This window comes from Mustelus asterias, chromosome 7 (genome assembly GCF_964213995.1).
Source record: "Mustelus asterias chromosome 7, sMusAst1.hap1.1, whole genome shotgun sequence".
Classification (NCBI taxonomy): Eukaryota; Metazoa; Chordata; class Chondrichthyes; order Carcharhiniformes; family Triakidae; genus Mustelus; species Mustelus asterias.
In genome coordinates, this window is record NC_135807.1 from 8,090,653 (window position 1) to 8,234,831 (window position 144,179).

General features: G+C 47.6%; 3 protein-coding genes and 1 non-coding gene across 5 annotated transcripts; 2 read left to right on the forward strand and 2 right to left on the reverse strand.

The window, feature by feature from the left end:
* The first annotated feature begins 3,066 nt into the window (after nt 1-3,066).
* On the forward strand, nt 3,067-69,787 carry laptm4b (lysosomal protein transmembrane 4 beta). 2 transcript variants are annotated; one of them, XR_013498370.1, is made up of 8 exons: nt 3,067-3,713; nt 16,302-16,413; nt 25,746-25,819; nt 27,980-28,102; nt 29,679-29,777; nt 42,510-42,602; nt 65,499-68,818; nt 69,426-69,787. XR_013498370.1 is itself a non-coding variant. In XM_078217007.1 (7 exons), the coding sequence occupies exons 1-7, from the start codon at nt 3,615-3,617 to the stop codon at nt 65,571-65,573; spliced, it is 675 nt and encodes a 224-aa protein (XP_078073133.1). In that variant the 5' UTR covers nt 3,522-3,614; the 3' UTR covers nt 65,574-65,742. The 2 variants fall into 2 exon arrangements, 1 of the variants encoding a protein (XP_078073133.1); XM_078217007.1 differs by lacking the exon at nt 69,426-69,787 and having other exon boundaries at nt 3,522-3,713; nt 65,499-65,742.
* A 26,794-nt stretch (nt 69,788-96,581) lies between these two features.
* On the forward strand, nt 96,582-120,426 carry LOC144496034 (matrilin-1-like). The gene is made up of 8 exons (XM_078216987.1): nt 96,582-96,705; nt 101,017-101,163; nt 102,399-102,968; nt 110,773-110,895; nt 113,969-114,091; nt 115,958-116,371; nt 118,310-118,462; nt 120,296-120,426. The coding sequence occupies exons 1-8, from the start codon at nt 96,582-96,584 to the stop codon at nt 120,424-120,426; spliced, it is 1,785 nt and encodes a 594-aa protein (XP_078073113.1).
* An 8,066-nt stretch (nt 120,427-128,492) lies between these two features.
* Nucleotides 128,493-136,872, reverse strand: rpl30 (ribosomal protein L30). The gene is made up of 4 exons (XM_078215630.1): nt 136,697-136,872; nt 133,500-133,645; nt 130,354-130,484; nt 128,493-128,594 (listed from the first exon to the last, which is right to left on the reverse strand). The coding sequence occupies exons 1-4, from the start codon at nt 136,715-136,717 to the stop codon at nt 128,545-128,547; spliced, it is 348 nt and encodes a 115-aa protein (XP_078071756.1). The 5' UTR covers nt 136,718-136,872; the 3' UTR covers nt 128,493-128,544.
* Nucleotides 129,779-129,908, reverse strand: LOC144496209 (small nucleolar RNA SNORA72). Its single transcript, XR_013498393.1, has one exon. It is a non-coding gene; the product is annotated as a small nucleolar RNA SNORA72 (small nucleolar RNA).
* Nucleotides 136,873-144,179: the final 7,307 nt, after the last annotated feature.

Sequence of the window (144,179 nt, forward strand, 5' to 3'; positions counted from 1 at the left end):
ACAGAGCATCTGACTCACCAGTGTGTGAGTGTGAGTGTGTGTGTGTGTGTGTGAGTGTGTGTGTGAGTGTGTCTGTGTGTTGCGTGTGTGTTGTGTGAGTGTGTGTATGTGTGTTGTGTGTGTGAGTGTGAGTGCGTGAGTGTTTGTGTGTGAATGTGTGTATCTGGTGTGAGAGTGTGTGAGAGTGTGTGTGAGTGTTGTGTGTGAGCGTGTGTGTGTGTGAGTGAGTGTGTGGGAGTGTGTGTGAGTGTTGTGTGTGAGTGAGTGTGTGTGACTGTGTGAGTGTGTGTGAGTGTTGTGTGTGTGTGTGAGTGTTGTGTGTGTGTGTGAGTGAGTGGGAGTGTGTGAGTGTGTGTTGTGTGTGTGTGTGTTTGTGTGTGTATTGCGTGGGTGTGAGTGTGTGTATGTGTGTGTGTGAGTGCGTGAGTGTTGTGTGTGTGTGAATGTGTGTATCTGTTGTGAGTGTGTGTGTGTGAGTGTTGTGAGTGAGTGAGTGTGTGAGAGTGTTGTGTGTGTGAGTAAGTGAGTGAGTGTGTGTGTGTGTGTTGTGTCTGTGTGTGTGTGTGTCTGTGTGTTGCGTGTGAGTGTGTGAATGTGTGTGTGTGTGTGTGTGGAGCGAGGGTTAAATTCTCTCCCTCCTCCCCCTGTTGCAGGCAGTGTGTGTGGGGAAGTTGGTGTATGTGGGGGCTGTGCTGGGAGGAGCTCAGTGTGGGGAGGTTGGTGTGTGTGTGGGTGTGTGTGCTGGGAGGAGCTCAGTGTGGGGAGGTTGGTGTGTGTGGGGGCTGTGCTGGGAGGAGCTCAGTGTGGGGAGGTTGGTGTGTGTGGGGGCGTGGGGGCTGTGCTGGGAGGAGCTCAGTGTGGGGAGGTTGGTGTGTGTGGGGGCTGTGCTGGGAGGAGCTCAGTGTGGGGAGGTTGGTGTGTGTGGGGGCTGTGCTGGGAGGAGCTCAGTGTGGGGAGGTTGGTGTGTGTGGGGGCGTGGGGGCTGTGCTGGGAGGAGCTCAGTGTGGGGAGGTTGGTGTGTGTGGGGGCTGTGCTGGGAGGAGCTCAGTGTGGGGAGGTTGGTGTGTGTGGGGGCTGTGCTGGGAGGAGCTCAGTGTGGGGAGGTTGGTGTGTGTGGGGGCTGTGCTGGGAGGAGCTCAGTGTGGGGAGGTTGGTGTGTGGGTGTGTGTGGGGGCTGTGCTGGGAGGAGCTCAGTGTGGGGAGGTTGGTGTGTGTGGGGGCGTGGGGGCTGTGCTGGGAGGAGCTCAGTGTGGGGAGGTTGGTGTGTGTGGGGGCTGTGCTGGGAGGAGCTCAGTGTGGGGAGGTTGGTGTGTGTGGGGGCTGTGCTGGGAGGAGCTCAGTGTGGGGAGGTTGGTGTGTGTGGGGGCTGTGCTGGGAGGAGCTCAGTGTGGGGAGGTTGGTGTGTGTGGGGGCTGTGCTGGGAGGAGCTCAGTGTGGGGAGGTTGGTGTGTGTGGGGGCTGTGCTGGGAGGAACTCAGTGTGGGGAGGTTGGTGTGTGCGTGGGGGCTGTGCTGGGAGGAGCTCAGTGTGGGGAGGTTGGTGTGTGCGTGGGGGCTGTGCTGGGAGGAGCTCAGTGTGGGGAGGTTGGTGTGTGTGGGGGCGTGGGGGCTGTGCTGGGAGGAGCTCAGTGTGGGGAGGTTGGTGTGTGTGGGGGCTGTGCTGGGAGGAGCTCAGTGTGGGGAGGTTGGTGTGTGTGTGGGTGCTGTGCTGGGAGGAGCTCAGTGTGGGGAGGTTGGTGTGTGTGGGGGCTGTGCTGGGAGGAGCTCAGTGTGGGGAGGTTGGTGTGTGTGGGGGCTGTGCTGGGAGGAGCTCAGTGTGGGGAGGTTGGTGTGTGTGGGGGCTGTGCTGGGAGGAGCTCAGTGTGGGGAGGTTGGTGTGTGTGGGGGCTGTGCTGGGAGGAGCTCAGTGTGGGGAGGTTGGTGTGTGTGTGGGGGCTGTGCTGGGAGGAGCTCAGTGTGGGGAGGTTGGTGTGTGTGTGGGGGCTGTGCTGGGAGGAGCTCAGTGTGGGGAGGTTGGTGTGTGGTGGGGGCTGTGCTGGGAGGAGCTCAGTGTGGGGAGGTTGGTGTGTGCGTGGGGGCTGTGCTGGGAGGAGCTCAGTGTGGGGAGGTTGGTGTGTGTGGGGGCGTGGGGGCTGTGCTGGGAGGAGCTCAGTGTGGGGAGGTTGGTGTGTGTGGGGGCTGTGCTGGGAGGAGCTCAGTGTGGGGAGGTTGGTGTGTGTGGGGGCTGTGCTGGGAGGAGCTCAGTGTGGGGAGGTTGGTGTGTGTGTGTGGGGGCTGTGCTGGGAGGAGCTCAGTGTGGGGAGGTTGGTGTGTGTGGGGGCTGTGCTGGGAGGAGCTCAGTGTGGGGAGGTTGGTGTGTGTGGGGGCTGTGCTGGGAGGAGCTCAGTGTGGGGAGGTTGGTGTGTGTGTGGGGGCTGTGCTGGGAGGAGCTCAGTGTGGGGAGGTTGGTGTGTGTGTGGGGGCTGTGCTGGGAGGAGCTCAGTGTGGGGAGGTTGGTGTGTGTGTGGGGGCTGTGCTGGGAGGAGCTCAGTGTGGGGAGGTTGGTGTGTGTGTGGGGGCTGTGCTGGGAGGAGCTCAGTGTGGGGAGGTTGGTGTGTGTGGGGGCTGTGCTGGGAGGAGCTCAGTGTGGGGAGGTTGGTGTGTGTGTGGGGGGGCTGTGCTGGGAGGAGCTCAGTGTGGGGAGGTTGGTGTGTGTGTGTGGGGGCTGTGCTGGGAGGAGCTCAGTGTGGGGAGGTTGGTGTGTGTGGGGGCTGTGCTGGGAGGAGCTCAGTGTGGGGAGGTTGGTGTGTGTGTGGGGGCTGTGCTGGGAGGAGCTCAGTGTGGGGAGGTTGGTGTGTGTGTGGGTGTGTGTGCTGGGAGGAGCTCAGTGTGGGGTGGTTGGTGTGTGTGTGGGTGCTGTGCTGGGAGGAGCTCAGTGTGGGGAGGTTGGTGTGTGTGTGGGGGCTGTGCTGGGAGGAGCTCAGTGTGGGGAGGTTGGTGTGTGTGTGTGGGGGCTGTGCTGGGAGGAGCTCAGTGTGGGGAGGTTGGTGTGTGTGTGTGGGGGCTGTGCTGGGAGGAGCTCAGTGTGGGGAGGTTGGTGTGTGTGGGGGCTGTGCTGGGAGGAGCTCAGTGTGGGGAGGTTGGTGTGTGTGTGGGGGCTGTGCTGGGAGGAGCTCAGTGTGGGGAGGTTGGTGTGTGTGTGGGGCTGTGCTGGGAGGAGCTCAGTGTGGGGAGGTTGGTGTGTGTGGGGGCTGTGCTGGGAGGAGCTCAGTGTGGGGAGGTTGGTGTGTGTGGGGGCTGTGCTGGGAGGAGCTCAGTGTGGGGAGGTTGGTGTGTGTGTGGGGGCTGTGCTGGGAGGAGCTCAGTGTGGGGAGGTTGGTGTGTGTGTGGGGGCTGTGCTGGGAGGAGCTCAGTGTGGGGAGGTTGGTGTGTGTGTGGGGGCTGTGCTGGGAGGAGCTCAGTGTGGGGAGGTTGGTGTGTGTGTGGGGGCTGTGCTGGGAGGAGCTCAGTGTGAGGCGGGCAGTGTTGATCAGAGGAGCAGCTCTGAGCTCCGATTGCCTGCGCTGCTTCCTTCCTCGTCTGATTTTCTCACTCTGTTTCCTCTCTGTTTCTCCCCGCGGTGTTTTCCCGGGAGCCATGAGGACTGTGTCGCCTTTGGGAAGCTGGTATTCCAACAGCTGCTGCCTCTGCTGCCACGTCCGTACCGGCACCATCATCCTGGGAGTCTGGTCCATGGTGAGTGCGGCTGGGAGTGAGGGAATGTCTGAGTGCTGGGGGAGGGCAGCCAGGGAAAGGAGGCAGTGTGTGGGGGTAGGAGCAGGGAGGGGGAGGGGGTGTGGGGGGAAGGGGGTGGTATGAATAAGGAGGGGGAGGGGGAGGAGGGGTTGGTGAGGGAGAGAGAGAGAGGAGAGGACAGTGAGGTGAAGAGGAGGGTGAGGGAGAGGAGTGAGTGAGAGAGGAAGAGAGGAGAGTGAGGGGGAGGATTGGAGGAGAAGGGGGTGACGGAGCATGAGTTGAGGGGTGCGAGGGAGTGGGGTGCGAGGGAGAGGGGTGCGAGGGAGTGGGGTGGGTGGGAGAGGGGTGCGAGGGAGTGGGGTGCGGGGGGGAGGGAGTGGAGTGGGGTGGGGGTGGGAGGGAGTGGGGTGGGAGTGGGAGGGGGTGGGAGGGAGTGGGGTGGGAGTGGGAGGGAGTGGGGTGGGAGTGGGTGGGAGTGGGGTGGGAGTGGGTGGGAGTGGGGTGGGAGTGGGGTGGGAGTGGGTGGGAGTGGGTGGGAGTGGGGTGGGAGTGGGTGGGAGTGGGGTGGGAGTGGGTGAGAGTGGGGTGGGAGTGGGGTGGGAGTGGGTGGGAGTGGGTGGGAGTGGGTGGGAGTGGGGTGGGAGTGGGGTGGGAGTGGGAGGGAGTGGGGTGCGAGGGAGTGTAATGGAGGTGAGGGTGGTGGTGGAGGGTGAGGTGAGAATAATGTGGATAGAGGGGGAGGAGCTGAGGGGGTAAGAGAGTGAGGTGAGGGAGAGTGACTGCAGGGAGGGAGAGGAGAATGAGGACGGGAGGCATGTGAGGGGAGAGGAGACTGAGGGAGGGGCTGAGTGAGGCGGAGGGGAGTGAGGGGAGAAGGGAGAGAGGGGAGTGAGGAAGGGACTGAGTGAAGCGGAGGGGAGTGGGGTGTGAGGGGAGTGGGGTGTGAGGGGAGTGGGGGGCGAGGGGAGTGGGGGGCGAGGGGAGTGGGGGGCGAGGGGAGTGGGGGGCGAGGGGAGTGGGGGGCGAGGGGAGTGGGGGGCGAGGGGAGTGGGGGGCGAGGGGAGTGGGGGGCGAGGGGAGTGGGGGGGCGAGGGGAGTGGGGTGTGAGGGGCGAGGGGTGTGAGGGGCGAGGGGTGTGAGGGGCGAGGGGAGTGGGGTGCGAGGGGAGTGGGGTGCGAGGGGAGTGGGGTGCGAGGGGAGTGGGGAGCGAGGTATGAGGGGAGCGAGGGGAGTGGGGTGTGAGAGGTGAGGGGAGTGGGTTGGGAGGAGCGAGGGGAGAGGGGAGTGAGGTAGGGGCTGAGTGAGGCGGAGGGGAGTGAGGGGAGTGGGGTGTGAGGGGAGAGGGGGGTGTGAGGGGAGGGGGGAGGGGGGTGTGAGGGGTGAGGGGAGTGGGTTGGGAGGGGAGCGAGGGGAGTGAGGTAGGGGCTGAGTGAGGCGGAGGGGAGTGAGGGAGTGATTTGAGTGTAGGCGGCTGCCCTTGTTATGCAGCATTCTGAGTGAACTTTCACCCCAGCCTGATTGTGATAAACACTGAGTTTTGGCGAATGTTTCACATGTTGCGATGGTTTTCATTACTGTCTGTTGACCAAGAAGGCAGAAGGTTACTGCTGCTTCTGTGACCCAGTGCTACTCCTGATCAGGTCAAATCTCCCTGGTGAAAACCGCTTTGTGATGGGGATAAATTCGGGATTGTAGATTCTGTACCGTTTATCCCCCATTCACTGAATTGGCCAGGGTGTCTCATGTCAGAAGCTGGACTATTCATGGCCTTGGGAGGGTATTTCTGGAACTCTGTAACCTTCACATGGCTTTACATCCCGAGCCTTATTGAGATAATACTCCAGGCTAGACACTTCCTCTAAGCTGCTGGTTGAGTCATGGAACATCCTGCAATGTATTGCTGAAAGCTTGGATAAACATAGCTGTGTCAGAGCTGCAATATCTGAAGTCCTCGGGATGAAAGTGGATATTGAAAATGCGAATTTATTGAGTAGGCAGGTCTTTCACAATTTGCTTCATCGAACCCAGAGGAAACCAACTTCATTTTAAATTCATTCTAAAAGATGTAGATTAAAGTACAGCACTGGAGTAGAATATCCTGTGATTTCCCAGCAAGTGGAATAATTACTTTGTGGATTTGCCCCGGCAATATTCTCATTACCTTTGTAGATATTTGATTTGATTTATTAATGTCACATGTATTAGTATACAGTGAAAAGCATTGTCTCTTGCGCGCTCTGCGGACAAAGCATACCGTTCATAGAGTACACAGGACAGAAGGAGAGGAGAGGGTGCAGAATGTAGTGTTACAGTCATAGCTAGAATCATAGAATCCCTACAGTGCAGATGGAGGCCATTCGGCCCATCGAGTCTGCACTGACCACAATCCCACCCAGGCCCTATCCCCATAACTCCATGCATTTACCCTAGCTAGTCCCCCTAATACTAAGGGGCAATTTAGCATAGCCAATCCACCTAACCCACATATTTTGGACTGTGGGAGGAAACGGGAGCACTTGGAGTAAACCCACGGAGAGAATATGCAAACTCCACACAGACAGTGACCCGAGGCCGGAATTGAACCCGGGTCCCTGGCACAGTGAGGCAGCAGTGCTAACCACTGTGCCACCATGCTGCCCCAAAGGGTGTAGAGAAAGATCAGCTTAATATAAGTTGGTCCATTCAAAAGTCTGCTGGCAGCAGGAAAGAAGCTGTTCTTGAGTCGGTTGGTACGTGACCTCAGACTTTTGTATCTTTTTCCAGACGGAAGAAGGTGGAAGAGAGAATGTCCAGGATGCGTGGGGTCATTAATTATGCTGGCTGCTTTACCGAGGCAGCGGGAAGTGTAGACAGAGTCAATGGATGGGAGGCTGGTTTGCGTGATGGATTGGGCTACATTCACGACCTTTAGTAGTTTCTTGCAGTCTTGGGCAGAGCAGGAGCCATACCAAGCTGTGATACAACCAGAAAGAATGCTTTCTATGGTGCATCTGTAAAAATTGCTGAGAGTCGTAGTGGACATACCAAATGTCCTTAGCCTCCTGAGAAAGTAGAGGCACTGGTGAGTTTTCTTAACTATAGCGTTGGCATGGAGATACAAGCACAGTGCAACGCTTGATTTGATGTAGATTGGATGAGCTACATTTTCAGTAACTAATGTGCTTTGAATTCTGCAAGGTAACCTCCCCACAATTTATCTAACACTGAAGGACAACGGATGGGCAATAAATGTTGGGAAATAAATGCCAGCAACACCATCCCATAAATGAATAAAATTAAGGAATTCTGTTCAATGGATTGATACAGTAAGAAGTTTAACTTCACCAGGTTAAAGTCCAACAGGTTTATTTGGTAGCTTTATTTTGCTACCAAATAAACCTGTTGGACTTTAACCTGGTGATGTTAAACTTCTTACTGTGTTTACCTCAGTCCAACGCCGGCATCTCCACATCAATGGATTGATACCAGAGGGTGAAGTATGAAACTGAACACTGATTCTTTTCTTGATAGGATGTTTATTCACACAATGCAGCATTACAGATCTCTACATCTCATCTATCAACACCCCAGTGTCCCAGCAGTCCCCATTTATATTCCTTTTGTTTTCAGAGAACGAGTCCGTGCAAATGAATTTGTGTCACTTCTGGGCAAGTGTAAATGACCGTGTTATGAGCTCAACTGCTTGTCTTAAACTGGTTGTTAGTATAGCTATTAGCACACTCGGGATTATTCAGCTAGTGCTTACAAAGGGTAAGGGTCGATGGATGCACTTGCAGATAGAAAGTTGATTCAAGTGGTGTTCCACAAGGCTCAGTGTTGATACCCTTGTTGTTTGTGTTATATATTCTTCATCCCATCTCACCGACATAGAACAAAGAAAATTACAGCACAGGAACAGGCCCTTCGGCCCTACAAGCCTGCACTGACCATGCTGCCCATCTGAACTAAAACCCCCTACCCTTCCGGGGACCATATCCCTCTATACCCATCCTATTCATGTATTTGTCAACACGCTCCTTAAAAATCACAATCGTTTCTGTTTCCACTACCTCCCCCGGCAACAAGTTCCAGGCATCCCCCATCCTGTGTGTAAAAAAACTTGCCTCGTACATCTCCTTTAAACCTTGCCCCTCGCACCTTAAACCTGTGCTCCCTAGTAATTGACTCTTCCACCCTGGGAAAAAGCTTCTGACTATCCACTCTGTCCATGCCCCTCATAATCTTGTAGACTTCTATCAGGTCGCCCCTCAACCTCCGTTGTTCCAGTGAAAACAAACAAAGTTTCTCCAATGCCTCCTCATGGCTAATACCCTCCATGCCAGGCAGCATCCTGGTAAATCTTTTCTGTACCCTCTCCAAAGCCTTCTCCATCCTTCTGGAGGAGGAGATAGCAGGGCATCTGGATAGAAATGGTTTGATCAATCAGACGCAGCATGGATTCATGAGGGGAAAGTCGTGCTTGACGAACATGTTGGATTTTTATGAAGATGTGACTAGGGCGGTTGATGGAGGAGAACCGGTGGATGCGGTGTTTTTGGATTTCCAAAAGGCGTTTGATAAGGTGCCCCATAAAAGGCTGCTGAAGAAGATTAGGGCACACGGAGTTGGGGGTAGTGTGTTAAAGTGGATTGGGGACTGGCTATCCGACAGGAAGCAAAGAGTCGGAATAAATGGGTGTTTTTCCGGTTGGAGGAAGGTAACTAGTGGCGTGCCGCAGGGATCGGTACTCGGGCCGCAACTGTTTACCATTTATATAGATGATCTGGAGGAGGGGACGGAGTGTAGGGTAACGAAGTTTGCAGACGACACAAAGATAAGTGGAAAAGTGAATCGTGTGGAGGACGGAGAAGATCTGCAGAGAGATTTGGACAGGCTGAGTGAGTGGGCGAGGATATGGCAAATGGAGTATAACGTTGATAAATGCGAGGTTATACACTTTGGAGGAAATAATAACAAATGGGATTACTATCTCAATGGAAACAAATTAAAACATGCTACCGTGCAAAGGGACCTGGGGGTCCTTGTGCATGAGACGCAAAAGCCCAGTCTGCAGGTACAACAGGTGATCAAGAAGGCAAATGGGATGTTGGCCTATATTGCGAGGGGGATAGAATATAAAAGCAGGGATGTCTTGATGCACCTGTACAGGGCATTGGTGAGGCCGCAGCTGGAATACTGTGTGCAGTATTGGTCCCCTTATATGAGGAAGGATGTATTGGCATTGGAGGGAGTGCAGAGAAGGTTCACCAGGTTGATACCGGAGATGAGGGGTTTGGATTATGAGGAGAGGCTGAGGAGATTGGGTTTGTACTCGTTGGAGTTTAGAAGGATGAGGGGGGATCTTATGGAGACTTATAAGATAATGCGGGGGCTGGATAGGGTGGAGGCGGAGAGATTCTTTCCACTTAGTAAGGAAGTTAAAACTAGAGGACACAGCCTCAAAATAAAGGGGGGTCGGTTTAAGACAGAGTTGAGGAGGAACTTCTTCTCCCAGAGGGTGGTGAATCTCTGGAATTCTCTGCCCACTGAGGTGGTGGAGGCTACCTCGCTGAATATGTTTAAAGCGCGGATGGATGGATTCCTGACCGGTAAGGGAATTAAGGGTTATGGGGATCAGGCGGGTAAGTGGTACTGATCCACGTCAGATCAGCCATGATCTTATTGAATGGCGGGGCAGGCTCGAGGGGCTAGATGGCCTACTCCTGCTCCTATTTCTTATGTTCTTATGGTAGTGTGGTGACCAGAATTGAACACTATATTCCAAGTGTGGCCTAACTAAAGTTCTATAAAGCTGTAACATGGACTTGCCAATTTTTAAACTCAATGGCCCGGCCGATGAAGGCAAGCATGCCGTATGCCTTCTTGACTACCTTCTCCACCTGCGTTGCCACTTTCAGTGACCTGTGTACCTGTACACCCAGATCCCACAGCGTATCAATATTCTTAAGGGTTCTGCCATTGACTGTATATTTCCTATCTGTATTAGACCTTCCACATCCTCCTATTCCTTTCTCCCTCCTGCGTTTATCGAGTTACCCTTTGACTGAACCCTTCACCAACGCTGACTGACCTATTTTGTGTCTCTGACGGTTCTGATTTCGAGCATCTTTGTGCATTTTGCTGTTTTCTGTCAGGCGATCGGGCAATGGCACAGTGTTCAATTAAACGTCTAATTTAGGGCAGGTCATCAAATGATTGACAGGGTCTTTAAACTGTCAGAAACATTGCAACATGAGCTCCAATTGTTTTGGAAATGCGAGTAACTAGAATTTGATCGGCGAGGAAGATTAGATTCATTACCCGGTATCTATTACCGCTTTGTGTCCTGAGAAGCTTCTCTGACAACAATAGTAGCTACCCAGTGATTCGGAAAGAGAGAAGAGTTAATTTTGCCCGGAGCACATGAATAGAAATGTAGATCCGCCAATGATATGTCTCAACGGACATGAATCACTGGGAAAGCTAATCTGGGGAACTGAAACAGCAAATCTCATTAAAGTTTCAGAATCTCCTTAAGCTTCGGTTAGATAACTGACACACATGAACGAGGCAATGAAGTCGTCATATCTGTGTTGAACCCACACTCTGTCGGGTGTTCGAATGTAACCGGTGACAACTTTGTATTGGATGTAATGTGACCAATGATAACAAGCTGTAAGGGTCAGTTGATCCAGTAAGCGATGGAACCAATTATAGAATGATGTCATCGTCAGTTGACCAGCTGACTCAATATAAATAAGAACCTATTTGGAATTGTGGGGAGCTTGGAGTGGCACAGGCCGAGGCCCCAAGTTTGGAGTAATGAAGTATGAAGTAATTAAACCCTTTCTTTGATTTATAATTTGGAGTAAGTTTTGTTATATTTTTATTGGCTGCATTTGAAGAGTTCCTTCCAAAGAAACATTGAGTACTGAATTCACAAGGGCCGATCCGATACTGCCCTTTGAACACGCTTACACACACAACCGTTTATGATTTGTATTTTTGTTGTAAGTTGGTGTCCGATGCAAAGACTGCCACGAGCTATGTTTAAGCTGATCTGCTTGTGATTGGGCAAGAGGTTTCTTTCTCTCCAACAAACCAGCTTCAGCTGATTAAATTGAAATCATATGAAGTTAGGGCTGGCGCGGTGGTTAGCACCGCTGCTTCACAGCGCCAGGGACCCGGGTTCGATTCCCAGCTTGGGTCACTCTCTGTGTGGAGTCTGCACATTCTCCCCGTGTCTGCGTGGGTTTCCTCCGTGTTCTCCAGTTTCCTCTCACAGTCTGAATGACATACTGGTTAGGTGGATTGGCCATGCTAAATTGACCCTAGTGTCAGGGGGATTAGCAGGGTAAATGCATGGGATAGGGCCGATTGTTGTTGGTGCAGGGTCGATGGGCCAAATGGCCTCCTTCTGCACTGTAGGGATTCTATGACTCTATAAATTAGGAGCAGGAGAAGGCCACTCGGCCACCCGAGGCTGCCCCCTCATTCAATAAGATCGTTGCTGATCCAAATGAAACCTCAATCCCGCATCCCTGCCCGCGACCTTTCACCCCCTTGTTGCAGTAGCCATTTTCTTTCAATGACTCTAGCATTCTATTACAATTCCTCTTCAGATCACATCTTTCCCCCTCTTTGTTTTTGTGCTTGGTGCTTTCTCGTGTGGGTAATCTTCCTCCTTCTCCAATACCTTTATCGTTGCCCAAGGTTTTCTCATTTCTTCACCATTTCTCTAAGTGGATGTTGCTGTGAACAAGGGGGAGGCCATTCGGCCCCTCGAGCCTGTTCCGCCCACCATTCAATTCAATCAGCGCTGCTCTGTATCTCCACTGCAGTTATCCTCCTTTCTTCCCTATCGTTTAATGTCCCTGTCTATCACAAATCTTTGACTTTTTCAATTGACCCCCGACCTTTTTGGTGGAGAGGGTTAAAGATTTCCACCATCTTTATGTGAAATAATGCCCCCTGACCTCACTCTGAGCAGCCTGGATCTAATCTTCAGAGTTACCGCACCAGAGGAATCTTTCTAATCAAACCCTCTGATCATCTTAAAAACAAACCCCAATTCAATCACTCCATAATCTCCTCTACTCGATATAAATCCAAGGGGGGCCTGTGATTGAGGTGTATAAGATTATGAGGGTATAATTTTAATTTATTATTTAGTGTCACAAGCAGGCTTACATTAACACTGCAATGAAGTTACTGTGAAAATCCCCTAGTCACCACACTCCGGCGCCTGTTCGGGTACACTGAGGGAGAATTTAGCACGGCCAATGCACCCTAACCAGCACGTCATTTGGACTGTGGGAGGAAACCTGAGCACCCGGAGGAAACTCACACAGACACGGGGAGAATGTGCAAACTCTGCACAGACAGTGACCCAAGCCGGGAATCGAACCCGGGTCCCTGGCGCTGTGGAGTAGCTGTGCCAACCACTTTGCCACCCCAAAGAGTGCCATGAGATCTTTACATCCACATGATTTCCTCGGGTGGATGGAGCTATTACAAGGGGGCATAACTATAGGGTTCGTGGTGGGAGATATAGGAAGGATATCAGAGGTAGATTCTTTACGCAGAGAGTGGTTGGGGTGTGGAATGGACTGCCTGCAGTGATAGTGGAGTCAGACACTTTAGAAACATTTAAGCGGTTATTGGATAGGCACATGGAGCACACCAGGATGATAGGGAGTGGGATAGCTTGATCTTGGTTTCAGATAAAGCTCGGCACAACATCGTGGGCCGAAGGGCCTGTTCTGTGCTGTACTGTTCTATGTTCTATGATAGGCAGAGTGGTTTAATAGCACGCCTGAAGATTGCACTCCTTCAGTATTTCATTGGGGGCGTCAGTCTCCAGGCGCTGGAGTGCTTCTTGAACCATTTGACCCACTGAAGTCAACACTTTCTGCAGATTAACTCTGATCACACCTAATTATAGTTTTAATAGCATGGATGCTATTTGAATTCGAGCCACATAGAGAGATATTAGGAGAGTTGACCAGAAGCTGGATCAAAGCAGCGGGGTTTTAAGGAGTACGTTCATGAAAGAAAGTAGAGCTAAAAAGAGGTAGAGAGGCTCAGCGAAGGAATTCAGAAACACAGGGCTCAGGCAGCTGTAGACCCGGCTGTGAATGGTGGACGGTGAAGAGGCTTTTTTAAATTCATTCGTGGGACTTGGGCATCACTGGCTGGCCAGCATTTATTGCCCTTCTCTAGTTGCCCTTGGAGGGCATTTGAGAGTCAACGACATTGGCACTGCTGCCTCACAGCGCCAGGGACATGGGTTCGATTCCCGGCTTGGGTCACTGTGCGGAGTCTGCACATTCTCCCCGTGTCTGCGTGGGTTCTCTTCGGGTGCTCCAGTTTCCTCCCAGTCTGAAAGACGTGCTGGTTGGGGTGCATTGGCCATGCTAAATTCTCCCTCAGTGTACCCGAACAGGCGCCGGAGTGTGGCGACTAGGGGAATTTCACAGTAACTTCATTGCAGTGTTAATGTAAGCCGACTTGTGACATTAATAAATAAAATTTGAAAACTTAAACTTAAAACTTTAAAAACTTAAAAGAGGCAACGGTGACAAGAGGGGAAACCTCTTCACGCAGCGAGTGGTTAGGGTCTGGAATGCACTGCCCGAGAGTTTGATGGAGGCAGATTCAATCGAGGTGTTTGAGAGGGAATTAGATCTGAAGAGGAAGAGTGTGCAGGGTTACGGGAAGACAGCCAATGAGTGGCACTGGGTAACTAGCACATTCGGACAGCCGGTGCAGACATGATGGGCCGAATGGCCTCTTTCTGTGCTGTAACCATTCTGCGATTCTGTGAAATTTGATCACCTGTGGGAACGATTTAACCATGTCTACTGTATCAAAACCGCAATTAAATCTCCCCTCCGCGTCGAAAGCTTCACGTTTTTACGTGTCCAGATCACCAACAACCTGTCCTGGTCCACCCATGCCGACACTATAGTTAAGAAAGCCCACCAATGCCTCCACTTTCTCAAAAGACTAAGGAAATTTGGCATGTCAGCTACGACTCTCACCAACTTTTACAGATGCACCATACAAAGCATTCTTTCTGGTTGTATCACAGCTTGGTATGGCTCCTGCTCTGCCCAAGACCACAAGGAACTACAAAAGGTCATGAATGTAGCCCAATCCATCACGCAAACCAGCCTCCCATCCATTGTCTCTTCCAACACTTCCCGCTGCCTCGGCAAAGCAGCCAGCATAATCAAGGACCCACGCAGCCCGGACATTCTCTCTTCCACCCTCTTCCATCGGGAAAAAGATACAAAAGTCTGAGGTCACGTACCAACCGACTCAAGAACAGCTTCTTCCCTGCTGCTGTCAGACTTTTGAATGGACCTATCTCGCATTAAGTTGACCTTTCTCCACATCCTAGCTATTACCGTAACACTACATCCTGCACTCTCTCATTTCCTTCTCTATGAATGGTATGCTTTGTCTGAATAGCGCGCAAGAAACAATATTTTTCACTGTATGCTAATACATGTGACAATAATAAATCAAATCAAATCAATCTCCTCCACTCGAAAGGGATAAGGGCTGGGATTTTCCCCCAAAAATTCTAAGTCCCCAATTTGCGGAAAAATGGGAGTAACCCCCGCTTGTTTTTTCAGCATGATTTCCAGAGCAAATCTCCCATACTCCATGCCTCACAGGATGATCAGTGGACGGGGCCTATTCCTGCTGGAGAGGCCGGCAGCACAGCGCTGAGTGGGCCGCTGCACATGCGTTGATCTGTCAGTGCTGAGATTGGCGCATACACAGTGGCCCCGCACTGCCGGCCTCCCGATCGATAGCCAGCCCCGTGATCCCGCATCGCTGTCCCTCCAAACACCCCAGCCCCCGATTGCAGGCCACTGGACCTCCCCGGCAAGCCCCGGTGACCCCCAGTCCCCGGCCAGCCCCAATTTCCTGATCACCCCCGCGGCAGCCACCAACCCTCCCTCCCCCGCCGACCAGATGGCCAGCCCTGATCGCTGTCCTCCCTCGCTCTGCCTGCAATCCCTGTGCAGAGTGGCACAGAGTGATCGCCCACCGAATAGGCCCCACTCCCTCCTGATGCCCGGTGAGCAGTGCCAAGGTGCTCTGGGGCAGTGCCATAGCCCCTTGGGCTGTGCCAGGCTGGCACTGCCCAAGGGGAACCTCCCCTTACCCCCAACCTCCTGGGGGGGGGGGGGGGCACAACGGTCTCCATTCCCTCAAGTTCCCTCTGTTCCTTGTTACTAGGGACTAGTTGTAAACCCCACTGGAGTGAACCACTCCCGGCATGGGAGAGATGTTAGCGGGCCTGGAGACTTCAGTCCTGGGCCCACTAATCATATTGAAATTGTGATCTCCACATGGTAATTAGCTCCATGCTGATTTCTGGCGCAGAGTTGATTGGCCTGGAAATCCTAGCCACGCAGATGTGCAGCGGCCCAGGGGCCTAGTGGGAAGCCCGCAAAACGGCCTCCGTTGATGTCTCCCCTCTCACTGCACTGGAGAATCGCTCCAGGTTCTCCAGTCTCTCCTGACTGGAATCCTTCACCTTTCCTATAATTCTGGTAAACCACCCCCTTTCCAAGGCCTGGACCTTCCTAAAGTATGCAACACAATACACCAGCCCAGATCTTACCGGGGAATTATAAACACTCCTGATATCCGTATCCAAACAAATCTCTGAACCGTAACAATTTCTTTGATTTGATTTATTATTGTCACATAGAAATCATAGAATCCCTACGGTGCAGAAGGAGGCCATTCGGCCCATCGAGTCTGCACCGACCACAATCCCACCCAGGCCCTATTCCTGTAACACCACCTATTTACCCTGCTAATCCCCAGACACTAGGAACAATTTAGCAAGGCCAATCAACCTGACCTGCACATCTTTGGACATGTATTAGTATACAGTGAAAAGTATTGTTTCCTGCGCGCTATACAGATAAAGCATACCATTCATAGAGAAGGAAACGAGAGAGTGCAGAATGTAGTGCTACGGTAATAGCTAGGATGTGAGAGAAAGATCAACTTAATGCGAGGTAGGTCCATTCAAAAGTCTGACGGCAGCAGGGAAGAAGCTGTTCTTGAGTCGGTTGGCACGTGACCTCAGACTTTTGTATCTTTTTCCCGAAGGAAGAAGGTGGAAGAGAGAATGTCCGGGGTGCGTGGGGGTCCTTAATTATGCTGGCTGCTTTGCCGAGGCAACGGGAAGTGTAGACAGAGTCAATGGATGGGAGGCTGGTTTGCGTGATGGACTGGACTACATTCACAATCCTTGTTAGTTCCTTGCGGCCTTGGGCAGAGCAGGAGCCATACCAAGCTGTGATAAAACCAGAAAGAATGCTTTCTATGGTGCATCTGTAAAAGTTGGTGAGAGTCGTAGCTGACATGCCAAATTTCCTTAGTCTCCTGAGAAAGTAGAAGTGTTTTCTTTTCACCTTTGATGATAGTCGTAACATTCCCAGACTTTTAGGTGATTAAATTGATTTATCGATTGGTTAAGACTATTCTAAACTATTTGTATTCTCTTTGAAGGTGCTTTCGCAATGAATGAGCTTTGCTTTGAGTTGCTGACTGCTTTATTTTTCTCTCCATTAGCTGATCAATGGCGTGGTGCTGCTGATTTTGTTGTCTGCTCTTGGTGACCCTGAACGGTACCATCTGCCCCACACTGAACACGGCAGTGACTTTGACTTCACCGATGATGCCAGTAAGTCCATACGTTTGCTCATTGTCGCTCCCTCTGCACTCTCCCTGTAACCCCCTGAAACCCCCCCCCAATCACACCAAGCCTCCACTTCCCTCCCAACCCACTAGTTCATGGGGAGGGGTGACGCAGTGGTATTGTCACTGGATCAGTAATCCAGAGACCCCAGGTAACACTCTCGGGACCCGGGTTCAAATCCCATCACAGCAGATGGTGATAGATGAGTTCAATAAATATTTGGAATTAAAGTCTGCTGATGACCATGAAACCATTGTCATAAAAACCCATCTGGTTCACCAATGTCCTTTAGGGAAGGAAATCTGCTGCCCTTACCTGGTCTGGCCTACATGTGACTCCAGAGTCACAGCAATGTGGTTGACTCTTAGATGCAGGGCAACTAGGGATGGGCAATAAATATCGACAACATCCTGTAAATGAATGATACTAAACTTCCAAATTAACTTGAATTTAGTCAGACTCTACAGTATCAAAAAGAAATGCTGATAAACATTCAAGTGTAATTATTCTTTCCTGATGGAATCCCCTTTATACTTGCTTCAGAATTTGTTGCATGTGGGACCACAGTGAGACCTACTCAACAAACCAGATGCAATTAAAGAAATGGGGCAGCACGGTGGCACAATGTTAGCACCGCTGCATCACAGTGCCAGAGACCCAGGTTCGATTCCCGGCTTGGGTCACTGTCTGTGTGGAATTTGCACGTTCTCCCCGTGTCTGCGTGGGTTTCCTCCCACAGTTTGAAAGACATGCTGGTTTGCACAGTCCAAAGATGTGCGGGTTAGGTGGATTGGTCATGCTAAATTGACCCTGAGTGTCAGGGGGACTAGCAGGGTAAATATGTGGGGTTATGGGGATAGGGCCTGGTTGGGATTATGGTCGGTGCAGACTCAATGGGCCGAATGGCCTACTGCTGCACCGTTGGGATTCTGTGATTCTTGCAGCTGCATTTGCTAAGTGTCACTTTTAGATTTTTAAGTACAGATATATTTCCTGTCACATCTGCCACGGGCACGGCATGGTGAGGAATCGGGGAAAGGAGGGGATCTCACACAGAAACTGCAGAGACCGAGCTCAGACTCGAATCAATCAAATCATTGAACTTTTTTAAAAATTTAAAATTGCAAACGTGCACATCGAGGGCAAGTTCAGGTGTTGGGATCAAGCCGGGATAGAAGGTGGGGTAAAAGCTCGATCAGGGAGGGGGAGGAAGGAGATGGGATGGATGTGCCGAATGAAAGAGGGATAGAGAGATTGGAGTGGAGAGGAGAAAGGGACTGGAGGTTGGGAAGTCAACAGGCGGGGTGGGTGATGCTGAGGAGTACGGTGGAAAGGAAGGAAATTCCTGTGGAGTGACACAACGGCCAAGAGATGTGAGGAAGGTAAAGGAAGGTTTTTTACGAGATGGCTGGGGCAGCATTTATTGCCCATCCCTTGTTTCCCTTGAGAAGGTGATGGTGAGCTCCCTTCTAGAACCACTGCAGTCCCTGAGTTGTAGGTACACCCACAGTGCTGTTAGGCAGGGAGTCCCCAGCGACAGTGAAGAAACAGCGATATATTTTTCCTTTTATTCATTCGTGGGTCATGGGTGTCGCTGGCTGGGTAACATTTATTGCCCATCCCTAGTTGCCCAAGGGCAGTTGAGAGTCAACCACATTGTTGTGGCTCTGGAGTCACATGTAGGCCAGACCGGGTAAGGACGGCAGATTTCCTTCTCTAAAGGACATTAGTGAACCAGATGGGTTTTTCCGACAAACGACAATTTATGTCAACAATCGACAACGTTTTGTGACATGTTCGCTGCCGGGCCACCTGCATGGTGGGAAGGCCTCTGTCCACCGTGTATAAAATACTGGCAGCTGGGGGTTGGATCAGGTTCTTTATTGGCCATTAACCAAGGCCATACTTACCTGGCAAGGATGTAACCATGACCAGGCCAGGGACGGAACTCTCCAACGCAAACCTCTCTCAAGGCTGGGTAGGCCGAAAGTTTCAATCAAACATTTTGAAGCTTAGATCCATAGGGAGGAATTTTACGAGAAATATTCTGTGTGAAAGTGGGAGAGTTTCAGATCCATTTTCTGGACAAATCCAAATTCACAATCGATGGGTGGGGTGAACCGGTAAAATCACCCCCATAAACTATGAATATTAAGGTTACGGAACCAAAACGGGTTGATGGAGTTAAGGTTCAGATCATTCATGACTGAATGTCTAACTCAGGTTGTTTTCTCTGGAGCAGCGGAGGTTGAGGGGAGACCTGATCGAAGTCTATAAAATGATGAGGCAGAATCCTTTTCCCAGAGTTGAAATGCCTAATAATAGGGGGCATGCACTTAAGGTGCACTGGGGGCATGCAAGCCAGGAAGGCGACGGCCGAGTGGGATTATTGCTAGGTATTAATCCAGAAACTCAGCTATTGTTCTGGGGACATGGGTTCAAATCCCGCCACAGCAAATGGTTGAATTTAAATTCAATAAAAAATATCTGGACTTAAGAATCTACTGCTGTCGATTGTCGGAAAAACGCATCTGGTTCACTAATGTCCTTTGGGGAAGGAAATCTGCTGTCCTTACCTGGTCTGGCCTACATGTGACTCCAGAGCCACAGCAATGTGGTTGACTCACAACTACCCTCGGGCAACTAGGGATGGGCAATAAATGCTGGCCAGCCAGTGACTCCCATGTCCCATGAATGAGTGAAAAAAAAGGGTGAGGGGGGAAAGTTTGAAGGAGATGTGAGGGGCAAGATTTTTACACAGAGAGTGGTAGGTGGCTGGAACTTGCTGCCAGGGGTGGCGGTGGAGGCAGAGACGATAGGGGTGTTTAAGGGGCTTTTGGATAAGCGCATGAATATGCAAGGAACAGAGGAAAATGAGCAAGGTCTGGCAGGAGGGATCAGTTTAATTTGGTGTCATGTTCGGCACAACATCATGGGCCAAAGGACCTGTTCCTGTGCTGTACTGTTCTGTGTTCTATGTTCTACATTCTATGAACAGGCTGGGGTATCGTATGGACGCCAGGATACAAACCAAACCAGCTGCCCAAATTAAGGGGAAGAGTAGATTCAGTGGACCCATTGGATAAAATATCAAAAAACTGAAATACAAGAAATAATTCAGGCAGAACATTTCTTGGTAAATGAGTTCAGTTTGTTAGCGTTCAGCTATAAAAGAGACTGCGAGGTGTCCTATTGTGTAAACACAAAGGCTGTTAGATCAAGTTTATTAATCATATCTGATTATTCGATCCTCCCCATTGTAATACAGAAACTGACAATGACACATTGATTTCTTGTCCTCCACCAGTAACAATAATTTCCCACTGTAATCACTGACGACTGAGGCATCAACTGTGCAGCAAGATCTCAAATGACAGCCAGAAGTCGATCAGAATAGCTCCCTCTGTGTTCAAAGCCCCCACCTATCTCTAACTTCCTGTCTCTAACCTTCGCTAACCCAATAATTTCCTAATCTCTATTCCACCACCTCCCGGCCTCCCCCAATTTTCAATGTTTTTTTGTTCATTTATTCATGGGACATGGGCGTCACTGGCTGGCCAGCATTTATTACCCATCCCTAGTTGCCCGAGGGCAATTAAGAGTCAACCACATTGCTGTGACTCTGGAGTCACATGTAGGCCAGACTGGGTAAGGACGGCAGATTTCCTTCCCTAAAGGACATTAGTGAACCAGGTGGGTTTTTCCGACAATCGACAATGGTTTCATGGAATTAGTAGATTTCTAATTCCAGATATTTTTTATTGAATTCAAATTCCATCATCTGCCGAGGCGGGATTCGAACCCGTGTCCCCAGGACATTAGCTGAGTTTCTGGATTAATGAGCTAGTGATAATACCGCTAGGCCATCACCTTCCCCGATGCTCAATCGAAGGACATGCTTACAGCTGCCTGGGCATCAAGCTCTATAATTCCCTCCCCAAATCTCTCAACCTCTCTCTCCTCCTTTAAGATGCTCCTTAAAACTAACCTCTTTCCGGTCCCAATGTGCCACATCTGGCTTTGTGTCACATTCTCATAGGGTCCCCACAGTGCAGAAGGAGGCCATGCGGCCCATCGAGTCTGCACCGACCACAATCGCATCCAGGCTCTATTCCCATAACCCCCAACATATTTACCCTGCTAATCCCCCTTGCACTAATTTTAGTGTAGTGCAATTTAGCATGGCCAATCCACCTAACCCACACATCTTTGGACTGTGGGAGGAAACCGGAGCACACAGAGGAAACCCACGCAGACACGAGGAGAACGTGCAGACTCCATGCAGAGGATGGAATTGAACCTGGGTCCCCGGCGCTGTGAGGCAGCAGTGCTAACCACTGTGCCACCGTGCCGCCCGTGTTTGAAATTCTGATGGAAAATCACTCCTGTGGGGATTTGGGGTTGTTTAATTAGGCTGAAGGCCGAATATAATGTAGGTTACATTGGTTGTGACCTTCCAAATTCCCGTGTATGCTGGAAACGTCCCAGCGGAATGAAAAATCTCTAATGTAACAGCTCTGTTCAAGAAAGGAAAGTGGCAGAAAGGAGGAAACTACAGGCCAGTTAGTCTAGTGTCTGGGTTTGGAAAAATGCTCGAATCCAATATCAAGGAGGTAATAGCGGGACATTTAGAAAATCGTAATACAGTTAGGCAGAGGCAACATGGTAGCTCTGACGAAGGGTCACCCAGACTCGAAACGCTGGCTCTATTCTCTCTCCACTAATGAGATTTCCCAGCACTTTCAGTTTTTGTTTCAGATTCCTGCATCCACAGTATTTTGCGTTTATCATGGTTTTGTGAAAGGGAAATCGTCTTTGACCATTTTATTTGAGTTCATTGGGGAAGTAACAAACAATATGGATGGAGGGGAACCTGTAGATGTGGTATACTTGGATTTCCAAAAGGCATTTGATAAGGCACCACCTCAAAATTTACTTCACAAAATAAGAGCTGTGTGTGTAGGGGGTAATGTATTAGCACAGATAAAGGATTTGTTAGCTGACAAGAGGCAGAGAGTGGGGATCAATGGGTCATTTTCGGGTTGGCAAACTGTAACAGATGGAGAACCACAGTGCTGTGCTCTCAGCTACTTTGAAGTTCATTTATTAGTGTCACAAGTAGGCTTACATTAACACTGCAGTGAAGTTACTGTAAAAATCCCTTAGTCGCCACACTCCGGCGCCTGTTCGGGTACAGTGAGGGAGAACTTAGCATGGCCAATGCACCTGACCAGCATGTCTTTTGGACTGTGGGAGGAAACCAGAGCACCCGGAGGAAACCCACGCTGACACGGGGAGAACGTGCAGACTCCGCACAGACAGTGACCCAAACCGGGAATCGAACCCGGCTCCATGGCGCTGTGAGGCAGCAGTCTAACCACTGTGCCGCCGTGCCACGACCTACATCAATGACTTGAATTAAGGGATTGATTGTATGGTATCTAAATTTGCTGATGGCACAAAATTAGGTAGGAAATTAAGTTGTCAAGAGGACATTAAGAGTGGGAATTTTTGGCCCCAAGGCTGGAAAATCCCACCCGAGGTCTGCCCCTACTTGCTACGATTCCCGTGGCGGGCGGGAGGGGAACATTTCACCCAAGGAGTTTACTTGGAATTGAAATGGGTGAAGTGAGTGGGTAAAAATTTGACAGAAGCAGTAGAATGTACGTAGATGTGACCGTAGCCAGTTTGGAAAGCAGTGGAATATTAAATGGAGAGAGGTTACAGAATTCGGTGACACAGAGGGATCTGGGTGTCCTGGTGCATAATTACAAAATGCTGGTGTGTGGATACAGCAAGTGATTAGGGGGGGGGGCAAGGGCAATGTTAGCGTTTGTTGTAAGGGGAATTAAATCTAAAAGTAGGAAGCTATGCTGCTGCTGTACAGAGCGACAGTGAGACCACATGTGAAGTACTGTGTACAATTTTGGTCGTCTTACTTAAGAAAGGATATAATTGCATGAGAAACAGTTCACTCAACCGATTCTTGGGACGAAGGATTATCGGTGGCACAGTGGTTAGCACTTCTGCCTCGTGGTGCCAGGGACCTGGGTTCGATTCCCGGCTTGGGTCACTGTCTGTGTGGAGTCTGCACATTCTCCCCGTGTCTGCGTGGGTTTCCTTCGGGTGCTCCGGTTTCCTCCCACAGTCTGAAAGACGTGCTGGTTAGGTGCATTGGCCGTGCTAAATTCTCCCTCAGTGTACCCGAACAGGCACCGGAGTGTGGCGACTAGGGGATTTTCACAATAACTTCATTGCAGTGTTAATGTAAGCCTACTTGACTAATAAATACACTTTAAACATATAAATTACTTGTGAGTAAAGTTTGAGCTGTTGGGTCTCACAGCGCCAGGGACTAGGGTTCAATACCGACCTCGGGTCACTGTCTGTGCGAAGTCTGCACATTCTCCCCATGTCTGTGTGGGTTTCCTCCGGGTGCACCGGTTTCCTCCCACAGTCCGAAAGACGTGCTGGCTAGGTGCATTGGCCATGCTAAATTGCCCCTTAGTGTCCCAAGATGTATAGGTTAGGGGGATTAGTGGGCTAAATGCAGGGATAGGGCCTGGGTGGAGTGCTCTGTTGAAGGGTTGGTGTAGACTCGATGGGCTGAATGGCCTCCTGTAGGGATTTTATGATACCCATTGAGGTTTAGGAGAATGAGAAGTGATCTCGCTGACACCTAGAAGATCCTGAGGGTGGACGTTGAGGGAATGTTTCTCCCTGAGTCTAGAACCAGGGGAGCCACAGTTTAGAAATGAGGAGGTCTCCCATTCAAGATGGCTGAGGAAAATATCTTTTCGGAGGGTGGTCAGTCCATGGGGTTCCCTCCCACAGAGAGCCCTGGGGAATGGCTCATTGAATATATTCAATACTGAGGTAGACAGATTTTTGATCGACAAGGGAATTGAGGGTTACCTGTTGTGTTCAATAATCACCAAGCTGGACCAGTGCTTGGACCTTTGCTGTTGTAATATATATAAATGATTTGGAGGAAAATGTAACTGGATTGATTAGTAAGTTTGCGGACGACACAAAGGTTGGTGGATTTGCAGATAGCGATGAGGACTATCAGAGGATACAGCAGGAAATAGATCAGTTGGAGACTTGGGCGGAGAGATGGCAGATAGAATTTAATCCGGACAAATGTGAGGTAATGCATTTTGGAAGGTCTAATCCAAATAGGAAATATACAGTAAATGGCAGAACCCTTAAGAGTATTGATAGGCAAAGGGATCTGGGTGTACAGATACACAGGTCACTGAAAGTGGCAATGCAGGTGGAGAAGGTAGTCAAGAAGGCATACGGCATGCTTGCCTTCATCGACCGGGGCATTGAGTTTTAAAATTGGCAAGTCATGTTGCAGCTCTATAGAAGCTTAGTTCGGCTGAACTTGGAATATAGTGTTCAATTCTGGTCGCCACACTACCAGAAGGATGTGGAGGCTTTGGAGAGGCTACAGGATGTTGCCTGGTATGGAGGGCATCAGCTGTGAGGAGAGGTTGGAGAAACTTGGCTTGTTCTCACTGGAACGACAGAGGTTGAGGGGTGACCTGATAGAAGTCTACAAGATTATGAGAGGCATGGACAGAGTGGATAGTCAGAAGCTTTTCCCCAGGGTGGAAGAGTCAATTACTCAGGGGCACAGGTTTAAGGTGCGAGGGGCAAAGTTTAAAGGAGATGTACGAGGCAGATTTTTTACACAGAGGGTGGTGGATGCCTGGAACCCGTTGCTGGGGGAGGTAGTGGAAGCGGATACGATAGTGACTTTTGAGGGGCGTCTTGACAAATACATGAATAGGATGGGAATAGAGGGATATGATCCCCGGAAGGGTAGGGGGTTTTAGTTAAGTCGGGCAGCACGGTCGGTGCAGGCTTGGAGGGCCGAAGGGCCTGTTCCTGTGCTGTAATTTTCTTTGTTCTTCGCTCTGTGATCGTCCGCAAGGCAAGCTACCACCTATTCCCACCCCTCCCCCTCAGCGCTCCCTTGATACTCTTAGCTGAGTGTCTGGATGTCCGAAGAAAAATATTATTGGTGTGTGTTTAAACGAAGTATTGACAGATTTCTGATCAACAATAACGTAATGGGCTATGGGAAAGTTTGTTTTTATTCATCCATGGGGCATGGGCGTCGCTGGCCGGCCAGCATTTATTGCCCATCCCTAGTTGCCCTTGAGAAGGTGGTGGTGAGCTGCCTTCTCGAACCGCTGTGGGTTGACCCACAATGCCATTAGGGAGGGAATTCCAGGATTTTGACCTAGCGACTGCGAAGGATCGGCGATATATTTCCAATGTAAGGAGTCTGACAACACCAGGTTAAAGTCCAACAGGTTTATTTGGTAGCCAACGCCACGTGGCGTTTGCTACCAAATAAACCTGTTGGACTTTAACCTGGTGTTGTTAGACTCCTTACTGTGTTCACCCAAGTCCAACGCCGGCATTTCCATATCATGATATATTTCCAAGTCAGGATGGTGAGTGGCTTGGAGGGGAACTTGCAGGTGGTGGTGTTCCCATGTATCTGCTGCCCTTGTCCTTCTAGATGGAAGTGGTCATGGGTTTGGAAGGTGCTGTCTCAGGATCTTTGGTGAATTGCTGCAATGCATTTTGTAGATAGTACACACTGCTGCTACTGAGCGTCGGTGGTGGAGGGACTGGATGTTTGTAGATGTGGTGCCAATCATAGAATCCTACAGTGCAGAAGGAGGCCATTCGGCCCATCGAGCCTACACTGAAAACAATCCCCACCCCCCCCCAGATCCTATCCACTTAACTGCCTGTATTTACCCTGTCAATTCTCCTGACACGAACTAAGAGGCAATTTAGCACGGCCAATCCATCTAACCCGCACATCTTTGGACTGTGGGAGGAAACCGGAGCACCCGGAGGAAACCCACGCAGACATGGGGAGAACGTGCAAACTCCACACAGACAGTGACCCAAGGCCGGAATTGAACCCGGGTCCCTGGCGCTGTGAGGCAGCAGTGCTCATCACCGCGCCACCGTGCTGGGGTAATTTGTCCTGGGTGGTGTCAAACTTCTTGAGAGTCGTTGGCGCCATCCAGTGGGTGTAAAAGGCATTGAAATGTCCGACTAGGTATTTCCATATTGAAAGGCGGAGCAGGCTTGATGGGCTGAATGGCCTACTCCTGTTCCTATCTTTCTATAAAAGGTAAGAAAAATGTCAATTAATACAAAATATGTTACTTTAAACAATCTCACCATCCTAAGGTTTGTCTGTTCTCATTCTTTGCTTTGATATAGCACCTACGAATAATGTGCTGTTCATAGTGTGTATACTTCCCATTTTTCTGTTCCAGATATATGTGTTGCTACTGCGATTTCCCTGCTTATGATAATGATCTGTGGAATGGCCACATATGGAGCATACAAGGTATTGTAACTTGATTACAGAAATAGTGATCTAATTCACAGCAGTTAAAATTTGCTGGGTTTTATTTTGATTACGCTATTGTAACTAATTTTCGCGATGCATTTAGAAGTTTACAGCATGGAAACCGGCCCTTCAGCACAACTTGTCCATGCCACCCAGTTTTTAACCACTAAGGTAGTCCCAATTGCCCGCGTTTGGCCCATATCCCTCTATACCCATCTTACCCATGTAACTGTCTAAATGCTTTTTAAAAGACAAAATTGTACCCGCCTCTACTACTACCTCTGGCAGCATGTTGCAGACACTCACCACCCTCTGTGTGAAAAAATTGCCCCTCTGGCCCCTTTTGTATCTCTCCCCTCTCACCTTAAACATACGCCCCTTTTTCGACTCCCCTGCCTTTGGGAAAAGATGTTGACTGCCTACCTTATCTAAGCCCCTCATTATTTCATAGACCTCTATAAGATCGCTCCTACGCCTCCTAGGGTCCAGACAAAAAAGTCCCAGTCTATCCAGCCTCTCCTTATAACTCAAACCATCAAGTCCTGATAGCATCCTAGTAAATCTTTACCCCAATTCAAGAAATCAATTAGGAAGGTATTGATCAGGGATGCAATATTGACAGTGCTTACAATCTGATGCCAGGTCTCCCGTTCTGCAGCGCGTATTTAAAAGTGTCATTGTTTCTGATTCCAGGTTCAATAAAAATGAGCGAGGTGGGATCTCGTCAAACTGTGTCGGAACTGAGATAAAGGCAAAATACTGCGGACGCTGGAATTTGAAATAAAAGAACAGAAAATGCTGGAAAATCTCAGCAGGTCTGACAGCATCTGTGGAGAGAGAATAGAGTCAACATTCCAAGTCTGGGTGACCCTTCATCAGAGCTCCCATGTTGACTCTGCCTAATTGTATTATGATTTTCTAGATATCCCGCTATTACCTCCTTGACATTGGATTCGAGCATTTTCCCAATGACAGACACTAGGCTAACTGGCCTGTGGTTTCCTCCTTTCTGCCACTTTCCTTCCTTGAACAGAAGTGTTACATTAGGGATTTTTCTGACCCCTGGAACTTTCCCAGACACCACCGGAGTGGGTCGGATCTCAAACAATGATGAGACAGAGTACAGGAATGAGATAGAGAATCTGGTGAACTGGTGCAGCAACAATAATCTTTCCCTCAATGTCAACAAAACGAAGGAAATAGTCATCAGGAAGCGTAAAGGAGAACATGCCCCTGTCTACATCAACAGGGATGAAGTAGAAAGGGTCGAGAGCTTCAAGTTTTTAGGTATCCAGATCACCAACAACCTGTCCTGGTCCCCCCATGCCGACACTATAGTTAAGAAAGTTCACCACCACCTCTACTTTCTCAGGAGACTAAGGAAATTTGGCATGTCAGCTACGACCCTCACCAACTTTTGTAGATGCACCATAGAAGGCATTCCTTCTGGTTGTATCACAGCTTGGTATGGCTCCTGCTCTGCCCAAGACCACAAGAAACTACAAAAGGTCGTGAATGTAGCCCAATCCATCACGCAAACCAGCCTCCCATCCATTGACTCTGTCTACACTTCCCGCTACCTCGGCAAGGCAGCCAGCATAATTAAGGACTCCACGCACCCTGGACATTCTCTCTTCCACCTTCTTCTGTCAGGAAAAAGATACAAAAGTCTGAGGTCACGTACCCAACCGACTCAAGAACAGCTTCTTCCCTGCTACCGTCAGACTTTTGAATGGACATACCTCGTTGATCTTTCTCTACACCCTAGCTATGACTGTAACACTACATTCTGCACTCTCTCCCTTCCTTCTCTATGAACGGTATGCTCTGTCCGTATAGCGCACAAGAAACAAAACTTTTCACTGTATACTAATACATGTGACAATAATTAAATCAAATCAAAAGAATACACAGGAATTTGGAAGCTCACAACCAATTCAACTTGTATTATATTCAGCTTCAGCCGAATCAAACATCCCCAAATCCCCACAGGAGCGATTTCCCAACAGAATTTCAAAGATAGACGACGGCACAAGGGTCATCCAGATCGAAATGTTGGCTCCACAGATGCTGTCAGACCTGCTGAGATTTTTCCAGCATTTTCTACTTTTGACCGTTGCAAAACTGACATCTCTCTGTTTCCTCTTTGTTTTCCAGCAACTCAGCGCTTGGATCATCCCATTTTTCTGTTATCAGATCTTCGATTTTGCCCTCAATGCTCTTGTAGTCATCAGCGTGGTCGTCTATCCAAACTACATCCAGGACTACTTGAGACAACTGGTACAAAATGTGCAATTTTATGTGAAATCATTGGGCATTTAAGCTTTGAAACATGGGAAAAAGAGGGGGGAAGGGGTGTCTGTTCAAATCTCACCGTGTCAGTTGGTGAAATTTAGATTCAATTAGCAAATAAGCTCTGGAATTGAAATGTTTCCACTTTTAATTTGAATATTATAACTGCCATTTACTCGGTGACCATGAGAATCAGAGAATCCCTATAGAGCAGAAGGAGGCCAATCGGCCCATCAACTCTGCACTGACTCTCCAACAGAGCATCCCACCCAGGCTTTATGCCCGTAACCCCAGTAATCCCCCTAACCTACACGTTTTTGGACACTAAGGGGCAATTTAACGTGACCAATCCAACATCTTTGGAGTGCGGGGGGAAGCCGGAGCACCCGGAAGAAACCCACATAGATAGAACAAAGAAAATTACTGCATAGGAACAGGCCCTTCGGCCCTCCAATCCTGCCCCGACCATGCTGCCCGTCTGAACTAAAACCCCCTACCCTTCCGGGGATCATATCCCTCCATTCCCATCCTATTCATGTCACTACCGTATCCGCTTCCACTACCTCCCCCGACAGCGAGTTCCAGGCACCCACCACCCTCTGTGTAAAAAAACCTGTGATGGAGGAGATCGTGCAAATTCCACACAGACAGTGACCCGAGGCCAGAATCGAATCCGGGAATCCCTGGTGCTCTGAGGCAGCAGTACTATCCACTGTGCCACCGTGCCGCCCACTTAAACTATGATCTACTGTGGTAAATACACTTCTGGTTCACTAATTACCTTTAGGGAAGAAAATCTGCCGTCCTTACCCAGTCTTGCCTACGTGCAACTCCAGACCCAGTGGTTAACTCTTGACTGCAGTCAAGGGGCTATTAGGAATGGGCAACAAATGCGGGCCTTTCCAGCGGTGCCCACATTCCATGAACAAATTAAGAAAGATAACCCTCTTTACCCAGAGAGTAGTGAGAAGGTGGAACTTGCTACCACAGGGAAATTGTTGAACTAAATACATTCACGGGGAAATTCGATACATCCGTGAGGGATAAAGGAAATCAAAGTTTATTAGAATAATGCAGAAGAGACCATTCAGCCCATCGAGCCTGCACTGACTCTCTGACAGAGTATTTTACCCAGGTCCTATCCTCATAACTCCACATTTATCATGGTCAATCCACCTAACCTACACATCTTGGGACACTAAGGGGCAATCTAGCACGGCCAATCCACCTAACCTGCACGTCTTTGGAGTGTGGGAGGAAACCGGAGCACCCGGAGGAAACCATGCAGACCCAGAGAGAATGTGCAGACTCCACCCAGACAGTCACCCAAGGTCAAAATTGAATCTGGGTCCCTGGCACTGCAAGTCGGCAGTTGCTAACTAGCTAACCATTGTGCCACCGTGCCATCCTTGTCAGGGCTGAATGAAGTTGGCGGGAGGGGGTTCATGTGGAGCATAAACATTGTCAGAGACCAGTTTGACCGAATGACCTGTTTCTGTATTATTATAACTCAATATCCATGCAGTTCTGAATTTCATTGTTTCTCTACATTCCATTTCCACAGCCGAGTAATTTGCCACACAAGGAGGACATAATGTCCATGAACCCAACATGCTTGGTGTTTATTGTTCTCACCTTTGTCGGTATCATCCTGGCCTTTAAGGTAAGTTTGAGCTCCCATTTTATCAGACCTCTGCATACTGAAATGACTCTGTTTAATGACTTTGTTTAATGAAATGATTACAGATAGCTCCAAGAAAAATAGGGTGGTAATAGTTGGAGATTTTAATTTTCCCAACATTGACTGGGACAGCCATAGTATTAGAGGGTTGGATGGAGAGAAATTTGTTGAGTGTATTCAGGAGGAATTTCTCATTCAGTATGTGGATGGCCTGACTAGAGAGGGGGCAAAACTTGACCTCCTCTTGGGAAATAAGGAAGGGCAGGTGACAGAAGTGTTAGTGAGGGATCACTTTGGGACCAGTGACCTTAATTCTATTTGTTTTAAGATATCGATGGAGAATGATAGGTCTGTCCCAAAAGTTAATATTCTAAATTGGGGCAAGGCCAATTTTGATGGTATCAGGCAGGAACTTTCAAAAGTTAATTGGGGGAGTCTGTGGGGAGGAAAAGGGATGTCTGGTAAGTGGGAGGCTTTCAAAAGTGTGTTAACCAGGGTTCAGGGTAAACACATTCCTCTTAGAGTGAAGGGCAAGGCTGGCAGAAGTTGGGAACCCTGGATGACTCGGGATATTGAGGCCCTGGTCAGGAAGAAGAAAGAGGCACATGACGTGCATAGGCTGGGATCAAGTGAATCCCTGGAAGAGTATAGGGGATGTAGGAGTAGAGTTAAGAGAGAAATCAGGAGGGCAAAAAGAGACACAAAATTGTTTTGGCAGATAAGGCAAAGGAGAATCCAAAGAGCTTCTACAAATACATGAAAGGCAAAAGAGTAACAGGAGAGAGAGTACGGCCTCTTAAGGATCAACAAGGTCATCTATGTGCGGATCCACAAGAGATGGGTGAGATCCTAAATGAATACTTCTCATCAGTAGTCACTGTTGAGAAAAGCATGGATATTAGAGAACTTGGGGAATTAAATACTGATGTCTTGAGGAGTGTACATATTACAGAGAAGGAGGTGCTGGAAGTCTTAAAGCACATCAAGGTAGATAAATCTGCGGGACCTGATGAGGTATATCCCAGGACGTTGTGGGAGGCGAGGGAGGAAATTGCAGGTCCCCTAGCCGAGATATTTGAATCATCGATAGTCACAGGTGAGGTGCCTGAAGATTGGAGAGTGGCAAATGTTGTGCCTTTGTTTAAAAAGGGCTGCAGGGAAAAGCCTGGGAACTACAGGCCAGTGAGCCTCACATCTGTGGTGGGTAAATTGTCGGAAGGTATTTTGAGAGACAGGATCTACAGGCATGTAGAGATGCAAGGACTGATTAGGGACAGTCAGCATGGTTTTGTGAGTGGAAAATCATGTCTCACAAATTTGATTGAGTTTTTTGAAGGGGTAACAAAGAAGGTAGATGAGGGCAGTGCAGTTGATGTTGTCTACATGGACTTTAGCAAGGCCTTTTACAAGGTACCGCATGGTAGGTTGTTGCATAAGGTTAAATCTCACGGGATCCAGGGTGAAGTATCTAAATAGATACAAAATTGGCTTCTTGACAGAAGCCAGAGAGTGGTTGTAGAGAGTTGTTTTTCAAACTGGAGGCCTGTGACCAGCGGTGTGCCTCAGGGATCAATGCTGGGCCCACTGTTATTTGTCATTTATATTAATGATTTGGATGAGAATATAGGGGGCATCGTTAGTAAGTTTGCAGATGACACCAAGATTGGTGGCATGGTGGACAGTGAGAAGGTTATCTCCAATTGCAGCGGGATCTTGATCAATTGGGCCAGTGGCTGACGAATAGCAGATGGAGTTTAATTTAGACAAATGCGAGGTAATGCATTTTGGTAGATTGAACCAGGGCAGGACTTACTCAGTTAATTGTAGGGCATTGGGGAGAGTTACAGAACAAAGAGATCTAGGGGTACATGTTCATAGCTCCTTGAAAGTGGAGTCACAGGTGGATAGAGTGGTGAAGAAGGCATTCGGCATGCTTGGTTTCATCGGTCAGAACATTGAATACAGGAGTTGGGACGTCTTGCTGAAGTTGTACAAGACATTGGTAAGGCCACACTTGGAATACTGTGTACAATTTTGGTCACCCTATTATAGAAAGGATATTATTAAACTAAAAGAGTGCAGAAAAGATTTACTAGGATGCTACCGGGACTTGATGGATTGAGTTGTAAGGAAAGGCTGAATAGACTGGGACTTTTTTCTCTGGAGTGTAGGAGGCTGAGGGGTGACCTTATAGAGGTCTATAAAATAATGAGGGGCATAGATCAGCTAGATAGTCAATATCTTTTCCGAAAGATAGGGGAGTCTAAAACTGAAGGGCATAGGTTTAAGGTGAGAGGGGAGAGATACAAAAGTGTCCAGAAGGGCAATTTTTTCACACAGAGGGTGGTGAGTGCCTGGAACGAGCTGCCAGAGGTAGTAGTAGAGGCGGGTACAATTATATCTTTTAAAAAGCATTTAGATAGTTACATGGGTACGGTGGGTATAGAGGGATATGAGCCAAATGCGGGCAATTGGGACTAGCTTAGGGGTTTAAAACAAAAAGGGCGGCATGGACAAGTTGAGACGAAGGGCCTGTTTTCATGCTGTAAACCTCTATGACTCCATGACCATTGAGCTGGGAGAGAGATGCCTGATTGATGCCACTCTTGTTGCTTGGCTTTGCACCAGGATTTAACTCGTGATTTCCACCTCTAGCTCCATAATCCATCATTTTTATTAATGACTCATATCATCATTTTCAAGAAAGTAATCCTTCAACGAAACACTCCAGCTAAGAACATTGTGGGAAACTAGAGTTGAAAATTGAATAGTTCTATTTTTGTAAATATACTTCTAAGAACATAAGAACTAGGAGCAGGAGTAGGCCATCTGGCCCCTCGATCCTGCTCCGCCATTCAATAAGATCATGGCTGATCTTTTCATGGACTCAGCTCCACTTACCCGTCCACTCACCATAATCCTTAATTCCTTTACTGTTCAAAAATCTCTCTTCAATGAGGTAGCCTCAACGGCTTCACTGGGCACAGAATTCCACAGATTCACAACCCTTTGGGTGAAGAAGTTCATAAAATCCCTACAGTGCAGAAGGAGGCCATTTGGCCCATCGCGTCTCCACCGACCACAATCCCAACCAGGGCCTCTTCCCATAACCCCTCATATTTACCCTGCTAATCCCTCTGGCACTAAGGGGCAATTTAGCATGGCCAATCAACCTAACTCGCACATCTTTGGACTGTGGGAGGAAACCGGAGCACCCGGAGGAAACCCACGCAGACTCGGGGAGAATGTGCAAACTCCACATGGAGAGCGATGCAAGCCGGGAATCGAACCCGGATCCCTAGCGCTATGAGGCAACAGTGCTAACCCACTGTTCCTCCTCAACTCAGTCCTAAATCTGTTCCCCCTTATTTTGAGGCTAAGCCCCCTAGTTTCACTTACCAGTGGGAAAAACCTCCATGCTTCTATCTTATCTATTCCCTTCATAATCTTCTATGTTTCTGTAAGATCTCCCCTCATTCTTCTGAATTCCAATGAGTATAGTCCCAGTCTACTCAGTCTCTCCTCATAAGCCAACCCTCTCAACTCTGGAATCAACCTAGTGAATCTCCTCTGCACCCCCTCCAGTGCCAGTATATCCTTTCTCAAGTAAGGAGACCAAAACTGTACACAGTAACTCCAGGTGTGGCCTCACCAGCACCTTATACAGCTGCAACATAACCTCGCTGTTTTTAAACTCTGTCCCTCTCGCAATGAAGGACAAAATTCCATCTGCCTTCTTAATTACCTGCTGCACCGGCAAACCAACTTTTTGCAATTCGTGCACAATGACACCCAGGTCCCTCTGCACAGCAGCATGCTGCAATTTTTTACCATTTAAATAATAGTCCATTTTGCTGTTATTCAAAATGGATGACCTCACATTTACCAACATTGTACTCCATCTGCCAGACCCTCGCCCACTCACTTAGACTATCTATATCCCTTGGCAGACTTTCAGTGTCCTCTGCATACTTTACCACTCATCTTAGTGTCATCTGCGAATTTTGACACACTACACTTAGTTCCCAACTCCAAATCATCTATGTAAATTGTAAACAATTGCGGTCCTAACACTGATCTCGAGGCACACCACTAGTCACTGATCACCAACCAGAAAAATACCCATTTACCCCCACTCTTTGCTTTCTGTTAGTTAACCAATCCTCTATCCATGCTAATACATTACCCATAACACTGTGCACCTTTATCTTATGCAGCAGTCTTTGGTGCAGCACCTTGTCAAATGTCTACTGGAAATCCAAATACACCACACCCACTGGTTCCCCGTTGTCCACTGCACTCATAATGTCCTCAAATAATTCTGGTAAATTGGTTAAACATGACCTGCCCTTCATGAACCCATGCTGCATCTGCCCAATGGGACAATCTCTATCCAGATGTCTCACTATTTCTTCCTTGCTGATAGGTTCATGCATTTTCCTCACTACAGAAGTTAAGCTAACCGGCCTATCGTTGCCCACCTTTTGTCTACCTCCTTTTTTAAACAGTGGCGTCACATTTGCTGTTTTCCAATCTGCGGGAACCACCCCAGAGTCCAGCAAATTTTGGTAAATTACCACGAGCGCATTTGCTACTTCCCCCGCCATCTCTTTTAGTACCCTGGGATGCATTCCATCAGGACCAGGAGACTTGTCTACCTTTAGCCCCATTAACTTGCCCAACACTACCTCTTTCGTGATAATGATAGTTTCTAGGTCCCCACCTGCCATAGCCTTCCTGTCATCAATTTCTGGCATGTTATTTGTGTCTTCCACTGTGAAGACCGACACAAAATACCTGTTCAATGCCTCAGCCATTTTCTGATTTCCAGTTATTACATCCCCCTTCTCATCCTCTAAAGGACTAATGTTTACTTTAGCCACTCTTTTTCACTTCATATATTTGTAGAAACTTTTGCTATCTGTTTTTATATTCTGAGCTAGTTTGCTCTCATAATCCATCTTACTTTTCCTTATAGCTTTTTTCGTGGCTTTCTGTTGACCTTTAAAGATTTTCCAATCCTCTAGTTTCCCACTAATCTTTGCCACTTTGTATGCATTTGCTTTCAATTTGATACCCTCCTTTATTTCCTTAGATATCCATGGTGGATTATCTCTTTTTCCACAGTCCTTCCTTATCACTGGTATATACTTTTGCTGAGCACTGTGAAAGATCGCTTTGAAAGTCCTCCACTGTCCCTCAATTGTCCCACCATAAAGTTTTTGCTCCCAGTCTACCTTAGCCAACTCCTCCCTCATCCCTTTATAGTCTCCTTTGTTTAAGCACAAGACACTGGTATTGGATTTTACCTTCTCACGCTCCATCTGTATTTTAAATTCAACCATACTGTGATCGCTTTTGCTGAGAGGATCCCTAACTGTGAGATCGTTAATTATTCCCGTCTCATTACACAGGACCAGATCTAGGATAGCTTGCTCCCTTGTCGGTTCCATTACATATTGTTCAAGGAAGCTATCGTGGATACATTCTATGAACTCCTCCTCAAGGCTGCCTTGACCGACCTGGTTTGACCAACTGACATGTAGATTAAAATCCCCCATGATAATTGCTGTACCAGTTTTCCATGCACCAGTTATTTCTTTATTTCTCGCCCCACCGTGATGTTATTATTTGGTGGCCTATAGACTATGCCTATCAGTGACTTTTTCTCCTTACTATTTCTAATTTCCACCCAAATGGATTCAACCTTTTTCTCCACAGAACCTATATCATCTCTCACTACTGCCCTGATGTCATCCTTAAATATCAGAGCTACACCACCTCCCTTACCTTCCTGTCGGTCCCTCCGAACAGTCTGATACCCCTGAATTTTTAACTCCCAGTCATGGCCATCCTGTAACCATGGGCAGAATTTTACTGGCACACCCACCCAAGGTGCGTATGATCTCGCCCAAGGCCAGCAGAGAATGCCTTTCTCCGAGCCTCACCCGCCCCCGGAATCAGGGTGGGCGTGTTGTAAAATTCCGGCCTATCTCGCTGTAATGGCCACTAAATCATACTCATTCACGATGATTTGTGCCATCAACTCATTGACCTTGTTTCGAATGCTACGAGCAATCAGATGAAGTGCCCTTACGCTAGTTTTTATACCTTTTTGAATCCTAACACCTCCATTAATAACATCTCCTGAGATCTCTTTCCTTTTAACTTTTCTCATAATTTTCTATGTAGTTGAACCCTCCTCCCCACATGCTAACCCGCTGATTTGCTCCCCATTGACCGTTACACTTCCTGTAGTTTTGCCCTTCCCTTTCCCCCCCACTTGCTGGTTTAAAGTCCTTGTGACCACCCTATTTATCCTTTCCGCTGGAACACTGGTCCCAGACTGGTTCAGCTGAAGACCCTCCCAATAGTACAGATCCCTCCTGTTCCAATGCTGATGCCAATGCCCCATGAAATGGAACCCCTGTTAAGGGGTATTTTTCTGCCTTCAGACTTAACATTGGCTGTCAGAAGCACGCATTTGAAACTCTGGGCCCACTAGCTCTGATCGACTGGTATGATGGCAAGGAGGGAACAAAGGACTGGGCAAGGCAGGGGGTGAGGGGCGGGTGTGTTGCTGGGGATGTATTAGCCAGACAATGAAACTCCTACGGTGTCGGTGGAACAATGTGTGCCGCACCGGTCGCTGTACCCATTCCGAACCTCCCAGCCCTCACCGCCGGCCCCGATCGAGTTCCTGGCCAGAGTGGGCGGGAAGCCTTTAAATATTCAAATGACCTCATTAGCATCTCATTAGTGGATTTGGAGGCTGATTTGACGGCTGCTCGAGATGTTCCCACCCCCTCCAGCTGGAAGTCATGTGGCTGGGAATTGGGCCAGGTGCTGAATAGCGGGGGCCTGGCGGAGTGAGCACCGAGGGGGAGGAGGGAGGTGAGGCACCACTTGGAGGTTACACCGGGGTGGACAGGGGTAGGGGTGTCCGTGCTGGTGGCTCGCCCCTGCCACCCCCCGATCCCCACCCCTCCGGGACACAGGAGTGACCTGGCTGGATGTCCTCGCGCTGGGGGGAAGAATTTGGAGTTGGCACTGAGATGCCATTCTCGGGCAACTGACTTGTCATTGTGTAACTTACCATCTCATCTGTGATGTCTCCTTTCCCAATGATAACGCGATGCACTCTGTCCATCTGCGAGTCTGCATTACTCTCAAAGGAATCCCCTGGTAAACGAGGCTTGCCCATGTTCCAGCCAGTGACCCTGACCTGTTGGCACATCCCCATGAACTGCTCCCACTCACAGGGGTCATCACGCCCAGTTGGCATTTTGCCCTTTCAAGACTGATTGTGGCCCATGCACAAACCCTCTCTTTCTTTTTATTTAAATAATTCATCCAAATCCATTATAGATTACAATCCAAATCCATTATAGATTACAATCCAAATCCATTATAATTTCACAATGATCAATGATTAAAACAGTAAATATACCTTCCTTAATAGAGCAGCCAACAACCTCCCTTCCAATGACAATGGAGTACGAGGGAAGCTGAGTATCCGCCGACTAGGGTCCGACACAGATATCGGACCAGGGAGGGGCCCACTGCCTCCAGATTCGATGTGTAGGAGTTTCATTGTCTGGCTAATACATCCCCAGCAACACACCCGTCCCTCACCCCCTGCCTTGCCCAGTCCTTTGTTCCCTCCTTGCCATCATACCAGTCTCCTTCCCACTCCCCGTCCCCCCACAATCCTTCCGTTCCATCTCCCCCTCCCCTGCACCTACAACATTTCTCCCACTCCACCCCTCCAGGGGTCGGTGTGGCATTGCGCCCGGCCTCTCCTGAAGCAGATCCTGCAACATGAAGGTCATGGGGTCAGCTGGTGGAGATGGCAAGTGTGTGGGGGATGATGGACTCATTTCAGAAAGGTCATTTGGATTATGGTTCTCGCTTGTTCGGGGTCTGCCGGCCTCGCACTCAGTGACAGTTCACTCTTGGGTTTCAACCGCTCTTTCCAGGCTTCTCTCCTCAGAGGGGGCAAGGGCTTGTATCTCAGAGATGCCCCTGCCCATCTTTGCCCGCTCCCTCTTGTTACTTTTTTATCAATTTGTTAGAATAGGCAAGTAATTAAAGTAGCTATTGATGTCATAGAGTCATAGAGGTTTACAGCATGGAAACAGGCCCTTCGGCCCAACTTGTCCATGCCGCCTTTTTTTTAAAACCCCGAAGCTAATCCCAATTGCCCGCGTTTGGCCCATATCCCCCGATGCCCATCATACCCATGTAACTGTCTAAATGCTTTTTAAAAGACAAAATTGGACCCGCCTCTACTACTACCTCTGGCAGCTTGTTCCAGACACTCACCACCCTCTGTGTGAAAAAATTGCCCCTCTGGACACTTTTGTATCTCTCCCCTCTCACAAACCTATGCCCTCTAGTTTTAGACTCCCCTACCTTTGGGAAAAGATATTGACTATCTAGCTGATCTGTGCCCCTCATTATTTTATAGACCTCTATAAGATCACCCCTCAGCCTTCTACGCTCCAGAGAAAGAAGTCCCAGTTTATCCAGCCTCTCCTTATAACTCAAACCATCAAGTCCCAGTAGCATCCTAGTAAATCACTTCTGCACTCTTTCTAGTTTAATAATATCCTTCTATAATAGGGTGACCAGAACTGTACACTGTATTCCAAGTGTGGCCTTACCAATATCTTGTACAACTTCAACAAGACTCCCAATTCCTGTATTCACTGTTCTGACCAATGAAACCAAGCCTGCCGAATGCCTTCTTCACCACTCTGTCCACCTGTGACACCACTCTCTATGAACATGTACCCCTAGATCTCTTTGTTCTGTAACTCTCCCCAACGCCCTACCATTAACTGAGTAAGTCCTGCCCTGGTTCCATCGACCAAAATGCATCACCTTGCATTTGTCTAAATTAAACTCCATCTGCCATTCGTCAGCCCACTGGACCAATTACTCAGCACCTTAAATAAAATACCAATAAATATCTGGTTAGCAGATGGACTAGGTTGTGTAAAAAACGTACAGGAGGGAATGTTTTTTGATTTGATTTATTATTGTTACGTGTATTAGTATACAGTGAAAAGTATTGTTTCTTGCACGCTATACAGACAAGGCATACCATTCATAGAGAAGGAAAGGAGAGAGTGCAGAATGTAGTGTTACAGTCATAGTTAGGGTGTAGAGAAAGATCAACTTAATGCAATTCATAAGTCTGACAGCAGCAGGGAAGAAGCTGTTCTTGAGTCGGTTGGTACGTGACCTCAGACTTTTGTATCTATTTCCCGTAGGAAGAAGGTGGAAGAGAGAATGTCTGGGGTGCGTGGAGTCCTTAGTTATGCTGATTGCTTTGCCGAGGCAGCGGGAAGTGTAGACAGAGTTAATTGAGTGGGAGGCTGGTTTGTGTGATGGATTGGGATACTTTAACAATTCTTTGTAGTTTCTTATCATAGAATCAACTGTGCAGAAGGAGGCCATTCAGCCCATCGAGCTTGCACCAACAACAATCCCAGGTCCCATCCCAGCAACCCCACCCATTTGCCCTCCTAGACCTCCTGACACTAAGGGAGAATTTAGTATGGCCAATCAACCTAACCCGCACATCTTTGGACCGTGGGAGGAAACCGGAGCACCCGGAGGAAACCCACGCAGACACGGGGAGAACGTGCAGACTCCACACAGACAGTGACCCGAGGCTGGAATGAAACCCGGGTCCCTGGCGCTGTGAGGCAGCAGTGCTAACCACTGTGCCACCGTGCCTTGGTCTTGGCCAGAGCAGGAGCCATACAAAGCTGCGATACAATCAAGTGGCACCTTCTAAACACAAATACCGATTGTATATTGGAGAAGGTAGATAATGAAGTGGATGTCCTTTCAGTTCTCAAGTTATTCATGGAAATGGTGTAGGAAGGCTTCTGTAATTTTCAAAGATCGAATAACACGTTCTTGTGTACTTTGAACTGTCACCTCTTCCTGGGTTTTACAATGTGCAGTCTTATTCTCCCTACCTGTCATAGCAGGAGTTTTGTTTTCGGAATTGAAAATTTATACATAAATATGCTCAAAGCTGCCAAAGAAAATTAACAGTCAGTGGAGGAACCTGATGTTAAAGGATCTGGAATCAACACTCACTTCACGGGATAATATTATTGCTGGCTGGAGTTAGATATTTTCTGGTCCTGGGGATTGGATTTGAGCCTGGATTTGAGGATTTATGCTGCCTGCCTTGGACGAAGATGCTTTTGTCAGATTTGAATTTACATTAAACAGCGGCAGCGATTGATTTACCAGCGCTGGAGCGGGAGAAATACACAGGAGTAAACCTCTGGGCCGAGGTGAAAAATCCAGCCCTTAAAAATCAGGGATCTGAAATATCGCCGCAAGCTGAAACAAGTGCACAGCAAGGCGGTCGGAGAACGTTTCAAAGCTGGAATCTTTCAAACCCCGGTGATGACTGGCAACGAACCACTTTTTATTCTCAAGCTCGGAGCATTGGAATTGGTGGACAAAAGAAGACCAGGAAAAAAAACCCAGAAAATGCTGGAAAGTTTCAACAATTCTGGCGGCACCTCTGGAGAAAGGAAGTAGTGTTAATGCTTCAAATCCGCAAGGCGAGTCTGCCTTCTTCGGCAGATTAGGCTGGAGGGCTGCTTGTTGGCTAGCCCAGACACAAAGGGCCCAATGCCCTTTCTCCATTCTCTATATTTCTACCATTTCTGGAGGCTTTGGAGAGGGTACAGAAAAAATTTACCAGGATGCTGCCTGGTCTGGAGGGCATTAGCTATGAAGAGAGGTTGGAGAAACTTGGTTTGTTCTCACTGGAACAACGCAGGTTGAGGGGCGACCTGATAGAAGTCTACAAGATTATGAGAGGCATGGAGGCTTTTTCCCAGGGTGGAAGAGGCAATTACTCGTGGGCACAGGTTTAAGGTGCGAGGGGCAAGGTTTAAAGGAGATGTACGAGGCAGGTTTTTTGCACACAGGGTGGTGGGTAGCTGGAACTCGTTGCCGGGGGAGGTAGTGGAAGTGGATACGGTAGTGACTTTTAAGGGGCGATTTGATAAATACATGATTAAGATGGGAATAGAGGAATATGGTCCAAGGAATAGTAGGGGGTTTTAGTTAAGTTGGACAGCATGGTCGGTGCAGGCTTGGAGGGCTGAGGGGCCTGTTCCTGCGCTCTAATTTTCTTTGTTCTTTGTTCTCTGAATCTGTTTAGGAGTCTATTCGGGAGAAAAACGAGCAAGCGGTGGTGTCGGGTAACACTCTGGGGTGAACTTCACATGGTGAAGTTCAGGATGGTAAAAATCTGGAAGTAAAAATCTACTGATGACCATGAAATGATTGTTGTAAAAACCCATCTGATTCACTCATGTCCTTGAGGGAAGGAAATCAGCTGTCCTTACCCAGTCTGGCCTACATGTGACTCCAGACCCACAGCGATGTGCTCGACTCTTTTAAAATGGTCTAAAAGTGGCACAGCGGCAGAGCGATTAGCATTGCTGCCTCACAGCACCAGGGATCCAGGTTAAATTCCAGCCTTCGGTGACTGTCTAGGTGGAATTTGCATGTTCTCCCTGTGTCTGCATGGGTTTCCTCCGGGTGCTCTGATTTCCTCCCACAGTCCAAAGATGTGATGGATAGGTACATTGTCCGTGCTAAATTCTCCCTCAGTGTACCCGAACTGGCACCGGGAGTGTGGCGTCTAGGGGATTTTCACAGTAACTTCATTGCACTGTTAATGTGAGCCTACTTGTGACACATATTTACCCTGTTAGTCCAAAGATGTGCGGGTTAGGTTGATTGGCTAGGCTAAAATTGCCCCTTAGTGTCAGGGGGATTAGTGGGGTCAATACATGGGGTTACGGGGATAGGGCCTGGGCGGGATTGTGGTTGGTGTAGACTCAAGGGGCCAAATGGCCTCCATCTGCACTGTAGGATCCTATGATTCTATGAAAGCCACACAGTGGGAGGGCAATTAGAGACGGGCAATAAATGTTCAGTCAGTGAACTCACGATGTGGACCTCTTAGAATACGAGCTCCCAGATTAAGGCAGCAATGATTTGTCCTAACAGGGAGCCCTGCGTGTGTACGTAATGTGGAGTGTCAGGGTCACTGGCCCTCGGGGTTTATACTCCGTACGAGGAGATACATGTCTGAGTGTTACTGACTAGATAAATAAATCTAAGTCTGGTGGAGGGACACCGGCCTGGGAGGAGTTATTTCATTAACAAACATAAATAAGGAACAACTTGATAGAAAGAGCCTAAAATGTTGAAAACACTTTGATATAGGGTTTTGACTTCTTATTTCAGTGGCTTTGTCAGAGTTGAAATAAAAGTTTATTTATTAGTGTCACAAGTAGGCTTACATTAACAGTGCAATGAAGTTACTGTGAAAATCCCCTAGACGCCACACTCCCGGCGCCAGTTCGGGTACACTGAGGGAGAATTTAGCACGGCCAATGTACCTACCCAGCACATCTTTCGGACTGTGGGAGGAAACCGGAGCACCCGGAGGAAACCCACGCAGACACGGGGAGAACATGCAGACTCCACACAGACTGTGACCCAAGCCGGGAATCGAACCCGGGGTCCCTGGGGCTGTGAGGCAGCAGTGCTAACCACTGTGCCACCGTGCCGTCCTGGAGTTGTGTAACAGCAGCATGTGGACAAACTTTCCGTATTGAAATAGGAATTTAAAGGTTCATCTTCTGTATTTTCCAGGCGTATCTAATTGGCTGCGTCTGGAACTGCTACAGGTACATCAACGGCAGACACTCGGCAGATGTTTTAGTCTACGTCACCAACGACACTGCGGTAAGCATTAACATACAGACTTCCATTTCTTTTCATTTTGCAATGTTTTCCCTCTCCTCCGGGAGAAGGTTTGTCTGATCTCTGTCCTCTCTTAGTTTAGAAGGTGAAGTGAATCGCAGCTTTCCTCCCAGGGGGCACCTCATTGGATGAACTTTAGACAATCTGCCCGGTTACATTTCTCGGGCCGCATTTTCAAAACAAGGCCGAGAAGCCTGGACCCGGATGAATCCCGGCTCCCGACCCCGTGCCACAACCATGCCGTTCTTGTGGCACAATTTTGAAATGTAAATGGCCTAACCGAGCATGGGCCCAATGCGTAGCGCAAAGGATCTCCAGAATGCAGGGGGTGCCTGCCTGTTGCCAGTGGCAACGGTAGAAGGCAGCCATGGTGGGAGCTACCACTGCCTTGCCAAAGACAGCAGGCAACACCTCAAAGAGCCAGTGGCATAATCCCTTGGAGCAGTGTCTATGCAGCCAAGTTAGAGGTAATGCAGAGAGAGGTAATGGTACAGTGATAATGTCACTAGACTCGTGCTCCTGATGCCTGGGTTCACGCTCTGGGGACACGGGTTCAAATCCCACCACAGCAGCTGATGGAATTTAAATTCAATGAATGAATTTGGAACATGCAGCAAGTCTCAGTAATGGTGACCGTGAAATTATTATCGACAATTGTACAAACCTCCATCAGGTTCACTAATGTCCTTTAGGGAAGGAAATCTGTCGTCCTTACCCGGTCTGGCCTACATGTGACTCCAGAGCCACAGCAACGTGGTTGACTCTTAACTGCCCTCTGAAATGGCCTAGCAAACCACTCAGTTCAAGGCCAATTAGAGATGGGCAATAAATGCTGGCCCAGCCAGCGACACCCGCATCCAATAAAGAATAAAGGAGAATTACAATATACAGGATCAGGTGTGAGATTCCCCCAGAGTTCCACAATTCTCACATCAGAAAAAAAGCTTTTTCTTTGAACTCAGCAGCTATGCGCTGTGTAGTTAGGTTTGGATCGGAATCCTCGGGCCTGTTAACAAAGTTCCTCACGGGGTTAAGGTAAGCAAGTTCCCCATTCCTCTCCTCTGCCAACACTTTGAAAATTATAGACTGTCCCAAAGGCATCGGACTCCAGAGACGCCCTCCAGGCTCCAACTTCCAAACCGTGCCCAAACTCAACCCAGCCACACAGTGGTTAGCACTGCTGCCTCACAGCGCCAGGGACCTGGGTTTGATTCCGGCCTCCAGTCACTGTGTGGAGTCTGCACATCCTCCCCGTGTCTGCTTGGGTTTCCTCCCACAGTCCAAAAGACGTGCTGGTTAGGTTCTTTGGCCATGCTAAATTCTCCCTCAGTGTACCCGAACAGGCGCCGGAATGTGGTGACTAGGGGGTTTTCACAACAACTTCATTGCTGTGTTAATGTAAGCCTACTTGTGACACCAATAAATAAACTTTAAATTTATAAATTAGAAATATTATCATTCACAGCAACTCCTTTCTCCCTGGTGACAAACTTACCCTTTGACCAGGCCTGGCCGGCCATATTCCCAGACATCACGCAAGGGGTAGGAGCAGGAGTCGGCCATTCAGCCCCTCAAGCCTGTTGGGCTGCTCAGTAAGATCATGGTTGAATCTCAGCCTCAGTTCCATGTTCCTGCCCTTTCTCTATAACAGGTAAAGGCAAAGGATGATGGGAATGGAAGTCACATGACATGAAAGATAGGAGAAGGCCATTTGGCCCTTCGAGCCTGACTGTCTACCTCAAACCGCCCTGACCCCACACTCCTGCCACTGATCACCTAACATATCCATCCTGAAGCATCCATATTGGATGCTTCTAGATGGCTCATCAAACAGCCTTTATCCCCATGTACAATATTTCTATCTGACTGAGAGGAGAAAGATATTGCCAAAGCTTTTTCATCAGGACAAATGCAAGAATGCCAAATTTCAAATGATTGCAATAATCTACTCCACAGGACGAAAGGCTGCTGATGAGTACAAGATGAAAAACTTCAACAATATATCTATTTACAGCAATATTCAAGTTCTGTTAATATTTGTGCAATTAGTGAAAGAAAGTATTCAAAGAAAGCATTGAAGTAAACATTTATGTTGCCCCAAATGATTTGTGCTAATTGGGGTGGGGGGGTGGAGAGAGGGAGGGGAGGGGAGGGGGAGGGGAGGGGCAGAGGGAAGGGGGAGGCAGAGTGACGGAAAGTTGTCTTTAATCCCCGGAAACTCCAGGGCAATCCCACAGGGTGGACAATTCTGACCCTTAAACCGGCTGCCATCAGTGATGGTGGAGGCGAACTCAATAGGGTCCTTTAAGAGACTCCTGGATGAGTACATGGAGCTTAATAGGATGGAGGGTTATAGGTAGGTCTAGAAGGTAGGGATGTGTTCGGCACAACTTGTGGGCCGAAGGGCCTGTTTGTGCTGTAGTTTTTCTATGTTTCTATGTTAAACATTAGATGAACTCTTGATTGGGAGTGTGGAGGCGATTCACCAGGATGCTGCCTGGGATGGAACATTTAAGTTATGAAGAGAGGTTGGGTAGGCTTGGGTTGTTTTCGTTGGAGCAGAGAAGACTGAGGGGCGACCTGATCGAGGTGTACAAGATTATGAGGGACATGGACAGAGTGGATAGGAGCAGCTGTTCCCCTTAGTTGAAGGGTCAGTTACGAGGGGACGTAGGTTCAAGGTGAGGGGCAGGTGGTTTAGGGGGGATTTGAGGAAAAGCTTTTTACCCAGAGGGTGGTGACGATCTGGAATGCGCTGCCTGGGAGTGTGGTGGAGGCGGGTTGTCAGACATCCTTTAAAAATGATGTGGAGATGCCGGCGTTGGACTGGGGTGGGCACAGTAAGAAGTCTCACAACACCAGGTTAAAGTCCAACAGGTTTATTGGGTACCACGAGCTTTCGGAGCGCTGCTCCTTCATGAGGTGAGTGAAGAGTTGGGTTCACAAACATGGCATATATAGACAAAGGGACAATTGCAAGATAATGGTTGAAATGCGAGTCTTAACAGGCAATCAAGTCTCTACAGGTACAGACAATGTGAGTGGAGAGTTCAGGATCTTGTCTGCTTTCTTGCATCTTTGTAGAAGCTTGATGTCTGTGTTGATATGCGCAATCTTCTTGGAGATCCTCTTCACTTTGAGCCGGTGGTTTGCGGTGTCGGTGGTAGCCATGATGTGGAGATGCTGGCTTCACTCGCCGGATGGGTAAAAACCCATCTGGTTCACTAATGTCCTTTAGGGAAGGAAATCTGCCATCCTTACCCAGTTTGGCCTACATGTGACTCCAGAACCACAGCAAGTTAAGAGTCAACCACAGTTGACTCTTAACTGCCCCCTGAAATAGCCAAGCAAGTCCCTCAGTTTAAGGGCAGTTAAGGATGGACAACAGGACCTTGCCAGCAACACCCACATCCCTTGAAAGAATTTTTAAAATCACCAGTGTTGTCTCCACAAATCACAACTGGTCTTTAGACTCTCAGTTTAGGATCTCCATAAGATTCTAATAAATCTTTTCTGCACCCTCTCTAATCTAGGAAAATAGGAATCAGGAGCAGAAGTTGGCAAATTCAACCCTTCGAGCCTGCTCCGCCATTCAATCAAATCATGGCTGATCTCTCCCTGGTCTCAAATCCACCTCCCCATCTGTTCCCCATATCCCTTTATCCCTTTTTTAAAATCAGAAATATATCTATCTCCTTCTTGAAACCATTCAACGATTCAGACTCCACCGCGCGATGGGCCAGTGAGTTCCACAAATTCACCCCCCCTCTGCGAGAAGTGGTTCCTCTTCATCTCAGTTTTAAATCTACCACCTCTCAACATATACCTGCGACCTCCTGTTCTAGATATCTTCACATCCTTCCTGAAGTGTGGTGCCCAGAATTGGACGCAATACTCCAGTTGAGACCAAACCATTTATGAAAGTTCACCATAACTTATTTATTTTTCTACACTATGCCCCTATTTATAAATGATGTGGAGATGCCGGCGTTGGACTGGGGTAAGCACAGTAAGAGGTCTCACAACACCAGGTCAAAGTCCAACAGGTTTATTTGGTAGCAAATACCATAAGCTTTCGGAGCGCTGCCCCTTCGTCAGATGGAGTGAAAATCTGTTCTCCAACAGTGCACAGAGACACAACATCAAGTTACAGAATACTAATTAGAATGCAAATCTCTACAGCCAGCCAGGTCTTAAAGGTACAGATAAATACACATACACAATACACATCTCTTTAACCTGTGTTTAATGTTCCCTCCACCCACATTATCTGTACCTTTAAGACCTGGCTGGCTGTAGAGATTTGCATTCTAATTAGTATTCTGTAACTTGATGTTGTGTCTCTGTGCACTGTTGGAGAACAGATTTTCACTCCATCTGACGAAGGGGCAGCGCTCCGAAAGCTTATGGTATTTGCTACCAAATAAACCTGTTGGACTTTAACCTGGTGTTGTGAAACTTCTTACTGTACTTACCCTATTTATAAAGCCCAAGATTCCATGTGCTTTACTGACCACTTCCTCAACCTGACCTGCCGCACTCAACACTCCACCCTGAATGCCAAATGCTGCCACATGTACACACTCAACCTCTCTCTCCAGTAGCCCCGACTCACCCCCTCCCAAAGATGTCCTTGTCCCCGGTTCTAATTCTATCTTTGTCTCACCCAACTTATGCCACTATTAACACCTGCCTTAGCCTTTAGCACTACCAGAGAAACCATAGAATCCTTACAGTGCAGAAGGAGGCCATTCAGCCCATTGAGTTTGCATTGACAACAATCCCACCCAGGCCCTATTCCCGTAACTCCACACATTTGTCCCGCTAACCCCTCTTAAAAAAAAGTTAAAGTTTATTTATTAGTCACAAGTAAGGCTTACATTAACAGTGCAAATGAAGTTACTGTGAAATTCCCCTAGTCGCCACATTCTGGCATCTGTTCGGGTCAATGTACCTAACCAGCACATCTTTGGATTGTGGGAGGAAACCGGAGCACCCGGAGGAAACCCACGCAGACACGGGGAGAACATGCAAACTCCACACATACAGTGACCCAAGCCAGGAATCAAACCTGGGACCCTGGCATTGTGAGGCAGCAGCGCTAACCACTGTGCCGTCCATTAACATTTCCTTTGCCTTTTGTCCATGACATCTTTGTCAAATCTCTCCAGAATGCCCACCTATCCCCGACCATCTATTTTGCTCCACCCTCCCTCTGCAACATTTTAAAATTCATCACATTTCCCCCTCTCTTTAACTCTGAGGAAGAGTCACACGGACTCGAACCATTAACTCCCTTTCTCTCTCCACAGCTGCTGCCAGACCTGTTGAGTTTTTCCAGCATTTTCTGTTTTCATTCCTGCCATATTCAACAATCGACTGCACATGGAATGTTCCAGCAAAAAGGAATGTGACAGTTTCCGACTGCATTATTTATCGATTCGCAGTCTCACCTTACATAAACAAACCAGACTAGTACTGACACTGGATACCGTCACGTATCCTGTGTGTGAGTGTTTTCAGACCAGCTGACCCATAACTAAAGTAGTATGGCCGGCATAGTTCTCTATATTCTAGTCGCAGCTCATGGTTGATTTTAACCCCCCAAAAACAGGAAGCAAAGAGTCGGAATAAATGGGTGTTTTTCCGGTTGGAGGAAGGTAACTAGTGGCGTGCCGCAGGGATCGGTACTCGGGCCGCAACTATTTACCATTTATATAGATGATCTGGAGGAGGGGACGGAGTGTAGGGTAACGAAGTTTGCAGACGACACAAAGATAAGTGGGAAAGTGAATCGTGTGGAGGACGGAGAAGATCTGCAGAGAGATTTGGACAGGCTGAGTGAGTGGGCGAGGATATGGCAAATGGAGTATAACGTTGATAAATGCGAGGTTATACACTTTGGAGGAAATAATAACAAATGGGATTACTATCTCAATGGAAACAAATTAAAACATGCTACCGTGCAAAGGGACCTGGGGGTCCTTGTGCATGAGACGCAAAAGCCCAGTCTGCAGGTACAAAAGGTGATCAAGAAGGCAAATGGGATGTTGGCCTATATCGCGAGGGGGATAGAATATAAAAGCAGGGATGTCTTGATGCACCTGTACAGGGCATTGGTGAGGCCGCAGCTGGAATACTGTGTGCAGTATTGGTCCCCTTATATGAGGAAGGATATATTGGCATTGGAGGGAGTGCAGAGAAGGTTCACCAGGTTGATACCGGAGATGAGGGGTTTGGATTATGAGGTGAGGCTGAGGAGATTGGGTTTGTACTCGTTGGAGTTTAGAAGGATGAGGGGGGATCTTATGGAGACTTATAAGATAATGCGGGGGCTGGATAGGGTGGAGGTGGAGAGATTCTTTCCACTTAGTAAGGAAGTTAAAACTAGAGGACACAGCCTCAAAATAAAGGGGGGTCGGTTTAAGACAGAGTTGAGGAGGAACTTCTTCTCCCAGAGGGTGGTGAATCTCTGGAATTCTCTGCCCACTGAGGTGGTGGAGGCTACCTCGCTGAATATGTTTAAAGCGCGGATGGATGGATTCCTGAGCGGTAAGGGAATTAAGGGTTATGGGGATCATGCGGGTAAGTGGTACTGATCCACGTCAGATCAGCCATGATCTTATTGAATGGCGGGGCAGGCTCGAGGGGCTAGATGGCCTACTCCTGCTCCTATTTCTTATGTTCTTATGTTCTTAAAAACCCATGAATTTGGTTTGAGCGGCAAGTTAAAAATCTAAAAATGTGAAACCCCCCAAACTGTTCCACGTGAAAGATGCCCAGTTCCAGTTTTAGTGGACGCAAAGAGAGAAAAGACCAAAGAAAAGTACAGCAAAGGAACAGGCCCTTCGGCCCTCCAAGCCTGTGCTGATCATGATGCTCTTAAAAAAACTTCTGCCCTTACTCGGTCCGTATCCAAGTAAAGTTTATTTACTAGATGGAAAGGGGCGGTTTCAGTGATGCCAAGAGTGAACAAAGTTTATTTATTAGTCACAAGTAAGGCTTACATTAACACTGCAATGAAGTTACTGTGAAATTCCCCTAGTCGCCACACTCAGACACCTGTTCGGGTCAATGCACCCTAACCAGCACGTCTTTCAGAACGTGGGAGGAAACTGGAGCACTTGGAGGAAACCCATGCACGGGGAGAACATGCAAACTCTATACAGACAGTGACCCAAGCCGGGAATCGAACCCGGGTCCCTGGTGCTGTGAAGCAGCAGTGCTGACCACTGTGCCACCGTGCCACTCCTCTATTCCTCTATTCAGGAGGAGAGATGATGACCAATCAGCTCGAAGCAGACAGATTGTCCATTTAAATATTATAATAAGGCTGTGTGCCTCCAATTTTTGGTTAGCACTGCTGTCTTACAGCGCCAGGGACCCAGGTTCAATTCCGGCCTTGAGTGACTGTCTGTGTATGTTCTCTCCGTGTTTGCGTGGGTTTCCCCTGGGGGCTCTGGGTTTCCTCCCAGACTTCAAAGATGTGCAGGTTAGGTGGATTGGCCATGCTAAATTGTCCCCTGGTGTCCAAAGATGTGTAGGTTAGATGGTTTACCATGGTAAATGTGTGGGGTTATGAGGATAGGGAGAGGGCCTGGGTAAGATAGTCTGTCAGAGAGTTGGTGCAGATTTGATGGGCCAAATGGTCTCCTTCTGCACCGTATGAATTCTATGATTTTATTTTAATCTTTGTTGGTCCCTGGGCTCAGGAAACCCAGTAAGAAGTTTAACAACACTAGGTTAAAGTCCAACAGTTTTATTTGGTAGCAAAAGCCACACAAGCTTTCGGAGCCTTAAGCCCCTTCTTCAGGTGAGTGGGAATTCTGTTCACAAACAGGGCATATAAAGACACAAACTCAATTTACAGAATAATGGTTGGAATGCGAATACTTACAGCTAATCAAGTCTTTAAGATGCAAACAATGTGAGTGGAGAGAGCATTAAGACAGGTTAAATGCTCTCTCCACTCACATTGTTTGTATCTTAAAGACTTGATTAGCTGTAAGTATTCGCATTCCAACCATTATTCTGTAAATTGAGTTTGTGTCTTTATATGCCCTGTTTGTGAACAGAATTCCCACTCACCTGAAGAAGAGGCTTAAGGCTCCGAAAGCTTGTGTGGCTTTTGCTACCAAATAAACCTGTTGGACTTTAACCTGGTGTTGTTAAACTTCTTACTGTGTTTATCCCAGTCCAACGCCGGCATCTCTACATCAGGAAACCCGGCAGGTGAAAGGAGAGGAGAAGAGCTGAATTCAGCAGGTAACTGACTTTGCAGCACTGCTTGTGGGTCAAGAGAAGCAGGAAATGGAAATCTCCCGCTCCAGCACTACCTGAATGTAATCCATGTGCTCCCTCCCACCTCTTCAATCAGAGACCCTCCAATACCATCTGCACCCCCACCTAGACCCAGCAGGATGTTGAGATACCTGAACTTGTAGGTATTCCATGCCTGTAACTCCCAACCACCAGCGTACACCCCCTATTCCCCTGCCCAATATACGGGATGCGCTTTGGAGATAAGATCAGGGTTCATTTCTCCTTTGCAGCAGTTGTTGAGGATTAACCAGACAATGCACGGTGAGTACTCAATCTTTCCAAGCTTTATTACTTTCCAGCAAGGAGCACACACACGCAGCGCAATGCACCGCTAGCTGTTCTGTCGATTCATCAGATAATTAGCAGTTATAGTTAATTACAGCCAATGAGAAATGAGCAACTTCCTAACTCTTCATTTGCATACATTGTCCACCAATCATAGCATAGCTTTTTGCCCTTTCTTATCCAATAGAAAACCGTCTCCTTCATTAGCATAATGTATCTTGTTTTTTGGTATTTGTCAGGGTAACTTGTCTTTGTTTCATCCTGTGGCCAAGGCCGGGAGTGCAGTGTTTATGAAACTGACACAAGGTTTAGATTAGTCTCTTTCCTGAATATGCAACCGTTGACCTCAATGAGACCTTGTTTCCATATTTGTTGACAGAGTTGCTGTTGTTGTTGTAAATTAATTTCCACACAGTTAAAATGAGAATAATTTACATTGTGCCATTCTGCCCAATATTGTTTTTGCTCTGTGTGCTTCACTGGGAAATTATCATTAGCTTTGGTGTTTGCTCCAAACTGCATCATTAGCCATCAACTCCATCCATCTCATTGATAACTGTCAGAGATTTTCCTATCATTCCTGACCCCAAGCTGAGTTGCTGACCATATATTCAAGCTGTCACTAACTCGGCCTATTCCGTTTCTCTAAGATCCCCCCGTTTCATCCCTGCTTCAGTTCGTCCACTGCTGAAACATTCATTCATTCTTTCTTTGTTGCCTTGAGAGCTGACACATTCCTGATCCCAAACTCTATCCTCTGTAAACATGAGGTCCTCTGCTCGCTGTGTCCTTACCAAATCCCTTCTCAGCCCCGTGCTCGCTGTCCGACATCAACCCCTGGAGAGGCAAGGCCCCGAATTTCAAATTCCCATCCTTCATTTCAATTCTGCCCATGGTTCACACCCTCTTTGTAATGTCCTGTAGCCTCTCAGCTCAGTCTGGGCGGAGTCTGCACATTCTCCCTTAAGTGGGTTTCCTCCGGATGCCCCAGTTTCCTCCCACACGCCAAAGATGTGTGGGTTAAGTGCATTGGCCATGCTACATTGCCCCTTAGTGTCCCGGGATGTGTAAATTAGAGGGATTAGTGGAGTAAATGTGTGGGGTTATGGGGAGAGTGCCTGGGGAGGGATTGTTGTTGGTGCAGAGTCGATGGGCCAAATGGCCGCCTTCTGCACTGTAGGGATTCTGTGATTCTATCCTTCCCGAGATCTCTGTGTTCCTCTGATTCTGCTGCCTTGAGCATTCCCGATTTTCATCATTGTGCCACTGACAACCGTGCTTTCAGCTGCCTGGGCCCACAGCTCTGGAGCTGCCACCATCTCCCTCTAGCCTTCGATCTTCAAAAGCACACATCATACCCCTTTGAGCTGAGAGTTGCAATGTTAACTTGTCTATCTCCCGCTGAATCTTTGTCAGTTAATTTCTGTCTCTGTTCTGTGTTTCGCAGCAGACTGTATATTCTTACACCTCCACAATCCTACGATCAGCTCTGTCTCTTTCTCGCACAACTCTCGCTCCCTCTCTGCTTTTTCAAAGGCATCTGGAACTGACTCATGTGTAACATGGGGGGAGGCCGAATGGTATAATCGCTAGACTATAATCCAGAAACTCGGCTAATGTTCTGGGGACCCAGGTTCAAATCCCGCCACAACAGATGGTGGAATTTGAATTCAATTTTTAAAAAAATCAGGAATTAGGAATCTACTGATGATCATGAAACCATTGTCGATTGTCGGAAAAACCCATCTGGTTCACTAATGCCCTTTAGGGAAGGAAATCTGCCGTCCTTACCCGGTCTGGCCTACATGTGACTCCAGATCCACAGCAATGTGGTTGACTCACAATGGCCCTCTGAAATGGTCTAGCAAGACATCAGTTTCAAGGGCAACTAGGGATGGGCAATAAATGCTGGCCAGCCAGTGACATCCATGTCCCATGAAATGAATAAAAAAACAATTTCATTCCCTTGTTCAATTTCTAAGGCTCGAACACTCCACCTGTTGGTTTCCTGTTTTGAGGCACTCAGCTCAGTTTACTGATCCTTGTGTCTTTCACATCCAACTCCTTCATAAAACTGGCTGTGACCTTACTTAACTTGGAGACGTCTTTCCCTTGTCCTGTCCTGAGCTTCTTTCCAATGCTGCTGACCAGCAACTCCCTGACCCTCATCTTCTACCCATTTCGACCTCTTGCCATTCAGATACCCCCAGAGTACCTTCTGTCAGCCTTGTACTTCACTAGCCATTTCCTATCTGCCTTTGTCCACCCACGTCATTTGATTCAATGACCAACAATCAGCCAATTTAACCATGGCCCAACCAGGGACACCAGATGTTGCCCTCAAAATCAGGTCAACCAATGCCATGGATAAAGACACTCAAACTCTTCAATTATTGCACAACAAATCACCTTTATTGTACTCTACCAAGTTACCACAAAAGCATCAAATTCTAATACAAAACTTTGTAGTATGCAAAGCATATAGCCTCTGACGTTACTTTGTTATACACAAAGACTGGAATTCTTCCGTCACCGCCCGCCACGGAAATTGTAGCGGGCGGAGGAAGGGGGGGACCATGCAAAGGTCCATTGACCTCGGGTGGGATTCTTCGGTTTTGAGATGAGCGCGGCCAGAGAATCCCACCCCAAGTATTTAACCTCTAACCTACTTTGTTGTACACAAAGTATCCAAAAGGTATCAAAAGCTTCAGAAAATATTCAAACTCACAACTGATGGACTTTGTTCCGATGTCTTAGAGCCCCAGACTTGGGGTCTTGCTGTTTCATCTACAGTGGTTGATCCCGGGTTACTCCTTCTGATGTCTCTGAGTCTCTCCTTCTTATGCAGATGTTGATGATATTTACCATGCTTCAAGTCACATACTCACAGGGACAGGTACCAATCAATCATGCAACGTAGGAATTCTTTTTTTCTTTCATGGGATGTGGGCATCCCTGGCTGGGCCAATATTTATTGCCCATCCCCAACCCTTGAGCAGGTGGTGGTGAGCTGCCTTCTTGAACCGCTGCAGTCCATGTGGTGTAGGTACACTCCCAGTGCTGTTCGGAAGGGAGTTCCAGGATTTTGAGCTTGTACAGTGAAGGAACGGCCAATATATTTCCAAGTTAGGATGGTGAGTGCCTTGGAGAGGAACTTGCAGGTGGCGATTTTCCCAAGCATCTGCTGCCCTTGTCCTTCTAGGTGGGAGAGGTCACGGAAGGTGCTGGGAAAGGAGACTTGGAGAATGTTGAGCTTTTTGAGTGTTTTTGGAGCTGCACTCATCCATTACACGCCTCAACTACTCCCTGTGGTAGCCAATTCCACATCCTAATACTTGTGTCTTGCAGAGGGTAGACAGGCTTTGGAGGAGTGCGGAGGTGTGTTAATTTCCACAGAATTCCCATCTCTGACCTGCACTTATAGCCACAATAATTATGTGGCTTGGCCCAGTTCATTTCTGGTCAATGGTAACCCCTGGGATGTTGATATTGGGGGGATCAGCAATGGTAATGCCGTTGAATATCATGGGTCAATGGTTAGATAGTCTCTTGTTGGAGATGGTCATTGCCTGGCACTTGTGTGGCGTGAATGCCACTTGCCAGTCATCAATCCATGTTGTCCAGGTCTTGCTGCATTTGGACACAGACTGCTTCAGTATGTGAGGAGTTGTGAATGAACATTGTGCAATCATCGGCGAACATCCTCACTTCTGACCTTATGATGGAGGGAAGGTCATTGATGAAGCAGCTGAAGATGGTTGGGCCGAGGACACTCCCCTGAGGGACTCCTGCAGTGATGACCTGGAACTGATTGACCTCCAACCACAACAACCATCTCCCTTTGTGATGGTATGTCTCCAACTAGTGGAGCGTTTCCCCCTGATTCCCACTGATTTCACTGCTAGGTCTCCTTGATGCCATACGCAGTCAAACGCACCGTGATGCTGAGGGAAATCACACTCACCTCACCTCAGTCTTGAGTTCAACTCTTTTTTTTCTATTTTTGGACCATGGCCACGTCTGAGAGGCCCAGCTGGAACCCAAACTCAGCCACAAAGAGGAGCTTATAAATATTTTTTTTACTCATTCGTGGGACATGGGCATCACAGGTTGGCCAGCATTTAATGCCTATCCCTAGTTGCCCGAGGATAGTTGTGAGTCAACCACATTGCTGTGGCTCTGGAGTCACATGTAGGCCAGACCGGGTAAGGACGGCAGATTTCCTTCCCTAAATGGACATCAGTGAACCAGATGGTTTTTCCAACAATCTAAATGGTTTCATGGTCATCAGAGGTCGGCACGGTAGCACAGTGGTTAGCACTGCTGCCTCACAGCGCTAGGGACCCAGGCTCAATTCCCGGCTTGGGTCACTGTCTGTGTGGAGTCTGCACGTTCTCCCCATGTCTGCGTGGGTTTCCTCCGGGTGCTCCGGTTTCCTCCCACAGTCTGAAAGAGTCCCACAGCCATGCTACATTCTCCCTCAGTGTACCTGAACAGGCGCTGGAGTGCGGCAACTAGGGGATTTTCACAGTAACTTCATTGCAGTGTTAATGTTAGCCTACTTGTGACACTAATAAATAAGACTTTAATTCCAGATATTTTTTATTGAATTCAAGTTCCACCATCCGCTGTGGCGGGATTCGAACCCGGGTCCCCAGAACATTAGCTGAGTTTCTGGATTAATAATCTAGCGATAATACCACTAGGCCATTGCCTCCCCAGTTGACAGCCAATTTGAGCACAGCATGCTCTCGCCAACAGCCATGTGATAATGATCATTTAATCTGTTTCTTTGTGACGTTAATTGAAGGATAAGTATTGGCCAGGATAAGAGTTATCAGTGTGGACAAGTGGGTGGAAAGAGGAGATCGAATCCTGCATTTAATTAATTTTTAATCTTTAATTAGTTGACTGAGACAAATATAATACAGCAATCATTTCACCTATGAGCGATTTCATCAATAATGAATTCTGGTTGGTAGCTAATTGAATATCGCAGCCATTCGCCAGCACAAGAACACAATTCACATCTATTGGCTTAATCAATTTTAATTATACCGGTCGTTCTTAATATTGAACAGCAGATCCGCCGCACGTCTGAATGGGTATGTTTTACGGTGACAGTAATTATATGTAAAGATAGAACTTGCACTGTTAAACTAAACAGAAACATAGAAACTAGAAGCAGGGGGAGGCCATTCGGCCCTTCGAGCCTGCTCCGCCATTCATCTTGATCATGGCTGATCATCAAATTCAATATCCTGATCCCCCCCCTTCCCCCCCATATTCCTGATTGCTTTAGCCCCAAGAACTATATCTGATTTCTTCTTGAAATCAGACAACATTTTGCCCAACTACAGTCGGTGGGAGTGAATTCCACACATTCACCACCCTCTGGGTGAAGAAATTTCTCCTCACCTCAGTCCTAAAAGGTTTACCCCCACATCCTCAAACTATGACCCCTAGTTGAGGACTCCCCCACCATTGGGAACATTCTTCCTGAATCTACCCTGTCTAACCCTGTTAGAATTTTATAAGTTTCTATGAGATCCCCTCTCGCTGTTCTAAACTCCAATGAATATAATTCTAACCGACTTAGTCTCTCCTCATATGACAGACCTGCCATCCCAGGAATCAGCCTGGTAAACCTTCGCTCTACTCCCTCTATAGCAAGGATATCCTTCCCTAGATAAGGACACCAAAACTGCACACAACTCCACATGTGGCTCACCAATGCCCTATACACTTGCAGCAAAACATCCCTATCCCTATACTGAATTCCTCTCGCTATGAAGGCCAACATACCATTTGCCTTCCTTACTGTCAGCTGTACCTGCGCACTTACTTTCAACGACTGATACATGAGGACACCAAAGTCTCGTTGAGTAGCCACCTCTCTCAATTTACACCCATTCAAATAATAGTCTGGAAAATAAACATTTGAGGGGCCACAATATTTTGGAAAGAGCGACAGGATGGCAAAGGGGCTGGGCTAGCCCTGATAGTAAAAGGTGCCATCAGAACATTAGTGAGATGCCAAGCAAAAAAGGTAAGTGTGGGGAGGACAAAGGAAAAGCTGTAAAGATATTTAGACAGCTTAGAGTGGCAATAAGATGGCAGATGAAGGCATGTGTGAAGTTACTCACTTTGGTCGTAAGAATAAAAAATATTTTTCAACAGTTGAGAAACTTTTAAGTTTATGTTCAAAAAGACTTTGGTGGCCTGTACAAGGAATGTGCCAAGTTAGCACAGAGATGCAATAAGCAATGAGGAAGGCTCGTGGCATGTTGACTTCTATTGCAAGGGAACTTAAGTTCAAGAATAAAGAGGTCTTGCTCCAACTGGTGAGGCCACATCTGGAATAGTGTGAGTAGTTTTAGTTTCGATATTTAAGGTTAGATACACTTGCATTGGAGGCAATACAGCAAATGTTCACTAGATTGGTCCCTGAGATGGTCCTTTGGGAAAGCAATGGCCCAATGGTATTATCACTAGACTATAAATCCAGAAACTCAGCTAATGTTCTGGGGACCTGGGTTCAAATCCCGCCACGGCAGATGGTGGAATTTGAATTCAATAAAAAATATCTGGAATTAAGAATCTACTGATGACCATGAAACCATTATCGATTGTCGGAAAATCCCATCGGGTTCACTAATGTCCTTTAGCTAAGAATATCTGCCGTTACACCCGGACTGAGAACGATGAAAGGCCCATCGCCAACAATGAAATCCTTACAACACATGTGCGGCACAGTGGTTAGCACCGCTGCCTCACAGCGCCACGGACCCAGGTTCGATTCCTGGATTGGGTCACTGTCTGTATGGGGTATGCACATTCTCCCCGTATCTGCGTGGGTTTCCTCCGGGTGCTCCTGTTTCCTCCCACAGTCCTAAAGATGCGCTGGTTAGGTGCATTGACCATGCTAAATTCTCTCTCCGAGTAGATGCCGGACTGTGGTGACTAGGGGAATTTCACAGTAACTTCATTGCAGTGTTAATGTAAGCCTACTTGTGACACTGATAAATAATAAACTTTAAACTTTGAACTTAAATTTAAAACTTTACTTAAACCCTATTGTCATGTAAACATCCACCCTCCTTACAGTTTATTAACGACAGGCGACCTGTCCTTGTTTGTACTGAATATCTAACCATCTCAAAGCAATACCGTCTCAATGCAGCCTATGTCTCATGTATGACATGTGGATTAATACTTGCAGGAAATGTCAGATTATCTTTGGCCAGCTATAATATGTGAATTCATTTGATGCTCGGCACCTGAAATACTTGGTGTTGCCAATCACTTGAGGAGACAAGTTAATTGCAGCAGCGAGCGAGGACTTTGATCGCAGCTTGTGATTTGGACAGGAAGGTGAATGGATTAAGTTTCCAGCCTTCAGCTCTATGTCTGCTTCCTGCAGCTTGTGTGGTGAGGACACTGAAAGACTGAGGCCAGGATTTTCTGCCTTGCTCCTTTTTTTGAATTACTTGGGAGACTGAGGGCCTTATACTTTGTTTTCTTCATGCAAATGCCTCAGCCAATCAGAGCCAAGTTGCCATCCAATCAGCACCCTTTACTCCTGCAGTATAAATATTTGTGCTTTTGAAATTTGGTATTCTTGTATTTGACCTGATGAGTACCAGAGAAAAAGCTTCAACAACATGTCTCTACTTAGCAATATTGAAGATTTGTACTACCAAATGACTAGGATATTCTTGGAAAGGCAACGAGGTTGGTCCCCTTTTATTCCACCAATGAATGTTTGTTCTCATGAAGTTAAGGATATTGGTCTTTGAAAATAGAAAAGTTTTTTTATCATTGGCTCCCAGTATCTTCATCAAAATGTCTCAGGGTAATGATTACAGGGTTTATTTCTTTGTCTGACCCCTCAGAGTAAGACTGGAAATTCAATTCAGTTCAAATATGGGGTGGGATTCTCCCCCAAAAATTCTAAGTGTCGAATTTGTGTAAAAGCTGGAGTAAATCCCACTGGTTTTTTATAGTGGGATTTTCAAAAAGAATCTCCCACGCTCTGTATCACAGAGAGCCTCAGTGTGAATCACGCTGAAAATCAGTAGGTGGGGCCTATTCCCGTGGACAAGGCGGCAGCACAGCGCTGAGTGGGCCACTGTGCATGCGCCAATCTGTCAGCGCCAAGATCAGTGCATGCCCAGTGGCCCCGCACTGCCGACCTCCCGATTGCTGGTCAGCCCTGCAACCCCAACACCACTGCCCCTCCACACACCCCCCCCCCCCCCCTCCCCATGGCCCATTCGCTGGCCCCTGGCCGTTTCCGGGCCAGCATCGACCCTCCCCCACCCCAACCCCCAGGCAGTCCCGATCTCCCCCCGCCCTTCCCCCCAGCAGGCCGACACCCCCCCACACCTCAACGGTCAGCCCCAATCGCTGGCCTCCCTCCCCCACCCCCGTCACTAACGAGCGTGGAGTGGCAATGGGACCCCCCCCCCCCCCCCCCCCCCCCCACCCCCACCAATCTACCCGCCAGAGGTCCCGCCCCATCTGGCTCCACCCCATTGGCACAGTCCGATGCCCGGTGGGCAGTTACAAGGTACCCCCTGGGCATTGGCACTTTGCTTCTTGGGCAGTGCCTGGGGGTCAGGGTGGCACTGTCAAGCTGGCAATACCCAGGGGGTGCCCCCCTTTCCCCCAACCTCCTGAGGGGCCTCGATGGCCACCCCCCCTTCACTCCAGCATGTTGGGCCGCTATCTCCCTGTCACTGTAAACCCCACAGGAGTGAAACACTCCTGGCATGGGGAGAGAGGCTAGTGGGCCTGGAGGCTGCGGTCCCGGGCCCCCTAATGAAAAGCTAACGATCATTATAATAATTTATTCAGCTATCGGCGCGGAGCTGACGACACCGGAAATCTAGCCTGCGGAAGGGGTAGCACCCAGCGGGGAGCCTGCTACACGGCCTCCGCTTAAGTCTTCCAGCCCGCTGCACTGCTAGAGCAGCATGGTGAGCTGGGAAAGTCACCCCCATGGGGAGGCAATGGCCTAGTGGTATTATCGCTAGACTATTAATCCAGAAACTCAGCTAATGTTCTGGGGACCCGGGTTCGAATCCCACCACGGCAGCTGGTGGAATTTGAATTCAATAAAAAATATCTGGAATTAAGAATCTACTGATGACCCTGAAACCATTGTTGGAAAAACCCATCTGGTTCACTAATGTCCTTTAGGGAAGGAAATCTGCCGTCCTTACCTGGTCTGGCCTACATGTGACTCCAGAGCCACAGCAATGTGGTTGACTCTCAACTGCCCTCGGGCAACTAGGGATGGGCAATAAATGCTGACCAGCCAGTGACGCCCCATGTCCCATTAATGAATAAAAAAAATTTACATAGTGCTATCATGGCTCACAATGTGTTTTACAGACAATTAAGTACTTTTGAAGTGTAACCACTGTTGCAGGAAAGAGGGAATCTAGCCATTGCCCTTTGACATTCAATGGTATTACTATCACTGAATCCCCCACTAACAGCATCCTGGAGTTACCATTAACCAGAAACTGAACTGGACCAGCAATATAAATACTGTGGCTACAAGAGCAGGTCACAGACTGGGAATTCTGCAGCGAGTAACTCACCTCCTGACTCCTACAAGACTCAAGTCAGGAGTGTGATGGAATACTCTCCACTTGTCTGGATGGGTGCAGCTCCAACAACACTCGAGGAGCTCAACACCCATCCGGGACAAAGCAAACTGCTTGATTGGCACCCCTTCCACAATATTCACTGCCTCCACCACTGACGCTCAGTGCTAGCCGTATGTACCATCTACAAGGTGCACTGCAGCAACTCCTGCACTGCTCCTGAGGCAGCACCTTCCAAACTCACAACCGTTACCATTTAGAAGGACATGAGCAGCAGATACATGGGAACGCCAGCACCTGAAAGGCTCCCCTCCAAGCCACTTACAAACGGTCATCTGGACTCGAAGCATCAGCTCTTTCCTCCCCTTACAGATGCTGCCAGACCTGCTGAGATTTTCCAGCATTTTCTCGTTTGGTTTCAGATTCCAGCATCCGCAGTAATTTGCTTTTAAGCCACTCACCATCCTGACTTGGGAATATATCGGCCGTTCCTTCACTGTGGCTGGGTCAAAATCCAGGAACTCCCTCCCTAACAGCACTGTGGCTGTACCTACACCACATGGACTGCAGCGATTCAAGAAGGCAGCTCACCACCACTTTCTCAAGGATGGCACAGTGGTTAGCACTGCTGCCTCACAGCGCCAGTGACCTGGGTTCAATTCCGGCCTTGGGTCACTGTCTGTGTGGAGTTTGCACATTCTCCCCATGTCTGCGTGGGTTTCCTCCGGGTGCTCCGGTTTCCTCCCACAGTCTGAAAGATATGCGTGTTAGGTGGATTGATCGTGCTAAATTAACACTCGTATCAGGGGGATTATCAGGATAAATGAGGGTTACGAGAATAGGGCCTGGGTGGGATTGTGGTCGGTACAGACTCGATGGGCTGAATGGCCTCCTCCTGCACTGTAGGGATTCTATAATTCTAATGAGGCGATAGCTGAAAAATGCTGGCCTAGCCAGCGACATCCAAAATCCCTCAAATGATTTTTTAAAAGCAGGTTTGTACGGAACATAAACAGAAATGAATCTCAGTTTGCCCAAATGCCCTTTTCCGTGCTGTTAAATCACTTCAAAAGCTCATTAAAGCCTTATTCCAATGCAACAAGCCAAATAAGAATTCAGCACAGAATATTTTTATGCCAAGGAATGGGCTTGAATCGGATTATTTTTAAATATAGCATTGATCTGAAATGTGATTTTTGGAAGCTATAAATGATATCAGAGGTTAAAACTGGATTAAAAGAATGTTTCCACAAATGAAATGTATTTCCAGATCGCATGGGGAGAGTTTGTGAAGTAATTAAAATTAGATCAACCTCACAACACTGCACACTGTACCATTTACACACAGCATGGGAAGGTCCGCTATATTTACAGATTATTTTTTGGTTTAGTAGTTAAAGCGAATGAGAGTTGTGGATCAGAGAGTCGCACTCTCCTCTTGGAGTAATGAGTCATCGGTTCAAGCCCCCCGCTAGGGTCCTGGACACGGAATCTGGAGGATTTTGCACTGTTGGAAATACGTTCTTCTGGATTGACCTTTAATCTCTGTCTGCTCTTGGGTTCCCATTTCATCTCAAACTAAAGAGACAGTTTAAAACATAACCATCCATTTCTAAAACCTTCAGGGAAGGAAATAGGGCAGCACAGTGGTTAGCACTGCTGCCTCACAGTGCCAGGGACCCAGGTTCAATTCCAGCCTCGGGTTTAATCATAGAATCTCTACAGTGCAGAAGGAGGCCATTCAGCCCATCGAGTCTGCACCAACCACAATCCTATCCAAGCCCTATCCCTGCAACCCCACATATTTACCCTGCCAATCTCCCTGACACTAAGGGGCAATTTAACATGGCCAATCCACCTAATCAGCATATCTTGGACTGTGGGAGGAAACTGGAGCACCCGGAGGAAACCCACGCAGACACGGGGAGAACGTGCAGCCTCCACACAGACAGTGACCCAAGCTGGGAATTGAACCCGTGTCCCTGGCGCCGTGAGGCTGCAGTGCTAACCACTGTGCCGCCGAAATGTTTAAAACCTATTTATTTATTAGTGTCAGAAGTAGGCTTACATTAACACTGCAATGATGTTACTGTGAAAATCAAAAGAGAAAATGCTGGAAAATCTCAGCAGGTCTGGTAGCATCTGTAAGGAGAGAAAAGAGCTGATGTTTCGAGTCCAGATGACCCTTTGTCAAAGCTGTCAGATCTGCTGAGATTTTCCAGCATTTTCCGTTTTGGTTTCAGATTCCAGCATCCGCAGTAATTTGCTTTTATTACTGTGAAAATTCCCCAGTCACCACAGTGCGGTGCCTGTTCGGGTATGCTGAGGGAGAATTTAGCACGGCCAATGCACCTAACCAGAGTGCCTTTCGGGCTGCGGGAGGAAACCGGAGCACCCGGAGGAAACCCACGCAGACACGGGGAGAACGTGCAGACTCCACACAGACAATGACCCAAGCTGGGAATCGAACCTGGCTCCTTGGCGCTGTGAGGCAGCAGTGCTAACCACCGTGCCATCCTATTTCCTGACGCTCTGTGTGGTTCTGAAGCAGAAGAGATTGAGGAGAGATCGAATTAAAACAAATAAAATTATGAGCAGTCCAGTTTGAGTGAATAGGAAGACCCAATCCCTGTTGGTTGGATCTTTGGTAAGAAGGGTTCAGAGGGGATTCAAGCGGAAATCTTGTCAGACATGCTAAATTCTCCCTCAGTGTACCCGAACAGGTGCCGGAGTGTGACGACTAGGGGATTTTCACAGTAACTTCATTGCAGTGTTAATGTAAGCTTACTTCTGACACTAACAAATAAATTTAAACAGATGCTTTTTAAAGGATGTGAGGCAACCTGCCTCCACCACCCTCCCAGGCAGCGCACTCTGGGTAGAAAGGCTTTTTCTATAAATGTGGTAAATAAATTTTGCGATGCCATTTACTGTGCAAAGAAGTCAATTAGTTTTACACAACACCTTTGTAAAATATTCTGCCCCGTTCAACCTGAATCCCTACAGAAACTGGTTCTATTCGTCATAAATAATCTCCAGCGTTGGCCGTGAAAGGCATCTCTTAAGTTGTGTTTGTATTTCCATCTTTACATTGTTAAAAATTAATATTTCTGTCTGGAAACTAAAACGTGTGGAATGCCATAAAGCTTGGATCAGGCACAGCTCAGTGGCCAGCGCTCCTGCCTCTGAATCAAATGTTTTGGCCTCATATCTCACTCCGCAAACTTGAGCACAATAGGCTGACATTCCAGTGTCAGTAACAAGGGAATGCCGCACTACCAGAGGTGCCGTCTCCCACGTGAGCTGTTAAACCAAGATCCTGTCAATTCTCTCAGGTTCCTGTAAGTGATCTCGTTGACACTATTTTTAGGATGGTCAGAGTGGTTTGGATGTGGGCCTTGTTGGCTAGGCCAGCATTTATTGCCTATACCTTACTGCCCTCGAGAAAGCTACTTTCTTGAACCGCTGCAATCCGTGTGGTGTAGGTACACCCACAGTGCTGTCAGGGAGGGAGTCACAGGATTTTGACCCAGCGACAGTGAAGGAATGGCCGATATATTTCCAAGTCAGGATGCTGCGTGGTTTGGGGAGAAACCTGCAGCTGGTGATGTTCTGGTACGCCTGCTGCCCTTGTGGGAGCAGTCCCAGGTTTAGAAGGTGCTTTTGAAGGACATTTGCCAAGTTATCGCATTACTGTGTGTGGGAGATTGCTGTGTGCAAATTGACTGCTACGTTTGTTACATCAGGGTGGCACAGTGGGTTAGCACTGCTGCCTCACAGCGTCAGGGACCCGGGTTCAATTCCCGGCTCGGGTCACTGTCTGTGCGGAGTCTGCACGTTCTCCCCATGTCTGCGTGGGTTTCCTCCGGGTGCTCCAGTTTCCTCCCACAGTCCGAAAGACATGCGGGTTGGGTGCATTGGCCACGCTAAATTCTCCCTCAGTGAACAAGCACCGGAGTGTGGTGACTCGGGGATTTTCACAGTAACTTCATCGCAGTGTTACTGTAAGCCTACTTGTGACACTAATAAAAAATAATAAATACAGTACAGAAGGAGGCCATTTGGCCCATCAGTCTGTAACGGCAACAATCCCACCTCGGCCCTATCCCCGTAACCCCACGTATTTACTCTCCTAATCCCACTAAGGGAAAATTTAGCATGGCCGATCCACCTAACCCGCACATCTTTGGACTGTGGGAGGAAACCAGTCTTGAGTCACTGTCTGTATGGAGTTTGCGCAACCGGGTGCTCCGGTTTCCTTCCACAGTCCAAAGATGCGCGGGTGAGGTTGATTGGCCATGTTAAATTGACCCTGGTGTCAGGGGGATTAGCAGGGTAAATGTGTGAGGTTCCGCGAATAGGAATTGTGGTCGGTACAGACTCGATGGGCCGAATTGCCTCCTTCTGTACTGTAGGAATTCTATGATTAGAAACCGGAGCACCCGGAGGAAACCCACGCAGACACGGGGAAAACATACAAACTCCACACAGACAGTGACCCGAGGCCGGAATTGAACCCGGGTCCACTGGCGCTGTGAGGCAGCAGTGCCAACCACTGTGCCACCATTCAGCGAAGTCAACTAGAGTGATACAGAAGCATAGAGGGATTGGAACACTTTCTCATAATAAACAGTCTTTTTGGTTTGCTTTTTAGATCCTTTTGCCACCCAATGATGAAGCCATGATGATACCTACGAAAGATTCTCCTCCACCTTACATGTCAGCTTAAAGATCATGACAGCAAGAACCGCACGAGTATTGAAGCAACACTGTCAGAGCAAAAAAAACTATTCCAGAGATGCTTTCATTCCATGAAGTGTTTCCATCATTCTGGGAGTGAAGCTTTCTAGAAATACGATTTGGGTTTTTTTTGTTTTGCTGTGGTTTCTCGTTTCAGAAATATAATCCCAGAACATTTATTGACATTTTATCATTCCCTATCATGTTTGAAATGTTTCTAAAATTGATTCTGAATCCTATTGTCAGCATTCCCTGCTGTTTCGGAGACAATTGTAGTGAGTCGAACTCTCTGATTCCAAACAGGAATATTACAGTGTTTTACAAAGAAGCTAGTTTGCTGATGTGAAGATCAGGTGACTGATTCTGAGCATTTTGATTTGCTGCAGTGATTGTGAATAATTTATTTTTGTTGTTGTATATTTTCCATTTGCCTCCCCGTTACAAAGGACCAACTGTTAACCTGCCATTGATTAATAGTAGTTTATTTATTAGTTTATTTATTAGTGTCACAAGTAGGCTTACATTAACACTACAATGAAAATCCCCTAGTCGCCACACTCCGGCGCCTGTTCGGGTACACTGAGGGAGAATTTAGCGTGGCCAATGCACCCTAACCAGCACGTCTTTTGGACTGAGGGAGGAAACCGGAGCACCCGGAGGAAACCCATGCAGACACGGGGAGAACGTGCAGATTCCACACAGACAGTGACCCAAGCCAGTAATCGAACCCGGGTCCCTGGCGCTGAGAGGCAGCAGTGCTAATCACTGTGCCACCGTGCCGCCCCTCTACCTAGAGTACAATTGACATAGAATCAAACAGCACAGAGGGAGGCCATTTGGCCCATCGTGCCTGTGCTGGCACACTGAAACAGTTGTCCAATTAGTCCCACTCCCTTACTCCTTCCCTACGCCCCTGCAAATCTTCTCCCCTTCAACTAGTTATCCAATTCCCTTTTGAATGTTACTACTGAATCTGCTTCCACCGCCCTTTCAGGCAGCACCTTCCAGATCACAACCCACTTGATGGGCCGAATGGCCTCCTTCTGCACTGTAGGGATTCTATGATTCAGTCGTTCAAAAGAAAAGATCCCTCTCATTTTAATTCTTTACCATCTGCCTCAAATCAATAATCTCTTGTGAGTAGCCCTTCTGACATTGGAAAATGTTTCTTCTTATTCATTCTATCAAAACTTTCCATGATTTTGAGCATCTGTATTATATTTAAATAAATACATCTATTTCTATCCTTCTGCCCTCTTCCCTCCCTCCCAGAACCATGACAGTGTTCACCATTGTCCTCACGTTTCACCCCACCAGCCTCTGCGTGCAAAGGATCATTGGTGGCCTTTGATGAGCTGTAGAAACAGGGTTATCTCCTCCTAGCTAGAGGCAACCTGGCTTCCTCTATCTGCTCTGTCCGTCCTTCTAACAGTAAACAACCAAGACCTTGCTGGAGGGTTCTTGCGAATCTGAGGTCCTTGAGGGTGTGTAAGGGGCACTGGGGTCGAAGTGTTTGACAAACATGCGTTCTTACTCTAACCTCTTCTGCCTTTTCCCCCAACTCCAGCATGATGCCAGCAGCAAACACTTCTCCCCCTCACCTCTCCTTTCAGCATTTTGTAGAGGCCATTCCCTCTGTGACATCTTGGTTCACTCCTCCATCGCACCCAGCACCTTGTCCCTCTCCCACGGCACCTTCCTGGAAATCGCAGGAGGTGTAGCCCCCGGCCCTATACCTCCTCCCTCTTCACTGCCCAAGGCCCCAAACACTCCCTCAAGGTGAAGCAGTGATTTACTTGTTGGTTATTTATTGCGCGATCTCCTCTAGACTGGGGAGAGCAAGCGCAGACTGGGTGACCGCTTTGTGCAACACCCTCACTCAGTCCGCAAGCACGACGCTGACCTTCCTGTCACCTGCCATTTCCATCTTGCTCTCATTTCTGTCTTCGGTCTTCTTCAATCTTCCAGTGAAGCTCAAGGCAAACTGGAGGAACAGCACCTCACCTTTCGATTAGGCACTTTACAGCCTTCTGGACTTAACATTGAATTCAATAACTTCAGAGCATGAATTAAAGTTTATTTAAGTTTATCTATTAGTTTATTTATTAGCCTCACAAGTAGGCTCACATTAACATTAAATTACATTCAGTTACAAGGAGAGGCTGGATAGACTAGGACTTTTTTCCCTGGAGCGTAGGAAACTTAGGGGTGATCTTATAGAGGTCTATAAAATAATGAGGGGCACAGATCAGCTAGATAGTCAACATCTTTTCCCAAAGGTAGGGGAGTCTAAAACTAGAGGTTAAAGGTTTAAGGTGAGAGGGGAGAAATACAAAAGGGTCCAGAGGGGCAATCTTTTCACTCAGAGGGTGGTGAGTGTCTGGAACAAGCTGCCAAAGGCAGTAGCAGAGGTGGGTACAATTTTGTCTTTTAAAAACATTTAGATAGTTACATGGGTACGATGGGTATAGAGAGATATGGGCCAAACGCGGGCAACTGGGACTAGCTTAGTGGTTTAAAAAAAAAGGGTGGCATAGACAAGTTGGGCCAAAGGGCCTGTTTCCATGCTGTAAACCTTTATGATTCTGTAACACTGCAATGAAGTTACTGTGAAAATCCCTTAGGCGCCACACTCCGGCGCCTGTTCGGGTACACTGAGGGAGAATTTAGCGTGGCCAATGCACCCTAATCAGCACGTCTTTCAGACTGTGGGAGGAAACAGGAGCACCCGGAGGAAACCCACGCAGACATGGGGAGAGCGTGCACAGAGAGTGACCCAAGCCAGGAATCAAACCCTGGTCTCTGGCGCTGTGAGGCAGCAGTGCTAACCACTGTGCCACCGTGCAAATTCTGCCCTTCATTTTGATGTAATTTTTTTCCCAACCCCTCTCCCCCCACAGGGAAAGTCTGTAACTTGTTTATAGGTTTTGCTTCCAGAGACTGTTGACCCTTGTTTTGCTAAGAACACACTCTGCTCTCTGACCTTCTTGCCACTATTAGCATCGGTCTCAGCTTTTAACATCATCATTAACCACTCTGTCTTGTGTCCATTGTCACATCTCTCCTTATCTTCCACCAATCATTGACCTTCTATTGTGCCCCAACAGCTACTGCTCCTCTCTCCAACAGTGTAAAATCCATCTCCTTTCTACCTCTCTTTAGCTCTGGCGAAGGGTCACCCAGACCCAAAATGTTAACTCTGTTACAAAAAGAGAGAATCATAGAAACCCTACAGTGCAGAAGGAGGCCATTCGGCCCATCGAGTCTGCACCGACCACAATCCCACCCAGGCCCTACCCCCACATATTTTACCCACTAATCCCTCTAACCTACGCATCTCAGGACTCTAAGGGGCAATTTTTAACCTGGCCAATCACCCTAACCCGCACATCTTTGGACTGGAAAATGCTGGAAAATCTCAGCAGGTCTGGCAGCATCTGTATGGAGAGAAAAGAGCTGACGTTTCGAGTCCAGATGACCCTTTGTCAAAGCTAAAAGGCAGAGAAAGTGGGAGGTATTTATACTGCAGGGAGAGGGAATGAAGGATGAGTTATAGCCACAAAAACAAGGGGAAAGGCTAAGAGGTGCTAATGGCACTCCTTAATGGCTTTTATCCAGACGTTAACTCTGTTTCTCTCCACAGATGCTGCCAGACCTGCTGGGTTTTTCCAGCATTTTCTGTTTTTGTTTCTGGACTCAAGTTCAATAACTTCAGACCATGAATTCTACTCTCTATTTTGATTCCAGCCCCCACAACCAGTGCAGTATTTTGCTTCATAAAAGCAAATTACTGCGGGTGCTGGAATCTGAAACCAAAAGAGAAAATGCTGGAAAATGTCAGCAGGTCTGGCAGCATCTGTAAGGAGAGAAAAGAGCTGACGTTTCGAATCCAGATGACCCTTTGTCAAAGCTAAAATGTATTTTGTTTCTATTCTTATCTTCTTTGATTCTGAATTTTATTCACTTTTTTGCGCACATTACATCACAAGGCTGATTTTTCCACCCCTGGTTTATTCACACTCCAAACATTCAAATCAATCAAGACCGACAACACTATTTAATCTCGTGATCGAAAATAACACATGAATTGGTCAGAACTGCGAACAGTTAGAAACTATTTACATATGCTAAATAAAGCAGAAACTGAGTCACTTGTTAGCACAATGTGCACCTCATTGTTAATGAATGAAATCACAATACTGTTACCTGAAGAGCTGTCTGTGTATATGTAGATCTTCCTGTAAATACTTCTGGTTTAATAAATCCTGTGCACTCTGTCTTTGATTCCTGTGTCATGTTTATTACCTGAGTCAACAAGAAAGATGCACGCGACATTTCAAAGGATAGCTAAATGATTCCAGGTATGATTTAAGTTTAAGTTTATTTATTAGTGTCACAAGTAGGCTTACATTAACACTGCAATGAAGTTACTGTGAAAATCCCCGAGTCGCCACACTCTGGTGCCTGTTCGTGTACACAGAGGGAGAATTTAGCATGGCCAATGCACCCTAACCAACACGTCTTTCCGACTATGGGAGGAAACCGGAGCACCCGGAGGAAACCCACGCAGACACGGGAAGAACGTGCAGACTCCGCACAGACAGTGACCCAAGCCGGGCAATCGAATCTGGGTCCCTGGCGCTGTGCGGCAGCAGTGCTACCCACTGTGCCACCATGCCGCCCAATGCCACCCATGTCACCATGCCATCCATATGAAATGCACCAATTCTAATCGTCACGGCGGTACAAATTGATTCACGTGTACCAGGCTGACAGCTGGGCGAGGAAACGGGAATGTCCACATTGTACATAATCGTTCCAAATCGGTTACACCCTCAGTCCATGATGAAGATAAACTGTGGAAGATTGGGATGCTTTTATTGTTCCGATCCTCCAGCATCACCTATGACTCAAGTTTTGGGAATGTGGGGTGGGATTCTCCAGTCTCATCCATGGTGGGAACCCATTGCGAGCAAGAATGGAAAATTTGGCATTCCAGACACAAACCCATTCGCTGTCAGCTGTACTGGAAAATCCCAGCCGTAGACAAGAATGGGAGATTTCAGCTGTGGCTGCCTATTGGCTGCGTACTGACACATTGGGCGGAATTTTATGACCTCATCGCACCCATTTTGCAGCAGGAAAAAGTCGTAAAATCGGGCGTGATGCGATTAGCGAGAATGTTGCCCGTTTTCGCGCCCATTCCCATTTTACCAAAAAAATTGGCGTGATTGGGACCGCGCCCAAAACGGACCAAACATCAATTTGTATTTTTTTGCATTCATGGCAATATAATGAGTGAGCTTCACTCCCAATCGTCCCAGCTCACCTGCTTTAACCACCTTGTTCACTGCAGCTGGAAACGGTGAGGAAAACACCTCGAGTATAAAAGTCACATTCAGGCGCTGGAGCAGAGAGGGTGAGTGAGGAGGGAAGTCTCTGCTTTCAAACTGCTCCGTGCTGCTCAGGGGGGGTTATTTCGTGGCAGCCATGTTGCGCTTCGGGTTGGGGGGGACCTGCAATTCCACCAATCTTTGTGTCATCCGCAAACTTACTAATCAAACCAGTTACATTTTCCTCCAAATCATTTATATATATAAAACAAACAGCAACGGTCCCAGCACTGATCCCTGAGGAACGTCACTTGTCACAGCCCTCCATTCAGAAACGCACACTTCCACTGCTACCCTCTGTCTTCTATGACCGAGCCAGTTTTGTATCCACCTTGCCAGCTCACCTCTGATCCCATGCAACTTCACCTTCTGCACCAGTCTGCAATGAGGGACCTTGTCAAAGGCCTTACTGGAGTCCATGTAGACAACATCCACTGCCCTACCCTCATCAATCATCTTCGTCACTTCCTCGAAAAACTCAATCAAGTTAGTGAGACATGACCTCCCTTTCACAAAACCATGTTGCCTCTCACTGATACATCCACTTATTTCCAAGTGAGAATAAATCCTGTCTCGAAGAATCCTCTCCAATAATTTCCCTACCACTGATGTAAGGCTCACCGGCCTGTAATTACCTGGATTATTCTTGCTACCCTTCTTAAACAAAGGAACAACATTGGCTATTCTCCAATCCTCTGGGACCTCCCCCCCATAGCCAGTGAGAATACAAAGATTTCTCTCAAGGCCCCAGCAATTTCCTCCCTTGCCTCTGTCAGTATTCTGGGGTAAATCCCATCAGGCCCTGGGGAATGTTTCTCAAGAAACCCAATGCACAGAGTGCGGAGATTCGGGTCTGAAGTTGAACTGAAAAAACAGTCGTGATTTAGAACAGTTTTCTCGCCAATTCAGCACTTTTGGGAGAATCGCCCCCAACTGTTTCAAGAAGCACTCGTGGATGCTCCTTCCAAACTCTGCCCCATCCACGCCCCTAGCACTGAGTCCGAGTAAATATGTGGGAAGTTAAAGACAATATAGGGAAAGTAGATGTGAAAGTGACGGCTGCCTTAAACCTTCATGCCGCCGGGTCCTTCTGGACCCCCGCCCTCCTCCCGCAAGCACGGGACCAAAGCCCACCCCATCGCTAGCATGTTCCTCCACACCTTCCCCGACATGGGACACTGGCACTGGGGCCCTCCCAGTGGGTCCCCCTGCGAACCTCCGACATGCCCACCCCCTCCCCCCCTCCATCAAGACCTCGGACATGCCTTCCCATCAAGGCCGCCTTCACCATCCACCCCTGCATGACATCATCGTCAGACCCCAGAGCCCCCCATTATAGCCCCCAGACCACTCCCACCCAGGCCCCACCCTCTCGGCACAACCCCTGGCTCCTAATCACCATGACCGAGACTGGCTTATTAATGGCTGAATAAAATGGGGAACATTTTTACTCTGAAATATTAAAATGTGGCATTAATCACCATGTGGAGAGGTGGAGCTGAATATCAGAGATATATTTAAGGGGAAGTTAGCTAAGTACCCAAGGGAAAAAGAATAGAATAGAAGGGAATGTTGATGAGGTGAGATGAAATGACTAAGGAAATTTGGCATGTCGGCTACGACTCTCACCAGCTTTTACAGATGCATCATAGAAAGCATTCTTTCTGGTTGTATCACAGCTTGGTATGGCTCCTGCTCTGCCCAAGACTTCAAGAAACTACAAAAGGTCGTGAATGTAACCCAGTCCATCACGCAAACCAGCTTCCCATCCATTGACTCTGTCTACACTTCCTGCTGCCTCGGCAAAGCAGCCAGCATAATTAAGGACCCCACGCATCCCGGACATTCTCTCTTCCACCTTCTTCCATCGGGGAAAAGATACAAAAGTCTGAGGTCACGTACCAACCGACTCAAGAACAGCTTCTTCCCTGCTGCCATCAGACTTTTGAATGGACTTACCTTGCATTAAGTTGATCTTTCTCTACATCCTAGCTATGACTGTAACACTACATTCTACACTCTCTCCTTTCCTTCTCTATGTACGGTATGCTTTGTCTGTTTAGCGCGCAAGAAACAATACTTTTCACTGTATCCCGATCCATGTGACAATAATAAATCAAATCAAATCAGAAGGGAATGAGAGTGGATGTTTGTGAGGTGCATTAACACCAGCAGGGACCAAGTGGGCTGAATGGCCTGTTCTGTGCTCTAAGTACGGTTGCCAACTGTGTCTAAATGTATTCCTGGAGGTTTCATCACATGACTTTCCCTCTACACTCCAGCCATTAGTCGGCCAACACATCCATTCTGGTGACACACGGCCTTCCTGCACCAATTGGAAAGCAAAAGTGCTCATTAGCCAATTCGATGACACTTGACAACAGATTTCCCCCCACAACCCCCCACAACCACCCGCCCACCCCCCGCCCACCCCCACACCTGTTTTTAATATGTTTATTCTGGTGAAGAGAAAATGTTTCAAAAAATGGCTAAACAAAAGCAATCTTTTTTGAATGTCCGGATGATTTTTTTCCAGGGTCACACACAGCCGTGTCCTGGAGACTCCAGGCTGATCCCGGAGAGTTGGTAACCCTAGCTGTAAATACTATGAAGTAATGAGTCAGCAAATTATCCTCCAGCACGGTGGCACAGTGGTTGGCACTGCTCCCTCACAGCGCCAGGGACCCAGGTTCGATTCCCGGCTTGGGTCACTGTCTGTGTGGAGTCTGCATATTCTCCCCGTATCTGTGTGGGTTTCCTCTGGGTGCTCCGGTTTCCTCCCACAGTCCAAAAGACGTGCTGGTTAGGAGCATTGGCCGTGAATTCTCCCTCAGTGTACCCGAACAGGCGCCGGAGTGTGGTGACTAGGGGATTTTCACAGTAACTTCATTGCTGTGTTAATGAACATAGAACATAGAACATAGAACAGTACAGCACAGAACAGGCCCTTCGGCCCACGATGTTGTGCCGAGCTTTATCTGAAACCAAGATCAAGCTATCCCACTCCCTATCATCCTGGTGTGCTCCATGTGCCTATCCAATAACCGCTTAAATGTTTCTAAAGTGTCTGACTCCACTATCACTGCAGGCAGTCCATTCCACACCCCAACCACTCTCTGCGTAAAGAACCTACCTCTGATATCCGTCCTGTATCTCCCACCACGAACCCTATAGTTATGCCCCCTTGTAATAGCTCCATCCACCCGAATTGAACGTTCACTCTATCTATCCCCTTCATCATTTTATACACCTCTATTAAGTCTCCCCTCAGCCTCCTCCGCTCCAGAGAGAACAGCCCTAGCTCCCTCAACCTTTCCTCATATGACCTACCCTCCAAACCAGGCAGCATCCTGGTAAATCTCCTCTGCACTCCTTCCAGCGCTTCCACATCCTTCCTATAGTGAGGTGACCAGAACTGCACACAATATTCCAAATGTGGTCTCACCAAGGTCCTGTACAGTTGCAGCATAACCCCACGGCTCTTAAACTCCAACCCCCTGTTAATAAAAGCAAGCCTACTTGCATTAATAAATAATAAATAAACTTAAAACTTTGTCATGACTGAGGTTAAAACAAGTGCGGCTCCTTTAACTAGAACTGGAACCGTCCGTTTGCCTGGCTGCATCAGCCACTCCATTGTAAGGAGTGCTAATACAGATTGATGGACAGTTGTTGAGAAAGTCTTAAACATATTGTCAAATTCCTCATGTCCTCCAGCACCCAACTATTTGTGTCCAGCTCTTGCCCCATTCCACCAAAGATCAGGCGAGAAGGTTATTTAAAAAGGAGTGGGTGGCACGGTGCCACAGTGGTTAGCACTGCTGCCTCACAGTGGCAGAGACCCGGGTTCGATTTCTTTCTCAGGTCACTGTCCATTTGGAGTCTGCACGTTCTCCCCGTGTCTGCGTGGGTTTCCTCCGGGTGCCCCAGTTTCCTCCCACACTCCAAAGATGTGCAAGTTAGTTGGATTGGCCATGCTAAATTGGCTCTGAGTGTTCCAAGATGTGTAGGATAGGTGGATCAGCCATGGTAATGTGTGGGGTTACAGGGATAGGGTTGGGGAGAGGGCCTGGGTAAGATACTCTTTCAGAGAGTCGGTACAGACTCGATGGGCCGAACAGCCTCTTCTGCACTCTAGGGATCCTATGGTTCCAAGGCAGCCAAAGACTGAGTTTAAACGGCATCATTCTTACTATTGCACTGACTGTTTCTCTCCTCCTGCTGAGGTTCGCTCACCTTTGCAGAGCTCTGAATGTCAAAGACAGCCCTCCTGGAAAGAGGGTTTGCTGAGTGTGGAATGTTTGTCCGGGTTGCCGCCAAGGTTTGTGCAATAATATTTAGAGACGATTTATCCCTAAAATTGAAACAAATTCTCTGGCAGTTCTTTGGCGTAGGTTACACGTTTTTGGCTTCCTCAGTGAGTGCAAGAACAGGAGCATTGTACAGGTCCTGGGTCAAAGCCATTCTAATCAGAGAGGCAGGTAGTGAGAGAGCACTGAGTACCACAACATCACAAAGATATAGATGCAAACTAGGCAGGGCACTTGTTATTCCCCTTATTGGAGAATAAATGGTTATGCATTTTACAGATTTATTTTATTCATTCGTGGAACTTGGGCGTCACTGGGCAGCCAGCATTTATTGCCCATCCCTAGTTGCCCTTGGAGGGCAGTTGAGAGTCAACCACATTGCTGTGGCTCTGGAGTCACATGTAGGCCAGACCGGGTAAAGTTAAAATTTATTTATTAGTCACAAGTAGGCTTACATTAACACTGGAATGAAGTTACTGTGAAAAACCATTAGTCGCCACACTCTGGTGCCTGTTCGGGTACACTGAGGGAGAATTTAGCATGGACAATCCACCTAACTAGCACATTTTTCAGATTGTGGGAGGAAACCCACTCAGACACAGGGTTGGGGGGGGGGGGGGGGGGGGGGGGGGATGTGGGGGAGGGAGGCATGCAGACTCCACACAGACAGTGACCCAAGCCGGGAATCGAACCTGGGTCCCTGGTGCTATGAGGCAGCAGTGCTAACCAGGTAAGGACGGCAGATTTCCTTCTCTAAAGGACATCAGTGAACCAGATGGGTTTTTCCGACAATCGACAATGGTTTCATGGTCATCAGTAGATTCTTAATTCCAGATATTTTTTATTGAATTCAAATTCCACCATCCACCATTAGTGAACCGATGTGATAATGGTCAGGAAGAAACTTGATTGAGACTTTGAAAATCATGAAGTGTTTTTTTTTCGGATAATGTTCCGGATAATAGAATCTATGTTTCTATAAATGGGGAGAAATTGTTTTCCACAACTGAAGGGTAGATATCCGAAGGGTTAAAGCTTTTGGAAGCTTCCACAGCTTCGAGGGGCTGAATGGCCTCCTCCTGTGCCAAACTATTCCATCATTCCCTGGACAGGATTTCCTGGCTTGTTTTCCAGCGGCACAGACAGCTCGCCATTGGTTGCTGTCGGGATTTTCCAGTCCCACCGATGTCTACGGCATTTCACATGGCTCGGCTGCCCTGTCAGGGGGTAGGTCGCCTTCGGTTGGACTGGAAAATCCTGCAGGCAGGAAGGGCTGGAAAATCCCACCCAATAGGTTAAATTTAAGGTGCTCAAGAACAGAGGGGAGGTGAGATGAGGATTTTTTTCTACACAGTGAGTTTTTGTGATCTGGAATGTGCTGCCTCAAAGGGTGGCGGAAGCAGATTCACTTTTGTGAAGGAAGTTCAATAAATTCTTGAAGGGAAAATATTTTAATGAGCTCATGAAGAAATCTTTGAAGAAATACTTGTATCTACATCGCGTCTTTCATGATGCTTGGATGCCCAAAGCACCAGCGAGATACCTTTGAAGCAAAGTCTGCGATTTCCCCTCCTCCCCCCCCCACACCGCGGCAGAGGTGTCTCACCATTGGCCGGCGGCAAGATCTTCCAGTCCCACCAAAGACAATGACGTTTCCCATGGTTCACCACCCACACCACCAGGAAACCTGCCAGCCAATGACGACCTGCCTCCACCGCCAGAGAACCCGCCGTGAGGGTCGCTGGAAAACTCCCGACCGCAGTCACTGCCGTAACGCAGGAAAACCGGCAGCCATTTTGCACTCAGCAAGATCCCACGAATAGCCACGTGATAATGGCCAGATAATCTGGTTTAGCGATATTGGTCGAGGGATAAAATGGCAAGGGAGCAGGACTGTGAGGTTAACTCTACCCCAAAAGAGAAAAAGATACAAAAGTCTGAGGTCACGTACCAACCGACTCAAGAACAGCTTCTTCCCTGCTGCTGTCAGACTTTTGAATGACCTACCTCACATTAAGTTGATCTTTCTCTACACACTAGCTACGACTGTAACACTACATTCTGCACTCTCTCCTTTCCTTCTCTATGAATGGTATGCTTTGTCTGTATAGCGCGCTAGAAACAATACTTTTCACTGTATGTTAATACATGTGATGCGCGTTATCACACACGAGGCTTGAGATGCTCAAGGAAATAAAGGCTTTTATTTACTGTTACAACGAAGCTCACCATGTATAGTACACGATCCCAGACTGAGGGGTCCCAGACAGAGCAGTGACCTTTATACCTCTCCCAGGAGGCGGAGCCCGACTGGGATGTACCATAATAACTATAATACAGGTGTAACAGCCCAACCCTAACCCCAACAACAACAAGTAGAACAACCCATCCCTAACCCCAACAGCAACATATATACATACTCGTAGTACTGGCCAGACCCTGGCTCAGTACTATCTAGTGGGAACCAACGATGGTTCACCACATTCACCCCTCCTTTGAAGACAAAGGCCGGCGGGGTACAAAAAAAACAGAATAATTTGCCATCAGTCTATAAGTTCAGACGGTCAGGGGGACCGCACCGTCGTTGTGACCTCCTCAACACCGGTGATGACACCGGAGTAGGCACTCGCGGTGGCGTTCTCCCCAAGGCGATGTCCAACGGTTCCTCCACAGTCTCACGGGCCGGTTGACCCTGAGGTGATGATAATCCGTTGAGTTCCGACACGCCCTGAAGTGGTGACCATCTCCTGGACTCAGGCAAGCTGTACACGGGAGTAAAAGGGTTAAGTAATGGTCCCGATGCTGCCCGCGCTGTGTCAGGAGGGGAAACAATAGTTGGGGGGTTTCTAACAGGGGGTATGGGAGCGACAGGGGTTTCTACGTCCCCTGCTGGCGCCAGGTCTCGGATCGAGACCGTGTCCTCTCGCCCGTCAGGGTATGCCACATAGGCATACTGAGGGTTGGCGTGGAGGAGATGGACCTGTTCGACCAACGGGTCGGACTTGCGGGCCCTTACATGTCGCCGCAGGAGGACAGGTCCTGAGTACGTCAACCAAGACGGTAATGAGGTCCCAGAGGAATACTTACGAGGGAATGAAAACAGCCTCTCATGGGGAGTAGCGTTGGTTGCCGTACACAGGAGTGAGCGTATGGAATGGAGCGCATCAGGGAGCACCTCTTGCCAACGGGAGACTGGAAGGCTTTTTGACTTCAACGCCAGTAAGACAGCCTTCCAGACTGTAGCATTCTCACGTTCCACCTGTCCATTACCCCTAGGGTTGTAGCTCATGGTTCTACTAGAGGCAATCCCGTATGAGAGCAGGTATTGCCTCAAGTCATTGCTCATGAACGACGAGCCCCTATCGCTGTGAATGTAGCAGGGGTACCCGAACATGGTGAAAAGATCACGGAATGCCTTGATAACCGTGGCAGCGGATGTATCGGAGCAGGGAATAACAAAAGGGAATCTCGAGTACTCATCAATGATGTTGAGGAAGTACACATTCCGATCTGTTGAGGGAAGGGGGCCCTTAAAGTCGACACTCAGTCTTTCGAAGGGGCGAGTTCCCTTGACTAGTTGTGCCCGGTCAGGTCGGTAAAAGTGCAGTTTGCATTCCGCGCATACCCGACAGCTTCTTGTTATGGACCTGACATCCTCCACCGAGTAGGGCAGATTGCGGGCTTTTACGAAGTGGTAGAGCCGAGTGACCCCAGGATGGCATAGGTCATTATGGAGAGCCTGCAAACGGTCCTCCTGTATACTGGCGCATGTTCCACGCGACAGGGCATCCGAGGGCTCATTGAGTTTCCCTGGACGATACATGATGTTGTAATTATAGGTGGAGAGTTCGATTCTCCACCTCAAGGTCTTGTCGTTCTTGATCTTGCCCCGCAGCGTGTTATTGAACATGAACGCCACGGACCGCTGGTCCGTGATCAGGGTGAACCGTTTTCCCGCCAAGTAATGGCGCCAATGCCTGACGGCCTCCACAATGGCCTGGGCCTCCTTTTCCACTGCTGAATGTCGAATTTCGGGGCCTTGGAGGGTGCGGGAAAAAAAGGCGACGGGTCTGCCCGCCTGGTTAAGTGTGGCGGCCAGGGCGAAATCAGATGCATCACTCTCCACCTGAAAGGGCATGGACTCATCAACAGCGTGCATCGTGGCTTTCGCGATGTCGGCTTTTAGTTTATCAAAGGCCAATCGAGCCTCTGGTGTTAGGGGAAAAGAGGTGGACTTGATGAGCGGACGGGCTTTGTCCGCGTAATTGGGAACCCACTGTGCATAATAAGAGAAGAAGCCTAAGCATCTTCTCAGTGCTTTTGCACTAGTGGGCAGGGGAAGTTCGAGGAGAGGACGCATACGGTCTGGATCAGGGCCAATGACCCCGTTTTCCACCACGTATCCGAGGATGGCTAAACGGCGCGTACGAAACACACACTTCTCCCTGTTGTAGGTCAGGTTCAGGCGAGATGCAGTGCGTAGGAAATTCAGGAGATTTGTGTCGTGGTCCTGCTGGTCATGGCCGCAGATGGTGACGTTATCCAGGTACGGGAAGGTAGCCCGCAGCCCGTTCTGGTCCACCATTCGGTCCATAGCACGCTGGAAGACCGAGACCCCATTGGTGACACCAAAAGGAACCCTGAGAAAGTGATACAAGCGACCATCCGCCTCAAAAGCCGTGTATTGTCGGTCCTCTGGGCGAATGGGGAGTTGGTGGTAGGCAGACTTGAGGTCTATGGTGGAGAACACCCGGTACTGCGCAATCTGGTTGACCATGTCAGATATGCGCGGGAGGGGATACGCATCCAGCTGCGTGTATCTATTAATGGTCTGACTATAGTCAATGACCATCTGGGGTTTGTTCCCACTCTTGACCACCATGACCTGCGCTCTCCATGGACTAGCGCTAGATTGTATGATCCCTTCCTTGAGGAGCCGCTGAACTTCAGATCGAATGAAGATCCGATCCTCAGCGCTGTAACACCTACTCTTAGTCGCGATGGGCTTGCAGCCTGGCACAAGATTCTGGAACAGGGAGGGTGTGGTAATCTTCAGCGTCGAGAGGCTACAGGCGGGGTGCGTTGGGCAATTTGGAAGCTGCTGTTCTCCCACTGAAAGCGGAGGGAGTGGCCCACCGTACTGTAGTGTTACACTCTTCAAGTGGACCATGAAATTTAGTCCGAGGAGTATTGGCGCGCAAAGGTGCGGCAACACCAGGAGCTTGAAGCGCTCGTAAACCGTGCCCTGCACCGTTAAATTTACCACGCAACTCCCTAGCACGGTGACAGACCGGGACCTTGATGCCATCGAGATTGTCTGTTTGACAGGTTGGATCTGGAGGCCACACCGCTTCACAGCATCTGGGTGAATAAAACTCTCAGTGCTCCCGCTGTCAAACAGACAATAAATCAAGTGGTTGTTTACCTGAATGTCCATCATAGACTTGTTGAGTCTGTGAGGCTTGGCCTGGTCCAGGATGATCGATGCCACCGTTGGTTCGTGAGCGCCACTGCAGGCAGCTGAGATAGACGAAGATGACCCCTGCTGGTCGTTCGCGGTCGGTGCCGACCAACATGGCCGCTCCCATAGGTCGCACGTGGGTGATGGCGCCAAAATCAGTGACCCCTGGTGGTCACGCATCTCCGACTCCATCGACTGTAATGGCGTCGTCCTGGCCTCGCACGTGGACGAAACCCTTGACGATGCCGACGACAAAGAACCGGGCTCCGGGGAGTCGCAGGCCGCACTGCTGTTCCTGGAAGTAAGTTTAGATCGGCATACTTTCGAATAGCGCCCCTTCTTACCGCAGGCGGAGCACAACACAGCTTTAGCGGGACATCGCTGCCGAGTGTGCTTCACTCCCCCACAGAAGTAACACCACGGGCCGCCCAGAGCTGCTGCCGTCGTCAGGCCCGAGTGTGGGCACGCCATCACGCAGCTTTTCGAACCCGAGGGACGAGGAGGGATCAGCGACTGCTCCTGCCACGTTGTCTCCACGTGGTCTTCAGGATACAATACTAGGCTTTTGGAGGCCGTCTGCAATGTATCCGCTAGTTCCATCGACTTAGTGAGATCAAGATTACTTTGCTCCAACAGTCTGAGTCGGATGTAAGATGATCCGATTCCCGCCACAAACGCATCTCGAGCGAGGTCGTTCATATTCTGGTCTGCCGACACTGCTTTGCAGTTACAGCCCCTGGCTAGCTGTAGGAGCTCGTTCGCGTATTCTTCCGTCGTTTCGCCGGGCTGCCGTCGTCGAGTGGCTAAGAGGTATCGAGCATGCATCTCATTTGGCGGCTTAATGTAACGCTTCTTAAGAAGCTCGAGGGCCCTAGTGTAGTCGGTGGCCGCACGGATCGCGAGATATACGGTGTCGCTTACCCTCGCGTGGAGGACCCGGAGTCTGTCGTCGTCTGTGGTGACCGCTGCGGAGGCTGTCAGGTAGTCCTCAAAACATTTCAACCAGTGGTCGAAGGTGTTAGAGGCGTCTGCCGCACGTGGATCCAGTGTAAGACATTCGGGTTTTAACATCTGCTCCATACTCTCTGTATCGTTTTCTGTTTTTTTTACGACGAGAGTTTAATTAACAGTAAATAAAATTGATGCGCGTTATCACACACGAGGCTTGAGATGCTCAAGGAAATAAAGGCTTTTATTTACTATTACAACGAAGCTACCATGTATAGTACGATCCCAGACTAAAGGGTCCCAGACAGAGCAGTGACCTTTATACCTCTCCCAGGAGGCGGAGCCCGACTGGGATGTACCATGATAACTATAATACAGGTGTAACAGCCCAACCCTAACCCCAACAGTAACATGTAGAACAACCCATCCCTAACCCCAACAGCAACATATATACATACTTGTAGTACTGGCCAGACCCTGGCTCAGTACTATCTAGTGGGAACCAAGGATGGTTCACCACAACATGTGACAATAATAAATCCAATCAAATCAAAACCAATATGCCAGCACAAACATGATGGGCTGAAAGGCCTCCTGTTCGGTATCATTCTGTAATTCATGATCTTATTAAAGTATTTTGAATGGTTGAATATTCAATCATTTAAACTGAAGGAAGCGTCGAATGCTACAAACGATCGCTGCTGTTGTTATGTCAGATTTTAATCCTCCTTCAAGATTAAATAAAATGCATTAGCATCAGTGTGATTCTTGCTCATTCCGAGAATACACTCACACTCATACATACACATACACACACACTCTCACATACTCACACACACACTCTCACACACTCACACACACACTCTCACACACTCACACACACACTCTCACACACTCACATACACACACTCACACACACCCACATACTCACACTCACACACACACACACTCTCACATACTCACACACACACACACCCACATACTCACACTCACATACACACACACTCTCACATACTCACATACACACACTCTCACACACTCACACACACACTCTCACACACTCACACACACACTCTCACACACTCACATACTCACACACACACTCTCACACACACACACACACTCTCACACACTCACACACACACTCTCACACACTCACATACTCACACACACACTCTCACACACTCACACACACACTCTCACACACTCACATACACACACTCACACACACCCACATACTCACACTCACACACACACACACCCACATACTCACACTCACACACACACACACCCACATACTCACACTCACACACACACACACCCACATACACACACTCACACACACCCACATACTCACACTCACACACACACACACCCACATACTCACACTCACACACACCCACATACTCACACTCACACACACACACACACCCACATACACACACTCACACACACCCACATACTCACACTCACACACACACACACCCACATACTCACACTCACACACACACACACCCACATACTCACACACACACTCTCACACACTCACATACACAATCGCATTACAGTAAAAACTGAAGAGAAATGCTGGTATGTTCCTGTTCACAAAGAACTTCAATTCTGTTAGAAACTAACAACACTTTGTCCCGAATTCAGTCTTTAAATGCTTCAGCGGAAGTGGACAGGGAACATGGAAAACCGCATCCGACCTTGGCTCAGTGAGTAACATTCCTACTCAGCGGCTGCCTGCGGGGATTGGTCAGCCTTGGCTTATTGGAGTAGTGCTGCCTCTGGGGTCAGTGGATTGTGGATTCAAACCCCCCGTCTTCCCTCCCCCCCACCCCTTCCCCCCTGTCCCCTCCACCCCCCTCCCCCCTGTCCCCTCCCCCCTGTCCCCTCCCCCCCTCCCCCCTGTCCCCTCCCCCCCCTCCCCCCTGTCCCCTCCCCCCCCCGTCCCCTCCACCCCCCTCCCCCCTGTCCCCTCCACCCCCCTCCCCCCTGTCCCCTCCACCCCCCTGTCCCCTGTCCCCTCCACCCCCCCCCCCCGTCCCCTCCACCCCCCTCCCCCCTGTCCCCTCCACCCCCCTCCCCCCTGTCCCCTCCACCCCCCTCCCCCCGACTCCAGGAGCCAAACACAGAATCAGGACCAAGCTTCACACAATCCTGATTTTGATCTCGCCGCCATGAATGGCCGCACTTCCATCCAGTGACGCCGTAAACTCTCGAAACCCGACTCGAAAGCTTCTGCCCCTTATTCCCACATTAAAACCAAACTCCTCAGCCAAGCTTCTGGCCGCTGGCCCTAATACCTCCTTAAGTAACTTAGACTTCAATTCCATTTAGTAACATACTCGCGAACCACCAGGGAATGTTGTCCTACATTAAAGGCTCTGTATCAATGAAACTTGTTGTTGAAATGAAAATGTTAGCTCTGCTGATCAACGCATTAGGAACCCATTTGATGCTTAGCATGTTCGCTGTGTTATCAGGACATTAAGAGGGTAGACAGGATAGATTACATAGAACGTAAAACATAGAACTTTACAGCGCAGTACAGGCCCTTCGGCCCTCGATGTTGCGCCGACCTGTGAAACCAATCTAAAGCCCATCTAACCTACACTATTCCAATATCATCCATATGTTTATCCAATCACCATTTAAATGCCCTTAATGTTGGCGAGTCCACTACTGCTGCAGGCAGGGCATTCCACGCCCTTACTACTCTCTGAGTGAAGAACCTACCGCTGACATCTGTCCTATATCTACCACTCCTCAATTTAAAGCTATGTCCCCTCGTGCTAGCCATCACCATCCGAGGAAAAAGGCTCTCACTATCCACCCTATCTAATCCTCTGATCATCTTGTATGCCTCTATTAAGTCACCTCTTAACCTTCTCTCTAACGAAAACAACCTCAGGTCCCTCAGCCTTTCCTCATAAGACAAAGAACAAAGAACAATACAGCACAGGAACAGGCCCTTCGGCCCTCCAAGCCCGCGCCGCTCCCCGGTCCAGGATTGAATCCTGAATCCAGGATCCCCACCCAATTTTCCAGCCTATCTACATACTAATATCCTATCCACCGAGCTGTCCCTCACAGCTACGATGCTTTGTTCATCACAACCTAGTAACTCACCCCCACCCCCCCATTCCAGACCATGTGATCTCCAGGGAGAGGCGAAAACCCAGAGTGAAAACCCCAGGGCCAATATGGGGAAAAAAAATCTGGGAAATTCCTCTCCGACCCCCTGAGGCGATCGAAACGAGTCCAGGAGATCACACTGGCCCTGATCGGAAAATGCTTCCCAACCCTATTCATTTCCACTTCCACGAACACCATATGAATTCCCTGCCCCCGAGACAGGTTCCCAACTATCCGCAGTCTCGCTCTGTACTGGCACCAGCAAGATGATCATAGAATGAAGCCTTGAAACGAGAAACAAAGAACAATTAACCCGCGCCGCTCCCTGGTCCAAACTAGACCACTCATTTGTATCCCTCCATTCCCACTCCGTTCATATAGCTGTCTAGATAAGTCTTAAACGTTCCCAGTGTGTCCGCCTCCACCACCTTGCCCGGCAACACATTCCAGGCCCCCACGACCCTCTGTGTAAAATATGTCCTTCTGATATCTGTGTTAAACCTCCCCCCCTTCACCTTGAACCTATGACCCCTCGTGAATGTCACCACCGACCCGGGGAAAAGCTTCCCGCCGTTCACCCTATCTATGCCTTTCATAATTTTATACACCTCTATTAAGTCTCCCCTCATCCTCCGTCTTTCCAAGGAGAACAACCCCAGTTTCCTCAATCTCTCCTCATAACCAAGCCCCTCCATACCAGGCAACATCCTGGTAAACCTCCTCTGTACTCTCTCCAAAGCCTCCACGTCCTTCTGGTAGTGTGGCGACCAGAACTGGACGCAGTATTCCAAATGCGGCCGAACCAACGTTCTATACATCTGCAACATCAGACCCCAACTTTTATACTCTATGCCCCGTCCTATAAAGGCAAGCATGCCATATGCCTTCTTCACCACCTTCTCCACCTGTGACGTCACCTTCAAAGATCTGTGGACTTGCACACCCAGGTCCCTCTGCGTCTCTACACCCTTTATGGTTCTTCCATTTATCGTGTAGCTCCTCCCTACATTATTCCCACCAAAATGCATCACTTCGCATTTATCAGGATTGAACTCCATCTGCCATTTCCTTGTCCAAATTTCCAGCCTATCTATATCCTTCTGTAGCCTCTGACAATGTTCCTCACAAAGACCTTCCCACCATACCAGGTAACATCCTGGTAAATCTCCTCTGCACCCTTTCCAATGCTTCCACATACTTCCTATAATGCGGCGACCAGAACTGTATGCAATACTCCAAGTGCGGCCACACCAGAGTTTTGTACAGCTGCAACATGACCTCATGGCTCCAAAACTCAATCCCTCTACCAAAAAAAGCTAACACACCGTACGCCTTCTTAACAACCCTATCAACCTGGGTGCCAACTTTCAGGGATCTATGTTCATGGACACCGAGGTCTCTCTGCTCATCCACACTACCAAGTATCTTACCATTAGCCCAGTACTCTGTAATCCTGTTACTCCTTCCAAAGTGAATCACCTCATACTTTTACGCATTCAACTCCATTTTCCACCTCTCAGCCCAGCTCTGCAGCTTATCTATGTCCCTCTGTAACCTGCAACAACCTTCCGCACTGTCCACAACTCCACCGACTTTAGTGTCATCCGCAAATTTACTAGCCCATCCATTTATGCCCTCATCTAGGTCATTTATGAAAATGACAACAGCAGTGGCCCCAAAACAGATCCTTGCGATCCACCACTAGTAACTGAACTCCAGGATGAACATTTCCCATCAACCACCACCCTCTGTCTTCTTACAGCTAGATTTCCAGAGCAGATTTCCACTCCAGCTGACGAAGGAGCAGCGCTCCAAAAGCTAGTGGCGTTTGCTACCAAATAAACCTGTTGGACTTTAACCTGGTGTTGTTAGACTCCTTACTGTGTTTACCCCAGTCCAACGCCAGCATTTCCACATCATTCTTACAGCTAGCCAATTCCTGATCCAAACTGCTAAATCACCCTCAATCCCATGCCTCCGTATTTTCTGCAATAGCTTACCGTGGGGAACCTTATCAAACGCTTTACTGAAATCCATATACACCTCATCAACTGCTTTATCCACATCCACCTCTTTGGTCACCTTCTCAAAGAACTCAATAAGGTTTGTGAGGCACGACCTACCCTTCACAAAACCGTGTTGACTATCCCTAATCAAATTATTCCTTTCTAGATGATTATAAATCCTATCTCTTATAATCCTTTCCAAAACTTTGCCCACAACAGAAGTAAGGCTCACCGGTCTATAATTACCAGGGTTGTCCCTACTCCCCTTCTTGAACAAGGAAACAACATTTGCTATCCTCCAGTCTTCTGGCACTGTTCCTGCAGACAATGACTTTGATTGGATGGATGGGGCATTGGATTATAGGACGGGGCATAGAGTTATAGGACGGGGCATAGAGTATAAGAGTTGGGGTCTGATGTTGCAGATGTATAGAACGTTGGTTCGGCCGCATTTGGAATACTGCGCCCAGTTCTGGTCGCCACACTACCAGAAGGACGTGGAGGACATATTTCACACAGAGGGTCGTGGGGGCCTGGAATGTGTTGCCGGGCAAGGTGGTGGAGGCGGACACACTGGGAACGTTTAAGACTTATCTAGACAGCTATATGAATGGATTGGGAATGGAGGGATACAAAAGAGTGGTCTAGTTTGGACCAGGGAGCGGCGCGGGCTAATTGTTCCTTGTTTCTCGTTTCAAGGCTTCATTCTATGATCATCTTGCTGGTGCCAGTACAGAGCGAGACTGCGGATAGTTGGGAACCTGTCTCGGGGGCAGGGAATTCATATGGTGTTCGTGGAAGTGGAAATGACTAGGGTTGGGAAGCATTTTCCGATCAGGGCCATTGTGATCTCCTGGACTCGTTTCGATCGCCTCAGGGGGTCGGAGAGGAATTTCCCAGATTTTCTTTCCCCATATTGGCCCTGGGGTTTTCACTCTGGGTTTTCGCCTCTCCCTGGAGATCACATGGTCTGGAATGGGGGGGTGGGGGTGAGTTACTAGGTTGTGATGAACAAAGCATCGTAGCTGTGAGGGACAGCTCAGTGGATAGGATATTGGTATGTAGATAGGCTGGAAAATTGGGCGGGGATCCTGGATTCAGGATTCAATCCTGGACCGGGGAGCGGCGCGGGCTTGGAGGGCCGAAGGGCCTGTTCCTGTGCTGTATTGTTCTTTGTTCTTTGTTCTTTGATGGATGGATGGACGGACGGACGAACGGATGGAAACTATTTCCACCAGTGGCCGAGTCTGGGTAACAGCCATCTCCAGCAAACCACCGCCCTTTGACATTCAGTGGCAATGCCATCACTGAATACCCCACCATTAACATCTTGGGGGCTACCATTGACCAGAAAATAAAGACTGTGACTACAAGTGAAGGTCAGAGGCTAGGAAGTGCTACAGATGCTGGCAGATGGGATTAGGTGGGAGTTCAGGTGTTTCTAATGTGTCAGTGCGGACTCAATGGGCCGAAGGATCTCTTCCGTGATGTACGATTCAATGATTCTAGGAATCCTGCGGTGAGTAACTCACCTCCTGACTCCCCAAAGCCTGTCCACCATCTACAGGGCACAAGACAGGAGTGTGATGGAATTCTCACCACTTGCCTGGATGGGTGCAGCTCCAACAACACTCAAGAAGCTCAACACCATCCAGGACAAAGCAGCCGCTTGAATAGGCACCCCGTCCACAAACATTCACCCCCTCCACCACCTGATGCACCGTAGCAGCAGTGTGTACTATCTACAAGATGGCACGGTGGCACAGTGGTTAGCACTGCTGCCTCACAATGCCAAGGACCCAGATTCGATCCCTCACTTGCGTCATTGTCTGTGCAGAGTCTGCACATTCTCCCCATGTCTGCGTGGGTTTCCTCCAGGTGCTCTGGTTTCCTCCCACAGTCTGAAAGATTTGCTAGTTGGGTGCATTGGCCGTGCTAAATTCTCCCTCAGTGTACCCAAACAGGCGCCAGAGTGTGGTGACTGGGGGATTTTCACAGTAACTTCATTGCAGTGTTAATGTAAGCCTACTTGTGACACTAATAAATTAACTTAAATTTAAAACTTAAAGATGCATTGCAGGAACTCACTAGGGCTCCATCGATAGCACCTTCCAAACTTGTGACCTCTACCATTTAGAAGGATAAGGCAGCAGATACATCGGAACACCTTCACTTGGAAGTATTCCTTCAAACTACTCACCGTCCTGACTTAAAAAGTAGAGTTAAAGTTTATTTATTAGTGTCACAAGTAGGCTTACATTAACACTGCAATGAAGTTATTGTGAATCCCCTAGTCACCACACTCTGGCACCTGTTCGGCTACACTGAGGGAAAATTTAGCATGGCCAATGCACGTAACCAGCACGTCTTTCATACTGTGGGAGGAAACCGGAGCACCCGGAGGAAACCCACGCAGACACGGGGAGAACGTGCAGACTCCACACAGACAGTGACCCAAGCCGGGAATCGAACCCGGGTCCCTGGCGCTGTGAGGCAGCAGTGCTAACCACTGATTTGGGAATATATCGCCATTCCTTCACTGTCGCTGGGTCAAAATCCTGGAAGTCCCTCCATAACAGCACTGTGGGTGTACCAAACATTCAGGAAGATGGCTCACCACCAACTCTTCAAGGGCAGTTAGTGATGGACAATGCATGTTGGCTTTGCCAGTGATGCCCACATCCCATGAACAAATATAACAAACCAACTGAGTGATCTGAACACCCTTCCGATTTCCCAAGCTCACTCCTCCTCTCAGAATGTACCAGTGACTCTGGAAAATCTACCCTGTATTGTACGTGTTTGGATCAGTAAGCTGAAGTTAACAGTTTTCCATTCAGAATTCCTGTTTTCCTATCAGAATTCCTGCAATAGGTTAGCAGATCCTGTGAGTTATGCCAAGTGAATCAACGTGCAGAAGTTAAAATTTCAGAATGGGAATGAAATTCTTGGCAAATAATTCGTCTTCCTCCAAGTTATGAAATTACAATACTGGAAGCATTATATCCAGGTTTCTCCAGAGAATCAATGGAAAATTAATTACTTGACAACTTTGCTTGGCTTCTTTTCTTTGGCCCTGTTGGAAAATTATTTGCTGCTTCAACAAGTTCAATTGTCAAAGTTGTGTTTGCAACTTTTGTTCAACAGCTACCATGTTCAAATTGCAAACGGCCAGTTTTTTCATCTCAGCCCTCGAGCTGCACAGACAAGATAGCTGGGATACTCATAGCAAGGAGGCAGTGGCGGAGTGGTATTGTCATTATTGTAGTAATCCGAAGACTCGGGAGCATTACCCTGGCAAACTGGGTTTGAATCCCACCACAGCAATGGTGAAGTTTGAATTCAATAAAAATCTGGAATTAAATGTGGACGGAGAAAGAACAGCTACAACAATAGTGACTTTAAAATGGCTATTCTGGCTGAGAGCTAAGCATGCTGGGATTTTTGGTCAATCTATAAATTAAAACCAGATGCAGGTCATAAAGAGGCACTGGTCTGAGAGAAGTGATCTGAAGCTTCCCAGGGGGTAAGGGGAGTTTTTTACATTAACCCAGACAGCGTGGCTTTGACTTACATGACTGCTATGTATGGGACATGTCAAATAAACTAAGTGTAATGGCAACGTTCAAAAGTAATTTCATTGGATGTTCGAGCCATGTGATCGATTTCTGGTTACACAGTTGGCTGGATGACAGAGAATCTTCTGGAAGCGAGTGGAGAATTGTGGATAAAAAGGTATGTGAGTTCTTTGTTTGGCAGCGATAACTCGAAGAGACCAACCATTGCTTGAAGACTTGTGCCCAGGAGGATGCTTCAGGGAAGGAGAAGATAGATTCTACCTCGAGGATATTTCTTGGCCAAAGTTTTCCTAAACTTGGTAGTATCTATTTTCAGTTAGATAGTTAAAGTTGATGTTTAGTTGAAAGTTAAAGTCAGTTAGAGTTACAGTTCAGTAAAGAGTTAATGAGCTGCAACTGTTTATGTTCGAGTTGGTATTGGAAGTGTTAAATTGAGAAATAATTGAGTTCCTGTATTTGTTTGTCTCACTAAACTGGAATGCTTGGAACGTGTTTAAATTAAAGCTGTATAACATAAAAGTCTAATTTTTAAAATTAATTTGTGGGACATGGGCGTCGCTGGCTGGGCCCAGCATTTATTGCCCATCCCTAGTTGCCCTTGGAGGGCAGTTGAGAGTCAACCACATTGCTGTGGCTCTGGAGTCACATGTAGGCCAGGCCGGGTAAGGACGACAAATTTCCTTCCCTAAAGGACATTAGTGAACCCGATGGATGTTTCCAACAATCGACAATGGCTTCATGGTCATTAGTAGATTCTTAATTCCAGATATATTTATTGAATTCAAATTCCACCATCTGCGTGGCAGGATTTGAACTGGGTCCCCAGAACATGAGCGGAGTTTCTGGGTTAATAGCGATAATACCACTAGGCCATCACCTCCCCCTAATGATGACCATGAAACCATTGTCAATTGTTGGAAAAACCCATCTGGTTCACTAATGTCCTTTAGGGAAGGAAATCTGCTGTCCTTACCTGGTCTGGCCTACATGTGACTCCAGGGTGATCATTTAAGAGTCAACCACAGCAATGTAGTTGACTCTTAAATGCCTTCAAGAATGGGCGCCCACATCCCATGAATGAACTTTTAAAAATGGTAATAATCTCAATTCTGCGTCAGTAAAACGTGAGTTCAAATCCCACTCCAGACACTTGAGCACTGGGGGTAGCACGGTGGCACAGTGGTTAGCATTGCTGCCTCACAGAGCCAGGGACCTAGGTTCAATTCCTGGCTTGGGTCACTGTCTGTGTGGAGTTTGCACATTCCCCCCGTGTCTGCGTGGGTTTCCTCCGGGTGCTCCGGTTTCCTCCCACAGTCCAAAAGACATGCTGGTTAGGTGGATTGAACCGAACAGGCGCCGGAGTGTGGCGTCTAGGGGAATTTCACAGTAACTTCATTGCAGTGTTAATGTAAGTCTTACTTGTGACTAATAAATAAACTTTACTTTAAATCTAGGCTGATACCGAGTGAGTGCTGCACTGTAAGAGGGACTATCTCTTGCAAGTTCCTGTCTGTTCTTTCAGAAGAATGTGGCCTTATACAAAGAGCAGGGGAGTTGCCCCCGTGCCTTGGTCAATATTGCATCTCCATTAAGGACGGTCACCTCAGCACCTCACTGCACCGCAAGCCCACGGATAACCTCACGATGCTCCACTTCTCCAGCTTCCACCCTAAACACGTTAAAGAAGCCATCCCCTACGGACAAGCCCTCCGTATACACAGGATCTGCTCAGATGAGGAGGATCACAACTGACACCTCCAGACGCTGAAAGATGTTCTCATAACGGCACGGTAGCACAGTGGTTAGCACTGCTGCTTCACAGCTCCAGGGTCCCGAGTTCGATTCCTGGCTCGGGTCACTGTCTGTGTGGAGTTTGCACATTCTCCTCGTGTTTGCGTGGGTTTCCTCCGGGTGCTCCGGTTTCCTCCCACAGTCCAAAGATGTGCGGGCTAGGTTGATTGGCCAGGTTAAAATTGCCCTTGAGATGCGTAGGTTAGAGGGATTAGCGGGTAAATATGTGGGGGTAGGGCCTGGGTGGGATTGTGGTCGGTGCAGACTCGATGGGCCGAATGGCCTCCTTCTGCACTGTAGGGTTTCTATGATTTCTATAAGAACAGGATATGGCGCTCGACTCATCGATCGACAGTTCCGACGTGCCACAGCGAAAAACCGCACCGACCTCCTCAGAAGACAAACACGGGACACGGTGGGCAGAGTACCCTTCGTCGTCCAGTACTTCCCCGGAGCGGAGAAGCTACAACATCTTCTCCGGAGCCTTCAACATGTCATTGATGAAGACGAACATCTTGCCAAGGCCATCCCCATACCCCCACTTCTTGCCTTCAAACAACTGCACAACCTCAAACAGACCATTGTCTGCAGCAAACTACCCAGCCTTCAGGAGAATAGTGACCACGACACCACACAACCCTGCCACAGCAACCTCTGCTAGACATGCCAGATCTTCGACACGGATGCCATCGTCTCACATGAGAACACTATCTATCAGGTACACGGTACCTACTCTTGCAACTCGGCCAACGTTGTCTACCTGATACGTTGCAGGAAAGGATGTCCCGAGGCATGGTACATTGGGGAGACCATGCAGACGCTATGACAACGGATGAATGAACACCGCTCGACAATCACCAGGCAAGACTGTTCTCTTCCTGTTGGGGAGCACTTCAGCGGTCACGGGCATTCAGCCTCTGATCTTCGGGTAAGCGTTCTCCAAGGTGGCCTTCACGACACACGACAACGCAGAGTCGCTGAGCAGAGACTGATTACCAAGTTTCGCACACATGAGGACGGCCTCAACCGGGATCTTGGGTTCATGTCACACTGTCTGTAACCCCCACGACTTGCCTGGGCTTGCAAAATCTCACTAACTGTCCTGTCTAGAGACAATACACATCTCTTTAACCTGTGCCTAATGCTCCCTCCACTCACATTGTCTGTACCTTTAAGACTTGATTACCTGTAAAGACTCGCATTCCAACCATTATTTTGTAAATTGAGTTTGTGTCTTTATATGCTCTGTTTGTGAACAGAACTCCCACTCACCTGACGAAGGAACAGCGCTCCGAAAGCTAATGGCTTTTGCTACCAAATAAACCTGTTGGACTTTAACCTGGTGTTGTGAGGCTTCTTACTGTGATTACCCCAGTCCAACGCCGGCATCTCCACATCAATATTTATCTCCCAACCAACATCACTAATACACAGATTGGCTGCTCATTGCTGTTTTTGGGTTCTTGCTATGTGTCACATGGTTGCCATTTGTCCTGTATCGAAGTAGTCACCACACTTCAAAAGTACGCCATTGGCTGTAAAACTCTTTGGACATCCTGAGGTCCTGAAAGGTGCTATAGAATCATAGAATCCTCTACCGTGCAGAGGGAGGCCATTTGGCCCACTGAGTCTGCACTGACCACAATCCCATCCAGGCCCTATCCCCATGCATCTACCCTAGCTAGTCCCCCTGACACTAAGGGGCAATTTATCATGGCCAATCCACCTAACCCGCACATCTTTGGACTGTGGGAGGAAACCGGAGCACCCGGAGGAAACCCACGCAGACATGGGCAGGATGTGCAAACTCCACACAGACAATGACCCAAGGCAGGAATCAAACCCGGGTCCCTGGCGCTGTGAGGCAACTGTGCCACCGTGTCACCCCCATATAAATGTAATTCTGTTCTTTTTCTGACTTCTAATCTCCTTATTTAGCTTTCAAGTTCAATCTCGCAGAAAATCCAATGAATCCTCTGCTCCTCATTTATCACCTTTCATCCCTGTCCGCATCGTCCTCCACTGGTTCCCTGTTTCTAGCTGTATTGCCTCAAAAGTCTCCATCCTTAATTTCTACGGTTTGTACTCACACAGAGTGCTCCAATGGTACACCCCCGCATGCCGATACATATCTCTGCCTCTTTCTGCCTTACTATTAGTTTAAGTTAAAGTTTATTTTATTTGTGTCGCAAGTAGGCTCACTGTAACATTGCAGTGAAGTTACTGTGAAAATCCCCGAGTTGCCACACTCCTGTGCCTGATCGGGCACAATGAGGGAGAATTTAGCACGGCCAATGCACTTAACCAGCACATGTTTCGGACTGTGGGAGGAAACTGGAGCACCCAAAGGAAACCCATGCAAACACAGGGAGAATGTGCAGACTCCGCACAGACAGTGACCCAAGCCGGGAATTGAACCCGGGCCCCTGTCGCTGTGAAGCAGCAGTGCTAACCACTGTGCCACCATGCTGCTCACATTGGTGGAGAGGACTTTAGCATCATATCCAGCCTTCTGGAATTATCTTCCGTAACCAGCTTCTGTACTCTCTTGTTCGTTTTCGGAGTGTGGGAATAATTATTTTAAGTGTGTGGCCCCCCCCTTTACATTTTGATTGTGTGCCGTGTGTACGCACGGTAACGTATACGCGCCAACCTGTGTACGGCCCGTGTGGGAAGCGCCCGGTTGCTGAACTGCTTTGAAGGAAAATTCCATCCTATCTTCAAAACTTGCTGAAAACATGTCTTTGGACTGTGCTTTTAACTACTTTCCCGCTCCCTCTCTCTTCCTGCTCAATGTCTTTGAGTCAGAGTTCAAACTCCACTCTCCGCAAATCTGAGCACAGGGTTTGGGCTGTCAATCCCAGTGTCAGTACTGAGGGAGTGCAGCACTGTCAGAGGTGCCATCTTGCATATGAGACATTAAACCATTCACTTGTTCAGGGTGATATGAAAGATCCCACTGTCACCAGTTTGAAGAAGAGCAGGGAGTTCTGGGCAATATCTATCCCTCAATTGTGACGTTAGTGTCCCTTTAAGAAAGGTTTTTTTTGAAAATTATTTCTGCAGCTCACAGCTTCAGTGATGTCATCGTTGCCGGCTTGACTACGATGAGTCCCTTCATTGCTCCTTAAATAGTTTAAATGGGGTTGTTTGTGTTTACTCTGAGATTAGTTTTACGATCCTACATTGTGAGGGGCAAAGGTCATGTGTTTTTGGACAGTTTTTTTTCTTTCCAGTGGGTTTAAGGTTTTAGTTATGAGAGTTCTGAGGCTGTAGTTTAGTTTGAGAAGGGACATCAAGCACCAAAGAAGCTGAAGTCTCTCTCTCTCTCTGTCTTCCTGTTCTATTTGGAAATTCTGCTGGTTATCTCAAGGCAACATTTTGCCTTCCGGAAGGAAAGTGCAGGCTTCGAAAAGACTCAGTTCCAGTCAAGTGAAATTTTAACCTATGCTGGGTTAAGCCTGTGAAAAGGGTTTTGTCTATGAAAGGTTTTGGTTTATTGGAACAGCTTTAATATTCAATTTAGGGTTAGTACATTATTGTGGTTGTTTTCTTTCTGCTTTTTTCATTTATAATTGATAAAAGGTATTGGTAATTTTCCTTCTATACATGTTAACTATATTTGTGAATAAACTTTGTTTGATAAAAGCTCCCTAGTGGGTCATTTGAATCATACCTGAAGTGAAACCTATCGTGCTTTCCTATCCTAGCCAAATTCAAGATGCAAAACTTATGGTCCAGACGGTCTCCAGAAAACACTTTGGAGTTTCTGACCTGAACCATAACACAATCAATATCACTAAAACAGATGATCTTGCTCATTATGTCATCGCTGTTTGTGAAGTCTTGCCATGTGCAAATGATCATGTTTCCTAAATCACAACAAAGACCACAGTTTTGAAGTATTTTATTGGCTGTAAAGTGTGCTGGAATACCCTGAGGTAGGGAGAGAAGCTGCAGAAATACAAGCCTATCCTTCAAACCCACTAACCCAGTTGTCAAATGCCTTTGGTTAATCATAGAATAGAATCATAGAATCCCTACAATGCAGAAAGAGGCCATTTGGCCCATTGGGTCCGCACTGACTCTCCAGCAGAGTATTTTATCCAGACCCTATCCCCATAACCTTACATATTTAACCCGCTAATCCCCCAATCAACACATTTTTGGACACGAAGGGGCAGTTTACCATGGTCAATCCACCTAAGCTGCACATCTTTGGAGTGTGGGACGAAACCAGAGCGCCCGGAGAAATCCAATTTTAATATTTATGACCTGGTTTACATGTCTTTAGTGGGTCCCGGATGTTATCCTTATCTGTCCTTACCTGCTCATTGGTGGAAATTTCCACCAATGGGGATCAGATATAATGGCGTCACCGGTGGGAAAAGAGGCCTTTGAAGATCCTCGGGAGGTCAAGGGCAGGGCCAGGCAGTACCCGCCTGGCACCCTTGTACTGCCCATCGGCACCCTGGCATTATTCACCGTGCAATGTCAAGGGGGCGGGGCCTGAGGGGGACCGAGAGGGTGGCAGGGCCATGATGGGGGGAGGGGGGGGAGCTCTGTAGAGAGGGGGGAAGGGGGGAACTCTGCAGAGAGGGGTTGATCAGCAGGGGTGGTGATTGGGGGTGGGGGATGTGATTGGCCACTGCGACAGTCGGGGGTTGGGTGGCAATCAGCCGGGGCAAAGATTGGGGGGGGGGTGTGGTTGATTGGCTGGGGTGGCGATTCGGCCCATCGAGTCTGCACCGACCACAATCCCACCCAGGCCCTATTCCCATAACCCTATACATTTACTCAAGCTAGTCCCCCTGGCACTAAGGGGCAATTTAGCATGGCCAATCCACCTAACCCGCACATCTTTGGAGTGTGGGAGGAAACCGGAGCACCCGGAGGAAACCCACGCAAACACGGGGAGAACGTGGAAACTCCACACAGACAGTGACCCAAGCCGGGAATCGAACCCGGGTCCCTAGTACTGTCTTTCCCTGTGTCTAACCTGTGCTGCCTTTCCCCCCGTCAGGTAACTCACTTTAAGCTCTGAAGTATTTATTTTGGTGGTTGGAAGCAGTTTGAGCTCACTATTTCCACACTCCAACCTTTACTTTCCAATTCTTCATGGAAATCATAATATTGGCGGCCATTGGTGCTGGCAATGTGCTTCACCTGCCAAGACAGTCACTTTAGCAACGCTGCCAGCTTCTCCTCATCAAAAACACAGGACTGAGGTCTTCTCTAATGGGAAAGCTGGCTCCACAAACACAACGAGAGGGTTTTTAAAGAAAAAATACATTTCTTAAGATGTATTAGGAAGTTCTGCCAACTTCACTTCAAGCGACAGCCAATGGAACGCCGCAGCCTCATTGGACAGGGTTCCCCTCCCTGAAGTGAATCCGAACACAAAAGTAAAACTATTTCTTGTCCAAGAGTGAAACTGGGAGCTGAGGTCTGGCGAGGTTCAGGTAAGAAGTTATATTTGTTGTACTTTTAAATAAAAATCTTATTATAAATGTTGGCGGGACAACTATGGAAGAGTTATAAAGGTTTTGGTCAACTTCTCCGAAATATTTTCAGATTAATTCACGTGTTTTTTTATTTTGCCTTTAAACTGTATTATTTTTAAATAAATCTATTTTCAGCTTTCTGAGATTTGCCAGCTTAATAATTGCAGAATCCACTTCCACTGAATTACATTCTTTGTGATTCTAATCTCTCAAATTAGCCCGGTAACAGTTAGGGACCGCAATAGATTCTGACACCTTCAGTATTTGACTATTTATCTTGTGTCAATTTACACTCAAGATTGGCTCACCTGCTTGTTAGAATTATCTGATAAACAAAGCACAAACCTGTAAATGCTTGCCCAAGGTCGAGTTCGCATTAAACCTTTTCAATGCTTGATTTGATTTGATATATTATTGTCACATGTATTGGGATACAGTGATTAGTATTGTTCCTTACGCGCTATACAGACAAAGCATACCGTTTAGAGAGTACATAGGGGAGAAGGAAAGGACAGGGTGCAGAATATAGTGTTACAGTCATAGCTAGGGTGTAGAGAAAGATCAATTTACGGTAAGTCCATTCAAAAGTCCGATGGCAGCAGGGAAGAAGCTGTTTTTGAGTCAGTTGATACATGATCGCAGACTTTTGTATCTTTTTCCCGATGGAAGAAGGTGGAAGAGAGAATGTCCGGGATGTGTGGGATCCTTGATTATGCTGGCTGCTTTTCCGAGGCAGCGGGAAGTGTAGACAGAGTCAATGGATGGGAGGCTGGTTTGAGTGATGGATTGGGCTACATTCACAACCCTTTGTAGTTTCTTGCAGTCTTGGGCAGAGCAGGAGCCATACCAAGCTGTGACACAACCAGAAAGAATGCTTTCTATAGTGCATCTGTAAAAGTTGGTGACCGTTATAGCAGACATACTAAATTTTCTTAGTCTCCTGAGAAAGTAGAGGCGTTGGTGGGCTTTCTTAACTATAGTGTCGGCATGGGGGGACCAGGACAGGTTGTTGGTGAATTGAAAACCTAGAAACATGAAGCCATTTCCACTTCATCCCTGTTGATGTAGACAGGGGCATGTCCTCCATTACGCTTCCTGAAGTCGATGACTATCTCCTTTGTTTTGTTGACACTGAGGGAAAGATTATTGTCATTGCACCAATTCACCAGATTCTCTATCTCTCCTGTACTCCGTCTCAATAAGTCATGAAGTTAGTTGTGTTTTCTGATGATTTTTCTGTAAGATCCAGCTGGATTTTAATTGACGGTGCAGTTGGATTTTTAATGTATCTATAATCAGAGGGCACAAATTTAAAATAATTGGTAACTGGACAAAAGGGACAATGAGGAGAACTTATTTTAAAGTAGCGAGCTGTTACGACCTGGGTTGAATGAGCTGACTGAAAGGGCAGTGGAAGCTGTAACTTCCAAAAGGAAAATATTGAAAAGGAGAAATAGCAAGCAGTGTGATTATTTGGAAAACTCTTTCAAAGAACAAGCATGGGCATGAGGGGCCGAATATTCACCTCCTGAAGATAAACACAAAATGCTGCAGATGCTGGAATCTGAAACAAAATCCGAAATATGCTGGAAAATCTCAGCAGGTCTGACAGCATCTGTGGAGAGAGAATAGAGCCAACGTTTCGAGTCTGGATGACCCTTCGTCAGAGCTGACTCTGATGAAGGGTTATCAGAAGGGTCATCAACTCTCGAAACATTGGCTTTATTCACCTCCTTAAGTTTGTTTATTTATTACTGTTACAAGTAGGCTTACATTAACATGGCAATGAAGTTACTGTGAAAATCCCCTGGTCGCCACACTCCGGGTACACCCGAGGGAGAATTTAGCATGGCCAATGCACCTAACCATTCTTTCGGAGTGTGGGAGGAAACTGGAGCACCCGGGGGAAACCCACGCAGACATGGGGAGAACGTGCAGACTCTGCACAGACAGTGACCTAAGCCAGGAATTGAACCCAGGTCCCTGGCGCCTTGAGGCAGCAGTGCTAACCACTGTGCCACCGTGCTGTCCATGTGCTGCGCTGTATCAGGGTAAGGTTTTCATTGTTGGCAATGGGCCTTTCACCATTCTCAGTCCGGGAGTAACACAGATTCTACAATGCTAGTGAGCCAGACTGCTGTCCCAAACTGTGCCTCTCTTCCCCAACACCTCCGCACCTACCCTCACCCCCAACAACATCCTGGTGGCAAAAGGTAGGCAGCTGAAATCCGGGGATGGTAGGTGGATGGGCAATGTCAGTGGGCTTGTGCTGCTCAGAAGCTCAGCAAACCCCAGTGATACTACACTCAACTAGTCTGACGAAGGGTCACCCAGACTCGAAACGTTGGCTCTATTCTCTCTCCACAGATGCTGCCAGACCTGCAGAGATTTTCCAGCAGTTTCTGTTTTTGTTTCAGATTCCAGCGTCCGCAGTAATTTGCTTTTTTCAGTGTGTTAGTTTAGCTGTAGGTGGCCAACTCAAATCCCAATAGAAAGTCCTCTCAGTTTGTGGTTATTGTCCCATCTGATAACTGATCGGCGTAACATCAACTACCGCCACCTTCGTGACATGAGTCAACAGTGAACTTAATCACCTTTAACTCCAACAATGTTCCTTCAACACAATGGATTGTCTTTTTCTTTTAACTTCACTGTTTCTAGATGCTGCAGTTTACACAAGATCTGTTTATTTGAGTGGTGTGAGGACAACAGATAATGATACTGTCCTCAATGGCACCGAATAACTGGAAACGGAAATCGATACAGCCACAATGAAGTAACTCAGCGTTCCCCTAAAGTAAAAGCAAAGTTTATTTATTAGTGAAACAAGTAGGTTAACATTAACACTGCAATGAAGTTACTGTGAAAATTCCTGAGTCGCCACACTCCAGCGCCTGTTCGGGTACACTGAGGGAGAATTTAGCACGGCCAATGCACCCTAACCAGCATGTCATTCGGACTGTGGGAGGAAACTGGAGCACCCGGAGGAAACCCACGCAGACATGGGGAGAGCGTGCAGACTCCTCACAGACAGTGGCCCAAGCCGGGAATCGAACCCGGGTCCCTGCCGCTGTGAAGCAGCATTGCGAACCACTGTACCACCATGCCGCCCCTGGCGTGGGGTTACGGGGACAGGGCTGGATGGGGTGCTCTGTTGGAGAGTTGGTGCAGGCTCGAAGGGCTGAATGGCCTCCTTCTGCACTGCAGGGATTCGATGAGAAGTTCAGTCTTGATGTTATTGAATAGCAAAGCATGACCATCTCCTACTCCCGGTCTTTGATGTTTCTTTTGTCTCCTCAGATATGAAGATGACATTTGGAAATATCTTTCTCCTTCTTCTTTTGGGGGTTGCATTGGTTGAAGACCGTGCATTGGCCAGACAAACACAGCATACAAAACAATTCAGAGTCAGCAAGGAAGTCAAAGCCGCAGTGCAGCAAGACATCGGTGGGTGCCTGTGGTGAACCATAGATGGTTACCACTATGGATACTTGTACATATGTTACTCTTGTTACTGTTGGGGTTAGGGTTGGGGTGTTCCACCTGTTATCATTGTTTATGTGGTACACTCCGTTAGGCTCCGCCTTCTTACAGGAGTATAAAGGTCACTGCTACTTCCTAGTAGCCCTTAGTCTGGGATAGTATTGTTAAGTAGTGTGCTCCAACCTTGTTGTGAATAAAAGCCTTTATTCCCGGGTACGTCCTAGCCTCCCGTGTGAATCAATAGCTGCCCATCACAGGCACTGAAACCAATGCTAATGGAAGATGATTTTAAGGGAACATGTAAAGTTTAAAGCGAATGTTTATTTATTAGTGTCACAAATAAGCTTACATTAACACTGCAGTGAAGTTACTGTGAAATTCCCCTAGTCGCAACACTCCAGTGCCTGTTTGGGTACACTGGGGGAGTATTTAGCACGGTCAATGCAACTAACCAGCACGTCTTTCGGACTGTGGGAGGAAACGGTGGGCGGTACAGTGGCACAGTGGTTAGCACTCCTGCTTCACAAAGCCAGAGACCCGGGTTCAATTCCAGTCTTGGGCGACTGTGTGGACTTTGCACATTCTCCCCGTGTCTGCGTGGGTTTCCTTCAGGTGCTCCGGTTTCCTCCCACAGTCCAAAGATGTGTTGGTTAGGTTGATTGGCCATGTTAAATTGCCCCTGGTCCCAGGGGGATTAGCAGGGTAAATGTGTGGGGTTACGTGAATAGGGCCTGGGTGGGATTGTGGTTGGTACAGACTCGATGGACCGAATGGCCTCCTTCTGTACTATAAGGATTCTATGATTAGAATCTGGATCACTTGGAGGAAACCCACGGGGACTACACGCAAACTCCACACAATCGCCCAAGTAGCAGAATTGAACCCGGGTCCCTGGCGCTGTGAAGCAGCAGTGCTAACCACTGTGCCGCCCTATAAATGTAAATTTTAAAACAGAGATTGATAGATTTTTGCTAACCAACGGTCTAAGGGATTTGACACAAAGGCCTCTTATGTGGAGTTGGATTGTTGGAGCTCAGCCACAATCTCATTGAGTGACAGAACAGGCTTGAGGGGCTAAATGGACCTTGCTCTTCCTGTATTCCTATTGTGTTTACAGCTCTGTACTGGTACTTATGACAGACATTTTCCCATTGGATATTGTTGTTTTCTGATAAGTAAATCATTGCGTTTCTTTCCAGAGGAACAATGTGTCGGCAAGGCCCTGGACTTAGTTTTCGTCATTGACAGTTCCCGGAGTATACTTCCTCCTGACTTTGAGAAAGTGAAGGAATTCATCAATAACCTCCTCAAATTCCTGGATGTTGGTGCCGACAAGACGAGAGTCGGCCTTGTCCTGTACGGCAGCACTGTCGAAAGTGTGTTCGCCCTCAACACCCACAGGAAGGTGGCGGACATGATGGGAGCCGTCAAGGACATGGTTCACCTGGCGACTGGCACCATGACGGGTCTGGCAATTGAATACACGATGGAGGTGGCATTCTCCACGCGTGAGGGGGCAAGGCCATTGAACAGAAATGTGCCGCGAGTGGCGATTATAGTGACAGATGGGAGACCTCAGGATAAGGTGGCGGAGGTCGCAGCACAAGCGAGAGACTCGGGGATTCTGATATTTGCGGTTGGTGTGGGGAGGGTGGATATGGAAACCCTGCGGCTGATTGGGAGTGAGCCACATGAGAAACATGTCTTCTTTGTGCAGAATTTCAGCATGATTCAAACACTCCTCTCTGAGTTTCAAACCAAAATATGCGGTAGGTTTGGAAGGCTTTGCATTATTACGTTTTAATGACACTGTTTAAAAGCAATTTAGAAGCGAGAGACAGTAGCCGGTGCAATTTTTCTTGTCACTTGTTGAAGGGATGTGTGTTTCGCTGGCTGGCCAGCATTCATCATCCATCCCTTAGTGGTTAACACTCACCTCAGAGGCAGAAGGTTTTTTTTCCTACAGTGCAGAAGGAGGCTATTCGGCCCATCGAGTCTGCACCGACCACAATCCCATTCCCGTAACCCCACATATTTACCCTGCTAATCCCCCTGACACTAGGGTCAATTTAGCACGGCCAATCAACCTAACCCTCACATCTTTGGATTGTGGGAGGAAACCGGAGCACCCATAAGACCATAAGACACAGGAGCAGAATTAGGCCACTCGGCCCATCGAGTCTGCGCCGCCATTCAATCATGGCTGATATTTTTCTCATCCTCATTCTTCTGCCTTTTCCCCATAACCCCTAATCCCCTTATTAATCAAGAACCTATCTATCTCTGTCTTAAAGACACTCAATGACCTGGCCTCCACAACGTTCTTCGGCAAAAAGATTCACCACTCTCTGGCTGAAGAAATTCCTCCTCATCTCTGTTTTAAAGGATCATCCCTTCAGCCTGAGATTGTTCCCTCTGGTTCTAGTTTTTCCTATGAGTGGAAACATCCTCTCCACGTCCACTCTATCCAGGCCTCGCGGTATCCTCTAAGTTTCAATAAGATCCCCCCTCATCCTTCTAAACTCCAACGAGTACAGACCCAGAGTCCTCAACTGTTCCTCATACGACAAGCTCCTCATTCCAGGGATCATTCTTGTGAACCTCCTCTGGACCCTTTCCCAAGGCCAGCACATCCTTCCTTAGATATGGGGCCCCAAACTGCTCACAATACTCCAACTGGGGAGTAAATTTCTCTTTCCTCCAAACCAGGAGGAAACCCACACAGACACGGGGAGAATGTGCAAACTCCAGACAGAAAGTGACGCAACCGGGAATCAAACCCAGGTCTCTGACGCTATGAGACGGCAGTGCTAACCACTGTGCCACCATGTCGCCCAGTGAAGCCCCATTCAAGAGACTTGAGCACAAATATCTAGGCCAATGGCGGGCGACCTGCGACCCAGGGGTCACATACGGCCTATCTGGGTTCCGAGTGCAGCCCCCACGAGACATTTTGTTGACTGTTGCCCAGGCGCAGGGTCACCACATTCCGCTGATTCCCGTCCGTGTAGTGTTTTTCCTCCCGGTGTGACTGAAGCGATTCGCACGTAAAGCGAGGGTGAGTGAAGTGAGGTGGGTGCTGATTGCTCACAACACTGACTGTGAGAGCCGTGCGCTCCCTCTGTGTCCCAAAGCTTCAATATTCCTTTCGTTTTTACCATTTGATGACAGTTCTGTTAATATATAAACAATTAAACATTTTCTATAACTCGTTATGAAATATTTGGCGTGTATGAAATGTATTTAACCTTATTCACGGTTAGTGAACAATCTTGCAGCCCACTGAGGTGAAGGGTGGGCCGCTCATGCGGTCCACTCACTGGCCTAGTTTGCTTATCACTGATCTGACACTCCAGTGCGCCGCTGAGGGGCAGTTGCAGTGTTGGAGATGCTGGCTGGAATTCTCCAGCCGTTCACACCGGCGGGATTCTCCAGTCCCGCTGCAGTGAACGGAGATTGGCTGAGCGCCAAATTCTCCACTCTCGTTTGCAGCAACGGCAGGGCGTGAACATCCGGAGAATTCCAGCCGCGGATTTTCAGAGGAGAGGTTAAACCTACACCCTGCCTACTCCCTCAGATTGATGTGAAGATCTCCCAAGGCACCAATTCAAAATTGAGGCTCATTAGGGTTTAACGTCAACTTGGATTAAAAATTTGCCTTCAGAACAGAAAGCAGTGAGACATGATGAATGGTTGTTTCTCATATTGAGGTGGTGTTCAGTGCTTCAGTATTGGTAAATAGGTATAAATGATACTGGAACACAGGATAACATTTCAAAATTTGCCAATGATACTTGACATGGAGCCATGGCAAACAGTGAGGATTGTGCTGAGTGACTGCAGCAGAGTATAGATGGGCTGGCAGGGTGGGCAGACAGGTGGCAGATAGAGTTTAATACAGGATAGTCAGGCAGTGTATTTGGTCAATCGGGATAAGAAGTGGTGGTATAGGTTTGATGGCACAGTTCCAAAGAGTAGGAAGGGGCAGTGGGATTTCGGGGCTTGATATACATCGTTCTTTGCAGGTGGCAAGATATGGCGAGAGGGTAGCTGGCAAAGCTTGGAGATCTTGGGCAGCATGGTGGCACTTTAGTTAGCACTGCTGCCTCACAGCACCAGGGACCTGGGTTCGATTCCCGGCTTGGGTCACTGTCTGTGTAGAGTTTGCACATTCTCCCGGAACCTGCATGGGTTTCCTCCGGGTGCTCCGGTTTCCTCCCACAGTCCAAAGATGTGCGGGTGAGGTGCATTGGCCATGATAAATTTCTCCTTAGTGTCCCGGGATGCGTAGGTTATTTACTCTAGCTCATCTCCCTGACACTAAGGGCCAGTTTAGTATGGCCAATCCTCCTAATCCGCACATCTTTGGACTGCAGGAAGATATCGGAGCACCTGGAAGAAACCCAAGCAGAGATGGGGAGAACATGCAAACTTAACACAGACAGTGACCCAAGCCAGGAATCGAACCCGGGTCTCTGGCGCTGTGAGGCAGCAGTGCTAACCACTGTGGCACCCAATTGCTCACTAATCAGGGAATTCCACAAATTCACAACCCTTTAGCTGAAGAAGTTCCTCCTCAACTCAGTCCCAAATCTGTTCCCCCTTATTTTGAGGCCATGCCCCCTAGTTCTAGTTTCACCCACCAGTGGAAACAATCTCCCTGCTTCTATATTATCGATAAGATCACCCCTCATTCTTCTGAATTCTAGTGAGTATAATCCCAGTCTACTCAGCCTCTCCTCTTAAGCCAACCCTCTCGACTCAAAGAAAAGAACATAATCTCATAATCTTGTAGACTTCTATCAGGTCGCCACCTCAACGTCTGTCGTTCCAGTGAGAACAAACAAAGTTTCTTCAACCTCTCCTCATAGCTAATGCCCTCCATACCAGGCAACATCCTGGTAAATCTTTTCTGTACCCTCTCCAAAGCCTCCACATCCTTCTGGTAGTGTGGTGACCAGAATTGAACACTATAATCCAAGTGCGGCCTAACTAAGGTTCTATAAAGCTGCAACATGACTTGCCAATTTTTAAACACAATGCCCTGGCTGATGAAGGCAAGCATGCCGTAGACCTTCTTGACTACCTTCTCCACCTGCGTTGCCACTTTCAGTGACCTGTGTACCTATACACCCAGATCCCTCTGCCTATCAATACTCTTAAGGGTTCTGCCATTTACTGTATATTTCCCATCTGTATTAGACCTTCCAAAATGCATTACCTCACATTTCTCCAGATTAAACTCCATCTGCCATCTCTCTGCCCACGTCTCCAACTGATCTATATCCTGCTGTATCCTCTGACGGCCCTCATTGCTATCTACAATTCCACCAACCTTTGTGTCATTAGCAAACTTACTAATCAAACCAGTTACATTTTCCTCCAAATCATTTATATATATTGCAAACAGCAAAGGTCCCAGCACTGATCCCTGAGGAATGCCACTAGTCACAGCCCTCCAGAATCAACTCAGTGAATCTCCTCTGCACCCACTCCAGTGCCTTTATATCCTTTCTCAAATAAGGAGACCAAAACTGTACACAGTACTCCAAATGTGGCCTCACCAGAACCTTACACAGCTCCAACATGATCTCACTGTTTTTAAACTTCATCCCTCTAGCAATGAAGGACAAAATTCCATTTGCCTTCTTAATTACGTGCTGTACCTGCAAACCAACTTGTTGCGACTCATGCACAAGGACACCTAGGTCCCTCTGCACAGCAATTTTTTATCATTTAAATAATAGTCCATTTTGCTGTTATTCCTACCAAAGTGGATGACCTCACATTTGCCAACATCTGCATGTACTCCATCTGCCAGACCCTCGCCCACTCACTTAGACTATCTATATCCCTTTGCAGACTTTCAGTGTCCTCTGCACACTTTGCTCTGCCACTCATCTCAGTGTCATCTGCGAACTTGGACACACTACACTTGGTCCCCAGCTCCAAATCATCTATGTAAATCGTAAACATTTGCGGTCTCAACACTGATCCCTGAGGCACACCACTAGTCACTGATAGCCAACCATAAAAATAGTTCCTTTTTTAAACAGTGGCGTCACATTTACTGTTTTCCAATCGCAGGAATCACCCCAGAGTCCAGTGAATTTTGGTAAATTACCACTAGTGCATTTGCTATTTCCCCCGCCATCTCTTTTAGTACCCTGGGATGCATTCCATCAGGACCAGGAGACTTGTCTACCTTGAGCCCCATTAGCTTACCTAAACACTGCTTCTTTACTGATAATGATCATTTCTGGGTCCTCACCTTCCATTGCCTTCTTGTCATCAATTTCTGGCATGTTATTTGTGTCTTCCACTGTGAAGACCGACACAAAATACCTGTTCAATGCCTCGGCCATTTCCTCATTTCCCATTATTAAATCTCCCTTCTCATCCTCTAAAGGACCAATGTTTACCTCAGCCACTCCTTTTCATTTTATATATTTGTCGAAACTTTTGCTATCTGTTTTTATATTCTGAGCTAGTTTGCTCTCATAATCTATCTTACTTTTCTTTATAGTTTTTTTCGTGGCTTTCTGCTGATCTTTAAAGATTTTTTTGGATGCATTTTCTTTCAATTTGATACCCTCCTTTATTTCCTTAGATATCCATGGCTGACTATCTCTTTTTCTACAGTCCTTCCTTATCACTGGTATATACTTTTGCTGAGCACTGTGAAAAATCACTTTGAAAGTCCTCCACTGTTCCTCAATTGTCCCACCATAAAGTTTTTGCTCCCAGTCTATCTTAGCGAACCCCTCCCTCATCTCATTATAGTCTCCTTTGTTTAAGCACAAGACACCGGTATTGGATTTTACCTTCTCACGCTCCATCTGTATTTTAAATTCTACCATACTGTGATCGTTCCTTCTGCGAGGATCCCTAACTGTGAGATCATTAATTATTCCCGTCTCATTACACAGGATGTGGAGATGCCGGCGTTGGACTGGGGTAAGCACAGTAAGAAGTCTCACAACACCAGGTTAAAGTCCAACAGGTTTATTTGGTGGCAAATACCATAAGCTTTCGGAGCACAGCTCCTTCGTCAGATGGAGTGGTTATCTGTAACCACTCCATCTGACGAAGGAGCTGTGCTCCGAAAGCTTATGGTATTTGCTACCAAATAAACCTGTTGGACTTTAACCTGGTGTTGTGAGACTTCTTACTGTCATTACGCAGGACCAGATCTCGGATAGCTTGCTCCCTTGTAGGTTCGATTTGAATATAGGGATAGGGATGTTTTGCTGCAATTGTATAAGGCGTTGGCAAGGCCACGCCTGGAGTATTGTGTGCAGTTTTGGTGTCCTTATCTGAGGAAGGATATCCTTGTTATAGAGGGAGTACAGCGAAGGTTTACCCGGCTGATTCCTGGGATGGCAGGTCTGTCATATGAGGAGAGACTAAATTGGTTAGGGTTACATTCACTGGAATTTAAAAGAGTGAGAGGGGATCGCATAGAAACTTATAGATTCTAACAAGGTTAGACAGGGTAGATTCAGAAAGAATGTTCCCAATGGTGGGGGAAGTCCAGAACCAGGGGTCATAGTTTGAGGATAAAGATTTAGAACTGAGGTGAGGAGAAATTTCTTCACCCAGAGGGTGATGAATGTATGGAATTCACTACCACAGAAAGTAGCTGAGGACAAAACATTGTGTGATTTCAAGAAGAAATTAGATATCGCTCTTGGAGCTAAAGGGATCAAGGGATATGGGGGGGAAGGGGAGATCAGGATATTGAATTTAATGATCAGCCATGATCAAAATGAGTGGTGGAGCAGGCTCGAAGGGCCGAATGGCCTACTCCTGCTTCTAGTTTCTATATTTTTTGGACCAGAGACGCAGGGGGGGAAACATGAGGAAGAATTTTTTTTACACGGTGAGTGGTAATGAACTCGCTGTCCAGTAGGATGGTGGAAGTGGAGACAGTGAATGATTTCAAAAGGAAGCAGAAGGAGGCCATTAGCCCATTGAGTCTGCACCAAACACAATCCCACCTAGGCCCCATCCCCACAATCCCATGCATTTACCCGAGCTAGTCCCCCTGACACTAAGGGGCAATTTTACCATGGCTATCCCAACTAACCCGCACATCTTTGGCTGTGGGGAGGAAACCGGAGCACCCGGAGAAAACCCACGCAGACACGGGGAGAACGTGCAGACTCCACACAGACAGTGACCCAAGCTGGGAATCAAACCCGGGTCACTGGCGCTGTGGGGCAGCAGTGCTAACCACTGGGCCACCGTGCCACCCTTCTTAAGGGAAATAAACTTGAAAGGTGACAGAGGTAGAGGTGGAGTAATGGGACTGACTGGATTGTTCTAGAGAGCCGACATTGACTTGATGGATCAAATGGCCTCCTCTGTGCTGGAATGACTCTGTGATGCAGTCATGTTTTAACGATGTTAGGGGCTGTGGGTTTTAAACAAAAAGAAAAGATGCGGTTTGCACACGGAGATTCAAGCTAACAACACAACCGATTTATTCGAGGAGCTCTGGCACGGACAGAGTACAAACTGAAACTAAAAGCAGGAGCCTGTGAAAGACTCTAATGTTATCACCATCAAATCATGTGACCAGCTCTTAAAGCAACCATGCGATCGTTTAAATACATAAACAGATGCCATGATTCTATGAGCTGAATTTTATGCGGTGCTGTGGTGCCCACCCACCCAGCTGAAAGGCTAGGAGGTGTCTGCCAGGGAAAGAACAGTTGCCCCACAGCCAATAACAGCAATTGCTGCTGATAGGCTCAGGGTAGGATTTCTGCATTACCCTGCGATCTTCCTTTCCATTTCAAGGGTTTATCCAATTCCCTTTCGAAAGTGTCCTTGTGACTTTGGGCGGATTTTTCCCGTTCCAGCTGCCACCCGGGAATTGCAGCGGGCGGGACACGGACTATGCAAAGATCCGTTGATCTCGGGTGGGATTTTCCAGCCTCGGGGCGAGCGCAGTAGGAAAATCCCCTTTGTGTCCAGCACCTTTTCAATCCGCGAACATTCCAGCTGATTCCTGGGATGGCAGGTCTGTCACATGAGGAGAGACTAAGTCGGTTAGGATTATATTCACTGGAGTTTAGAAGAATGAGAGGGGATCTCACAGAAACTTATAAAATTCTAACAGGGTTAGACAGGGTAGATTCAGAAAGAATGTTCCCGATGGTGGGGGAGTCCAGAACTAGGGGTCATCGTTTGAGGATAAGGGTTGAACCTTTTAGAACTGAGGTGAGGAGAGATTTCTTCACCCAGAGGGTGGTGAATGTGTGGAATTCACTACCACTGAATGTAGTTGAGGCCAAAACATTGTGTGATTTCAAGATGAAATTAGATATAATTCTTGGGGCTAAAGGTGTCAAGGGATATGGGGGGAAGGGGGAATCAGGATATTGAATTCGATGATCAGCCATGATCAAGATGAATGGCGGAGCAGACTCGAAGGGCTGAATGGCCTCCTCCTGCTTCTAGTTTCTATGTTTATCCTCATTGTCTCCTTCTAAAACACCCTCCTCCTTGCATGCTTCTTTGTTAAGGATTGTACTAATTGTACTTTTTATTTTAAACTGGATATAGACACAGACCTCTGTGGAGTGATTGGCCATGGATGTGAACAGATCTGTATCAGCACACCGGGATCTTACCTTTGTAAATGTAAAAAAGGATTCGTCCTCAACAGTGACCAAAAAACCTGCAGCAGTAAGGCCGGTCGATGTTTTACTCTCAATCCCGCGGACAATTTGAATAGAAACTTTATGCTGATACCACACCAGAACCTTGTGATGCTCACAGATGGTAAAGAAGGTTAATGGTTGATCGAGGAAAGGTGCAAGGGATAGTTTAGTGTGTCCAACAGCTTGTGAAGGGTCGCCATCTGTGATTTAATGCATTCCTGGCAGTTTCATCACATGACTTGTCACTTAGGGAAGGAAACCATAAGACCATAAGATACAGGAGCAGAATTAGGCCATTCAGCCCATCGAGTCTACTCCACCATAGCTGATAAGTTTCTCGACCCCATTCTCCCACTTTTTCCCCCATAACCTTTGATCCCTTTACCAGTGAAGAACATATCTATCTGTGTTCAAGACACTGAATTCCACACATTCATCACCCTCTGGCTGAAGAAATTCCTCCTCATCTCAGTTCGAAAGGGCCGTCCCTTTATTCTGAGGCTCTGCCCCCGGATCCTGGTCTCTCTCTTTAATGGAAACACCTTCCCCACGTCCACTCTATCCAGCCCTTTCAATATTCTGTAAGTTTCGATGAGACCCCCCCTCATCCTTCTAAACTCCCATCGAGTACAGACCCAGAGTCCTCAAATGCTCCTCGTATATCACACTTTTCATTCCCGGGATCATTCTCATGAACCTCCTCTGGACCCTCTCCAGAACCTGGTCTAGAAAAAGGAGGAGGCTATTCAGCCCTTCTAGTTCCGCCCATCAATGAGATAGCTGCTGATCTGTATCAGGATCCACACTTGTGATTTAAAGAAAAGTATAATGGACAATAAGGTCACATTTATTGTCCACTTTTGGTTGAACATTGGCATCGATGAGCCTTCTCCATGAACTTCTAGATGAGTTCTAGGATATTGAGTCAGCAGCATTGACAAGATGGCATCATATGCCCAAGTCAGGATGGCATGAGGAACGATAGTGTTCTCACAATATTCTTCTCCATGTCCTTACACACTTAGCTTCACACAGCACAGAACCAGGCTATTCGGCCCAACTGGTCCATGCTGGTATTTATACTCCACACGAGCCTCATCCCACTGTTCTTCATCTAACCTCATTACCATAGCTGCGTCCTGTAGCAGAGCGGTAATATCACTGGTCCACTCATCCAGAGACAAATCCCAAAACAGCAGCTAGGGAATTTAAATCAAAAAATTAAAAAAATAATATTTGTAATGGTGAGTGTGATACCACTGGACTTGGGTAAAAATCCACCTGGTTCATAATAGCCTTTAAGGGAGTCGTAGAGGTACCCGGCACAGAAAAAGGCCCTTCAGCCCATTGCCAACAACTGCCATCCTTATCTGGGCTGCCTACATGTGACTCCAGACTCCAACAATGCAGGTGGCTGTTAACTACCCTCTGGAATAGCCCAGCAAGCCAATAGGAATGGTTGTGTTCAAGGTGGCAGCTCACCACTTTCTCAAATGCCATTCTAGATGGGCAACAGGAATTGCCACTGATGCCAACATCCTGTGAATAAATTTTAAAAACCTTTTCTTCCTTTCCTTCTCCTTATCTACCTTTCCCTTAAATGTATCTAAGCCTCTGCTACCCCTTGTGATAGGCTGGTTCCACATTCTCTCTTTCTTGGTCACAGAATACTACAGTGCAGAAGAGGCCCTTCGGCCCATCGAGTCTGCACCGACGCATGAAATGCCCTGACCTGCCCACCTAATCCTACTTGCCAGCACTTGGCCCATAGCCCTGAATGTTATGATGCGCCAAGTGCTCATCCAGGTACTTTTTAAAGAATGTGAGGCATCCCGCCTCCACCACCCTCCCAAGCAGCGCATTCCAGACCCTCACCCCCTCTGGATAAAAAAGCTTTTCCTCAACTGCCCCCTAAACCTCCCACCCCTCACTTTTAACTTGTGTCCCCTCGTAACTGATCCTTCAACTAAGGGGAACAGCTGCTCCCTATCCACCCTGTCCATGTCCCTCATAATCTTGACCACCTCGATCAGGTCACCCCTCAGTCTTCTCTGCTCCAGAGAAAACAACACAAGCCTATCCAACCGCTCTTCAGAGGTTTCTCCTGAATTATCCACTGAATTTATTAACTACTGTCTTATATTTTGGCCCCTAATTCTGGTCTCGCCTGCATTCTTTCTTGTTGGTAGGGATCACACAGAGGAGGGAGGTACTGTCAAAATATCCATCAGTGCATTGTGTAGATTGTACATGTTGGGGCCACAGTGAGAGCTGGAGAGGGACACTATCAAGTGGAATGTTGTGCGTTGGATGGTGATGAATATCGCTGTGAATGCTCCCACTGTTTCTTTTTCTATTCTTTCATGGGATGTGGGTGTCACTGGATGGACCAGCATTTGTTGCCCATCCCTAATTTCCCTTGAACTGAGAGGCTGTCTAGGCCATTTCATAGGGCAGATAAGAGTCAACCATGTTGTTGGAATCACACGCAGGCCAGACCAGGTAAGATGGCAATGGGCTATAGTGCTTTGTTCTGTGCTGGTTGGTTATCTGCCTTTGATGTCACGCTTACCTTATTTTTTTATATTCGTCCATGGGATGTGGGCATCGCTGGCTGGGCCAGCATTTATTGCCCATCCCTGAGGGCATTTAAGAGTCACCCACATTGTTGTGGATCTGGTGTAAAGAACATAAGAACTAGGAGCAGGAGTAGGCCATCTGGCCCCTCGATCCTGCTCCGCCATTCAATAAGATCATGGCTGATCTTTTCATGGATTCAGCTCCACTTACCCCCCCACTCACCATCACCTTAAAGGACATTAGTGAAGTAGATGGGTCTTGACAACAATCGACAATGGTTTCATGGTGGTCATCTGACTTTTATTCCTATTGAATTCAAATTTCACCATCTGCCTTGGTGGGATTCGAACCCGGATCCCCAGAACATTACCCTGGGTCTCTGGATTACTAGTCCAAAGACAATACCACTGCCTCTCCTTATCATTTAACATCATTGTTTAATTAACATACCATTAACCCTTTACTCTACAGCTGTCTTTTCATAATGCAGATCATTGGATTCTCTGTTCTTACTGCAGGAGTTGATTTCTGTGTCTTGGCCGGGAATAGCTGTGAACATGACTGTGTGAATACAGAAGACAGTTACCTCTGTAAATGTCGGAAAGGATACATACTTAACCCCGATGGGAAGACCTGTCAGGGTAAGTCTTTCTTCCTTTGCTCACAACTCCCCATCTTCACTTCCTTTTCAACCTTGCCTCATTAGTAACTGGATTTTATTCCAATCTAGCAAGCTCCTGCAGAAATGCTCATTCAATTGTCGCCAATAAGGGCGTGGGCGGTACGGTGGCACAGTGGTTAGCACTGCTGCTTCACTGCGCCAGGGACCCGGGTTCAATTCCCAGCTTGGGTCACTGTCTGTGCGGAGTTTGCACGTTCTCCCTGCATCTGCGTGGGTTTCCTCTGAGTGCTCCGGTTTCCTCTCACAGTCTGAAAGACGTGCTGGTTAGGTACATTGATCCGACCAGGCGCCGGACTGTGGCGACAAGGGGAATTTCACAGTAACTTCATTGCAGTGTTAATATAAGCCTTACTTGTGATTAATAAATAAATTTAAAACTTAGGAATGTTACAGCTCAGATAGCTAGGCCGTGATGGATAGAACACTGATGAAGCCTAGACTTTATACACCCATGAGTTTTATTTACAAAAACAAGTAATACAGACACTTCCAACCAGTAATTCCTTCAGGTTGCTCCTGCAGACTGCTCCTGCATACATGAGCTCGAGCGAGTTCCCCATCAATACCCACCACCTGAATAGATTTGGCACCCGACTGATGTACAGTTGACAAGGTAGGCTTTAAGTTTGACTCACCATGTAGGGAACTATATCAAATATATTGCAGAAAAATATTGGCGGTCTTGTGGCGCAGTGGGCTAGCTTCTCTGCCTCTGAGGCGGAAGCTCTGGGCTCGAGTCCAACCCCAGGACTTGGTGGCCAAGGGAGGTGCGTTCGTAACGTGGTCAAAAGAGGTTGAGTGTCAACCTGAACAATCCTTCCAAACACGCCAGTGGCTGGTGGTTAACGTGTAAGTTCAGTCAGCAGTTAGAAAGGCAAATTCAATGTTCGTGTTCATTTCTAGAGGGCTGGAATACAAAAGCAGAGATGTACTTCTGAGGCTGTGTAAGGCTCTGGTCAGGCCCCATTTGGAATTTTGTGAGCAGTTTTGGGCCCCAGACCTAAGGAAGGATGTGCTGGCCTTGAAGGGGGTCCAGAGGAGGTTCACAAGGATGATCCCAGGAGTGAAGGGTTTGTCATATGAGGAGTGGTTGAGGGGTCTGGGTCTGTACTCGACGGCGTTTAGAAGGATGAGGAGGGGATCTAATTGAAACCTACACAATACTGAGAGGCCTAGGTAGAATGGACGTGGAGAGAATGTTTCCACTAGTGGGAGAGACTAGAACTCGAGGGCACAACCTCCTTTAAAACAAATGAGGAGGAATCTCTTCAGCCAGAGGGTGGTGAACCTGTGGAACTCGTTACCACAGAGGGCTATGGAGATCGTTCAAACTCCACACAAACAGTGATTCAAGTCGGGAATCGAAGCCGGGTCTTTGGCATTGTGAGGCAGCAGTGCTAATCATTGCGCCACTGTGCCACCCCAATCCCTCCCCCAATCCAAGAACATTCAGAACACTCCATGGACATTTCATTTGCTTAATAGGCTCCGAGATCAAGCACTCTCTCTGTACAGGATGTACAGATTATTGCAACACAACCTCGGTTTCCGATTCCCATTGATTCCAGTTTTGTTCGGGCTCCTTGAGGCCGCACTTGGTCAAATGCTGCCTTGATGTCAAGGGCAGTCACTCATCTCAAATCTGGAGTCCAGCTCTTTTGTCCATGTTTGGACAAAGGTTGTAAGAAAACTGCTTTCTTCTGTGGTTAGATGTGTATTATAGCTTAACACACATGACCTTCTTTTCCCACTTATGTTTATGACGATGATCATGTCTGTCTAGTCCCACATGCTTCATGGGTATTCTTCTGTTTGGCTGCTGTAGAGTGTACCAATGGAGCAATGGATCTTGTATTCTTCATCGATGGATCAGGAAACCTCGGAGCGAAGAATTTCCAGTCGGTGAAACAGTTTGTCAGCAGCATTGTGGATGGTTTGGAAGTTGCATCGAACACAACTCGTGTGGGCCTGGTGCAGTATTCCACTAAAGTGCAAACCGAATTTCCCCTCAGGCGCTACAGCACAGCGAATGAGGTCAAGGCAGCAGTGAGTCAAGCCAAGTACATCGGTCGAGCGCCCACGACAGGACTGGCACTGAGGCAGATCTTTAAAAACAGTTTCAAAGTGGCTGAAGGAGCTCGGCCTCTGTCGGAGAATATCCCAAAGGTCGCGATTGTGTTCACTGCCGGGCGTGACCAAGTCGACATGGCGGAATGGGCAAACAAAGCAAAGCAGAATGGTAATGATTGAATTTGATTTGATTTGATTTATTATTGTCACATGTATTAGTATACGGGGAAAAGTATTGTTTCTTGGGTGCTATACCGTTCATAGAGAAGGAAACGAGAGAGTGCAGAATGTAGTGTTACAGTCATAGCTAGGGTGTAGAGAAAGATCAACTTAATGCAAGGTAAGTCCATTCAAAACTCTGATGGCAGCAGGGAAGAAGTTGTTTTTGAGTCGGTTGGAACGTGACCTCAGGCTTTTGTATCTTTTTCCCAACGGAAGAAGGTGGAAGAGAGAATGTCCGGGGTGTGTGGGGTCCTTATTTATACTGGCTGCTTTGCTGAGGCAGCGGAAGTGTAGACAGAATCAATGGATGGGAGGCTGGTTTGCGTGATGGATTGGGCTACATTCACGACCTTTTGTAGTTCCTTTCAGTCTTGGGCGGAGCAGGAGCTATACCAAGCTGTGATACAACCAGAAAGAATGCTTTCTGTGGTGCATCTGTAAAAGTTGGCGAGAGTCGTAGCTGACATGCCAAATTTCCTTAGTCTTCTGAGAAAGTAGAGGTGGGCTTTCTTAACTATAATGTCGGCATGGGGGGACCAGGACAGGTTGGTGATCTGGACACCAAGAACTTGAAGCTCCCGCACATTAATGCACATTTCATAATGACGGCCATTGAGGGCAGTTGCCCATAGGATCACACAGCTTACATTTTTACAGTGTCAGTCATGACTTTCACCACTTAGTCAGAAAGCTGAGGCCTCAACAATCACTTCAGACACTTGAGAACAATAATGCCACTCCAGTGCCAGTACTGAGGGAGTGCTGCACTGTCAGAGGTGCAGTCTGACTGATGAGACACTAAAGCATGGCCCCATTTGCTCTCTCGGGTAAATATAAAAGATCTCAAGGTAGTTTTTCAGAGCAGCTGTGTTGATCTCCACAGCATCCTGTCCAATATTTATATCTCAATCAACATCACTAAAAATAATAGTGTTAATGGGAGCTTGCTGTGCAGAAACTGGCTGCTGGATTTCCACTAGTACAATGGTGATTACGCTTCCAAAGATCTTCTGTGGATACAAAATGCTTTGGGGCATCCCGAGGTTTAGAGGGTGTTGTATAAATCCAATTTGTTATCTTTAAAACAGAAAGAGGCCTTTCAGCCCATCATAACTGAGTTTCTGAGGGGCGGTACGGTGGCACAGTGGTTAGCACTGCTGCCTCACAGCACCAGGGACCCGGGTTTGATTCCAGCCTCGGGTCACTGTCTGTGTGGAGTCTGCACGTTCTCCCCGTGTCTGCGTGGATTTCCTCCCACAGTCCAAAGATGAGTGAGTTAAGTTGATTGGCCATGCTAAATTGTCCCTTAATGTCAGGGGGATTAGCAGGGTAAATATGTCTGCGTGTGTTTCCTCTGGGTGCTCCCGTTTCCTTCCACAGTCCAAAGACGTGCTGGTTAGGGTGCATTGGCCATGCTAAATTCTCCCTCAGTGTACCTGAACAGACGCCAGAGTGTGGCGACTAGGGGATTTTCACAGTAACTTCATTGCAGTGTGAATATAAGCCTACTTGTGACTAATAAATAAACTTATGTGGGGTTGGGGGATAGGGCCTGGGTGGGATTGTGGTCGGTGTAGACTCGATGGGCCGAATGGCCTCCCTCTGCACTGTCGGGATTCTATGATTCTATTCTCTAATTCTTCATCTGAGCTGTCCTCCAGATATTCAAGTCAATGCATCAAGTGTGGGGCCAAGTGCCTTCAATCTTCGAAAGAGCAACCCAAGTGGTCAGTATCCCCTGCTCTTCCCCACATCTCTGCAAAGCTTTCCTTTAAATACTTATCTAATTTTACATATCCCAGATCACAACAACTCATTCTGGCTCTATGACACACACAAGGCAAAGAGAACCAAGATAATGTACTTATGGGAACTGTCTCAACAGGTATCAATATATATGCTGTTGGGATTGGCAAGGCAGCTCAAGAAGAATTGCAACAGATTGCTTCATTTCCACACGATGAATATTTGTATTATACAAAAGACTTCAAAACCATGGGCAAAATCGCGGAAAAGCTTAAACTACAGATTTGTAAAGGTAATTCCACAACTTTTTTTGAAAAACTGTTCGCGGGATGCGGGTGGTGGAGGTTTATTGCCCATCTCTAATTGCCCTTTGGAAGGTGATGGTGAGCTGCCTTCTTGAACCGTAAGAAGCTTCACAACACCAGGTTAAAGTCCAACAGGTTTATTTGGTAGCACGAGCTTTCGGAGCACTGCCCCTTCATCAGGTGAGTGGAGAATTGGGTTCACAAACAGGGCATATATAGACACAGACTCAATTACAAGATAATTGTACCTGTAAATTGTACCTGTACAGGAATTGTACCTGTAAAGACTTAAATACCTGTTAAGACTCGCATTCCAACCATTATCTTGTAATTTTGTGTCTTTATATGCTCTGTTTGGGAACCCAATTCTCCCCTCACCTGATGAAGGGGCAGCGCTCCAAAAGCTCGTGCTACCAAGTAAACCTGTTGGACTCTAACCTGGTGTTGTGAGACTTCTTACTGTGCCCACCCCAGTCCATGTCTGCTATTGGAAAGGGAGTTCCAGTGACAGCGAAGGAGTGTTCTGTAACTCCTGCTAGAATACCCACCGAGTGTCACAGCTCAACACAATTCCTGCCATGTGCAAAGTAGGGAGAATAGGCTTGGATTGTTTTCTTTAGAGCGGAGAAGGCTGAGGAGGGACATGATTGAGGTGTATAAGATTATGAGGGGTATGGACAGGGTGAGCAGGGAGTTGTCCCCCTTGGTTGAGGGGTCAATCATGAGGGGGTATAGTTTTTTTTCATTCATTTGTGGGACATGGGCATCGCTGGCTGAGCCAACATTTGTTGCCCATCCCATTTTTTATTCCAAATATTTTTTATTGAATTCAAATTCCACCATCTGCCGTAGTGGGATTGAAACCCGTTTTAGGGTGGGGTGGGTAGGAGATTCAGAGGGGTTTATAAAAAAAAACACTCAGAGGGTGGTGGGAATCTGGAATGCACTGCCCTGGGAAGGTAGTGGAGGCCAGAAATCTTACGATCTTGGATGGGCACTTGAAATATCATAACATTCAAGAATATGGGACAAGTGCAGGTAAATGGGATTAGCGCGCCCTTCGTGGTAGTTATTGTTGGTGCAGGTTCAATGGGTCGAAGGGCCTTTTCTGCACTACACAACTCTATCACTATGACTCCGAAGTAATAATATCAGTAATAATGTATTGTACCTAATTAAACCTGAATATAACTAGTAATTCTTGTCCCATTTGTATTGTTGCGTTTCATCCTATAAACAGTGTTTTTTTGTTTCAAGATGCAGTTAGCTGTAAATTTAAAATTCCAAATATCTGGAAGGGAGGAGTTTTGCAAATTAAACTAGTGGTGAGAATGTGAAACTCGCTGTCATATGGAATGGTGAACAAAGGGAGCATTAAAGCACTTAAGTAACTTGATGCAAACATGGAGCAGGGAATAGACGGATACAGAGATGGGATTAGAAAAGGTAATTAGGCTGGCGGGGTGAGGGTTGGGAGGAGGACAATATGGACCTGTTGGGCCAAATGGCCTGCTCCTGCCCTTTAGATCCTATAGAATTGGAGGGAGGAAGTGTTTCGCTATGATGCTCTGACCACCATGGTATGGGACAGGTTTGATGGATCAATTGGTCTTTGACTACCTGTCAAGTTGCATGCAATTCCACAATAACTAGAGTTTGTATTGGATCAACGAAAAGCAACAGAGAAAAGGAATTGTGGGCAGAACATTCAATCTCAGGCAAAAGGTGGAGTCAATGAAGGATAATAATGGCCTCTGTCAAAGTTAAAAGCTGTGCCTACCAACTATTTGCACATGAAGATTAATTGATACCTGTATGTTAATTATTTACAGGAAGCCCATCACTCGACGATCAATGCAAGTGTGAAGCAGTCGTGTCATTCCACGTTAATGCTAATGAAGGAATACGGACATTATCCCAGAAATATATCCTTTCAATGTATAGTATTTGATTTATTATTGTCACATGTATTAACATACAGTGAAAAGTATTGTTTCTTGCGCGCTATACAGACAAAGCAAACCGTACACAAAGGAGAGGAGAGAGTGCAGAATGTAGTGTTACAGTCATAACTAGGGTGTAGAGAAAGATCAACTTAATGCGAGGTAAGTCCATTCAAAAGTCTGATGGCAACAGGGAAGAAGCTGTTCTTGAGTCGGTTGATACATGTCCTCAGTGCTTCACTGATTCACATGTTATTCCACAATGGAGAACAATCGCCTGTATTTGCTCTGTGAGCGTCCACATGAACACAAGTGGACTTCTTTCAAACCATTTTATAGACAGTTTTATAGGCAAATGGAATTTAACCCTGAAAAGTGTGAGTTGGTGTATTTTGGGAGGACTAACAAGGCAAGGGAATGCACCATGAACGGCAGGACACTAGGAAGTACAGAGGAACCTTGGGGTGCATGTCCGAAGATCCCGGAAGGCAGCAGGACAGGTAGATAAGGTGGATAAGAAGGCATATGGGATACTTGTGATGCACTATCAATCAAGTCAAGACTAGTTGTGAGCAAGACAAATAGGCTTTTATTAGCAAGAACTTGGAGCCATCCCTGTCGGAGATCTGGTCTGTACTAAAGGCTAGGGGGAGGAGCCACCGCCTTTATACCCGGAGCAGGGGGAGGAGTCTTGGGCGGAGTCGACAGGGATGTGCCACATATACAGGTAATAATAAGTACAACAGATAACAGTGGTTTACCACATTCACCCCCTGTTTAAAAAAGAGTTCGTCGGGGGTGAGGCAGAATGAACAATATTTACAGGTTCAGTCTATCCGGAGGCTTGCTCTGCCGCTGCGACCGCCGTAGTGCCGGTTCCGATGTAGTTTCAGGTCGTGGTGTCGTGTCAAGCGCCAGGACGATGTTGTCATCCGTCCACTCGTCGACGACTCCTGGGGCTCAGGCGAGCTGTATACGGGGGTGAGAGGAGTGAATAGTGGTTCTGATGTGGTAGGGACAAAGTTGGGGATTGGGGGTGAGGGGTCGGGGGCCATAGTGGTCCCTGAGTCACCTGCGGGCGCTAGGTCATGGATAGATACCGTGTCCTCCCGCCCATCGGAGTACGCCACATAGGCATACTGGGGGTTGGCGTGGAGGAGTTGAACCCGTTCTTGCCTTTATTAGCCAAGGCATAGAAAACAAGAGCAGGGAGGTTATGATGGAGTTGTATAAAATGCTTGTTAGGCCACAGCTAGAGTACTGTGTGCAGTTCTGGTCGCCACACTGTAGGAAGGTTATGATTACACTAGAAAGGGTGAAGAGGAGATTCACCGGGATGTTGCCTGGGCTGGAGTGTCTCAACTATGAAGAGAGGCTGGTTAGGCTGGGGTTACTTTCCTTAGAGCAGAGAAAACTGAGGAAGGACCAGATCGAGATGTGCAAAATTATGCGGGACATAGATAGGGTAGATAGAAAGAAACAGTCCCCTTGATAGAGGGTTAATAACCAGGTGGCATAGATTTAAGGTATGGGACAGGAGATTTAGAGAGTGTTTGAGAAAAAACCTTTTAACCTAGAGGTTGCTGCGAATCTGGGGTGAGAACCCTCATATTTAAGAAGCATTTAGATGAGCACTTGAAACGCCACAGCATACAAGGCTATGGACAAAGTACCGGAAAATGGGGTTTTACTAGATAGGTGCTTGATGGCCGGCAGACACGATGGCTCAAAGGGCCTCTCTCTGTGCTGTAAAGCTTAATGACTCTATGACATTTTAGTGGCAATAGATGGTCGAGGTATTGCATGGCAGTCTGTAGACAAGGGAAGGAGGGAAGAGCCAAATATAGGCATCAGCCATGGTTCCATTGGTAGCATTCTTGCCTTCAAATGTTGTGGGGTCAAGTCTCGCTCCAGATATTGAGCACAAAAGAACAAGACTCAGAGTCAGAGATTTACAGCATGGAAACAGGCCCTTCGGCCCAATTGTCCATGCAAGACTATTGCTCTAGTGCATGGAGCAATTTAAATCAGGGATGCTCAAGAGGCCAGAATTGGAGCAGTCCAGATCTCTGAGGGCTGTAGAGCTCGGGGAAGTTAGAGACAGCAGAGGCCATGGGGAATTTAAAAACATGCATTTGAGTTTTAGAAAGGTCAAGATGCTGCTTTAGCAGCAGCCAGTGTACATCAGCAAGTGCTGGATGATGGGTAAACAGAACTTGGCGCAAGATAGGACAACCTCCAGTTTACTGAGAACAGATCTGGAGCAGCCAGCCTGAGGGGCATTGGAGCAGTTAATCAGAGGGGTAAGAATGACATGAATGAGGATTTCAGCAGATGAGCTGAGGCAGGAGCAAAGACAGGCGATTTAAAGTTTATTTATTAGTGTCACAAGCAGGCTTACATTAACACTGCAATGAAGTTACTGTGAAACTCCCCTAGTTGCCACACTCCCAACGCCTGTTCGGGTACACTGAGGGGGAATTTAGCACGGCCAATGCACCTAACTAGCATGTCTTTTGGAATGTGGGAGGAAACCAGAGCACCCGGAGGAAACCCACGCAGACACGGGGAGAACGTGCAGACTCCACACATAGTGACCCAAGCCGGGAATTGGATCTGGGTCCCTGGCGCTGTGAGGCAGCAATGCTAACCACTGTGCCACCATGCAGAATCTCAGGATATACTGACTTTTCTGGTTCAGTATCAAACAGTTGCAAAGGAGAAGTACAAGTCTGCGGAAAGGGAACAGAGTTGGTCTCAGGAACGGATTTTGGTCTTCCCAACATTCAGTTGAAAGAAATTTAAGAAACAGCAGAGGGGATTAAGAAAATTGGTGAAAGACAGTGTGCCACGAGCTAGAGGAACAGTGTGTAGTTCCGTAAATTAACTGGGGTTTATTTGACAAGTCAAATCTGGTTTCACTCAGGCATCTGGATGAATAGGAAACGAGTAACAACAAAGGACAAAGAATATTACAGCACAGGAACAGGCCTTTCGGCCCTCCAAGCCTGCACCAACCTTGCTGCCCGTCTGAACTAAAACCCCCTACCCTTCCACAGACCATATCCCTCTATTCCCATCCTATACATGTGTTTTCCCAGACACCCCTTAGAGGTCACTATCGTATCTACTTCCACTACCTCCCCCGGCAGCGACTTCCAGGCACACACCACCCACTGTGTAAAAAACTTGCCTTGCTGAGGGATACGGACCAAGCAAGGGCAGAACTTTTTTTTAGTTTAGTTAGGGCATCATTTGATTTATTATTGTCACATGTATTAGTATACAGTGGTAAGTATTGCTTCTTGCGTGCTAAACAAAGCATGCTGTTCATAAAGGAGAGTGCAGAATATAGTGTTAGTCATAGCTAGGGTGTAGAGAAAGATCAACTTAATACGAGGTAAGTCCATTCAAAAATCTGATGGCAGCAGGAAAGAAGCTGTTCTTGAGTCGGTTGGTACATGACCTCAGACTTTTGTATCTTTTTGCCCAACGGAAGAAGGTAGAAGAGAGAATGTCCGGGGTGCGTGGGGTCCTTAATTATGCTGGCTGCTTTGCCAAGGCAACGGGAGGTGCAGACAGAGACAATGGATGGGAGGCTGGTTTGCGTGATGGTCATGATTGGAACAGGCTTGGAGGGCCGAAGGGCCTGTTCCTGTGCTGTACTTTTGTTTGTTCTTTGTTGCTCCCTTTGTTCTAATTCCTTTAATGATCTCTCAGCCCCCTCTAATGCAAGTTATAAAGAACTCCAAAAAGCACAAGTTATTTCTGGGTGGGATGAGTCATATTAATTTCCTCAGTGGAGTATCACACCATTGCCAAGCAATGGGCCTACAACACTTGGCCCGACTGGTCTAATAAAATGCAGCAATTTCTGCTGTGACTCAGTGGGCGGAAATAGTATGAACTCACAACATAGAACAACCAGCAACATTTAACATTTGATCGCCTACTTGAAGTACAAGGAACAAATGCCCCCAAATGTAGAAATTTAAACGGGGTTTTTAATTAATCCTGAAATTGCTGCATGCACACTCTATTTAATCACATGTAAAAAAAAAAAGACAAGCAGCAAATGCCAGCATTTGAACTTGAAGTTCCTTAACTAGAACCACTGGATGAAGTGATGAACAGGCTGAAGATTGTGGAAGACTATTTGAAAGCCAAGTAGAAGAAACAAAATAAATAATTTGCCTTTTTCCATGATTCATACGAAGGCTTTAGATTGAAGCAGTGTGTTTTAATCGGGTAATTAAATCCCACCATTATATATATGTTACGAATTAGGTTATTACATCAAATGGGCAAAGGAAAAATTATTACTGACCCTGTTGTCCAGATCTGAAACAAATTGTACGTCACTTTTACATGTGTGTTAGCAAGTATATAATTTTAATAAGCTAACTGAACATTGCTAGAATTACATATTTCTAACTTTATATCTAGTATCTCCATACATGTAACTCACTTCTGGTTTCACAGGTAAAGATCTAACCTTCAAAGAGTAGTTTTAAACAAAATATTGTAATTCTAAGACAGCCATTGTAACTCAGCATCATTGTATATTGTCTATTGCCATAACTATTGCAAAAACCATTTACGATTATTTGCCTTTTGCTGCAGAAAATCTAATTTCTCCCACTAAATGAAATGGTTAATATATGTACCAAGCTTATATGTTTAAGCAAATAAAAGGAAAGTGTGCCCACATGCAATGAGTTTGTCTTGAATCCTTTATAGTCTTTATCATGCCCTCCAATCTCCCACAGAGCCTGCCTACAGACCATTTTGAAAACTCAATAAATAGTTTTTCTCCTTTTCTAACAAGAAATAGCAGTATTAAGCCATCAGGCCCTTCAAGCCTGCCCCGCCATTCAAATGGCTGATCTATGCTGGCCTTAACTCCTTTTCTGTGCCATTTCCCCATAGCCCTCAATTCCTCGATCTATCAAATACTCACCCACCTCCACTCTGAATACTTCTAATGATCTAGCCTTTGGGGCAGAGAATTCCAGAGATTTACCACCCTCAGACGAAATTTCTACACAGCTCAGTCTTAAATAACTGTCCCTTTATCTTGTAACTATGTCCCCTTGTTCGAGACTCTCCCACTAGTGAAAACATCTCATCATCTACCCTGTCAACCCCCTTCAGGATCTTATATGTTAGAATGTCACCCCTCACTCTTTTAAACTCCACGAAATACAGATCCAGAATATTTAGTCTCATCCCAGGAATTAGCCTGGTGACTCTCCTTTGGACTGCCTCCAGTGTTACTATATCCTTTTTAAAGTAAGGGGACCAAAACTGTACGCAGTATTCCAGGTGAGGCTTCACCAACACCCTGCATAATTACAAAAAAACCTCCCTATTTTTAAACTCCAACCTTTTTGCAATAAAGGCCAAATGCCATTTGCCTTCTTAACTACTTGTTGGACTTGCCTCCTAGCTTTTTGTGATTCATGCATCAGAACACCTAGATCCCACTGTGCTTCACTTAGAATCATAGATAATAGAATCCCAACAGTGCAAAAGGAGGCCATTCAGCCCATTGGGGCTGCACCGACCACAATCCCCCCCAAGCCCTACCCCCATGCATTTACTCTAGCTAGTCCCCTCACACTAAGGGGCAATTTAACATGGCCAATCCACCTAAACAGCACATAGAATATACAGGTGGCCATTTGGCCCATCGAGTCTGCACCGACAACAATCCCACCCCAGTCTCATCCCCATATTTACAGTCCTAATCCCTTGACACTAAGGGACAATTTATCATGGCCAAACAACCTAACCCGCACATCTTTGGACTCTGGGAGGAAACCCACGCAGACACGGGGAGAACATGCAAACTCCACACAGTGACCTGAATCATAGAAGAATCATAGAAACCCTACAGTACAGAAAGAGGCCATTCGGCCCATCGAGTCTGCACCGACCACAATCCCACCCAGGCCCTACCCCCATATCCCTACATATTTTACCCACTAATCCCTCTAACCTACACATCTCAGGACACTAAGGGGCAATTTTAGCATGGCCAATCAACCTAACCCGCACATCTTTGGAATGTGGGAGGAAACCGGAGCACCCGGAGGAAACCCACGCAGACACGAGGAGAATGTGCAAACTCCACACAGACACTAAGCCGGGAATCGAACCCAGGTCCCTGAAGCTGTGAAGCAGCAGTGCTAACCACTGTGCTACCGTGCCGCTACCTGCCGTGAAGCCAGAATTGAACCCGGGTCCCTGGTGCTCTGAGGCAGCAGTGCTAACCACTGTGACACAGGGCCTTCCCATCTTTGGACTGTGGGAGGAAAGCTGCGCACCCGGAGGAAACCTACGCAGACAAGGATAGAACACGCAAACTCCATACAGAAAATGACCAAGCTGGGAATTGAACCGGGGTCACTGTGCCACCGTGCTGCCCTGCTCTCCTCCGAGATAAAAACCATCCCACTATGCTCTGCAAACATGGCATCGCACTTCACTCACGCTGCTGCACTCTCCACCCGGCCTCCCCTAAGCTGGCCACTCATCCTATAAAGTTTCTGTGGATCCCAGTTTGGTAGAAGGTCAAGGGGCAGCAGACACAGTACCCTCATCATCATCATGTCAGATTTCCCTCCAGGTCACACACCACTTGACCTGGAAGTACACCGGCATTCCTTCATTGACAAACTCTCCGTTGCCCCAACACTACTTTCACTTCATGGATTCCAGCTGCTCAAGAAATGTCTCATCACCTCATGAACAAATAGCTTATATTAACTGGTCACTAATCCTTGCAATTACTATATTGGCGACGAGGTAAATCAGAGCAACTACATTTGCAGTGAGGAATTAAAAGAGAACATCTTTGCAAAACTGCAGAATGAATCAGATCAGTCCAAGGCTGAAAAAGAGGGAGCAGTGATGCCTCTCGTTGGAAAACTAGAAGCCTTTGACCTGACCACTGAGATCTGGGTACAAACGCAGTACGGTTAAAGCATTTTTTTAGGGATAATGGAATAGAGGGGGAGAGCAAGACATTTTACTTCCCGCATGTGGGACCTAGGCATATAACTTGATCTGAAGTTGAACATCTCCAGATGTTCCCGACACAAAGACATTTGCAAAGCTTGTTGAGCTAGCAAAGGGACATTTCCACCCTAAAGCCTCAGTAACACTGCAAAGATATAAGTAATTAGATGGGGAGGGCCCCGGGGGAGACCAATGCAGCCTTCGTAGCAAGGCTAAAGCAGATTGCAGAGCATTGTAACTTCAGGTCAGCTTTAAATGACACATTGAGATATCAATTGTTCTGTGGTGTAAATAATGTAGCTACACAAAAGAAACTGAGTTGACATAAGGAGGCGATGGAAATGGCGACAGTGATAGAGAGCCCCAAGGAGGGTGTCCAGGAGCTACAAAGCAACCAAAGTATCAAGATCCATGAGTTAGGGTGAGAAACCACTAGTAATGGCATCAAAAGCGAGGGATCAAGCTCAAGCAGCAATGCTTCTTTTTCTAGCTGAGCATAGTTGGAACCAGCGCTAGTCAGAGGACGCAAAGCAAAATCTGTTGGTTGTTCTTCTCCCAAAGGCATATGTCAAACGACTACCTCTACTCCACAAGGTGAAGTGCCGCAAGCAAGCAGTAATGGTAGCTTCAGATTAAAACGAACCAATACTTCACATTTCTGCAAACGATCTTTGACATCCTTGTATGCTTTCTCACGTTCAGTTGTCCAGTCCCATGACTGTTTCACACAGTAAATTTTCCACGCCTTCAATAATGTAGATACGTTTGTAACAAGTTTGCCATAATAATTTACGAAGCCTAGAAAGGACCTTGATTGTGTCACATTCATTAGATGTCATATTTCTAAAATAGTTTACATCTTTTTTTTAGGTGCGTTATGTGGGTCTTTATCAATAATGTGACCCAAATACTGCATTACTGTCTGGAAAAAGTCACACTTTTCTCCCTTGATTCACAGACCACGTGCTTGAAGACATTCCAGTGTTGCTTCTAATGCACGTCAACACCACAAGTGTCACGTTGAGCATATAATTAAAAACAGAGCCAGGTGTCTTTTTATAGAATAATTTTATTTGGAAAATATTTCAGAGTCCTTGCTGAGTTTATTTCTCACTGATTTGCTCTGGCATGCTCCTGATGATGTCAGAATCGCCTGAAAAAGAAAACCTTCAGTTCAGTCGATGCAAACTTGACTCAGAATAACAATATGGAGGTCAGCTCCAACTTACTGACCATCACTGTTAGATTTCAGAAAGACAGGACAGGACCAAAGTCAATCTTTACACATTTTTATAAACATTTACTCAACTGCCACAAAATATGTCAGCAAAGTTAAATCCCAGGGAATAAGACAACTCAAGCATAGATACAAAATTAATGGAATGACAGGAATAGTGGTGAATCTTTCTTTTCCAGATCAGAGGAAGGCGTACAATGGGGTCAGTGTTAGGACGACTCCTTTTTAAAAAATATATTAAAGAACGAGACTTGGGTGCAGAGGGCACAACTGCAAAATTTCCAGGTGACAAAACTTGGAAAGGTTCATAGAATCCCTACAGCGCAGAGGAGGCCATTCGGCCCATCAAGTCCACACCGACAACAATCCCACCCAGGCCCTATCCCCGTAACCCCACATATTTATTCCACTAATCCCTCTAACCAATGCACCCCGGGACACCAAGGGGCAATTTAGCATAACCAATGCACCTAACCCGCACATCTTTGGACCGTGGGAGGAAAGCCACACAGACACAGGGAAAATGTGCAAATTCCACACAGTGACCCAAGCTGAGAATCGGACCCAGGTCCCTGGAGCTGAGAGGCAGCAGTGCTAACCACTGTGCTGCCCACGGTTGTGACAGGTGAAGGAGATTGGGATAGATTTCAAAAGGACAGACAGGCCGGTGGAATGGTTGGGTACACAGCAGATGACATTTAATGCAAATGATTCACTTGGGTAGAAAGTATATCAGTGAGTGGACCCGGGGTTTACATTAACAAATTTACAGGGCTACAGCTTGCAACGTATACTGAATGCGCATTACTGAACCAAGCAAAGAGATGATTAACAGATTCTCTTCCAAAAAGTAAAATATTCACCTCAGCCACAGAAATGAAAAAAGCATGACAAACAGGAGTATGCAGGGGCCAGGGTGCCAAGAACAAGTCAAAGTCACCCATGTTCATTGTGTAAAGCCAGTGCACTGTATTGTCAGATATACATTAATACCAAAAGCAGTGTACCTTTAAAATGTGTTGTCTTATATCACTTGGAATAAAACCATGTTGCATTTCAGATGTGACAGAACAGGTATATTACAAAGTGTAATAAAATAAAGTTGTTGCTGTCAATATTAAACAGGACTTGACAAACTAGCCCTGCAGACAATACGCACAGCAATAATCTAGCGAATGTCTAGCCTGACTTGATCGGAGACAAAAATCAAGCCAGCGAGAATATTCGCATTGTATATATTTAAGCATTAATGGCTAAAGCATGCAACAGTAGCGTACCATTCTTACACACTGCATGTACACATTCCAGAGCAACAATTGACACAAACCCTCGATTATTTTCAATATCAATTAAAACAATTAATTCACGGGATGTGAGTGTCACTGGCTAGGTTGGCATTTATTGTTCATCCCTAATGGCCCTCAAGGTGGCGATGAGCTGCCTTCTTGAGTCCCAAGATGCAGCACTGTGGCAGTACCTATGCTCCAGGGATTGCAATGCTTCAAGGATGCATCTCACCATCCATCTTTGCATGGGCAACTAGGGATGGGCAATAAACGCTGGTCTAGCCAGTGACACCCACATCCTGTAAACATATAAAAAAAACACCCAACATTTTCAATGGGTTTTAACAGTGGGACAACCCATGGAAAAGCTTGTTCTTTGAAGAACTTACCAGGATCAATGATAGCCAGTGTGCACACTCTGTAGTATTTACCACAAGCTGTACCTAGTTCAATGTTGTTGCCACTGTAGTGATGCACACCAGTTTTCGCTAACATAGCATAGTACTCAATCTCAGATTTCCTGAAACAATGAAGACAATTCACCATCAAAATAGAATCGTTATCATTTCAGATTTTAATCAAGACAAGGCCAGCCATTATAACAGACAAGTCTGTCCAATGCCAGACAAGGCAGTCTAGGTATGAGTGATAGGCAAAGTAAAGGGCAAGCTTTATACTATGAAGGACAATCCAGCTGGGGGAATTCAAACTGATCTATTTTGTGTAAAAGGGTGCTTAGAATTTTGTTCCAATGGTGTTCTAATAGTACACGTATTCCTCCAGCCAACAGTGGTAAGTTTGAAGCCCGCAAACGGATTGGTTTGAGGGCATATTACAATCAAAGGCAATCTTACTCAAGCACGTGGACTAAATTTAACATGCTACAGGTAGGTAACTAACACCCACATTGCAACAGCAGAGGAATCTGGTATACACACACACACTGTCAACTTGTACTCAATGCTTATCTCTTAAAACCCCCCAAAAAAAGCACAACATCGCAAAAACGTCAGCCAAAACATGACTTGCTCCTGTGATGTGCGTACCATTGGTACGGCCAGCATTTATTGCTCATCCCTAATGTCTCTCAAATCACCCGCCACTGAATGGTTATTTGAGGACAGGATCACCTTGGTGTGGGTCTGGAGTCAGATGGAAGCCAGACCAGGTAAAGACAGGGTTCCCTCCCTGAAGGATATCAGTGAAGCAGATAGGGCCTTTGTAACAATTGGGTAGTTTCATGATTAGAAATGAGATTAGCTTTTTATCCCAGATTGATCGATTCAATTTAAATTCCTGCAGCTGCCACGATGGAGTTTGAACACAGTCCAGATCTCTGCATTAGGGCTACAGTTTAATTAGGACACAACATAAGTACAGAATCAGCAGTGGTTTGCACACAGTGAAATACTTTTGGTGAAGCGGTCAATCGACTTGTTGATGGTGGGGTGGTGAGGTAAAATGGAGTGAACACAGGAAAAGTTCCTTGTGCATTAATTCATGAAACATATTTAGTAAACTTCAGAGAGAGCAATGCACTCCCAGTTAAAGGAGGATGTCAAAATGCATAGTCATTTACTGAGAAACGCTGCAGTGAATTTGCACAAAGCAAGACTCTACAAAAAGCAGTGTTTCAGTGTTTGTTGAGCACAGCACTTTAGCTAGGGCAGGATTCATGCTACATTCTATAGTGCAGTTATGTCACTAGACTAGTAGCCCAGAGGCATAGGCTAATGCCCTGGGCACACGGGTTCCAATCCCACCATAGCAACTGGTGGAGTTTAAGTATTAAATTAGGAATTTAAAAAAACAGAAACTCTACAAGTGGGCATAACTATAGGGTTCATGGTGAGAGATATAGGAAGGATATCATAGGTTCTTTACGCAGAGAGTGGTTAGGGTGTGGAATGGACTGCCTGCAGTGATAGTGGAGTCAAACACTTTAGGAACATTTAAGCAGTTATTGGATAGGCACATGGAGCACACCAGGATGATAGGGAGTGGGATAGCTTGATCTTGGTTTCAGATAAAGCTCGCACAACATCGTGGGCCGAAGGGCCTGTTCTGTGCTGTTCTATGTTCTAAAAAGTCAGTTTCAGTAATAGTGATCATGACAACTGCTCATTGTAGAAATCCATCTAGTTTACTTTTGGGAAAGGAATCTGCCATCTTGTGGTTGACTCTTAACTGTCCCTTGAAATGACCTAGCAAATGGGGATAGGCAGATGAAAGAATAAAGAAAAAGTAATCACCTCCATTCAAGAAAGGAAGGAGGCTGAAAGCAGGAAACCCCAAGCCAGTGAGCTTAACAGGTGTCAGAGGAAAATGCCAGAGCCTATTGCTTGACTAATTTATGAGTTCTTTGAGGAAGTAACAAGCCACATGAATAAAAGGGAATCTGTAGATATGGAGCACTTGGATTTCAAAGGCACATTAAAGGTTCCTGCATAAAATAATACATGGTGTATATTTGATTTATTGTCACATGTATTAACATACAGTGAAAAGATTTGTTTCTTGCATGCTATACAAAACATACCGTTCATAGAGGAGGAAAGGCGAGGGTGCGAATTTAGTGTTACAGTCATAGCTAGGGTGTAGAGAAAGATCAACTTAATGCGAGGCAAGTCCATTCAAAAGTCTGATGGCAGCAGGGAAGAAGTTGTTCTCGAGTTATTTTTAGATTGGCATGTTACTAGTGAACACCACAGGGTTCAGTGCTAGGGCCTCAAATTATTGACAATTTATATCAATGACTTGGATGAAGGGACCAAATGTATGTTTGCTAAATTTGCTGATGTCACAAAGATAGTTAGGAGACTAAGTTGTTAAGCGGACAGAGTGCACAACGGGGTATGCAGAAATTAAGTGAATCAACAAAAAAAAATGGGCACATGGAGTATAACACGGGAACATGTGAACTAGCCCACTTTGGCAGGAAGAATAGAAAAGCAGTATACTGTTTAAATGGAGATTGCAGAGGATCCGAATGTCCTGGTACACAAATCAAAAATAGTTAGTATGCAGGTACAGCAACTGATAACAGCAAATGTAATGTTGGCAGTTATTGCAGGGGAATGGAATATAAAAGTAGGGAGGCTTTAACTGCAGCAAAGGGCATTGGTGAGATAACATCTGGAATACTGTTGAATTTTGGCCTCCTTATTTGTTTGTTGGTTTATTAGTCACAAGTAAAGATTTACATTAACAGTGCAATTAAGTTAGCGAAATTCCCCTACTCTGGCGCCTATTTGGGTCAATGCACCTAACCAGCACGTCTTTCAGACCGTGGGAGGAAACCGCAGCAGAGGAAATCTACGCAGACACGGGGAGAACGTGCAGACTCCACACTGACAGTGACCCAAGCTGGGAATCGAACCCGGGTCCCTGGCACTGTGAAGCAGCAGTGCTAACCACTGTGCCACCCCCTTGTTATCCTTTATTGCAAGGGGAGCAGGTGGTGTAAATTATAAAGGACAGTAACATTGGTTTGCACTGTATTTTGCCATTTACTTCACAAAATGGTTCAACTTACCTCAAGGCTGGGCAGTTGTTGGCAAGAATAACCAACTTGGCTTTGCCTTGACGAATCATTTTCAAAGTCTGTTTGTAGCCCAGCACATATTTGCCACTTTTCATAACCAGCTGGAGCCTGGAGTTGATGGACTCCAATGACTTTTTCTGCATTCAAGAAACAAAGTCAATTTTAAACAAACACCACACCCTACAAAATAATAGCATTCCATCAACAACTCCACAACACTCGAGCTTTCTCAGAAGACTAAGGAAATTTGGCATGGCAGGTACGACTCTCACCAACTTTTACAGATGCATCACAGAAAGCATTCTTTCTGGTTCTATCACAGCTTGGTATGGCTCCTGCTCTGCCCAAGACCGCAAGGAACTACAAAAGGTCATGAATGTAGCCCAGTCCATCACGCAAACCAGTCTCCCATCCATTGACTCCGTCTACACTTCCCGCTGCCTTGGCAAAGCAGCCAGCATAATTAAGGACCCCGTGTACCCAGACATTCTCTCTTCCACTTTCTTCCATCGGGAAAAAGATACAAAAGTCTGAGGTCATGTACCAACCGACTCAAGAACAGCTTCTTCCCTGCTGCTGTCAGACTTTTGAATGGACCTACCTTGCATTAATTTGATCTTTCTCTACACCCTAGCTATGACTGTAACACTACATTCGGCACTCTCGTTTCCTTCTCTAAGAACAGTATGTTTTGTCTGTATAGCACGCAAGAAACAATACTTTTCACCATGATAATACATGTGACAATAAATCAAATCAAAGCTACTTGATGGATAATTTATTTTCAAAGCATACACACAATATGCAATAGACTAGATGAACGCATTTGAAAATGTAACTCTTATATTCTGTCCCCCCATGCGTCAATCCCCTTTGGGTCACTAATCAGCCCTGCCCCTCCTCTTGCCAACTTTTTACTCTTTAAATGCCACTAGAAGACTTTGGGATTCACTTTCGAGTTAGCTGCCAGTCTCTTTTCACATTCTCACTTTGCTTGTATTATTTGCTTTTCAATTTGCCCCTGAACCTTCTATATTCAGCTCGGTTCTCGGATGTATTGTCCATCTGACACAGGGTAGATGCAGGGAGGATGTTCCCAGTGGTGGGGTGTCCAGAACCAGGAGTCACAGTCTGAACATACCATGATGTGGAGTTGCCAGCGTTGGACTAGGGTAGACACAGTAAGCAGCCTCACAACACCAGGTTAACCTGACTCACCTGATGAAGGGGCAACGCTCCAAAAGCTCGTGTTACCAAATAAACCTGTTGGACTTCAACCTGGTGTTGAGACTACTTACTGAGCTTACCAGGTAGACCGGTTAGGACAGATGAGGAGAAATTTCTTCACCCAGAGCGTGGTGAGTCTGTGGAATTCGTATCAAGAAAAAAGTTGATGCCAAAACATTGTATGTTTTCAAGTAGTTAGATATAAATCTTGAGGCAAAGGGGATCAAAGGATATGGGGAGTGGGGCAGGATCAGGCTATTGAGTTGCATGGTCAGCCATGACTATGATGAATAGCCTCCTCCTGCTCCCTTTTCCTGTGCTTCTATCCCTGTATCCATTGCATAAATGATCTCCAAGACATAGGAACATAAAGAGGTCATTCAACCTATCACCCATTCAATAGGATTACAGCTGATCAAACACTTCAATGCTTTTATCCACACTATTGCCATAACCTGAGCTTCCAGAGTCCTCCTGGAGTAGAGAATTCCAAAGATTCACAACCCTCTGTGTTACCCTTCCTCTCGGTCCTAAGTGGCATCCCTATATCAAGGCTATGGGCCAAGTGCTGGCAAGTGGGAGTAGGTAGAGGCAGGTCAGGGACTTTCATGCATCGGTGCAGACTCAATGGGCCAAAGGGCCTATTCTGCATTGTAGTATTGTGATTGAGAGATATTTTGTAATTATGCCCCTTGGTTCTAGACTCCACTATCAAGAGCAGCATTTTACCTGCATCTATCCTGTCTATTCAAATATTTGTAAGCTTCAATGTGAGATCACTTCTCATCCTTCAAAGCTCTAGAGAATACAGGCCCAGTTTGCTCAATCTCTTCATAGGATGGTCCCTTCATCCCTGCATTCCCTCGATGGCAATGTCTTTTCTGAGTTAAAGGGACCAAAACGGCACACACTACTCCAGGCACCATCAAACCAAGCTTCTATACATTTGAGCCAAGACTTCACCACTCCTGCACTCAAATCCTCTTGTGATAAAGGCTTACTTTAGCCTTCCTACTAGTTTGCTGCAAGTACTGATCATTGTAGTACTCCACTGCCTGTCTACACAAGAATGACCTGTTTCTGCCTGTTAACCAACCTTTAATCTATACCTGCATATTATCTCCTACCCCATATCCTCCTCTGGGGGACTATTAACAAAACCCTTCTGGAAATCCAAATATATGGTACCCATCAATTCTCCTTTCATTAATTTTGAGTCACAAAAACTCCCAACTAAGAAACTTGATTTTGATTTGATTTATTATTGTCACATGTAGTGGGATAGTGAAAAGTATTGTTTCTTGTACTCTTTACAGACAAAGCACACCGTACATTTGGAAGGAGAGTTCAGAACATAGTGTTACAGTCATAGCTAGGGTGCAGAGAAAGATCAACTTAATGCAAGATGCAATGTAGTTCATCAAATATGATTTATGTTATGTTTATGATTTCCTTTTGATAAATCCATGCTGACTATGCCCAAAAGTGTAAATGCACATTTCAGGATAATCCAAGCATCCAGTTATCACATGGTTTATAATAAATTCCAGCATTTTCTCCAGCACTGATGCAATGTTTACAGGCCTATAGCTCCCTCCAATACTGAGGTGACATTTGCTACTTTCCAATCCTTAGGAACCGATGCAGAATCTATGGAAATTACACCAAAGCAGCCACTATCTCCACAGTAACTTCCTCCAACAACCCGGGGTGAAAATATCCAATATCAACAAGGGTTTAAAATGGAGAAACCAGCCCAGCCCAACCGCCCCCAAATTGCTTCCCTCCATGGAGATGGCGCCAGGGGAGAGTGAAGCCCCCACCCCCGGCAGTGCGAGGCTGCTCAGGGTCCGGCCTGGGGAAGGTTTGCAGCCTCCCCGGGCTCTCTCTCCCCTTCCACGTGAAGCCTAGGCCGCGCTCTGAGGCCGCGGGCGGCGGGGGTGGGCAAGCCGGAGACTCACCGTCTTCTTGGCCGCGACCATCTTGCCTGCCTGTGCTTGCTGACGGTGAGGGAGGTGAGGAGTGGGTGCGGTGAACTGGGCAGCGCGGGTTTGAGCTCCGCTGCGGGAAGAGCGGCAGCGCCGGCGAGGCGAACCCAAGATGGCCGGAGAGAGAAAAGGAAGGATATCCCAGAATCCACCGCGCTTCCCCCATCGGCCACCGCGAGAGCTCCCTGACAGGATCACGTGGCGGTGCGGGGGCCGGAAACCGACGTCATCCGCCTCGCCGCGTGGCCGGGGCGGGCCACGGGGCGGGGCCTGGAGCTGACGTGATGACGCAAAGGGATAACGTGGCCTGAATAACTTTGCCCCGCAAGGAGCGGGGCCCGGGTGATCACGTGTGCTCAGCCCGTCTCCATGGGAACAGTGGGCGGCCCCGCCCAGTCTCAGCATCAGGACAAGACAGTAAAATACTGCAGCAGCTGGATATCTGAAATCAAATCAGAAAATTGTTGACACAATCAGCAGATTTCAAAATGTTATTCATTTAGCTTATTTATTAGTGTCACAAGTAGACTCACATCAACACTGCAATGAAGTTACTGTGAAAATCCCCTAGTTGCCACACTCCGGCGCCTGTTTGGGTACACAGAGGGAGAATTTAGCACGCCTTTCGGACTGTGGGAGGAAACCGGAGCACCCGGAGGAAACTCACGCAGACAATAATCTCTCCCTCACTGTCAACAAAACGAAGAAGATTGTCATCGACTTCAGGAAGCGTAAAGGAGAACATGCCCCTGTCTACATCAATGGGGACGAAGTAGAAAGGGTCGAGAGCTTCAAGTTTTTAGGTGTCCAGATCACCAACAACCTGTCCTGGTCCCCCCATGCCGACACTATAGTTAAGAAAGCCCCACCAACGCCTCCACTTTCTCAGGAGACTAAGGAAATTTGGCATGTCAGCTGCAACTCTCACCAACTTTTACAGGTGCACCATAGAAAGCATTCTTTCTGGTTGTATCACAGCTTGGTATGGGCTCCTGCTCTGCCCAAGACCACAAGAAACTACAAAGGGTCGTGAACAAAGCCCAGTCCATCCTCAAACCAGCCTCCCATCCGTTGACTCTGTCGACACTTCCTGCTGCCTCAGCAAAGCAGCCAGCATAATTAAGGACCCCATGCATCCCGGACATTCTCCCTTCCACCTTCTTCCATTGGGAAAAAGATACAAAAGTCTGAGGATACGTACCAACTGTCTCAAGAACAGCTTCTTGATTTGATTTGATTTGATTTATTATTATCACATGTATTAACAGACAGTGCAAAGTATTTTTTCTTGTGCGCTATACAGACAAAGCATACCATTCATAGAGAAGGAAAGGAGAGAGTGCAGAATGTAGTGTTACAGTCATAGCTATGGGTGTAGAGAAAGATCAACGTAATGCAAGGTAGGTCCATTCAAATGTCTGACAGCAGCAGGGAAGAAGCTGTTCTTAGGACCTCATTGTCAGGGAGACCATGCAGACGCTACGACAACGGACGAATGAACACCGCTTGACAATCACCAGGCAAGAGTGTTCCCTTCCAGTCGGGGAACATTTCAGCAGCCATGGGCATTCAACCTCTGACCTTCGGGTAAACGTTCTCCAAGGCGGCCTTCACAACACACGTTACGCAGAATCGCTGAGCAGAATCTGATAGCCAAGTTCCGCACACATGAGGACGGCCTCAACCGGGATCTTGGGTTCATGTCACACTATTTGTAACCCCCACAACTTGCCTGGGCTTGCAAAATCTCACTAACTGTCCTGGCTGGAGACAATACACGTCTCTTTAACCTGTGCTTAACCCTCTCTCCACTCACATTGTCTGTAGCTTTAAGACATGATTACCTGTAAAGACTCGCATTCCAACCATTATCTTGTAAATTGAGTCTGTGTCTATATATAGAAACATAGAAAAACTACAGCACAAACAGGCCCTTCGTCCCACAAGTTGTGCCGAACACATCCCTACCTTCTAGACCTACCTATAACCCTCCATCCTATTAAGCTCCATGTACTCATCCAGGAGTCTCTTAAAAGACCCTATTGAGTTCGCCTCCACCACCACTGACGGCAGCCGATTCCACTCGCCCACCACCCTCTGTGTGAAAAACTTACCCCTAACATCTCCCCTGTACCTACCCCCCAGCACCTTAAACCTGTGTCCTCTCGTAGCAGACATTTCCACCCTGGGAAAAAGCCTCTGAGAGTCCACCCGATCTATGCCTCTCAACATCTTATATACCTCTATTAGGTCTCCTCTAATCCTTCGTCTCTCCAAGGAGAAAAGACCGGGCTCCCTCAGCCTATCCTCATAAGGCATGCCACTCAATCCAGGCAACATCCTTGTAAATCTCCTCTGCACCCTTTCAATCTTTTCCACATCCTTCCTATAGTGAGGCGACCAGAACTGAGCACAGTACTCCAAGTGGGGTCTGACGAACACAACTCCACACTCACCTGAAGAAGGAGCGACACTCTGAAAGCTCGTGCTACCAGATAAACCTGTTGGACTTTAACCTGGTGTTGTGAGACTTCTTGCTGTTCTTACCCCAGTCCAACGCCAACATCTCCACATACAGGGGAGGTCGCAAAGGATTGGAGAATAGCCAATGTTGTTCCTTTGTTTAAGAAGAGTAGCAAGGATAATCCAGGTAATTACAGGCCAGTGAGCTTTATGTCAGTGATAGGGAAATTATTGGAGAGGATTTTCCAAGACAGGATTTACTCCCACATGGAAATAAGTGGTCGTATTAGCGAGAGGGACCATGGTTTCGTGAAGGGGAGATCGTGTCTCATTGAGTTTTTCGAGGAAGTGACAAAGATGATTGATGAGCATGGGACAGTGGATGTTGTCTTCATGGACTTCACTAAAGCCTTTGACAAGGTCCCTCATGGCAGACTGGTACAGAAGGTGAAGTCGCATGGGATCAGAGGTGAGCTGGCAAGATGGATACAGAACTGGCTCGATCATAGAAGACAGAGGGTAGCAGTGGAAGGGTGCATTTCTGAATGGAGGGCTGTGACAAGTGGCGTTCCTCAGGGATCAGTGCTGGGACCTTTGCTGTTTGTAATATATATAAATGATTTGGAGGAAAATGTAACTGGTTTGATTAGTAAGTTTGCAGATGACACAAAGGTTGGTGGATTTGCGGATAGCGATGAGGACCATCAGAGGATACAGCAGAATATAGATCGGTTGGAGGCTTGGGCAGAGAGATGGCAGATGTTTCATCCAGATAAATGTGAGGTAATACATTTTGGAAGGTCTAATACAGATGGGAAGTATACAGTAAATGGCAGAACCCTGAAGAGAATTGATAGGCAAAGGGATCTGGGTGTACAGGTACACAGGTCACTGAAAGTGGCAATGCAGGTGGAGAAGGTAGTCAAGAAGGCATACGGCATGCTTGCCTTCATCGGCCGGGGTATTGAGTTTAAAAATTGGCAAGTCATGTTGCAGCTTTATAGAACCTTAGATAGGCCGCACTAGTGTTCAATTCTGGTCGCCACACTACCAGAAGGATGTGGAGGCTTTGGAGAGGGTACAGAAAAGATTTACCAGGATGCTGCCTGGTATTGAGGGCACTGGCTATGAGAAGGGGTTGGAGAAACTTGGTTTGTTCTCACTGGAACGACGGAGGTGAGGGGCAACCTGATCGAAGTTTACAAGGTTATGAGGGGTGTGGTAAACCACTGTTAGCTTATTGCCTGTGTGTGTGTGTGACATGCCTGGGCATGCCCCTGCCGGCCCTGCCTGAGACTCCTCCCCCCCGGCCCAGGTATAAAGGTGACTGTTCCCAACCCCCCTGCCTCAGTCTATAACCAGTTCAGCAGCATGGGTGTGCTCCAAGTCTTTTGCGAATAAAAGCCTATTTGTTCTTGCATACAAACTAGTCTTTGCTTGATTGATAGTGCATCAATTTTATTCACAAAAAGTTTTAGGATGGAGCAGATACTAAAACCCGATAGATTAGAATTGGATCCTCAAGCCGTAGGAGCCTCTAACAGCTTCGATCACTGGCTGCGATGTTTCGAAACTTTCCTCACCGCCTCCACCTCCATCATCCGGACCGAAACCAACAAGCTACACGTGCTCCACGCCCGGGTAAGCGATCAAGTATTCTCGATGATTAGAGACACTGAAACTTACGAGGATGCGATCGAACTTTTAAAAGGCCAGTACAATAAACAGACTAATGTAATCTACGCCAGACACCTTCTGGCTACTCGCAGACAACAGCCAGGAGAATCGGGCGACCAACTCCTGCGTGCGTTGCGAGCACTTGGCAGGACCTGCAACTGCAAGGCTGTAACAGCCGCCCAAAACACTGAGGATTTAATCAGAGATGCCTCTGTCACGGGTATCGGGTCAAACTATATCCGACAACGACTGCTGGAACAGGGTGGGCTGGATCTACAAAAGACTGTAGCGCTTGCCGACTCGTTAGAGATGGCCTTCCGTAATCTCGAGGCCTACACCCCCGATCACGGGGGCGTATCGTGGACGCCGCAGTTGCCACCACCTCTGTACTCGGGAGGGCCGCAGGCCTACGCCACGCCACGTCCCACCAATGACCCAACCGCTGCGGCAGGCAGTTTCTGGAGGCCCGAAGTGCTACTTCTGCGGCCTGGGGAAGCACCCCCGACAACGCTGCCCTGCGAAGGATGCGATCTGCTCTGGGTGTGGAAAGAAGGGCCATTACGCGAAGGTATGCAGGGCGAAGTCAACCTCCAAGCCCAGTAGCACCGCGTGCGACCCGCGGGGGCCGCCATCTTGGGCGCCAGTAACCGCGTGTGAGCCGTGCGGGCCGCCATCTTGGACACCTTCAGCCACGTGTGAGCCGTGCGGGCTGCCATTTTGGAGGCCATCAGCCACGTCGCAAAATCCAACGGTGGCTTCGGTTACGCTGGACCAATCCAGGCCTCACCAACTCGCCAGGTCCATGATGGACATCGAGGTAAACGGTCGCACTACAAACTGTTTATTTGACTGTGGGAGTACGGAGAGCTTTATTCACCCTAACACAGTGAGCCGCTACGTCCTTTCAGTACTGCCAGTGAAGCAAACGATTTCCATGGCTTCAAAGTCCCACTCGGTGGATGTCCTCGGGTACTGCGTGGCGACCCTGACTGTGCGGGGCACAGTGTACAAAAACTTCAGGCTCCTCGTGCTGCCACAACTCTGCGCTGCCGTACTCCTGGGGCTAGATTTCCTGTGTCACCTTAAGAGCGTCACCATGGAGTATAATGGGCCTTTTCCCCCGCTCTCTGTTTGCAATCACCAGTTCTTAGATCGCCCACCGCGCACCACCTGCAGCCTCTCAACCCTTAAAGTCGCCCCTCCCTCACTGTTTGAAAATCTCACCCCCGATTGCAAGCCCATCGCCCCCAAGAGCAGACGCTACAGTGCTGGAGACAGGGCTTTTATCAGGTCCAAAGTACAACAGCTCCTAGGTGAGGGGATCATCGAGGCCAGTATCAGCCCCTGGAGAGCCCAAGTAGTAGTTGTTAAGAGTGGGGAGAAACATCGCATGGTCACTGACTACAGTCAGACCATTAACCGCTACACGCAGCTGGACGCGTACCCCCTCCCCCGCATATCTGACATGGTTAATCAGATTGCACAATATCAGGTGTTCTCCATCATCGACTTAAAATCTGCATACCACCAGCTCCCTATCCGCCCGGAAGACCGCCAATGTACTGCCTTCAAGGCGGATGGCCGCTTCTATCACTTCCTTAGGGTCCCCTTTGGCGTCACCAACGGGGTCTCGGTTTTCCAGCGTGAGATGGACCGAATAGTAGACCAGAACGGGCTGCGAGCCATCTTCCTGTACCTGGATAACGTCACCATCTGCGGCCATGATCAGCAGGACCACGACGCCAACCTCCACAAATTCCTCCACACCACCACACTCCTAAATCTGACCTATAATAAGGAGAAGTGCATATTCTGCACATGCCGCCTCGCCATCCTTGGTTGTGTTGTGGAAAACGGGGTCATCGGTCCCGATCCCAACCGCATGCGTCCCCTCCTGGAACTCCCCCACCCACCAGCCTCAAAGCACTGAGGAGATGCCTGGGCTTCTTCTCGTATTACGCCCAGTGGGTCCCCAATTATGCGGATAAAGCCCGTCCGCTCATCAAATCCACCTCTTTTCCTCTGACGGCAGAGGCCCGCCTGGCCTTTGACCGCATCAAAGCAGACATTGCGAAGGCCACGATGCACGCTGTAGACGAATCCATCCCGTTCCACGTGGAGAGCGATGCATCTGACTTCGCCCTAGCCGCCACCCTTAACCAGGCGGGCAGACCCGTGGCCTTCTTCTCACGAACCCTCCAAGGCCCTGAAATTCGACACTCCTCTGTCGAGAAGGAGGCCCAAGCCATCGTGGAAGCTGTACGGCACTGGCGCCACTACTTAGCTGGTAAACGATTCACCCTACTCACGGACCAACGGTCAGTTGCATTCATGTTTAACAACATGCAGCGGTGCAAGATCAAAAATGATAAAATATTGAGGTGGAGAATCGAGCTTTCCACCTACAATTACGACATCTTATACCGGCCCGGGAAGCTCAATGAGCCCCCAGACGCCCTGTCCCAGGGAATATGTGCCAGCGCACAAATAGACCAATTGCAGACTCTCCACAATGACCTCTGCCACCCGGGGGTCACCAGGTTTTTTCACTTCATTAAAGCCCGTAACCTGCCCTACTCCATTGAGGAAGTCAGGTCTATAACCAGACACTGCCAGGTCTGCGCAGAGTGCAAGCCGCACTTCTATCGGCCAGACAGAGCACACCTCATAAAGGCCACCCGCCCTTTCGAATGCCTAAGCATCGACTTCAAAGGCCCCCTCCCCTCTTTTGACCGCAACATATACTTCCTCAACTGTCATTGATGAATATTCACGTTTCCCCTTCGCTATTCCCTGCCTGGATATGACCTTGGCCACAGTCGTCAGGGCCCTGCACAGCCTCTTCACCCTGTTCGGTTTCCCTAGCTATATCCATAGCGACCGGGGATCCTCCTTTATGAGTGATGAGCTGCGACAGTACCTGCTCTCCAAAGGCATAGCCTCGAGTAGGACCACCAGCCACAACCCCAGGGGGAACGGACAGGTGGAGAGGGAGAATGCGACAGTCTGGAAGGCCGTTTTACTAGCTCTGAGGTCTAAAGGTCTTCCAGTCACCCGCTGGCAAGAGGTCCTCCCTGATGCACTACACTCGATTAGATCACTCCTTTGCACAGCTACCAATGCTACCCCTCACGAAAGGATGTTTGTTTTCCCCAGGAAGTCCTCCTCGGGGACCTCACTACCGTCGTGACTGACGTCCCCAGGCCCTGTCCTGCTCTGGAAGCACGTGAGGACCCATAAGTCGGACCCCCTGGTCGAAAGGGTCCAGCTCCTCCACGCCAACCCCCAATACGCCTATGTGGCGTACCCCAATGGG

Bases quoted from the DNA above. Each gene is read 5' to 3' on its own strand.
- LOC144496034 (XM_078216987.1), top strand. From the start codon at position 96,582: ATGGCGTCACCGGTGGGAAAAGAGGCCTTTGAAGATCCTCGGGAGGTC. The intron at 102,969-110,772 runs GTAGGTTTGGAA...AACTGGATATAG, and splicing joins GTTTCAAACCAAAATATGCG to ACACAGACCTCTGTGGAGTG. The intron at 116,372-118,309 runs GTAATGATTGAA...CTGTCTCAACAG, and splicing joins AAACAAAGCAAAGCAGAATG to GTATCAATATATATGCTGTT.
- rpl30 (XM_078215630.1), bottom strand. From the start codon at position 136,717: ATGGTCGCGGCCAAGAAGACG. The intron at 133,646-136,696 runs GTGAGTCTCCGG...TCTTGAATGCAG, and splicing joins TGGTCGCGGCCAAGAAGACG to AAAAAGTCATTGGAGTCCAT. The intron at 130,485-133,499 runs GTAAGTTGAACC...TCATTGTTTCAG, and splicing joins AACAACTGCCCAGCCTTGAG to GAAATCTGAGATTGAGTACT.
- laptm4b (XM_078217007.1), top strand. From the start codon at position 3,615: ATGAGGACTGTGTCGCCTTTGGGAAGCTGGTATTCCAACAGCTGCTGC. The intron at 3,714-16,301 runs GTGAGTGCGGCT...TCTCTCCATTAG, and splicing joins TCCTGGGAGTCTGGTCCATG to CTGATCAATGGCGTGGTGCT. The intron at 29,778-42,509 runs GTAAGTTTGAGC...TGTATTTTCCAG, and splicing joins GTATCATCCTGGCCTTTAAG to GCGTATCTAATTGGCTGCGT.